This window comes from Mirounga leonina, unplaced genomic scaffold (genome assembly GCF_011800145.1).
Source record: "Mirounga leonina isolate KUSES-001 unplaced genomic scaffold, KU_Mleo_1.0 Mir_115, whole genome shotgun sequence".
NCBI classification, from domain to species: domain Eukaryota; kingdom Metazoa; phylum Chordata; class Mammalia; order Carnivora; family Phocidae; genus Mirounga; species Mirounga leonina.
Genome location: NW_023270268.1, coordinates 98,745,711 through 98,889,889, shown reverse-complemented (window position 1 = coordinate 98,889,889; position 144,179 = coordinate 98,745,711). Strand labels below are relative to the sequence as shown.

Sequence of the window (144,179 nt, the reverse complement as noted above, 5' to 3'; positions counted from 1 at the left end):
AAATTTCTAAGAACGAATTACTGAACACAGTCAAGGTCTAATAGCATTATGGAAGAAACCTAGAACATTTGCTCATATCTGTAAATGCCACACAAAGCTGTCAAAGCACAGATCTCCAAAGTAACTGGCACCCTCTAAGCAATGAGCTCTGGTTTGGAATAATGAGGATGGGAATGTTGTCTGGTAGCAATCACTTCTCTGATCTTATTTTACCACAATATCTTAAGCAACAGGGGAATTAAGGATAAGTAAGAGATCACACAGAGAAGACATACTTCTTGAAGATGTTTGTTGGTAAGGCAGGGGATGAGAGACTTTGCATATGTTGAGTTATCCAACCAAGTTAATTCTAGTAGGTTGAGGAAGGTAAAGGCAAAAAGAAGTCTCCCTCTCTCTCTCTTACACACACAGGAGAATTTCTACAAGCTTGGATTAGTCCTTAACCTATAGGAAGCTTCAAAAGCTAGGAAGTTATAATATGAATTTTATGAACAGTAAGAAAGTCAAAATAATTAACATGGGATCATTACAGAGATATTACAAATAAACAGAGGAAAGGAATATGAAAAGAACTTATAGATAAAATATACTCATTCTAAAAAGTTGTGATGGAACAAACACCAGTTGTGGGCAAATGCACTCCCATAAAAACAATAATTAAAAATTAGAAGCTTACTTGTCTCTAAATTGCTTTTAAAGAATTGTCTCTAAAATAAGAGGGAAGATATGACAAGGCAACAAAAGGAGATAAAATTTGAGCTTTCACCAGGTAAGTAGTAAACAAAAAAATGTTTAAAACCATAACAGAAGTAAAGGATACACCAAAAGCAGAATATCAGAAACTGTTGAAAACATTTTTAAATAAATGAGGCAAATGACAGGCTTGAGGAAAAGGAGCAAAATAAAATGAAAATGAGTAAAATGAAAAGTACTAGAAAGAAGATTATCTATGTGGAAAACAGACATGGGAAATGCAGCACAAGTATAATATGTATCTCCCTCTGTGCCCACCATAAAAAAGAGATCTGACATAACGAGGCAGAATATATGTAAAGATATTTATGAGTTGCCAAAAATAACCCTTTTGTGGACTATAAGAGCACACCATGCCATGGGAGAAATGTTTACATAATCATCAGCACTAAGAAATAATATTCTGGTAAAATGATCAGTTTCAAAGACAAGAAAATAAGACTGACCAGTGAAAGCTAGTCATCTGTTATGGGGAAAAAATAAGATTCATTTCAGACTTTTCTACAGCAACTTTTAAATCTAAAAGTGTTATAAAATTCTCAAGGGAAGAAAATGTGATCCAAGTATTTTATACCTAGCTAATCTGTTATTAAGGGTTAAGGCTGACAGACAAATAGTTTGAAACATGCCAAGTCTAAGGATCCCTTGAGCTTGTTTTGAAGACACAAAAGAAAACTTTAGTCAACCAAGATATGTATGCAGAGCTTGCAGTAAAAGGTCTGGCAGTGAGCATTTACTTCATTTAGCTACAAATCTAAAACTAATGCAAATATGAGGATAATGATTACAGAGTAGAATATAGAGTTTATAAGCCAATGTAGAAATTAAGAATCTAATCAATACATCAGTAAAAGGAATTGCAAATAGTAATAAAAACCCTAAATAAGTGAGTAGGGATTAATGAGTTAAAAATCATAAATTGGTAGCATAAATCTAAGAGCTGATTCTTTAATAATAATGAAAATAATAAAAGAGATAAATTGATAGAAAACTAAATTAGGAAAAATGGGGATTGTACAAACTTACAAACTAATTATAGTAATTACAAGGATGATGTTATCAGCCTAAAGAGAATATATTTTAGGATTTAGATGAAATGGTTGATTTTCTAGGAAATTATAAATACCCAACATTGACCTTAAAAAGAGAAAATATGAGCAGATCAAGTACAATGCAGGAAATAGAGAAAGATGTTAAGAGATAATCTTTAAAAAAAAAAAAAATGCACCAGTCCCCAGATGGTACCACAAGGGAATTCTGCTAAATGAAATTCTACTAAGGAGAGGATAACTTCAAAACTGCTTAAAATGTTCACTGAGATCGAATAAAAAGGACATCTACTAAATTCTTCTTACCAAGTGAGTATAACATCGATACCTAAACCCCAGGCAACAAAATGAAAACAAAAAAGTTATTTACAAAGGAAAACAACCAGATGAACCTTAAACTTTTTTGACACTGAACCCCAGGCAACCACAAAGCAGTGGAAAATGTCATGACCCAAGAATTTGAGTCAGCAAATGTGGTCACTTAGGTGTGAAGGCAATAGAAAAACAACCTTTTAGATATTCAATGGCTCAGCAAATATACCATCTATCTATTATGCTTGAACAATCTATTTCAAGATATTTTAACCAACTGAAATAAATGAAATAAAGAATTAAGGAATGGGGAAAATAATTATATAAGAAGATTATCATTAACACTGAAACCAATTTTTATATATGTGTGTGTAAAACATACATATATATGATTTTATATACAAAATATATATAGATATATAGATATAAATGTAAGTTTGATGCCAAATGTTCATCTATGAATTTAATAAATATGGCAACAAATAAAAATTTAAAGAGACACTTCTATCAACTGGAAATGGACAAAAAATGTGTTAAACCACTGGATTGAAGAGGACAGCAAGAATACAGTTAATAGATTTTTGGGTTCTTGTAGGTCAATTGCAGTTTCCTAATTCAAATCTCTCTACACATTGTCAAAAAAAAAAAAAAGCATGCAGATCCACATGGAGAGTAAATAAAACTACCCACCGCTCATTCTTGCAGCAAAACTAGAAGACAGCATGTAATACATTAAATTACATGTGTATATGGGGAATAAATATTCCAAAATATTCCAAAGCCAGCTCTAGAGCCATGCCATAACAGAAAGTGCATGGAAAACCAGTATGCAATGAGAAACCAGCATGGCAGTACACAGATAAAATCACACCCATAAAAGAGAGTCCCATCCCAAATGTGAAAATACTTAGAACAGGTCTGAGGCCAGATGGATCAGAACACAACTACAGAAGGATCAAAAGGAAATAGCTTAAAGGATGAAGACGAAATTTGGTAAATTTCTTTGGTAAAATATAATTTCTATGGGAGAAGAGCTGACCTGGAAAAGAGAGGCATTCTTTGGATGCTTGGAGATGAAAGAAGGAAGTCACTTATACACAGACTGTTTTCAATACATATGGTTCAGTACTATAAATGTATTTTCTCTTAGATTTTCTTAACATTTTTCTCTAGCTTTATTGTAAGAATATCATATGTAATACATACAACATAGAAATTTGTGTTGACTGTTCATGTTATAAAGGCTTTCAGTCAGCAGTAGGCTATTAGTAATTAAATTGGGGGTGTCAAAACTTATGCATGGATTTTCAACTGCATGGAGGGTTAGCACCCTTAACCCCCACATGGTCCATGGGTCAACTGTATACATAATCAGATTTCTAAAAAAAAGAAACAGAACAATGGACAAGAGAACTAATATTTAAACTGTAATCCAAGAACATTTTCTGTAAATAAAAGAAAACTTTGGGCAGCTCTTTCTGCCCATAGGTCCTGTCCCTGTACTTTAATAAAACCACCTTTTTGCACCAAAGATGTCTGAAGAATTCTTTCTTGGCCATCGGCTTCAAACCCTAACATCTTTCCTACATCATATGGCACCCAATGTGGGGCTTTGAGTCTTTCTCATCTGGACTCTGAGCCCCAGTGCAAACTTGGTTAATACTTTGTCTCCTCTTCCTTTACTCTCATTTCAGGAGCTCTTCAAGAGGTATGGTCTTATTGGAACACTTTCATGTCAGTTGCTCAGGCTGCTATCCTCTAGCCCGTGGCTACTCTATGGGGAGGAGAAAGCCTGCCTTTTGGCTGCAAGTCAGTACCCTAGCCGGGATGGTAATAAGACCCAGAAACTTGATGCTCTCTCTTTATTCCTGTGCTTATATGAAGTTTTCTGTCTTGGGCACGGGACAGCCACCTAAGCCACCTAAGTCACCAGCTGCCAATCTTAAGACTCCCATATGAGGTTTCCTCCTCATTGGTCTAATGTGATCCCCTTCACATCCCTGGTTTAGCTGCTTCTGGCCACGGGCTCTCCACCGGGAGCTCACCGAAACCAGTACCCAATTGAACTAAAACCCAGCTGGGGACTATTTCCTGGGGAAGTTGGCTGTAAGGACCACATGTGTTGGAATGTTGCTTAGACCATGATGGATTTCCATCTTTACTGTTGTCTGTCAGTGTCCTCTACTAACTACTTAAATTACAAAATTCGGTAATTTCCCCTTGTAAAATCTTTCTAGCCTAGTGTTCTCCAAGGGTTAAAAATGGTGGGTGCTTCAAGGCATGGGATTTTTGTCCATACACCAGGCACCCATCCGTAGCCTAGGATGCAATGGGGAAGCAGGGGTCAGGGTTGGGGGAGGGCGTTAGCATTCCTCCTACAAGGGCTTTTATTGGTGGTGGAATCGCGATTTTTGTTTGAGGGAAGCCTTTTGTTGCTTTGACACCAGGAACCTCTGACATATTCTGCCTGTGGGACACCACCTGGGCCTCGGGGGAGATTTTCTAGGTAATGGACCTTCTCTACTTCTCCTCCTCCCCTTCTTCTTCTTTCTTCTTTCTTCTTTCTTCTTTCTTCTTTCTTCTTTTCCCAAGGACTCTTTCTTGGGGTGCCTTTTAACCCACTGGAAACAATTCAGATTGTAAAATATAGGAAAGGACTGATCTCCTGTAACACACTGTATGGCCTCAGTGGGATCTATCAGTTAGATCTCTTCTGTGGGAAATAGGGTAAATGGACCTAGGGTATCTTCATTGCTCATACCTAGGCCTTCATTGCTCTACACTAGGACCCCAACCTAAGGGCCTCTTACACAATGTGTTTGGTGAAACGTGTGGGCTAGCAAACTCTCTCCTGATATACTGGATGATAATTATCTAAATAGACCTCCTCAAATAAACCCAGATTGATGGAGGAAACACAGGCCATCCCTAGCAAAGGGGACTTTGACTCTCTCTCTCTCATTGTTCCTCCTCCTCATAGATGTGGGGCTTCTCCCTCATTTCCTGGGTTAATGGCTATATTTGGAGCCAACTGCGGTTAGTCCACCTCAGGACAGGTACTTTAAGGAATGTTCCCAAGCAGCTGCTGAAACTCCCTTTGTTTTGTGGAAATTCCCTCCCTGTCTTCTCCAGCCTGACATGGACTGCCTAATTCCACTTGTTGCTGGACTGAAACATGGCATCTGCTCATCTGAGTTGATGAGGTTTAGGATGGGAACCCTTTTCCTCTGCCTTCTGGCAGCACTTTGCCTCTTCTGTCTCTCCCTCCCTCCCCTCCTGTTTTCTGCACCACCTTGGGGTGTGGCCTACAAAACTGGCTTCTGTGCCATCCTCCATGCCTTGGTCACCATGACTCCTTCTCCCCTCGCTGTAAAGGAGCAAGAAGAGCACCACCTCGATTTAACACCACCCACTTCAGGTTTCCCCACCAGTGTCTCAGGTAAAAAAAAAAAAAAAAAAAAAAAATTTGACAATAGGGAACAAATTGACTGACTTTTAAGTGGACCCAGGTGAAGAAAATGTGAGCCAACAATTTTATTTGTAGGCAAGCTGTCTTTTAAATATCAGTCCTATAGAAAAATAGTCTGATACAGACAAAAAAAAAATCAGTACTCTACACATGAACTCTTCCTAAGAAATTTATGAGATACATTTAAAGCAGTGATGAGAGGAAAATGCAGAGCTCTACACACTTAATGATACTTAGATAAATAAAAAATTAAAAATGAAAATAAACCCAATTAAGTCCCCAACTCAGAAAGATAGGGGAGAAAAAGAAAAAAGAATATTTAAAAATAAGAAAATATTTAAAAATAAGAAATAGAAATCAAAATAGGAAGTAGAAAAATGGTAAGACTAAATAAATCCAAATACTGATTCTAGTTGAAAATTAACAAAATAAACAAACCACTAGCTAATCTTACCCAGAAAAAGAAGATAAAGTGTAGATACATAAAATAAGAAATGATGGGGAAATAACTTTTGAAAAAGAGTAAATTACAAAAGTCATAACATTTTGTACAACTCTGTGCACTATTTGAAAAATGAAATGGATAGCTTCCCACAAAAATACAATATGCCAAAATTGACCTCAATAGAGATAAAAGCTTTAAGCAAATAATTTTTCACAGGAAAAAACTGAGATGTGAAAGAATCATCCCACAAGAAGCATCAGATTAGTTATTATTCTCAAAGATATTCCATCATCCTTGCTCCTGAGCATAGAAAAAGTAGGGAAACTTCCAAATTTCTTTAATCAATGACATTGATGCCCAAATCACATAAAATATAAAAAGAAAACTTAAGAACCAGTCTCAGTTTTAAATATTGATGCCAAAATTCAAAGTTAAACACCAACAAACAGATTCCAATGGTATATTCATAAAATACACCATGATAAAGTGATTTATTCCAAAGTGTTTTAATATTAGAAAATCTAATATAATTCATTACCATTAATAACTCTGGAGAAATAATGAATGATTATTTCTTATAGATACTAAAAAGGCCTTTGACAAAATTCAACATCCATTTCTGATTTTAAAAAATATACACTCAATAAAATATTACTTCTTCTTTAACACTAAATATATATAACTCATTTCTAAAGCCATATTTTTACCTAACAGGGAAACTTTAGAAGTATTCCCACTAGGGTCAGAATAAAGTTAAAGATGCCCACTCTTTTTCCATTAACAACATATTCCAGGTATTAGCCAATATAATTAGACAAGAGAAAATGATTTCCAACATGAAAATTGGAAAAGGAAGAAGCAAAACTACATCTTTTTTGAGAGACTACAATAAAATACCTATGAAACTCGAATAAATGATAAAAGTAGTAACAATGTAGAAAGATACAAAATTAATATATGCAAATAAATAGCTTTCAGATATATAGCAATAACCAGTTAGAAGATATAATTATATAATGGAAAAGAAAACATATTTTATATTAACAATTAAAAAATGAAACACTTAAGAATAACCTTTAAAAGAAATACGCATATTGGTTCCAGGTCTATCATGGTGGCATAAGTCCACTATGATCTACCTTTCCAGCTGATTACAACTAAAAACCCTAGAAAAAGAAAAACAAACAAAAAAAGCCTCTAAAATTAAACAACAGCTAGCAGATTGTGGAGGAAAATATATCTTTCTGGACAGAGGAACCAGGGAAAAGCCATCCTGGGTGCTGGAGCTTGAGGAAGGAAACTCCCATATCAGAAAGGGATCCCTAATTATGCATATAAACCTGAAGATTTTAGGCTGGCTCCTGAGTTGTGCATGTGTGGAAAAAACCCAAAGCAGCATAGCAGTGCCTTTGAGAACCCAACTTACATGTGAGCCATAACCATGGGAAAGTTAAACAGTACTTGGGTCTGAACCTATATGGTTAAGAACATATATGGTTCTTAAATCATTACATTCACAAAAAGATTATAACATATTTCAGGGTCTACACAACATAACATTCCACAACTTACAAAATACAATCATAAATTGCCTAGAAAATGTGAGCAATTCTCAAGAGAGAAGACAACCAACAAATGCTAACCACAAAATGACTTGGAGTTTAAAATATGAGAAAAAGATTTTAAAGCAGCTATTATAACTATATTCCATGAGGCCATGTAAAATGCACTTGAAAGCAATGGAAAGAAGTTCACTGAACCCCCAACAGGATATAAGAACAAAAGGAAAAAACAGCATGCCTCGACATAGCATAATCAAACTGCTGAAAAAACAAAGAATATAAAGACATATAAACAGTTTTGAAAGCAGCTATGAAGTGATGCATGACATTTACTTCTTGCCATATGTAAAAATAAACTGATTATAGACCTAAACATAAAAATTAAAATTATAAAACTTTAGAAGAAAACACGAGACAAGTTCCTTATAATTCAGCAAAATCATAAAAAAAATAATTAGGACATCTCCACAGTTAAAAGCCTCTGTATATGGAAAATTAATTAAGAAGGAAAAAAAGGCAAGCCATAATATGAGAGGATATATTCAGATACGTATATCAGACAAAGGACTTGTATCCAGAATACATTGAAAAGCATACAACTTAACAGAAAGACAAAAGACCCTCATCATCACCCCCTCACCACCACCAAATGGGCAAAAGGTTTGAATGGACACCACAAATGAAGATACCAAAAGCAGAAAAGGACATAAGGACATGAAAAGATCATCATTAGTCATCATGAAAATGCAAATTAAAACTATGAGATTCTACTACACACCCATTAGAATGATGAAAATTAACAAACCTTAACTAGGTCAAGAGTTGGTGAGGATGGGAAGAAAGCAGAACTCTCATACACTGCTGGTGACAGTGTAAAATAGTAAAACTATTTTGGAAAATGTTTTGGCAATTTAGGAAAAAGTTAAATACACACCTAGCAAAATACCTAACCATTCCTCTCCTAGGAACTTGCTCAAGGAAAAAAGAGGAAAATCTGCTCATGCAAAGTCTTACATACTTACGTTTATAGCAGCTTTATTTACAATAGTCAATAACTGAAAACCCAAATTTTGATCAACAGACGAGTAGATAAACAAATTGTGGTATATCTAAACAATGGAATTCTACCCTGTTATAAAAAATAACAAACTGGGGGTGCCTGGGTGGCTCAGTCGTTAAGTGTCTGCCTTCGGCTCAGGTCATGATCCCAGGGTCCTGGGATCGAGCCCCGCATCGGGCTCCCTGCTCCACGGGAAGCCTGCTTCTCCCTCTCCCATTCCCCCTGCTTGTGTTCCCTCTCTCACTGTGTCTCTCTCTGTCAAATAAATAAAATCTTTAAAAAAAAAAAAACAAACAAACTGGTGATACATGCGACAACATGGGTGAATCTCAAAATTATGTGAAAGAGGCCACACACACCCCCCAAAAGATAGATATAATTGAATATATATAGATAGAATTGAAAATTTGGAGGCTTCTGATGTCTGGTCTGACATGTATAGAGTTTGGAAGTTGTCATCCCATGTTTACAATAAAGAAAAAGCTAAACAAACTAAAAAACAATAACTCTTCTTAGATTCATTGAACAATTGACTTCACAATGCAAACCACTGCCCTGAAAACTGGAGTCAGAATTTAGGAAATCACAGCTTAGTGGGATCAGAAACCACTGCTGGAGCTGGTTAGAAACAATTAAAGGGTAATTGACTAATTGCTGGAGATTGAGCATGGACTAAGATAAGATAAAAACTCCTAGGTGCATCCCAGGTATAAATCCCATTTGATGATGAAGTATGATCATTTAAACATACAAAAACCAGTCACATCTATACACTAAAAATAAACTACCTGAAAACGAAATTAGGAAAACAGTCTCATTTACAACAGCATCAAAAGGAATAAAATACTTGGGAATCAACTAAGATGAAATACTTGTATACTGAAAACTACAAAAATAATGATGAAGGATATTGAAGAAGAGATAAACAAATGGAAAGATTTCCAGTGTTCACGGATTGGAAGACTTAATATTGTAAAGTATCCCTACTACCCAAAGCTATCTACAGATTAATTCCAGTCCTATAAAAACCCTAATGCCACTTTTTACAGAAATAGAAAAAAAATTCCAAAATTCATGTGGAACCATGAATAGCCAAGTAAGTCTTGAGAAGAACAATGAAGTTGGAGGCATCACACTTTCTGATTTCAAAATACATTTCAAAGTTACAGTAATCAAAACAGTATGGTACTGGCATAAAGATTGGCATACAAACCAATAGAACAGAATAGAAAACCCAGAAATAAACCCTCACATATGCAATAAATTGACCTTCAATAAGTGTGTCAAGATACACAATAGGGAAAGGATGATTTCTTCAAAAAATGGTGCTGTGAAAACTGGTTATCTGCATGCAAAATAATGAAATTGAAACCCTACACCATACACAAAATCAACTTCATATGGATTAAATACTTTGACATTAGACTTGAAACTGTAAAACCCCTAGAAGAAAATGGGAAAAACCTTTTGACATTGGTTATTGGTTGTGGCAATGATTTCATGGATATGACAACCAAAAGCATAGGCAATGAAACCAAAAATAAACAAATGGAACTACATCAAACTAAAAAGATTCTGCTCAGCAATGAAAAAAAAATCAAGAGTGAAAAGGCAACCTAGAGAATGGGAAAAAATATTTTCAAGCCATGTATCCCATACGGAATTAATCTCCAAAATATAAAAAGAACTCCTACAACTCAATAGCACAAAAAGTAATAACCTGATTAAATTGCACTTTTTACAGATTAGGAAAAAGGAAAAAGAAAAAATATTGAAGAGGACACATATAAATGGAAAGATATTCCATGCTCATGGATTGGACAGTCAATGTTAAGATGTTCATACTACCCAAATAAATCTACAGGCTCAATGCAATCCCTATCAAAGTTTTCAAAGAAATAGAGCAAATAACCGTAAAGTTTGTATGGAACCACAAAAAACACTGAGTAGCCAAAGCAATCTTGAAAAAGAACAAAGCTGGAAGCATCATACTTCCTTATTTCAAGCCATACTATAAAACTATGGTAATTGGGGACACGTGGGTGGCTCAGTCGATTAAGCGTCTGCCTTCGGCTCGGGTCATGATCCCAGGGTCCTGGGATCGAGTCCCGCATCGGGCTCTCTGCTCCGTGGGGAGCCTGCTTCTCCCTCTGCCTCTGTCTCTCATGAATAAATAAATAAATAAAATCTTAAAAAAAAAAACTATGGTAATTGAAACACTATGGTATTGGCATAAAAATAGATACAAAGATCAATGGAATAGAAAAGAGAGCCCAGAAATAAACCTATGTATATATGATCAATTAATTTATGACAAAGGTGCCAAGAGTATACAATGGGGGAAAGACAGTTTCTTCAATAAATGGTGTTGGAAAAGCTGGATTACCACAGGCAAAAGAATGAAACTAGACCACTATCTTACACCATACACAAAAATTAACTTAAAATGAATTAAAGACTTAAACATAAGACTTGAAACCATAAAACTCCTAGAAGATAACACAGGTGGTAAATGCCTTAACATAGGTCTTGATGATGATTTTTAAAATCTAACACCAAAAGCAAAAGCAACAAAAGCAAAAATGAATAAATGGGACTACATTGTAATAAGCTTCTTCATAGCAAAGGAAACAATAAAAAAAAATGAAAAGGCAACCTACTAAATGGAAGAAAATACTTGCAAATCATATATCTGATAAAGAACTAATATCCAAAATATATAAAGAACTCCTACAACCCAATCACAAAAAAAAAAAAAAAACCCACATACCCAATTAAAACATGGACAGAAGATCTGAGTACACATTTTCCAAAGAAGATGTACAGATGACCAACAGGTACATGAAAAGATGCTCAGCATCATTAATCATCAGGGAAATGCAAATCAGACCCACGATGAGATTTCACCTCACACCTGTTAGAATAACTATTATCAAAAAGACAAGAAATAACAAGTGTTGGTGAGGGTGTGAAGAAAAGGGAACCCTTGTGTACTGTTGGTGGGAATTGAAATTGGTGCAGCTGCTATGGAAAACAATATGGAGATTTCTCAAAAAATTAAAAATGTAACTACCATATGATCCAGCAATTCCACTTCTGGGTATTTATCTGAAGAAAAATGAAAGCATTAACTTGAAAAGATATATGCACTTCCATGTCCATTGCAGAATTATTTACAATTGTTAAGATATGGACCATCAACAGATGAATAGTATAGAGATGTATTGTGGCATATATACACAATGGAATATTATTCAACCATAAAAAAGAATGAAATGTTGCCATTTGCAACGAATGGATGGACTGGACCTTGAGGGCATTATGCTAAGTGATATAAGTCAGAAAGAGAAAAAGAAATACCATGTGAGCTCTCTTATATGTGAAATCTGAAACAAAACAAAACGGCAACAACAACAACAAGTTCATAGATTCAGAGAACAGATTGGTAGTTGCCAGAGGAGAGGGGTAGGGGGAAAAAGAAATGAGTTAAGGGGGCCAGAGAAGAAAACTAAAATGGGTTAAAGACTTGAATAGACATTTTTCCAAAGAAGACATATAAATGGCCAATAGGCCAATAGGCATAAATTGAAAAACCCTCAATGTCACTAATCATCAGGAAAATGTAAATCAAAACAACAATGAGATAACATCTCACACCTGTTAGGGTGGCTTTTATCAAAAATACAAGAGGTAATGAGTGTTGGTGAGGATGTGGAAAAAAGAGAATCTTTGTGCACTGTTGGTGGGGATGCAAAATGGTGCACCTGCTATGGAAAACAGTATGGAGGTTACTCAAAAAATTAAAAATAGACTACCATATTATCCAGATTTTCCACTTCTGGATATTTATCCAAAGGAATTGAAATCAAGATCTCAACGTGATATTAGTACTCCCATGTTCATTTCAGCACCATTCATAATAGCCAGTGCATGAAAACAACCTGTCCATTGATGGATGAATGGATAAAAATGTATTTTATACATACAATGGCATATCATTCAGCCTTAAAAAAGTAGAGATTCTGCAATATGTCACAACATGAAAGAATCTTGAGAACATTATGCTAGGTGAAATAAGCCAGTCACAGAAAGAAAATACTACATGATTCCACTTACTTGAAGTATCCAAAATGATCCAATTCATAGAATCAAAGAGTAGAATGGTGATTGCCATGGCTAGGGGGAGAGGAGAAAAGGGATTACTAATCAACAGACAGAAAATTTCAATTAAGCAAGATGAATAATTTCTAGACATCTACCATACCACATTGTACCTATAGTCAATTCTATCATATTGTGAAGATGGTAGATCTCATGTTATGTTTTCTTGACATAATAAAATAAAAGTTCAAAGCACTATTCAAAACAAAAAGGGATTTTTCAGAGTTAAAAAAATGTTTTAAGTACCCAAATTTTTGAATCTCAATAATGTCTCCTTCACAGTAACATTGACAGGATTAAATCAGATAGATGTAAAAATGATTCCCCCTACATAATCTTTTTTTTAAAGATATATATGTTTAGAGAGAGGAGAGAGAGAGAGCCGAGGGGAGGGGCAGAGGGAGAGAGAATCTTAAGCAGACTCCTCACTGAGGGCAGAGCCCAATGTGGGACTTGATCTCAGGACCCTGAGATCATGACCTGAGCTAAAACCAAGAGTCATAATCTTATGTAAAAGTGGGATAGAGAGAAAAATTGCAAGGGACTAAAAGTACTGTTTTCTTTTTAGAATTTGTTTTCCCTTCAAATTTCATACTAAGACCTTACACACCTTTAGGTTGAGAAAGAAAGAACCAGTTAGCTGCTTCTCTTCAAGTTGTTGTCCGTGTTTGTCATTAGTATGAGAAGGGAGGCTCTGGCCTGGTACAGCAGCATTGAACCTCCAACTAGGTAAGATGAGAGAATGAGAGAATATCATCGTAAGTAACTAAGCTATAGTAGAAAATGACTGCTTAGAGACTTCTCTGTCGATACCCAGGCTATGATTTCAATGCAGAAAATCAAACCATGAGTTTCCTGAGGGGAAGAATCCTGCTTACTGCTTTTTTTTCTCTTTCCGTCAATTAATAGTGTTTAACATATAGGAACCCCATAAATTCTTAATGTTTAGATAAGTAAATAGAAGAAAAAAATATTGTGGCAAATTATGCAAGGAAATCTTTGATTTTTATTTTTCACTAAGGAGAAATTTATGCCTAAAACCTAAATCAGTACAGTTTTACTCTATTTGAACAAAGCTGAAGATGAGATGGGATAAATTAAGAGTAGATAAGGAATAAAGGAATGGTAATTCTTGTTTGCAGGAAATGACATCACTCAGGAGTTTGTTTATTCTTTATCCTTCATTTTCAATGACTATTTCAAGTTCTCCTGAGTCCCTGATGATACAGTCAGTTACAGCCTTGAGCTTTGCTAAATAAATGAACAATTATAAATTTCATAGTGAAGGTCTGTCTGACATACCATTCTCTTGTGGAGAGGTAGATAAGAGAAAAAGGTGGGGGAAATAGCATGATCACTTTTTTTCACTGCCCCTTTTAATTCTTGTCCATTGTGTGTTTTACTACCATCCATCATAGTTATGTCAAGAACAGGCTTTACCTAAAATAGCTGGAAAGTACCATAGTCTCTCATTTACCCCGATCAACAAGTCAATTTGAAACTCACCGTCTTTTACTAGGTCAAAAGGAATTGCTAATATTTTTAGAGAACATGATGGATTGCTGTGAGAATTCTAACAAAAGGTGACCAAAATAAAACATCAACATCATTTTCATTTCTGAATTGGATGGAAGAAGAATGGGAAAAGCATAGACGACATTCCTCACTCAACCCTATTTGCGATTTATTTTAAAAGAGAGGGAGGAGGGCAATGGGGATAAATTTCAAGCCATCATTTAAAAATGTGGCCACAGGCAGTTGTTATTGATGTGTCATGGCATCATGCTTATTTGATACAATTTAAAATGCATTTTTCTTTCCTTGCGTTTAAGGTTGTCTGCCCAAAACTCCTCTAGGGGCACTCCCCTCTTTGTGTGTTCATTTTTCAAGGAATGTGAAGTTGACACAAAACTTAACGAATTTAGTCTTGAAGTCATTGAGGAAAGAAAATTGGTCATAGAGGAAAGAAAATCAGTCCCCTCTTTTATAGATTATCTCTCTGAAACACTTTTATGGTTTTCTTAACTGACTCCGGAACTAACCAGAACCACGGACACCCCAATCTCTAGCTATATTCAAGATTTGGCTTCTACTTCATCATTTCAAATGTATCTAGTTAGTTTCAAGTGCTTTATCCCCTATTTCCATAGTATAACAGTTTATAAATTGGTGTCTCTGGAACATTCGAGGGGCCAGAGGAGTGTGGAAGAGAATACCAAGAAAATGTAAAATCTACCTCACACTTACAATTCATTCACAGAACATCTGCCTTTTTTTAATGTTAAGATTTATTTATATACCGTATGAAGTAAGGATACGACTGTTTTAAAAAGTTGGAAAACTATTGCTCTGCCCAATTTAGAACAACTGAAGAAAAGCAGAATCATAGAAATTTAGAGCAAAAAAGAGATTTAAGAGATGATTTAGTCCAATTCTCTGATTATATGGATGAGGAAATTGAGTTGGGGAGAAGTGAAGAAACATGTCTGAGGGCTCATGGTGATTTGCAGACATAGATCTATTCATTTCTAGTCCAATATTCTTCCTTTCTAGTTTTATGTCAGTGATGTTTAAAGAATGGAAAGTGAGGAAACATATTTCTAGTGGCTAACTAAACTCCATGATGTTGTTCACTACATTACAGATCCTATGAAATATTAAAACAGATTAGTCTCCATTCATTCATCGTTCTGTCTATCCATCCACTCATCCATCTACCCAGCCTTAGCCAAAGAAATATAGGTTAATACTAGAAGACTATTCCTGATTATATTTTTTATAGCAGAAATACTATAATAAATTCACCAAATTCTCAGGCACTCAAAGTCTAAAGACCAAAAGCATGTCTTGAATATCTATATGGAGGGCATATATTTCAGATCCTTCATTTAAGAGAACACTGAATCAGATAGTGGACATACATATAAGACTTCGGATCAAATATTCCTGGGGACTTCCAAAAATAATTCATATTAAAAAGAGGGACTTCTTACTTAGATTTTGCTATGAAAACCTGGGTATCAGTATGTCAGGCTGAATCACATACTGATGTCACTTTTTGTCATAAGTGATCTGTGTGTCTTCAAGCCAGACATTCTTACTCCTGTACTTGTGTTGCCCTCTAGAAGAGCATCAAATCGAACATGGGAATTAAAGTTATATTAACAAACTTTTCACTGGCTCTTTCTGCAATCTGCTATTATAGTATCACTAGCTCCCGTATTAATCCCCTAGTTTGTAAGTGGTATCTCACCTATGCTTCAAATAATTCTTTCAGTGACCAAAAGTCATGTGCCTTTTTCTTATTCTTCTACTCCAGACTCACTCAGAGATGTCTGCTTCCAAGGCCTCCAGTCCATGTGAACGCAGTAACCCTCAGCTGGCAGAGCCCACAGTAATTCTCTCTTACAGGGTACAGCTGCTTTCCTGGGTATCACCATCACCTCCATAGGGCCCTGATGTTGCCACTGGGCATGGCCACTGCCTGTCCCTTATACTGCTTCTTTCAAAGAGTGCTGTCAAGTGTTGCTGCTACAATATGCCACTAATGTCTCAATGTACTCTGTCACTTACTTGGACTACCATCACCTGCATTGGGGGCTGCTCTTGCATATGAATCCTCAAGGAACCCTGGCCAAAGCTATATGGGGCTCTGGGGAAAACTGTAAAGATCTCTTCTCTACAGCCTGTGTTGTTTCTTTTAGTGGCGTATTGAAAAAAGGGGGGGGGGGCTGTTTGGTTCCAAACTCTACAGCATTTTTATTCAAACAGCTGTGATAAGATAAGCCTAACATATAGATGCTCATAGTTTCTTTGCTTCCCTCCTGTCTGAAGAGAGAAAGGATAAAATATAAGTATTGTTTGAGAAAAGCAATCAAGGAAATAGAACTACAAATCCAATTAGGGGATGGAGGACGTACGGTAGAGGGATATCCCATGTCCGATGCATATTGTGAATGCTCTGTGCAGAGGATGGGGAGGACAAGACTATGTAGATGGGAGAATTCCGTTAGGATGCAAGAATGAGAAACTTCCGGGGATCTGGAGATGCTCAAGAATTTAGAGAGGACAGGAGGTTTTCATTAGAGTAGCTGTGAACTAAGTCTCTATTCACATGATGCTGGAAAGATAAAGAAGTCTTAAATTTCAGTCTGGACTAGGTGCAGCTTTATATACACTGTGCAGTTATTTCCATAGTTTTGTACTGCACACCACCCTATCCCCTCCCTATTCTTCTTCCTTCCACAGACATGAGTTTAAAAGGACTAGGTCAGGACACAAATGTGAAAGAGAGACACCAAGATGTATACAGAATTCCTGCTGCCTCTTGAGGCTGACACTTCACTACAAAGTGGAGCGTGACCATCTCTCTGCTCCCCCTGAGATAAATTCTCACCCAGATTATTCTTAGTTCCATAAACTTCTTGTAGATTTACTCTTGAGTTGGCCAGAGTTATCTAGCCTTGCGTTCGCCACAGCCAAAAGAGTTTAGGCTCAGCTCTCCTCACTTTCAATAAAAAAAAAACGGTATTGTCTCTTGGATCATGGGAAGTAACTCTTGCTCATGCAATTGAGTTCTTTGGGTGCCAGTGTAAACTGACACTTCCATTGTTTTCTCATTTGTATACTCCAATTTTATAATTCCCAAATTAATTCAGAACAGCTGAAGATGAATCTGCTTCAGAAGACTACAATGCTTCCCAAAGTATCCCAGTTGATTCAAGGGCTGACTTATTGTAGACTTGTGGGCTCACCAGCTTTTAACCTCATTCAGCTTCCCAGATCAGCATCTGTGTTTGTTTAACAGCCATTGGCTGGATCACTCTGAGAATCATGGAAGCCATGTGGAAGGCCCAGGGGCCACATGGCTCATCTCCTGAGGTGACACTGTGGGGGTATTTATATCACTCATCAGGTTAGGATTTGTCTCATGGTAATGGAGCTCAAAGGTTGAGTCTATCAGTTTCCTGGAAAAATAAATCTCAGAATTCTCAGTGACATAAGGTTTTTCCCAAGGATATCAACATTCTTTTGTCCTAAAGCCAAAGTGGAGATGATGCCATATCCTGATAACAAGGAGGCTATATTTAATTCATGTTTCCAATGTTTATTGTGTTCCTACCATGTGCCAGGCCCAGCACTAGGTACAGAGATCGTTGGAGCATATACATAGTCTCCATTCTTATCTCAAGGAGGTCACTGACTACTAGGGGAGCAGATAGGTACTCCCACAAGGCAGAGAGAAATACTTAGTAGAGGTGTACTCAAGGTATATGCCTGGATTCTGGTAGATGGGCAGTTAAGTTTGACTATGGAGGGAGGAAGAGCTAATGGTAGAGCAAAACAAGGTGAGGACACTTAGTCATTTCTTGCACGTGACCACATCTGGGCCATGAGGGGAGGCACTTGGCTTAGAAGCCATCACATCTGCCATTTGTAAAGTTCCTACTCTCTCCCCCCAAATACCCGCCACCCTGAGTTAGTGTGATGGCTGAATATCAAAGCATCTGAGGCACTTCTGAAAAATGGAGATGCCCAAGCCCCACCACAGATTGACTGAAAGAGGATCTCCAGGAGAGGATCTCTGTTTCTTAAAGCTTTCTCTCCAGAGGATTCCCTAGTAGTACAGCTAGCCAGCTTGGCACAGGCTTTCACACAGTCTTTTGAAAACCATTGCTCTGAGAGTTCTACCCAAATGGCCTCAACCAAAATCCCATACAGTTTGTCAGTGGGGCTGGGTGAGTATTCCCTGACGTGTGCCATGTGATGTTATCTGCTTTTAAAGATTCAGCTGCAAGCCCAATCTGAAGAAGAGGTGCCTGGGGGAAATATGGTATATATTAAACTTGTAAGTCCCCAGGTCTTTTTTGATCCCATCCATTATGCCTAGACTCTCATTTGCCACCATTGGGTAGGGCTATTTAGGACAAAGTCAGACCATTGTGGGCTGTGGGGATATGTGTATGAGGCCAGCTCGAGGTTACTTTCAAGGTTAGTCTTAGCTCTTCCATAAATTTCTGGAAGTACTTATTTGTTGGTCAGATTGAATGCTTGTTCTTCTGTTGTGATTTGAGTATATGCTGTTCAGCACCTTGCTGAGACCAATAAGCTGACTGAAAACTTGCAAGTGTCCCTAAGCCTTCAGACTTCATGGACACCCTGACCATTCACATTTCTTTTGCCCAGCTGCAGTAGTGTCAACATGGTAATTGGGAGCTCTAGAATCAAGGCAAGAGAGCTGGCGTCAAGTCCTGATTGTGCCACCATGTATATGTGTGACCTTGGTTGTCTCATTTAAGCTCTCTGGGTCAATTTCCTTGTCTATAAAATGAGGGAATTGGACTGGAAGATTGTCAAAGTCAAACCCCCTTTCACTGGGGTAGTGTATAATTGTCCTTTGAAGATTGGTACGAAATGACTTACACCGATGTTGTCTCTGCTAATGTTCTTAGTTAGAAGTATGACTCCTAGAAACAATTTTTCAAAAGCCATCCTTTCTTAATTAAAATGGGAAAGAAGAAAATTGCCTAGTATTTATCTGATGACTATCATGCACCAGGCATTGTGTTGGGTTCTTCTTTTGTGAGTTCATCTAATCCCTCTAAAATTCCAGGAGAATTCCTATTCTAGTTGGAAGGCCCTGGAAAATTCTCATTTCAGAAACTAAAAGAAGACTCAGAGGGTAAAATAACTTGTCCAAGTTCACAGAGCTAGTAAATGGTAGGAATAGGGCTCAGGTTAAGGTTTTGTGATTCTAAACCCAGTGCTGTTGATAGCTCAAATTCTGTTATAATCCTGCGGGTGGAAGAGGTCCTTCTCTGTAAATTAACTGGCTGGTCCACTTTGGTAGAGAATGACTGTGGACAACAACCTGTGAAAGCAGTGCTATTTGCCCTTCAATTCATGCTTCCCTTCAGGGTTCTCCATAAGGCTCACGTTAGTCTCTGACTGAGTTACCAAATGAAAGTCTCTCTCTCCTTTCTGCTCTCACTAACTTTTCTTCCTTAAAAGGAAAAATAAAAATAAAGCATAGTTAAGTATTAAGGCAAAATTAATGCTGTGTTTTTAATCATGTAAATGCCAGTAAAAATCCCAAGTTTAAAATCCCAAGGCAAGCATAGCCAAGCCCATTGTACTAGGAGAAGAAGGAATTAATACCATTCCAGCTAATGAAAAATTTTAAGTACTGTTAGGACATCGGATTGTAGTAGAACAAGGAGTCACAACTTTGCATTTTCTGCCTTTCTGTAGGATTAAAATACCAATTTTGAGACTGCATTAATTTTCACCATAATTCTTCCCCATTTTATGAAACATTCTTTGAAAATGAGGCATTATTATAAACACCTGAAATGTTAAAAAAAATACATGAAGGTGTTACTGGATTAATTAATATTCATTAAAAAATGAGGAAACAGCTTGAAATGACTCTGAGGTCACACAGTAGGGACTTTAGGTTGTCAAACCCCAGGTCATAGTTGACAGCTAGCAAACCTTTAAACAACACATCTGTGAACCACTTAGTTATTCTTTTGCGTGACAGAAATGCTTCATATGGCATCTACTCTGGCAGAGGAGCCAGTTGAGCAGACATGCCATTTACCACAACATCAAGTCTGAGCATTTTCATGTGGTGTTGGAGGAACACCAGTAGTATGTTCCGGGCTCAGCTGTCTCCTTGGCCCCCAACATTGTATCATTTACTTAGTGTTCAATTTTCCTTCTACCATCACCACCACCATCATTTCAATCTCTTCTAGTTCAGAAAATGTTGCTCTAATATTATCTACAGTGGCCAATTCCAGAAGCTAATGGTCCTCACCAGTCTTGACCTAAGAGAAACATGTCTTGGGACACCTGGGTGGCTCAGTCGGTTAAGCATCTGCTTTTGGCTCAGGTCATGATCCCAGGTTGTTGGGATCGAGTCCCGCACCGGGCTCCCTGCTCATTGGGGAGCCTGCTTCTCCCTCTGCCTGCCGCTCTCACTCGCTCTCTCTCATTCTGACAAATAAATAAATAAATAAAATCTTTAAAAAAGAGAGAGAAACATATTGGTCTTTTTTCTATCTGTCTGTCTGTCTGTCTAGATGCTAAGCAGGGTCTTTCCAGTCTGAGGCTGTGAGGTTTTTCAGGTATTTTATCTTCTATTTTCTATTTTATTCCTACTTATTTCCTATTAATTCCCTTAATTTTTCTGGTTTGTTTTCAATATAAACTCAGGTATGGCCAATAGATAAAGTAGATACAGTGTCACTGGCTTGTGAGAGTAATTGCTTTAATGAGGGGTCTGGTGAGCTTCTGTTGGTCCCCAGGAAGCATGGCAGAAGGGACTGTGTTTATAATTGACTCTAATCCACTCTAATCTTCCACTTTAACCTCACCAAGAATTAAGTGATTGATTTTGGGTCTCTTGAAAGAAAATAAAGACCTCCTGGGATGAAAGTTGGCAGCTGCCCAAAGACAATCAGACAATGGAGGGCTGGCACCATTTGTATTTGGATGTGGAGAACTGTCTTGATCTAATCAGGTGATTTCCCTCCCACATCTCCACACAATCCCAGTTTTTTGTCCCTAATTGAGCACTAGCATGATCCTGGGTCAGAGATGGACAAAATTGCATAACCATTTCTTTACCTCAGTGCCAGATATGCATGAGACACAACACAGCCAGAATGGAAGCAAAGCTTATTCTTTGGCATTCTGCTTCCTCTAAGGATCACCCCTCACTCTCTTGACCCCAAGTCCAAAGTCTGTGGTTCCCAATGTGCTGACCTTAGGCTGCAGGCACTACTCTTTTTCTCTTCAGCCCACTTGGAAAGGTTATATCATATAGTATCCCTATAATAAAGGCCATTTTTCCATATATATTGGTGTTAGCTGTTACAACAATGAGCTGTCGAGATCAGAAGTAGCTAAATTTTAAATTGGATATTAATCACATGAGTCCTTTTAAAAAAAAAGTTTACTATTGAAATTGGGTCAAAATTATAAACCAATAGGAATGGAAACAATCGGCAAGCATGGAGGGAGAGTTGACCTTCCTCTTCTTTACCTCCCTTTTCCCTCCAACACTCCTATTCTCCCCGTTCTTCAGCCACCTTTCCAGTTTCCATTTGTCCCTAAATACCCCATAATCAGCAAATTTAGTTGTCCTCTGTCTTCTCTTTGTACCTGGGCCTCTCAGCCCCCTGACATCCCCACCTTGCTGAGCTGGAACCTCCTATCATGCATTCTCCTCTCCTGTTCCCTGACTTCAAGTATTATTGATTTCAGTTCAAAGTCAACATATTATCTTCAACCACAGTCCATCTCTGCTCAGGAATCCTTTTATTTCTCTTGCCCTCCTGTCACCATCCTTCTGATCCATAGTCCAGAACTCCCTGCTCCAGTTTCCTCAGCGCTCCCCCCTCACTGATTTTCTGCAAGTTACCCACCTGCTTTTCTATTTACATACAAGGCTGTGGGCTCAGATCGGAACTCCTCCAACTTTCTTACTCTTCACATACCAAACGTACAATAATTTTTCTTCTCCTCCCTATCAGACCAGAAGCACTTCCCTTTTCCTTTGCAGTGTGGTCACTCGTGTTCTGATCTCAGCCCTCCTCAGTTTCCCAGACACTTTCCTGTGACTTTCCCCTTTTTTTTGCATTAGTCATCTCTTCCTCTTCACTCTCTGCTTCCCCTCAGCCTAAAATCAATACTCTACTACCCAAAATCTTATCCTAAAAATATTTAACTGCCCCCACTCCTGCTACCTTACACTCTCCCTTTCTTCTCAAAAGAATCCGCTACTCTTTCTGCCTCCCAACATGAAGCTCAGCCTCTGAGTATGCTATTACTCTGCTACCACCTACTTGAACTACTAGTGAGAAAAAGAGCTGGGAGGGTAGACAAAGAAGAAGAGAAGAAAGAAAACAGAACTTTGGGAAGGCTCATATTGTGGAGTGGAAGGTTGAATGACTTGCAAAAAAAGAGAAGGGCTGGTCACAGAAGTGTGCATGGGGTGGGGGATGGGAGCAGCAGAGTGCTGCCCTGGGTTTGCCCGCAGTTTCCCAGCAGTCCCACCTTCTGAGCGAGGGGAATCAGGACAGGAAAGAGTCCCCATTCCAGCCAGGTGGACCCTTAACACAGCCTGTTCATGGGAAAGTTGCTGGGACAGGACATGGAGTCCCAGTGCAGCAGGTGCAGGGCTGACCTTGGTCCTCCTGCCATACACTGCTGGGCAGAGGAACCAGTCTGCTGCTGATGCCAGCGGGTCCAGAAATCCTGGATGAAGCTACTAGGGGATGAAGGAAACTTCTGGTTAGGTGGTGTGGTCTCCCCTCACCTCTTCCCCCCCAACACCCATTCACCCACACCTTCTAGCCCCAGGTACTTCAGTTTTAACAAAGCATTCTAAATTTTCAGGTTTTGCTCTCATCTAAGTTTGTCTGCTTTTTTCTCAGTGCCTGTCTCAGATGCTGTCTTTTTTTCTTTGAATACATGGAAAATGTTCTTGATTTTCGACCTATCACCAAACTTCAGGACCTATCATAAAACTTAATTTTTAAGAAGCAAAGCCAGACCAAGGCTCCTGTATAACTCAAAGAGAAGAGAGTGCTTTATTGTTTTGTCACACGGAGGCCTTGAGCCAGACAGATCAAGCTTATATCAGAAGATATTGAAGACCAACTCTACAACATATGGATTTAAGGGCATGTGTCACATTTGATATGGGAAAGAGAGGAGTAGCCACGGCTGGGTCAGAGGCAAGAGTACTCAGAAGCAACCTGAAAGGAATGGGGACCAGTGCAGAAAGAACCCTTGAGTCTTTCTGAGCCCAAAGAAACAAAGCTCCTCACTCAGACAATACTGAACCTGAGTAAATATCATCAGTAAGTGTATTCATCTTTGTGTTCCCACTTTCTTTTATGGTATCATTATTCTAGGCAAGGATCATTCCTGCCTAGTTTCCACTGAGCCCCCAAACATCACCGACACATAAACACTAACTTGCTTAGGGAACTCCACTGCAGCAGAGCCCAGGGAAATTGTGTCATCCATTTAAGATGTCTTGTATCCTAGACACTCTGTTATCCCAGGCCATTGCTGGCTCCCTTGAAAGCAATAAGCTGACAACACAGGAAGCAGTCAGGAAATCCAATATCAAAACCCAGTGTGAAATTGTGGCCCCAATCTAATAAGAATAGATTCATTTTGTTTTATTCCCATTTTGTCACCTGCTTTGTGGGAAAAGTGAAACACGATAAATCAGAACATTATGGCCACTTCTGAGTACATACTGACTCATCATTCCCTGAACTTTTATTCCAAACATTTTGAACCATGTAGATGCATGGAGACTGAACTTCTTAGCTGTCTTCTCCTATCATGGTGTTACAGTCGTCCTCTGCTGAGGAAGCTTAAAGACTTCCTCAGGGTTAGTTTAAAACCCTCAGTTGTCGAATGATCTGGGGCTGATTTAAATTTCCAAATGGATCTGTTGGAGATGGAGACATTCATCTGATCTAGATTCATCTTCCTGGAGTGGCCCAGAACCAAGACCACTCCAGGAAGCAATTAGGGCAGGGGCATTGGCTAACTTGCCTAAGATTTTCATGGAATCTGTGGTTTTTATAAAACTTAAATTTTATTTGAGCAAAATTGCTAAGGAAGCAAAAAGATAAAGAATCTGAGATCCCAGCCTCTTCCAGTTTAGAAGGTTTCTTTTTAAGTAGATAGATTTATTAATTCAAGTTTAACTGGATTTTATAGTGTCTTTATGCCCTAACCAGTACATCTGTATATTGGGTGGCTGTTTACTTTAGGCTTTCATGTAAGCCCTCGCAAGATCTTTCCATTAATCCAATCACTACAGCAGGCTATGATTAATTTACTATAGCATTGATTTTTAAGAATTAGAGAAAAAGCCTCTTAAGGAGGAAAAAAAAAACATTAAGGAATTAGAGGCTGCATCTGCCAGAACTTAGATATTCATCCATATAATTTATTGTAATTTTCTATGTTTTACATGGCCTATCATCTTCTGTGTATTTCATGGATATCTTATGTTTTGTAGCTTAATAGCAAGCCTAGCAGACTGCTGTAATGTTGAAATCTCTAAAAGTCATTTAATGATGACCATTAGACTCGTCTTGAATCAGTGAGCTAGAAGGCCATTTTCATTTCTGTAATCTTTAGCAGTTTACTATTTTACTAATGAGGAAACGCAAGCCCAGAAAAGTTAAATGACCTATCTGTCCAACATCACTGAATTGAGGAAGAGCTGTGGCTAGAGAGTCTTCCTTGACTCCCTCCCTTTGCATCTTATTTTTATTACCATTATTGTGGCTTCATTAGCTTTACTATTGGCCAAACTCTGTACCAAGTGCTTTCACATGTGCAGTCTCACTGACTTCTCACAGCAACCTTGGAAGTTAGGTATTGTCATTACCCTCATATGTGAGAAAACTAAGGCTCAAAGAAGTTGTTACTTGACCAAGGTCATTTAATAGCTAGGGAATCCCAGATTTTAAAGCTAAAGTTGGTTTTAATCCAAACTCTAAATTCCCAACCATACCCTATCCATAACATTGCTTAGAAAAATGACATTGCAATAGTCCCTCGCTTTTCTCTTTTTCCCAATGTCTCACTTAAGGCAAAATCTGATTTTCTAATTTGTTCGTGCTCTGAAATCAAATCTTTGTCTGACAGTCACTCTCTTTGACCCAGCCTTTCGCTCCTGCATTAGGGATTTAAAACATAGCTGGAAATTTTAGTTAATGATGGATGGCACTAACCAGAGCACAGATCACTTTTCTCTAGCTCTTTTAAAACTACCTGACAAACATTGAGAAAAATAAATTCAAATTGTTTTCATCAAGGAAAGAATTAGGTATAAATGCAAACTAACATTTGGCAAAAGTTATTGTTGTCATTATAAAAACAATATAATAGTACTAGGCACTTTGTGTTAATAATAGCTAATTTTGCAGTGGGTTTACTTTGGTGTCAGCTGCTTTACATGTCATGAATATTCACCCTCACCCTATTATCCCAATGATAGGACACAGCAGCTCAGAGAGGTTAAGCATTCGTTTAGGGTGGCAGTGATAGGAAATGGCAAAACCAAGAACTGAAGCAGATCTAACCATACAGCACATGCTCCAAATTAATACAGATATTTTTCTTTATATTTGTGTACAGGTTTGGGTGTGGTTTTCACATGTGGTTTGTGATTCTAACATGGCAATCCAATCTCCAGTGGAAAGATTTCTGTTACATTTCTATCAAATACATCCACTGGAATTGTAGGCTTTAAGTTTCTGGAGGCCAAGCTAGATGTTACTTATAGTCTTCCCCACAGTGGTCACTATTAAGAAACCACACCTTTGGAAAGGTTGGTTGTTTTTGAAATAAACCACTGGAGAGAAAGACTCTACCCCTCAAAACCCCTCTGTCACAACAGGGGACTGAACACTGTTGGAAACTTGTTTTATCCCAAGATTGCTATAAACTCAAATGGCTTCTTAATTTCTAGCTCATTTATTCTTTTTCTCTTTCCATTCTTAGATTTTTTTTTTTTCTTATTCTCTCTTCTCAACATCCAGGACCTTTTGCTTTCCTTCTCTGTTTAAAAAATGTATCCTCTAATTCTTATTAATGTGACAAGATTTTGGTTTGATTTGTCTTACTAATACTCGGTACCTGCTAATCATCTATTTAGCCTCATAATTTTGAAAAATATTAGTTATATTTTTAAAAATGTTTTGTCCTTTTCCTTTTTGTGTGTTTAACTTCTTACTTCATGTTTCTAATCACAGGGATGATAATAGAGCAACGAGCTCACACAATGGAGGATAAGGTTTTCTTTCACCCAAGTTCTCCTTTGATCTTCCAATTGGCTCTCCCAGCCCACTGAGCAGATGGTTCTCCAAAAAGACTCCTTCTGAGCTACTTAGAACATCTATGGTTTATCTCATGTCAGGATGTGTCTTAGGTCAGGGTCTCTGGGAAACATATGTGGTGAGATTTGCCTGCAGGAGGTGTAATGAGGGCTGCTCTTGGAAACAACACCTATCAGGCAGTGAGGAAACAAGGCAGAAGGAGAAGTTGATTTGTAATAAAGTTAAAGCAGAGGACTACTCAGCCCGTCCTACAGGGGAGCTCTTGAGCTGGGATGACCCTTCAGAGTTGTCCAGAATTGAGGCAAAGACCAGGCCTTTGTACCTGCCCTTCATTATCTTCTCATTACATGTGGGCTTTTCCCAGGAAGGAAACATAAACTTGACAGAGGCAGCTCTCTTCAGATGAAGAAAATTCTTGGAGAGTGACTCAGTTATGAGCCATTAGCAGGCAACACTTTCAGCAGCAGGGGAAATGCATGATTCAGTCTTGGAAGGAGGGAGTTTGTCAGCACACCACAGGAACCACTATAAGATGCCAGTTTTCTCAGTGCTGAGAGCATGCTTGAGTATCTGGGATGATTTTGCTTCAAGATATCTTTAGTGGTTTGAAAGGTGACCCACCCCAAAGAAATGTGCAAGTCCTAACCTCCGGTACCTATAAATGTGACCTAATTTGAAAAAAGAGTCTTCGCAGATGTAATTAAGTTAAAAATCTCAAGATGAGATCATCCTGGATTAACAGTGTGGGCCCTAAATCCAGTGACTAATGTCTTTATAAGAAACAGAAGAGGAGATGACATGGGGAGAGGGGGAGAAGGCCATGTAAAGACTGAAACAGACTGGGTGATGCTAACAGTCCCCAGAAGCTGAAGAATTAATGAACAGATTGTCCTGTAGAGCCTTCAGAGGAAGAGCTACCCTGCTGACACCTGATTCTGGACTTCTTGTTTCTAGAATTGTGAGAGAATGTATTTCTGTTGTTTTAGCCACCAATTTTACGGTAATTTATTACAGTGGCCCTAAGAAAACAAATATAATAATAATAAAAAAGAAAACAAATATACCATTTAATCCCTACATAAGAAATTATTCAAAATCCATAATCTCCAATATCTCTGTCCAATGGATTTAATGCAAACCATGACAACAATGTGTCAGGATCCAGGACTGCATGGACATCACATGGTGCTGCAGAATGTCTTGACAGATACTCATGAGAAAGCGTCTTAGTTCATAGTTTGTGGCTGGGTCCTGCTACCCACTTTGAACTCTCCATTTCTGGTTTGCTTCTTCTCAAGTATTCATTTCCCCTCCTAATGGGTCATGGGGGTATTTTCCTGATCTGTAATATTTCATGCCCCATAACAGGCTTCTTTTCCACATTATGGAGGTAGAAAATTCCTTGGAAAAATCCAAGACTTTTCCTAGATAAAGATTTCAAGTTGTTGCCTGTGCACACACTTTTCCTCCAGGGGAACCTTGGTCCTACCTGGAATGTTGAGACCAAGTGAAAAGAGGAGGTCTATTAAGTGGTAACATTTGGTCTCCCCAGGGAATGCTCTTAACATACAAGGAGGTGACAAGAGGTGATGGGACTGAAGTTGAAAGGTGCTGATCATTTGTTTATCTTTAAAATCAAGAACTAGGGTGCCTGGGTGGCTCAAGTCATGATCCTGGAGTCCTGGGATCGAGTCCTGCATCGGGCTCCCTGCTCGGCAGGGAGTCTGCTTCTCCCTCTGACCCTCCTCCCTCATGCTCTCTGTCTCTCATTCTCTCTGTCTCAAATAAATAAATAAAATCTTTAAAAAAAAATTTAAAAAAATAAAATCAAGAACTAAATCCTACTCTACAATGGTCATAGTCTCAAACAATGTCTTAGTCATTCTATATGCAGAACATAATGACACATTCTTCTGATTTCAACTATTTCTTCCATGAGATCTGAGATCCTCTTGCAGGCATTGCCAATTGGGGAGCTCTTTCTTATGATAGGAATGAACCTCCTATTGCACAGGACTGAAGGAAGTGTCATCTTTTTAAGTCTTTCTTGGAAGGGAAAGGATCCTCAACTGGCTCTCATCTATCACCCTGCTGCAAATTCTCTGACTGGTGGCTTCTGAGGTGACTCCTCTGAGGCTGGGCACTCAACAGTGAGTTCTGCCATGGTACAGGTGCACCAGCAAAGAAAGTCTACTACAGCCTTTTCTGTTAAAATAACTGAGGACCACATAGCTGGTATGCTGGATAGTACCTTTTTGTCCCTCCAGATCTACCATATTTATTGGTCCAGGAGGCTAAGCTGTGTGGACTGTAAATGAGCTTTCTTGACCCCTTGTTCTGCAAGTCTCCAATCTTACTCTCCTTCCTCCCTCTATGGAAAGTGAGGTTGATATATTTATGTCCTCAGCTCCCTATGTGAAGGGTTGCTGTGACTTGCCTGCATTTCTATACTGAAGGCCACAGTTCCTGTCAGGAGACTCTTTCCCTATAGTTACTCTCTCCGGTGACCCTCCCCTCAGTCCTGGGAAAGGAAATGGCTCCCTAGTGTTGCTAACCCTGAGGACTATGCTATCCCTTCTTGTTTCCCCTATGCCCTACCATGCCTTATATATAAGCCCTATATTAAATTCAACTCAATTATCACTTTTGGGCACACCTTTTGTTTTTTCCTGGGATGAGATTGGCTTACCAACTCTGGAGTAATGCAGCTCCCAGGAAGCAATAACTTCAGTAGGAGCTAAGCCTCTGGTGCCAGCAGAAGCTGTGCTGTGGCTTCTCTGATATTTTAAAATATTACCTGCCTATATGTAAGAGACCTACATTTTATCATATTCATTTCTCCAGAGTTACAGCATCATACTCCTTAGCTTTCTGGCTATCAGAGGAAAGAATCTTGTCATTGGTAGAGGTAGGTTTGTCACTTCTAGCTTAAGTACTGCTATTGAATTCCATGGCTCATGTGACAAGACTTTCTTTATTTTCTATAGTTCATTTGAGCATTTGGCAAGTCAGCCATGAAATGTCTTTAAGTTTATATTGACTTTGTCAAGGTATATATTGTCTGCTCCTTAATGAGCTGCTGATTTCCTTAGTCTTTTATACTTTAAAATGGACCTAAAGTTCATAATTGGTGGGGGACCCAATGGGGGTCCTTGAACTGCTCATACTTACCGTGGTCACCCCTCTCCTTGATAATGTTAAAATGATGTCAGTGGAGAGGTTCTTTTTCTTTGTCTCTGTAGATAGTCCTAGTGCCTGACCTGTAGTTGGAGCCCACTATTTGTTGAGAAACTCATCAGAATAAAGGATATATCTTATTTTTAAGACTATCTGACTAGCTTATTGCAATTTTGTAGACACTGTGAGATGAGTAGGCTATATTGTTCCCATTGACGGGAAATGGTATTACTTAGTAAAGAGAGTTTTACCAAAAAAAAAAAAAAAAGAAAGAAAATTCATATAGTATCTGTTATGTGGCCAAAACCATTCTGGGGGCCGGAGATAGAGCAGTAAATAAGGAGACGGCCTTGGCATGCATTCCCCCCAAACGCACACTGTGAGATAAGAGCCTGTTTACAGCTACTTTACGGTGTTATTCTCTGGAACAGAAATGGGGGACTAAAAAGAGTCGAGCAGGGAAGGAGGAACAACCAATCCAAGGGCATACTATTAAGCAGCTTACACTGTGGGTGGATGTGTCTAGGTCCCTCTGGGCACCTTCTAAGGAGTCCTGTAGAACACACCTCAGAATCAGCCACCTGGACATCAGAAGAGGAGGGATTTATGCACTAGTTCTTGCTCCTCACTGGCCACATGTCACCCCATGGGACGTTAACTACCTTGCACTTTCAGGGTTGTTCATGTATCAGAATGGATGAGGCACTGTATCTCTGCTCCAGAGACAGGTCAGAAAGTGAGGGGGCATTCAGGGCAGTTGAGGAGAGGTGCTTTCAGGTTGTATATGTAAGCGGCTGGTTATTTCCACAACAGCTGGAACGAAAAGGTGAGTCGAGGGGATGTTTGGTGAGGTGTGAGAGGTGATAATACACAAAATTCCTATCCCTGCAGAGTTTACATCCTAATGGAAAGTAAAGTGACAATACACCAACAAGAAAGTAAGCAACCTAACTTCTCATAGTCAGTAAGCTCCATGGAGGAAATACGGCTGTTGATGTGAAAGAGACCCATGGAGAGGGGAAAGGGGGCGTGCTCCCTTATACAGTCATGGGGGTCAGAAAAGTCCTTGGAGAGGAAGGGGCATATGAATAACCCCAGAATGACAGAATCCAGTCATATAACAAGGCTGTGGAAGAGTACTAAGCAGAGAAAATGGCGCACACAGAGACCCTGGGGTTTAAAGAACACAGTGAGCTTGAGGGACGGAAAGGAGAAGGGGGAGGGACTGTGGTGAGTGAGGGTCTCTGAGGCTGGGAGGGAGGAGACGGAACCAGGGGCTTAGAGGTCGGTCGGTTGTACAGAGCCTGGCCAGCCACGATAAGGGGTTGAGTTCCTCTCAAGCACCTGTATGCCTTAGAGATGTATGGAAAGAGGAGCTTAGACATTTACAAAGCTGGCATTCGAGGTTTGCACCTCTTACAAGTAGGTGCCAGGTCTCTGATACATTGTTCTGTGCAATTTTATGTCTCAAAGGCACACATTTGAGTCACACGTCCTGTGAGGCTGGTATGTGGGGGTGAATCGCTTTGCTGGGACATGAGTCCAGTTGACAACCCAGCCTGGTTTTGTGATCCTTTTCTCAGGGTCCTGTAAATAGCAATATTTGTGATATGATTAGCCTTTGTTTCTGTATGAAAAAGTGGCCCAAGTTAAAGTCAGGCCTTTGAGTTCAATATTTATAGTATACATAACTCTGTGACTTCAGGTTTACCATTTCCCTTCACTGGGCACCAGATACCTTATTTATAAAATGAGGGGTTGATTATTCTGAAGTTCCAGGGTTCTATAACTATGGTTGAGTGTGGAACTGGGACAAATGCTGGTAATTCCACGTAGATTCTAACATTCTCAAAAGCAACAGGCATGATTTGGTTTTAGGGGAAAAAAAAAGAAAAAGAAAAGCTTTTCTAACTTTCTCAAAAGTGACAAGGCATGATTTTGTTTTAGAAAAGAAAGCTTTGAGGATCTTCTGCTTGCTTCAGAGGACTCTCCACACAGTGTTTTGTGTTGTTCATTTGCTTGCATCATCATCTAGTTCTAGAAATGTGGCCTTCCCAGCTGGGTGCTGGGTAATTAGAGCAGCTTCCCCATCGGATGGCTGTGTGCATTGAGGAGAGAGGAGAGGCCAAAAAGAGAAAGCAAAGTGTTTGGAGAAGTAAATAAGAGATTTACTGTGCCTTCTCTGAGCAAAACGAAAGAGAAAAATACTTAATAAATGGTGAAAGAACAGTGGCAATAAAATAAAATCAGTGCTGAGTTACATAACACCAGGTGAAGTTAACTCAATACCTTCGATGTAAAAATAGGCTGTGTGGTATCACCCAGGGAGTTGGTCAGAATTCCTCCAGGAAATTAAATCGAAAAGCAAGCAAGCGAACAAATACACAAACAGAAACTTCTCAGACGAATATGTGTGTGTGTGTGTGTGTGTGTGTACATCTGTACATTCAGACATAAATTGCTCACTGTTGTTTCCTCTGTGACATACTAGAGCAAGTTAGTGGAGAGAAATGTAATGGGAATAAAGAAAACCAAATGATTTCTAGATTGTTTCTTACTTGTTAAGATACTGGAGGCAGTTTGCCCCTTAATTTGAAGAATGGTTGGTTTCAACTGTTGAGCATACTGAACTTTGAATAATAGTGTAAGAGAAGACTCAGTGTCTCAGTGTAACAAGTAGTACAGGGTTCTTTACAACAAACTCTTTGATCCTGGGCAAGACACTTACCTCTGGAGCCTCAGTTTCTTCATCTGAAAAATGAAGAGCTCTGTCTATACTAGATAATTGGTACAGTTCCTTCTAGCTCCAACATTCTAAAGATTTGGGCAGAAAACAGACAACCTTTGTGTTGGGGCATGCTCGTGCCTCTGTTTTTGACTCTTCATAAAGAAGGCAAATTTTTCAAAAGTTAGATCTCTTTTTTTGGAGAAGGGGAGCATGTTTTTATTCACAACAATCCTCTATATTCTTAGACCAGTCTGGGGTCTGAAGTTCAAAAGAATGTCTGTGGTCCCTGTAAGATCCTTAATCACCACAAACACTGAAGTAATGTTTATTACAAGGTTTTCATTGAGCCAGAAATGTGAAATAATACATTTTTAAGAGATGTTCAGCATGAGGACTTTCTTTCTCACTTAACCTTCCCATGACAATTCTTCTTGCCCCAAGAAAAGAATTTGATTTAGCTCTCAGTTACCCAGGAAATGCTATTAATCACAATCTCCTATTTCCTGATAACATTACCTAACTGAGGTTGTTTTGAAACATACCATTACAAAAAAAATAGCAAATACCAAAGTGGCCTCTATCCTCTGTCTGCCTTTCTCTCTCGCTCACTGGCTCTGGCTCTTGCTCTCGCTCTCAAACTCAGAACTCCATTTAAAAGGAAATCATTGGTGGGACGGATTACTAGCAAAAGGTCAGATCCAGTCCTTGGTGGACGTGACTTAGTCTATTGTTTTCACCAAGTGTAGAAACACAGCATCTGTATGTGAATCTATAGTTGTAAAAACACAATGTGGTTAAGAATATATTTGGATCACGGTATGTGATTTGGCTCTATACTATCTTTTTTTAAGCTCTAAAATCAATTGGAACACTTCTCAGTTTTTCAGGTGGTACTTTTTTTTCCCCCATTGCATGTGAAGAGACGTTTTAAATAAATTTCAATGTTTTGAAACTGGGTAAAATATAGACTCTAGAAGATTTCTTTTATTCTATATTAATCCTAGTAATCTTAATAGTTTTTAAAATATATTCCTGCAAAAATCAACATTATTTAATTATGAATGAGCTAGCATTAGCTTCCCAGGGCTTTGGCAAAACCAAGCTCTCTCTCCTGTCGGTCGCTCTTTTTCTCTTTCCTCATTTTAGCTTGCCACCGAAAAATGTTCAAAGGTTACTAACTATAATTATTCAATTGAATTTTTAAATCCTAATTCTTAAAGTAAAACATTAGGTAGATATTTTATAATTATTTTACTTAAAAATTATGTTTTATACATCTATACAATAAAATACCACGCAACTACTTCAAAAGAAGGAAGTTTATCTTTGTTTTATAACGTGTATATGTCTGCAATATATTATGAAGTAAAACAAAAGGGACAGGCTGGAGCGCATGTAGTAAACACAATAAAAATCAATTTTCCTCATTCATACATATTTATGTAAAAGTCCAAAGAGATGTAAGACAAAATAGAAGTACTGGTTATCTGTGGGTGGTTAGGATTCCAGCTGATTTTTATTTTCTTTGTTAACCTTTTATAAATGCATTCTGGTAATGAACAGATATTGATGTTGTCACTGGAAAAATGTATTACATTAAAATCAGTCTTTAATGGATGGCATTGAGCATGGTGGAAATGATGGTGATAAAATAGATTGCTATCTGCTGCAAGTGTCATGAAATTCTTTCTCTCCCATTAGAGGGTAATTCTTAAATCTCATAAAATCTGAGTGAAAACCGAAAAGGGGAACTTGATTCTCATGAAGGCAGGGCCTCTACCTGTACCCTAACAGGCTAAACCTCCCTTTCCATCCAAAGTCCAGTGATCCCTTGCCAACTGCTCCTTGGGTAGGGCGGTTCTTCCAGCAGGGACTCATTACACTTAATCCATGACACTTCTTCGTGGTTTTACAGCCCTTACATCTACTACAGTTTTTCTTTTCTCCTCATTCTGATGCATGAAACTTTCCAGCAGATTTTGACTCCATGTCCAGTTGGACACCAAGCCTTACCTCCCCTTTCTTTGTAACGTCCATGCCACCGTCACCCTCAGCCATAACCAGTCAGTGGACTCTTGTCCTCTGCTGCTTAAGGAAATATAAGACCCCAAACAGGTCTTCCTCCTCTCTTTCCTCCACCTTATTTTATTCACAAGTCCACCCAATTTGTCTTTCTAAGATGTTATTTTATATATGTTACTCTTTTGTTGAAAACCTGTAACTCTCTCTGACATGAAGAAAAAATCTATAGCTCAGAATTCAAAGCCCTCCATAATCTAATCTCACCCCTTGGACAGCTTTGTCTGGCTCCAAGCACCTCCATAAAGCCTCTGTTCCATGATAACAACTGACTCACTGAGTTGGCCTTGAACTTCAGCAGTTCCAACTGATGGCTCTTACTGTTTCCTCTGCCTGGAATGATGTACCTTGTGGTTTCCACCAGACTCGCCTTTACAACATGAAGCCAAGTTTAGGTTCCCCACTGACTTGATCCCTACACCTCCTCCTTTCCTAAAATCCTGGGCTACCTACTCATTTAGTTCTGTGCCTTATGTTTCTTGACTCCTTTATGGTGTGCATGGATGTTTCTCTTGAGCAAAATAATACGTGCCATAAGAACAAGAGTTGTGTTTTCTCATTTGCATTTTAAAAGCACCTAAAACTGGTGCACCTGAGTGGCTTAGTCAGTCCGACTCTTGATTTCAGCTCAGGTCATGATCTCAGGGTCCTGAGATCGAGCCCTGCACAGGACTCTTTACTGGCCTCTGGTCTGCTTGAGATTCTCTCTTCTCTCCCTCTGGCCCTCCCTCTGCTTGTATGCATGCCCACTCCCTTGCTCAAAAATAAATAAGTAAAATCACCTAAAACTACGCCTCTTCAGTAATCCCTTAAGAGTTGGCACTCAATAAATATCTCTTGATTAATTGAAACATTAAGCAGCATTTTTCTTTTTTTTAATTTTATGTTACGTTAATCACCATACATTACATCATTAGTTTTTGATGTAGTGTTCCATGATTCATTGTTTGCGCATAACACCCAGTGCTCCATTCAGTACGTGCCCTCTTTAAAACAGCATGTTTTCTAAGCATTTGGGGAGAGAAACATGTACAAAGGTATAACACTCCACATTTGAATTTTTATATATAATAATTAAAGAATAAAACCCAACACAAATCAGTACCTGAGTTAACCTCTATGGAAACCACAAAAGTAAGTTTACCTTTTGCTCAACTTCCTACTTCTGAAAATGTCCTTTTCTCATTGAGGGTCAGTGTTTAGATGAAGCATTTAAAACGTTTGCTCAAAACACACAATTACGGCTTGCCTCCAGCAGAAATCATGCGTGCCCCTGCTTCTCTTTGTAAATAATTGAATTTGCCTCTGAAGTTCAAGAAGTTCAAGATTTCTTTTTGTGTGTGAAACTGACGGCTTCTGTTTTTTCTTTATATGCAGCGGACTCTAATCTGAGGCAGAAGAAATGCTGTGCAATTGGGATTTGGTGAGCAGGGAGGATAATAGAGATTTTCAAGACTTCCACAGAGGAGTTATTTTTAAGTACAGAGAATGCCTATCCCCACGCTCAAAGAGCCTTTAGAAAGTGTTACTGGAATTGAAAAGCCGCGGGGGAAGGTCCCATCACCTGGGAGAGCAGTGCCGGTCCGCAGGGCGTTGCTGCCACCTGCTGCATGCAGGCGGCCATGGAGGGGCTGTCGCGTGGGGCTTGTTGCGCGGGGCTTGCCGCCCGTAGGACACCAGGTGCGCTCCATTAATATTCTGTGGGCATCTGAAATGTTTTCTTCTCTTGGAGCCTGGGTGAAACCCAAAGGAAAACGAGTAAAATCTGACGACTCCGGGTCACCGAGCTTTCTAGCTCTAAAACCCACGAACCAAGCTCTAAGTCACACCCCGAGAGGGCAGGTTTGCCCAGCAACCCCTGAGTGGGTGCCTTGGGCAGCCCGACCGCAATGGAAGGCAAGGATTCCAAGTGTCTGTAGCTCTGGAAAATAAGTGATGTTTTCCCTTATTCTGAATTTAAGGGATTTTTTTTTTTTTAAAGATGTTTTAGTTTAAAGCACTAGGAGACAGGAGACCACTAACTGCTTCAAGAGGAGTTATTGTTCTTAGAGAATTCGGTAAGTTTAGATTTTTATGGATTTCATGTAGGTAAATCCTCTTAATAGAACAGGTGGAGTGAGGTGACTGAAATCCTTTCCCAGGCTTGTCATGTGTCCCAGCGGAATGGGAACACCAACCTGCTGATCAGGATCTCTTAGCCTACGTTTGCCACTATTCTCCATCACTGTGATTTACTAGAATTTCCAGGGGTAAAGGGGAAGAGACGAAGGCAGTCAGAGCAGTGAGGTCTCCTTTCAGTCTAAGTCTTCGCACTCCCCAGCCTCCCTGAAAGCATCCCTGTCAACACCACCTGACCCAACACCCCCAGGGATCTGAAACTAAGTGTGGAAGTAGGGATGGGGATGGGACTAAAGGTCTGGGGAGCCCTGAGCCAGGAAATAAGTAACTCCATCTTTTGGCCTTTGCAAGAAACATCATGAGCTTTGTAGTGAGGAATTGATATGACAGTTGTCATGGCAGGTGTTCATAGTGGTGCCGCAGGGGGTAGCCTGGTGTCGAGGGTAGAGGGTAGCCTGGACATCCAGGATAGAACCCCTGTTTCACCACATGCAAATCTCTGTTCCCCCAGCTAAATTCTGGTCTTCTAAATGGCAAAGGTGATGCCTTATGCATCATCCATATTCCAATCCCAAGTCCTCATACAGGGACAGATCAGTATCTGCATGATAGGTCAGGATATCATGATGTCATGACAATATATGTGATGACAACGTGGCCAGAATTATCTCCCGGTGACCCCGAAAGAACTACCACCTCAGGAATACAGCTCAGCCTTCTTGTTTGTCTTCAGGCTTGCTGGCTGCTGCCTCGATGGTAGTAGTGAAATTAGGGTCATGGGATGTTTCACCAATTGTTCATATGGTTGCCTGTAAACACATTTATTTATTTGGTTTTATTCTTTGTCCATCAACCCTATGCTGTAGTCCTCAGCCTAATGCTTGTTCTCTTAAGTTTGGAAGGTTATTTTATCTCAAGCTGGAAAACCACTTTGTGACATCTTACCTGGCAGGGAAGTCATCATATACTAGGAGTCGCTTCCCTAAACCCCAGTCTCAGTCCTCTGTAAATGGAAGTAATGGGGCAGATATCACAGGCCTGGTAGCTGGCTGGAGTAGGAGGTTCTCTGCCTTTGGAATTCAGATTATTTCAGCATTACTCTGTCTGGTTTTTGGCTGGGGCATAGGCAAGTTCTTCTGGTGTCAGAAAAAAAAAAAATCCTCCGGCTGGTAGGGTGGGAGATTTCCCTGCCTGACCTCCAGCCTAGCCCAGACAGGGGGTGGAAAAGGAGCCCTCCCTTCTCAACACCACCCTGCCCCCACCCCCGCCCAGGAAATGCGGGCTTTCCTGCATTAGGGGTGACAATAAAATTCGGTTTGATAGCTGATTTACCCTCCGTTACTTTTCAGATTTTATTAAAATTAAATGTGTTAATTCTTTGTTCTTTCACCCGGGAGCCATTCTGGAAGGAAAACGTATTTTAGAAGTGAATAGAAAAACTGTTATGAAAGACACGAAGCTCACATTTGTTAAATGACTTCGTGTTCTTGAAAAGAAATGTATAAAAAGCACATTATGAATCGCTCTGCATGATTCCCTTTGTTTGGATTTTAGAAGCAGCATGACTGACACAGAGATCCTGAAGGAAGAATCTTTGGATCCTGAGAAGTCTTTTAACGAAGGTGATATACAAAATTTCAGAGAACAATTTCAACATCGCTCTGGTGAAGGTTATACTTAGCTCTGAACCACATTACTTTCCTGTCTACGTTTCATTTCCTGGGGTCTTGCCAAGTGATAAACAGACCCAGGCGTGCAGTAGGTTTGGGGTTTTTCTGCACAAATAGGGTAGCTGGAGTTTGCTTCAAGGCATCAGTTGACTTCCGTGATTATGGAGATGCTGGTGTAAGGCCTTCAGGAGACGATGGAGAAAAAATGGACCTACTGTGCTGTCTGTTCCATCATCCAGATACATTTCATCAGGGGTAAGGCTTCCAGTTGTCTTCTCTTGTCAAATCGGCAGCTTTAGGGGCGGGGGGGGGCCTCTGTTCATTTAAAATGCGAGTGACTACTGCTGACATTGATCACCGAAGGCAGATCGTTGCTAAGGTTTTCAGTTACAGATTTAAGTGGCAGCTATCGGAGAGATGTTAGAGTCTAGAAATGATTACTAACGAACACTAAAAACGAGAAGAGAATGAGTGGTTTGTGCCACTGCTCTGAGATATTTTCACCCATTTCATTCCTAAGAGGATCTCTGGAGTAACTGGGAAATTGTGCTTCTTGGAAATGAAATGCTCCCCACATGGTCGTCAGAACAACTCCGGAATACTAAAAAAATCACAAAGCCCATCAGTGCTGCGGGATCCTTGCTCAACTTTTTCTCTCTCGAGCATCCTTTTTCTTTTGTATATAACAAGCATTACTCCTCCAGATATGAATGTCTTTGGGAGTTGAACACATGTTGAATTTTAATGAGGCATGTGTAGGTATGGACCTGGAAGACAGAGTAGGGGCCTTACAACCGGGGCCTTCAGGGCCTATTTAAAAATAGCGGGAGGAAAGATTAGTTCTGCATTCCATAGCCTGGGGGAATTATAGGAAGCCTGAGTGTCTGAAGAATTAACTATGCTTTACAGATAGAGCTACAAAGGTTTTAAGGAGAATTTCTAAATTAAAGGAGGCTTTGGAACCCAATGCTGTGGATAGAATCAGAGGCATATTACCAGGCGAAGGAAAGCGTACAGGGAGAGACATTAAACTGTACTAACCTCTGCCTACCCAAACTTTTGAATCCATAAAAGTGTAATAATTCCCATTTGTCAAGTACCTTAGAGAGCCTTGTTTCTTCTCCGTTGCTTGTCATCTTTTTATCTTTTTCCTTTGTGAGCTTCGGTGGTACTTGTCATAATAATATATCATTCCTGGAACAGTGTTCCATTAAAGCGAAAATTGAGGCCTCCACTATTGAAGGCATGTCAAAGGCTCAATGCTTAACATATTTTAAGTGCCTTGTACCATGTGGTCAGAGAGATGATGGGAGAGAATCTTCTTCTTTTGTGTCTCATAGTTCAAAGTGTTGATGATAGACGATGGTGACCATAGTTTTTCTTTAGTGGAAAGTCTACCTCAGGTATTTTCTCCCATCCTCCCCTTAGGAGCCCTAACTGCATGGACACGAAGGTCTTTTTGAGCTCCATAGTGAATGTCAAATTTCTTACTCTTCTCAACCAATTTGGGAGGCAGTTTGGATGTTAATGAAGGTTAGAGAAAGAGCACAGACTTTAGGCAACCAAGTACATGTTCTTTTACTGAGGTGTGACTTGCAGCTAGTCATTTAATCATGCTGTGCGTCAGTTTCCTCTTTGATAGAATGTTAACAACATCATTCTGTGGTATGTGAGGAGGATTAAATAAAATAGTCTATAAAAAAGCCTCTTGTGAACATAGATTTTTAAAAACAGCTATACACATATCAGTTATTTTTTCTGTTTCAGAAAATATTACTGGTGTGTTATATGCAGCTGTCGGTTCATAAAACCAAAAAAAAAAGTCAGTTATAGTCATTGTAAAAATAGTTGTCATAATAAGTTTGCTGGTGGGCTTCAGTTTCTAGGTAGGCTTAATTTGATTCACAGGTACTTATCCTTTGGACAGCCCAACAGACAAAGAGAGGAATATCTCTCTAGTGTCCTTAAGCAAATGCCTCCTCATTTGTACTGAGTCTCTGCTTCTCTATTGGGACTGTGCACAGGCTCCCTCCTACACGTAAGGCAGCCAGAGAGAAAGTTCCTCAGTTGCTCCCTCATCTCACCAAAGTGACCAAGGTTTTTAAATAAGAGTCATCCCACATGAATCATGTAAACTAATGGCTCATGTCCTTCCTTTTCAGGAGTATGGGAGAAAACATCCAATACAGAAGACATCTATGCTTTCCCCGGCTCTGATGTCAACCTAACCTGTCAAACATGGAAGAAAGGCTTCTTGGTGCAGATGCAATGGTCCAAGGTCACTGATAAATTGGATCTGATTGCCCTTTATCATCCGCAGTATGGCCTGTACTGTGCTAATGGTGGTCCCTGTGAGTCACTGGTGACTTTCACAGAAACTTCCAGAAATGTGTCAACGTGGATTCTGCACTTAAAGAACGTGTCCTCCTCACTCACTGGGAAGTATGAGTGTGGCTTTACTCTGTATCCAGAGGGTGTTTGGACTAAAATCTACAACCTACTCATTCAGACAAATGGTAAGCATAACTGTAGAGGGAAAGGAGCACACCCTTTCATTCAGCTCTCAGTCATTTGACAGATACGTATTTTGAGCCAACCATGTGCTAGACATGGTGCTAAGTACACAGAGGTTGAACAGAAAGAGGTATTGCCTGGAAAGAAAGACAGGAATTAATCAAATAATTCCACAAATAAATGTAAAAGTGCAACAGTGATAAGTGGTAAGGATAAGTGGTAATGGTCTTGAAAGAGCATGTAATAGAGGCCAGGGAAACTGACCCTGAGAAGGCAACACCTGAGCGGAGGTCTGAAGAAGGGGTAGACATTAACACCATTTAGGAGCTGGGAGGTTTGTGAGTGATCCAGGGAGAGGGAAGAGCTTGTGAGAGGGGCTTAGTCGTGTTTGAGGACATGGGACGATGCCAGCAGGCTGCGGCGCAGAGGTGAAGGGAGGAGGTGGGAGACATGGCAAGGACCAGATTGTGTCAGATCTTGTCAGCCATATTTGAAGGTTTGCTTTTTATCTAAGAGCCGTAGGAAGACATTGAAGTGTTCGCAACAAAAGGATGGCATGACATTTATAGCCCAGTTGTACTTGTGTCAGAAAAAGATCATGCCAGCTTCAGTAGAGAATGGAACAAAAATGGGCAGGAAGGAAAAGGTGGGTGCGAGCTAGGAGACAGTTCCAGTAGCCCAGAGGAGACAGAGTGGTAGTTTGGGTAGACATGGAAAGAAACGACAAATCAAACGCTTCGGGCATAACATAGGTGTGACTTGCTAATAGAATGGATATAGGACAATGGTAGTATGAGTGAAGGGGAGAAAAAAATTTAAGGTGACATGGGAGGAGGTGCCATTCACTGAAGGCAGAGCGAGCAGAGCAGGTTTATGGGGGGATATATGCAAGTGGCTTTGGATATATGGCGTATTTAGTATTGGGCAGGCAAAGGTACCAAGGAGGCTGCTGGACATGTAGCATTCACACATATGGGCCTTAGAGAGCTGCATTTGGAGGCAGGAATCCTAGGCTTAAGTTCTAGCTCCTTTCTGGCCAGAAATAAATTTCACCTAGGGCCTGTCATGTACATTCTCTGAGCCCATCTGGAAAATGATGATAATAATGCCTACCCTAAATTAGTTGGTCCTACAGTAAATGATTTCCATTTATACTAATGGAAAAGAATGAAAATGAAAGCCAACAAATGGAAAATGCAGTGGAAATGAAATGTCTTTAATGCAGGGGCAAAGTGGCCTGGTAATGTAAGAGGAAAAACAACAAAAATTAACTCATGAAGGCTGTGCTAAAAGAGGCTTGAGCACGGAACTGCCCAGGACAGGCAACAGGGATGGATTTATTACCTCATCTCCATTTCTTATCAAGAGATAAGACCATGGTGTTGGAACAGTCCACCTGGAAACCAGGAGCTCCTCCACCACTACTTTACGATGCCCTATTCCCATTGCTGTTTTCCAGGAAAAAAGAAACACTTGAGTTCAAATTGGGGATGGCGTGGGGTGGGGTTGAAGGAACAGAAATGAGGAGACCTGTGTAGAACAATGCTTCGCTACACATACTTTGGAGTCAGGTAGCCTGGATTTGAGTGTTGGCTCTGTTGTTTACTATATATCATCTTTGTCAAGTTATTTCAAGTCTCTAAGCCTTTGTTTTCTTATATAACAAATATGGATAATTATAGTACCGACTTTACAGGTACCATTATTTTGATGATTAAATGGGATAATTTGTGTAAAGCACTTAGCATAGTTCCTGCCAGAGAGTCAGAGTTTGGAAAAGGGTAGTTTTCATTAAGAAGAGTAATAACGATAATGAGTGAACTCTATTTATCAGTTCTTATTTAAAATGGGTTCTCCTCCCTCTCTTTTTATATTTGCCTAATTTAGAACCCAATGGAACATTGAACATACATTAGTACAAGTACACATTGACCTGGGCTTTAGATAAAGATTTTGTACCTTCTGCCTAAATCTATAAACTGTACTATTGCATCTCTGAGGATCTAAAGCCCACCCCATCAAGAATTGGCAACATGGATTGATGTACCCTATAGGAAATAAGGGATATGGGATAGCTCAACGTGAGGACAGAACTGGAGAAGCGGTAGTATGTTACCCTGAAAGGAGAGTGGTGTTGCCTTTAAGTAAAGCATATTTCTTAAAATAAAGGGCAACTCAAAGAAGCCAAATTTGTAGCTACTAAAAACTGCAAATCTCTGTAGAGGCAGAAGCCATGTCTACACGCTTTGTGGTTGGAAATTTCCCAGTCTTCTTTGCTGTCGGTCAGCTGGACCAGATTGGAAAAAAAAAAAAAATAGCCTCAATGTTAAAGAAATAGTTCTGATATTGTGTACTGAGTACAAAGTCATTACAGAGTGACCAAAAGTGTAAACCTGGTAGAGAGTGAAGGGGTAGACACTTAACTCAGATGAGTCAATTGCCAGTCAAAAGCCCTGTCACATCCCCACCAATGACACATCTTTTCCCCGGTATTCCTTTGATCTTCACTCACTTCTCTCACTTGTGCCATTTCCCTTGTACATTCCTGGAGGTCTTCGTGTTCATAAGCTGGTTGGGTAAGCAAAGCACACACGAAGTGTGAACACTTACGAAGCACATGAACAAAAGCAAATCGAGATGGTGTAGAAGAATCTAAATATGAAAATCTGAAGGACCACAGGCATTGGGACCTCTTGTCTCCTTTCTGTTGTCTTCTGAGCCATTCTCTTCCCTGTCCACAAAACAGTGTATGTCTAAATTCTGTCCTCATGTTCCTGGAAGGCCTGAGAATGGATTCTGTTCTCTTTTTACAATATTTTGTTCCTTTGTGTGAGCTAGTGCTCTGAGGCTGTGGATGAGGGTAGAAATTACAATGAACAGTTGGGCATTTGCTTTTTTTTCATTTTCACCTGACAGGGTTTCCTCCTGGGTTAGCTTTCAAGTTATCCCAAGAAAAGCAGTTTTCTGAGTTAAGCCCTTAGTTGCTGTATTTAATCCAGATTTCCTGGATTTTGTTTTCTTATATAAGTGCCTGAGACTGTATGATTTTTGATGTATTTAACATTTTTTATTATTATGTTAATCACCATACATTACATCATTAGTTTTTGATGTAGTGTTCCATGATTCATTGTTTGCGTATAACACCCAGTGCTCCATGCAGAACGTGCCCTCTTTAATACCCATCACCAGGCTAATCCACCCTCCCATCCCCCTCCCTTCTTGAACCCTCAATTTGTTTTTCAGAGTCCATCGTCTCTCATGGTTCGTCTCCCCCTCCAATTTCCCCCCCTTCATTCTTCCCCTCCTGCTGTCTTCTTCTTCTTTTTTTTTTTTTAACATATATTGCATTATTTGTTTCAGAGGTACAGATCTGTGATTCAACAGTCTTGCACAATTCACAGCGCTCACCATAGCACATACCCTCCCCAATGTCTATCACTCAGCCACCCCATCCCTCCCAGCCCCCATCACTCCAGCAACCCTCAGTTTGTTTCCTGAGATTAAGAATTCCTCATATCAGTGAGGTCATATGATACATGTCTTTCTCTGATTGACTTATTTCGCTCAGCATAACACCCTCCAGTTCCATCCACGTCATTGCAGATGGCAAGATTTCATTCCTTTTGATGGCTGCATAATATTCCATTGGATATATATATATACCACATCTTCTTTATCCATTCATCTGTTGATGGACAGCTTGGCTCTTTCCACAGTTTGGCTATTGTGGACATTGCTGCTATAAACATCAGGGTGCATGTGCCCCTTCGGATCCCTACATTTGTATCTTTGGGGTAAATACCCAGTAGTGCAATTGCTGGAACATATGGTAGCTCTATTTTCAACTTTTTGAGGAACCTCCGTGCTGTTTTCCAGAGTGGCTGCACCAGCTTGCATTCCCACCAACAGTGTAGGAGGGTTCCCCTTTCTCCACATCCTCGCCAACATCTGTCATTTCCTGACTTGTTAATTTTAGCCAATTTTAGTTAATTTTAGATTGGTATCAGGTGATATCTCATTGAGGTTTTGATTTGTATTTCCCTGATGCCAAGTGATGCTGAGCACTTTTTCATGTGTCTCTTGGCCATTTGGATGTCTTCTTTGCAGAAATGTCTGTTCATGTCTTCTGCCCATTTCTTGATTGGATTAGTTGTTCTTTGGGTGTTGAGCTTAAGAAGTTCTTTGTAGATTTTGGATACTAGCCCTTTATCTGATATGACATTTGCAAATATCTTCTCCCATTCTGTCAGTTGTCTTTTGGTTTTGTTGACTGTTTCTTTTGCTGTGCAAAAGCTTTTTATCTTGATGAAGTCCCAATAATTCATTTTTGCCATTGCTTCCCTTGTCTTTGGTGATGTTTCTAGGAAGAAGTTGCTGCGGCTGAGGTCAAAGAGGTTGCTGCCTGTGTTCTCCTTTAGGATTTTGATGGAATCCTGTCTCTCTTGTAGGTCTTTCAACCATTTTGAGTCTATTTTTGTGTGTGGTGTAAGGAAATGGTCCAGTTTCATTCTTCTGCATGTGGCTGTCCAATTTTCCCAACACCATTTGTTGAAGAGACTGTCTGTTTTCCATTGGACATTCTTTCCTGTTTTGTTGAAGATTAGTTGATCATAGAGTTGAGGGTCCATTTCTGGGCTCTCTATTCTGTTCCATTGATCGATGTGTCTGTTTTTGTGCCAGTACCATACTGTCTTGATGATGACAGCTTTGTAATAGAGCTGGAAGTCTGGAATTGTGATGCCACCAGCTTTGCATTTCTTTTTCAACATTCCTCTGGCTATTCGGGTCTTTTCTGGTTCCATACAAAAATTAGGATTATTTGTTCCTGTTATGTGAAAAAAAAGTTGATGGTATTTTGATAGGGATTTCATTAAATGTGTAGATTGCTCTAGGTAGCATAGACATTTTCACAATATTTGTTCTTCTAATCCATGAGCATGATACATTTTTCCATTTCTTTGTGTCTTCCTCAATTTCTTTCATGAGTATTCTATAGTTTTGTGAGTACAGATTCTTTGCCTCTTTGGTTAGATTTATTCCTAGGTATCTTATGGTTTTGGGTGCAATTGTAAGTGGGATCAACTCCTTAATTTCTCTTTCTTCTGTCTTGTTGGTGTATAGAAATACAACTAATTTCTGTGCATTGATTTTATATCCTGCCAGATGTATTTTAAAATTTGAAGTTACTAATATCTGTTATAAAAGTGCAACATGATTTTAATTTCCCAGATCATAACAAAAGCCTCAGAGGGCTGTTAATGTTGTTATTGGAAGCAATAGGAAGGGAAGAAGTAATGGTAATACAAGGAGGAGGAGGAGGGAGAATAGAAGTAGTATAGAATATAATAAAAGAACTATTATATTACTAGTAATAGAATATAATATCTGGATAATATAATCTTGATAATTTGACTACCCTGTCTAGAGGCATAATTTGCTCTTTGACTCTTTTCCAGTTTTATTGAGATATAACTGACATATGACATTGTTTTAGGTGTACAACAGTTGATTGATACTTATATATATCGTGAAATGATCACCACAATAAGTTTAGTTAATATCCATCACCTCACAGAGTTAAATTTTTTTCTTGTGATGAGAACTTTTAAGATTTACTCTCTTAGCAACTTTCAAACATATGATACAGTATTGTTAACTTTAGTCACCATACTGTATATTTTATCTCCAGAATTTATTTATCTTATAATTGGAAGTTTGTACTTTTTGACCCTCTTCACCCATTTCACCCCCACGCCCACCTCTGGCAACCGCCAACCTGTTTTCTGTATCTATGAGTTCATTTTGTTTTGTTTTTCAAGTTCCACATATAAATGAAATCATACAGTATTTGTCTTTCTTTGTTAATGTAGCGTAATGCCCTCAAGGTCCATCCATGTTGTCACAAATGGCAGGATTTCCTTCTTTTTTATGAATGAATAATATTTCCTCATATATTAGAATCTTTTCTTTGTCCATTCGTCCATCAGTGGACACTTGGGTTGCTTCTATGTCTTAGCTATTGTAAATAGTGCTGCAGTGAACATGGGGATGCATATATCTTTTCAAGATAGTGATTTTATTTCCTTTAGATATATACCCAGAAGTGGAAATGCTGGATCATATGGTAGTTCTAATTTTATTTATTTTATTTTATTTTTAAGATTTTATTTATTTATTTGAGAGAGAGAGAGAAAGAGAGAATCTTTAAGCAGACTCCTCGCTGAGTGAGGAGCCCAAGCCTGGGCTCAATCCCACCACCCATGAGATCATGACCTGAGCCAAAACCAAGAGCGGGAAGCTTAACTGAGCTGCCCTGATAGTTCTATTTTTAACTTTCTGAGGACCTCCATACTGTTTTCCAGAGTGGCTGTACCAATTTACATTTCCACCAACAATGCACAAGTGCTACCTTTTCTCCATATCTTTTCCAGATATTTGTTATCTTATCTTTTTGATAATAGCCATTTTAACAGGTGTGAGGTGATATCTAATTGTGGTTTTGATTTGCATTTCCCTGATGATTAGTGATGGGCGGGGGAGCAGTTTTCCTTGTCTATTGGATATTTGGATGTCTTATCTGGAAAAATATCTAATCAATTTCTCTGGCCATTTTTAAATTAGATTGTTTTGTTGTTGTTGTTGAGTTGTATGACTTGTTTGTATATTTTGGATATTAACCCCGTATCAGATATGTGATTTATAAATATTTTCTCCCATTCCATAGATTGCCTTTTCATTTTATTGATGTTTTCCTTTGCTGGGAAGAAGCTTTTTAGTTTGATGCAGTCCCATTGCTTATTTTTGCTTTTTTTGCCTTTGCTTTTGGTGTCAAATCCAAAAAACCATTGCCAAGGCCAAAAAATCATTGCCCCTATGTTTTCTTTTACAGGTGTTATAGTTTGGGGTTTTATGTTTTAATCCATTTTGATTTGATCTTTATGTATGGTGGGAGACAGGAGTCCAGTTTCATTCTTTTGCATACAGCTATCCAGTTTCCCCAACATCATTTATCAAAGAGCCTATCCTTTCCCCATTGCATATTCGTGGCTCCTTTCATAATAATATTGTTATAAATTAATTGATCCTATATGTAGGTTTATTTCTGGGCTCTCTGTTTCATTGATCTATGTGTCTTTTTATAGCATAGTTTGTTCTTGAACTTAAATGCCAGCTCTTCTTAAATTCTTGTATTCAATCTTTATCCAAAAAATATTTTTGAGTGCTTATGGGTGCTAGGCACCAGGGATGCAATACAGACATGATTCTGTCATCAGGAATCATAAAGTCCTATGGGAAGAGACAAAATAACCAAATAAGCAAAAAAAAGGGGGGGGGGCGGCCACATGGCAACAGTGAGAAGTGCTCTTGCAGTAAGAAGGTAGTGTTTTGAGAGGATATAATAGGAAAATCAAGAAGGGTTTCCTGGGGGAAGTGATGTTTGAGCAGGAGTTAACCAGGTAAATATGGGGAAGACAGCTTTACACAAAACAGGATGTGTAAAGGCTCTGTGGTGGTAAGGAGATACTGCAACTGTGGGGGGTTTTCAGAGGTATTATGGCTTGAGCAAAAGGATTGAAAGGGAAGCCTTTGAAGAAGAGGCTAGAGAGATTGAGTAGTCCAGTTAAATTTTATCTTTATCCTAAGAACTGTGGAAACTAATTGGAAGGTGGTTGTTGATTTTTTTTTTTAATTTTGCATTCCAAAAAGATCTTTGTGGCAAAAGTGTAGAGAATGAATTGAGAAAAGGTAGAGAGGATAATGTAGATCAGTTAAGAGAGGACAGAAATCTAAGTGAGAGATGCTAGTAACATTGAGTAGAGTGACACAGAGGTACCTGCGGAGGAGTGTTCAAATTAGGAGATTCACCCTACAGGATTTGGTGATGGACTGCACATGTGGAATGAGGCACAGTATAAAGCATGTATCAACAATGATGCTCTGGTTTCAAATGTGTGGAACAGAAAAAAATGGGGGAATTATTCATCGTATTAGGAAGAACTGGAGGACAACCCGATCGTGTAGGGATTGTTTGGAGTTTGACTGAATTTTATTTTGTACATGTCGAGTTAGACAGGAAGTTGACACATTCAGGAGATGTCAAGGAAATAGGTAGATATACAATTCCTGTTCTAGAAGAGAGGTTTAAGCTAAAGATACAAATTGGTGAGCTATATGAGTGTATGCTAACTGAAGTTTTGGGAGTGGAAGAGATCACGTGGGCAGAGAAAATCCAGTGAGAAAAGCGATGTGACCCTTCAACTAAGACAGATGGCAAAAGATAAATCTTCAAAGGATTTAGAAGAGAGACGAAAGAGTCAGCAGGAGAGAAGTTGGCTCACAAAAGAACTAGAATGATAGTATTTTGTGAAAGGAGTAGCTATCAATTTTGATGTTTCTGAGAGGACAACATGGTTATTGGATTGTATTTAGGAAAAGGATGTTATTGATCACCTTAACAGAAGCTGTTGCTGTGGCACGGAAGAGAGATGGAAGTCAGACTCGGGGGGAGCAGAGGAGTGAGTAGGAGGCAAGGAAATGGAGACACCAAATGTCGACATAACTTCTGAGAAATCCGTCAGGAGTAAGGGGAAGGGTATGAGTGCTCAAATGAGGGTTTGCATCGGTGTTGTGCAGGTAGTGGGGTGGTCTTAATTAATGCAAGATGCTTGGCTAAGCTTCAAAACCAAGTCAGAGTTGAAAGAGAGTAGTTAAATACACCATAGAGAAGGTACAATAAATAAACTAAGGTTTCTGAGAATATAGGGGCAATGAGATCTAGAACATTGGTACTATGGGTATCCTGAAATTGGACAAAAGGACAGTTTTCAAAAATTATATAACAGGAGAGAAGGAAATTGGAATAAGTGCATATGACTAGGGCAATGCTCTTTTCTATTTTCTCTAAAATAGGAAACATGGGGCACCTGTGTGGCACAGTTGGTTAAGCATCCACCTCTTGGTTTTGGCTCAGGTTGTGATCTCAGGGTCATGAGATGGAGCCCCCGCATCCGGCTCTGGTTTGGTGCAGAGTCCACTTGGGATACTCCCTCTCCCGCTGCCCCTCCTGCTTGTTCTCTTTCTCTCACTTTCAAATAAATAAATAAATCTTTAAAAATTAATTAATTAAAAAATAGGAAACAAAGTCATCTTTAGGTAGAGAGAGGGAGGAGGCTTCAGAAAAGAGATTGAAGAAAGTTTGAAATAGCTTCTATGTATAGAGGGAAAATGAGTTCACTAGGTAAATATATTTGAATTTTCAGTTAGTGTTGAATATACATTTGAGTATGGTAAGAAGTTGTAGTGAAGACAATTTGCTTTCACCAGTAGTGCTTGGCTGCTTGGTTCTGGGCATTAAAAAGTAGATAGTTGGAGTTCACTATTGGATTCCCTCTATATTAATGGGGGATGGGGGTGTGGGGGGGGCAGGAAGAGCCAAGGGATTTGGGATATTAGCAAGAATGTTACTGAAATGATGGACTGTAGAACTTTAGCTAGGTAATGAGGGAAGCAAAGCAAAGAAAGCTGATGGATTGGGAGAAAGTAGAGATCAACTCATTTAAAGACTCACTGAGGACAAAGAACAGTTGAGGCAAAATTAGTTGCACAAAACAGCCAGCAGGAGTGTTTGTAGGTTCGTAGTGATTTTGTAGGTGGAGCAATTACGTGTGGCACAGAAGGTCCAAACACGATCGTGAAAGTGGACGGCAGAAATGGAGTGGAGACAGTGGGGTAACAGTGGCAGACTGAGGGGCAGGTAGTGGATAGGGCAACGCCATGGTAACTGAAAGCGCTCGGGATTGTATCCGGATTGCAATCTGGATACCGAGATCTTCCGAGAACAATGGATGAGGACTGGGGCATCAGAGTTGGAGCTGGCAACCCTGACAGACCGCATCGCAGATATTTTAGGCTTTGACCATACAGCCTGTACAGCCTTTGTCAAAACCGTTCGACTCTGCTGTAGCATGAAAGCACCTCTAGATAGTATGTAAGCGAAGGGGCCTGGCTGTGTTCCCGTAGGACCTGATTTACAAAAATAGCCGCCAGATTCGACCCACAGGCCAGAGTTTTACAGTCCCCGGATTAGAGGATAATAGCAGTGAATCTGGAGAGAGAGGGATTAGTTTTTCTCAAACTGTGTTACATAAAGCTGGCAATACTCGAGATGATTTCAGATGATTCATGAAAAGATTTTAAAACCTCTAATTGTGGAAAATTTCAAACATGCAAAATTATATAGAATAGTATAATGAGCTCCCATGTAGTGAACATGCAACTTCAATCATTATTAACTCACAGTCTTGTTTCATTTAAACCCTTAGCAACTACCACCTCCCAGATTAAACAATTCCAAAATATCTTACTTATTTTAGAATGATTCTTTAAAAGCTAAAGATGATGTGTGTATATATATGTGTGTGTGTGTATATATATATATATATATAGCCATGATATCACTATCAGAACTAAAAATAACTAGTAAATTCTTAATACCATGAAATATCCAGTTGGCCTTATAGTTGTTATTTTTATATTTTGGTTACTTAAACTGGATTCGAATAAACTCCAAGTATTGTGATCATTGGAAAACTCTATTTTTTTTAAGATTTTATTTATTTATTTGAGAGAGAGAGAGAGAGAAAGAGATGAGTGTGGGGAGGGGAGGGGCAGAGGGAGAGGGAGAAGCAGACTCCCCGCTGAGCAGAGAGCCGGACGCCCCAAAACTCTCTTTTAATCTGAAGGTTGTTTTATATTTCTTATTTTTCTCTTCCAAAATATTTGTTAAATAAATTTGGCTCTTTATCCTGTAAAATTACCCACAGCCTGGATTTTGCTCCTATATCCCTTGGTATCTCCATGTTCCCCTCTCACTATTTAGTTAGGTATAGAGATTTGATCACATTAACATTTTGTTTTTATTTTTTAGTATTTCATAGATGATATTGCATAGTTACATCAAAGGTACATAATATCTGGATGTTAAGCACCATTGATAAGTATTGCCTAGATCCATTAATTCTTTGTGGTTTGACAAAGAATGATGCTCAAATTCTATCATTCTTTTATTTATTACCTGAAGTCTTATAGAGAAATCTCCTCTCATGAACCAATTATTTATTAGATGTACAGTTTGTATAAGAAAAACAAACAGATGCTTGATTCTTTCCCTTTATTTATCAGTTTTAAAAATTAGTTGGTTCACTAGCACTCTTATAAGGTGACCAAAAAGTATTTTGTAGTAAGTATTATGAATTCATATGAATTTGAACATATTGATGAATTTCAGTTCATTACGGTTGTTATCCTTGTTATGCTGAAAATGTCCCATGTATAAAATCTATTAATCCTTTGTGATGTAAGTTGCAAATATTTTCCCAGTTTGTCATCTGTCCTTACTTGCTTCTGATATTGTTTCCAATGCAGTGTAATTCTTACTTTTATGGAAAAAGTTTTCCCCATTCTCAGATTATATAGAAATTCACTCATGTTATTTCTAACACTTGCATGGGTTTTTATTAGCATTTAAATTTGTGATGCCAGATTTCAAGTATTTACAAATGTGCCTAAGTTTCTGCTTTTGTATATCTCTAATGCTTTTTTCTATATCTTCTCTGTTTTTCCTTTCTGTAGTTTAGTTTAGAAATTTTCTATTGACCTATACTCCAATTCACAAATCTTATTTTTTGTGCTGTCCAATTAAGTTTTCAACCCAATCAAATTAGTTCTTAATTTCTGATCTTATATTTTTAGTTATTGTTTTTGGTAGATTTTTTATTCTTTGGTGAAATTGTCCATCTTTTCATTTACTCCCTTCATCTTTTTCTCTATTCTTGGATATACTAAAAAGAGCTATTTTAATATTCTTATTGGATAACTTCAATGTCAGGATCATTCTGATGTCTGTTTCTATGTTTATTTTCTCTCTCTCTCTCTCTGTCTCTTTTTCTCTCTCTTTTTGCAACTTCTTCCAGCATATATTTTCCTTTCATTATTACTGTCAAAGAGATATATATAATATACATGTTATATATATTATATATTTATAAAATAAACCCAACAGAACAATGCTAAAATTAATGGATTAAAAATTTCTGTTCTTAAAGAAATTAAGAGAAAAAAAGAGAGAGAACTGTATATGTAATCTTTTATATTTACCCATATGTTTACCATTTCCTGTGCTCTTCATTCTACCTCATGGAGTGAAGTTACTATTTGGTATCATTTCCTTTTAGCCTAAAGAACTTTAGAATTTCCTATAAGACAAATCTACCTGCAATAAATCCTGTTTTTTTTTTCATTTTTACTTTTGAAGGATAGTTTCACTGAATGCAGCAAATTTTAGTGGGCTGCTTTTTCTTTCATAGTTTTTAAATTTTTTATTGTTATGTTAATCACCATACATTACATCATTAGTTTTTGATGTAGTGTTCCATGATTCATTGTTTGCGTATAACACCCAGTGCTCCATGCAGAACGTGCCCTCTTTAATACCCATCACCAGGCTAATCCACCCTCCCACCCTCCTCCCCTCTTGAACCCTCAGTTTGTTTCTCAGAGTCCATCGTCTCTCATGGTTCATCTCCCCCTCCAATTTCCCCCCCTTCATTCTTCCCCTCCCACTATCTTCTTCTTCTTTTTTTTTTTTTAACATATATTGCATTATTTGTTTCAGAGGTACAGATCTGTGATTCAACAGTCTTGCACAATTCACAGCGCTCACCATAGCACATACCCTCCCCAATGTCTATCACCCAGCCACCCCATCCCTCCCAGCCCCCACCACTCCAGCAACCTTCAGTTTGTTTCCTGAGATTAAGAATTCCTCGTATCAGTGAGGTCATATGATACATGTCTTTCTCTGATTGACTTATTTTGCTCAGCATAACACCCTCCAGTTCCATCCACGTCATTGCAGATGGCAAGATTTCATTCCTTTTGATGGCTGCATAATACTCCATTGGATATATATATACCACATCTTCTTTATCCATTCATCTGTCGATGGACAGCTTGGCTCTTTCCACAGTTTGGCTATTGTGGACATTGCTGCTATAAACATCAGGGTGCATGTGCCCCTTCGGATCCCTACATTTGTATCTTTGGGGTGAATACCCAGTAGTGCAATTGCTGGAACATATGGTAGCTCTATTTTCAACTTTTTGAGGAACCTCCATACTGTTTCCCAGAGTGGCTGTACCAGCTTGCATTCCCACCAACAGTGTAGGAGGGTCCCCTTTCTCCACATCCCCACCAACATTTATCATTTCCTGACTTGTTAATTTTAGCCATTCTGACTGGTGAGAGGTGATATTTCATTGAGGTTTTGATTTGTATCTCCCTGATGTTGAGCGATGCTGAGCACTTTTTTTTTTTTAAAGATTTTATTTATTTATTTGACAGAGAGAGAGACAGCAAGAGAGGGGAACACAAGCAGGGGAAGTGGGAGAGGGAGAAGCAGGCTTCCCCACGGAGCAGGGAGCCTGATGCAGGGCTCAATCCCAGGACCCTGGGATCATGACCTGAGCTGAAGGCAGACGCTTAACGACTGAGCCACCGAGGCGCCCCATGCTGAGCACTTTTTCATGTGTTTGTTGTCCATTTGGATGTCTTCTTTGCAGAAATGTCTGTTCATGTCTTCTGCCCATTTCTTGATTGGATCATTTGTTCTTTGGGTGTTGACCTTAAGAAGTTCTTTATAGCTTTTGGATACTAGCCCTTTATCTGATATGACATTTGCAAATATCTTCTCCCATTCTGTCAGTTGTCTTTTGGTTTTGTTGACTGTTTCTTTTGCTGTGCAAAAGCTTTTTATCTTGATGAAGTCCCAATAATTCATTTTTGCCCTTGCTTCCCTTGCCTTTTGCGACGTTTCTAGGAAGAAGTTGCTGTGGCTGAGGTCAAAGAGTTTGCTGCCTGTGTTCTCCTTTAGGATTTTGATGGAATCCTGTCTCTCTTGTAGGTCTTTCAACCATTTTGAGTCTATTTTTGTGTGTGGTGTAAGGAAATGGTCCAGTTTCATTCTTCTGCATGTGGCTGTCCAATTTTCCCAACACCATTTGTTGAAGAGACTGTCTTTTTTCCATTGGACATTTTTTCCTATTTTGTTGAAGATTAGTTGATCATAGAGTTGAGGGTCCATTTCTGGGCTCTCTATTCTGTTTTGGGTGCAATTGTAAGTGGGATCGACTCCTTAATTTCTCTTTCTTCTGTCTTGTTGTTGGTGTATAGGAATGCCACTGATTTCTGTGCATTGATTTTATATCCTGCCACCTTACTGAATTCCTGTATGAGTTCTAGCAGTTTTGGGGTGGAGTCTTTTGGGTTTTCCACATAAAGTATCGTATCATCTGCAAAGAGTGAGAGTTTGACTTCTTCTTTGCCGATTTGGATGCCTTTTATTTCTTTTTGTTGTCTGATTGCTATGGCTAGGACTTCTAATACTGTGTTGAATAGCAGTGGTGATCGTGGACATCCCTGCCGTGTTCCTGACCTTAGGCGGAAAGCTCTCGGTTTTTCCCCATTGAGAATGATATTTGCTGTGGGTTTTTCATAGATGGCTTTTATGATATTGAGGTATGTACCCTCTATCCCTACACTCTGAAGAGTTTTGATCAAGAAAGGATGCTGTACTTTGTCAAATGCTTTTTCTGCATCTATTGAGAGGATCATATGGTTCTTGTTCTTTCTTTTATTAGTGTATTGTATCACATTGATCAAATTGTGGATGTCGAACCAACCTTGCAGCCCAGGAATAAATCCCACTTGGTCGTGGTGAATAATCCTTTTAATGTACTGTTGGATCCTATTGGCTAGTATTTTGGTGAGAATTTTTGCATCCATGTTCATCAAGGATATTGGTCTGTAATTCTCCTTTTTGATGGGGTTTTTGTCTGGTTTTGGGATCAAGGTAATGGTGGCCTCATAAAACAAGTTTGGAAGTTTTCCTTTCATTTCTATTTTTTGGAACAGTTTCAGAAGAATAGGTATTAATTCTTCTTGAAATGTTTGGTAGAATTCCCCTGGGAAGCCATCTGGCCCTGGGCTTTTGTTTCTTGGGAGATTTTTGATGACTGCTTCAATTTCCTTAGTGGTTATAGGTCTGTTCAGGTTTTCTATTTCTTCCTGGTTCAGTTTTGGTAGTTGATACATCTCTAGGAATGCATCCATTTCTTCCAGGTTATCTAATTTGCTGGCATATAGTTGCTCATAATATGTTCTTATTATTGTTTGTATTTCTTTGGTGCTGTTTGTGATCTCTCCTCTTTCATTCATGATTTTGTTGATTTGGGTCATTTCTCTTTTCTTTTTGATAAGTCTGGCCAGGGGTTTATCAATCTTGTTAATTCTTTCAAAGAACAAGTTCCAGTTTTGTTGATCTGTTCTACTGTTCTTTTGGTTTCTATTTCATTGATTTCTGCCCAGATCTTTATTATTTCTCTTCTCCTGCTGGGTTTAGGCTTTATTTGCTGTTCTTTCTCCAGCTCCTTTAGATGTAGGGTTAGGTTGTGTATTTGAGACCTTTCTTGTTTCTTGAGAAAGGCTTGTATTGCTATATACTTTCCTCTTAGGACTGCCTTTGCTGCATCCCAAAGATTTTGAACAGTTTTGTTTTCATTTTCATTGGTTTCCATGAATTTTTAAAATTCTTCTTTAATTTCCTGGTTGACCCATTCATTCTTTAGTAGGATGCTCTTTAGCCTCCATGTATTTGAGTTCTTTCCCACTTTCCTCTTGTGATTGAGTCCTGGTTTCAAAGCACTGTGGTCTGAAAACATGCAGGGAATGATCCCAATCTTTTGGTACCGGCTGAGACCTGATTTGTGACCTAGGATGTGACCTATTCTGGAGAATGTTCCATGGGCACTGGAGAAGGATGTGTATTCTGTTGCTTTGGGATGGAATGTTCTGAATATATCTGTGAAGTCCATTTGGTCCAGTGTGTCATTTAAGGTCTTTATTTCCTTGTTGATCTTTTGCTTAGATGATCTGTCCATTTCAGTGAGGGGGTGTTAAAGTCCCCCACTATTATTGTATTATTGTCTATGTGTTTCTTTGCTTTTGTTATTAATTGGCTTATATAATCGGCTGCTCCCATGTTAGGGGCATAGATATTTACAATTGTTAGATCTTCTTGTTGGATAGACCCTTTAAGTAGGATATAGTGTCCTTCCTCATCTCTTATTATAGTCTTTGGTTTAAAATCTAATTTGTCTGATACAAGGATTGCCACCCCAGCTTTCTTTTGGTGTCCATTAGCATGGTAAATGGTTTTCTACCCCCTCACTTTCAATCTGGAGGTGTCTTTGGGTCTAAAATGAGTCTCTTGCAGACAGCATATTGATGGGTCTTGTTTTTTAATCCAATCTGATAGCCTATGTCTTTTGATTGGGGCATTTAACCCATTTACATTCAGGGTAACTATTGAAAGATATGAATTTAGTGCCATTGTATTGCCTGTAAGGTGACTGTTACTGTATATTGTCTGTGTTCCTTTCTGGTCTATGTTGCTTTTAGTCTCTCCCTTTGCTTAAAGGACCCCTTTCAATATTTCTTGTAGGGTTGGTTTCGTGTTTGCAAATTCCTTTGTTTGTCCTGGAATCTTTTTATCTCTCCTTCAATTTTCAATGACAGCCTAGCTGGATATAGTATTCTTGGCTGCATATTTTTCTTGTTTAGTGCTCTGAATATATCATCCCAGTCCTTTCTCGCCTGCCAGGTCTCTGTGCATAGGTCTGTTGCCAATCTAATGTTTCTACCATTGTGGTTACAAATCTCTTCTCCCGAGCTGCTTTCAGGATTTTCTCTTTGTCTCTGAGACTCGTAAGTTTTACTATTAGATGTTGGGGTGTTGACCTATTTTTATTGATTTTGAGAGGGCTTCTCTGTGCCTCCTGGATTTGGATGCCTGTTTCCTTCCCCAAATTAGGGAAGTTCTCTGCTATAATTTGCTCCAACATACCTTCTGCCCCTCTCTCTCTTTCTTCTTTTTCTGGGATCCCAATTATTCTAATGTTTCGTCTTATGGTATCACTTATCTCTCGAATTCTGCCCTTGTGATCCAGTAGTTGTTTCTCTCTCTTTTTCTCAGCTTCTTTATTTTCCATCATTTGGTCTTCTATATCACTGATTCTCTCTTCTGCCTCATTTATCCTAGCAGTTAGCACCCCCATTTTTGATTGCACCTCATTAATAGCCTTTTTGATTTCGACTTGGTTAGATTTTAGTTCTTTTATTTCTCCAGAAAGGGTTTCTCTAATAACTTCCATGCTTTTTTCAAGCCCAGCTAGTATCTTTAAAATCATCATTCTGAACTCTAAGTCTGACATTGTACTAATGTCCGTATTGAGTAGGTCTCTGGCAGTCGGTTACTGCCTCTTGTTCTTTTTGTTGAGGTGATTTTTTCCATCTTGTCATTATGTCCCAGAGGAGAAGAGATGAATGAGAGAACAAAATGCTAACAGGGTAACAACATCCCCAGAGAATATACTCTAAACAAATCAGAAAAGACCTGAAAATGAGGGAAAAGAAAGGGAAAGGAAGAAAAAAGAAAAAGAAAAAGATAAAAACAAACGAAAACGGAACAAAACAAAAAAAAAACAGAATATGATCAAATATAATCAGGCTGGTGCATAGATCAGTGCCACACACTAGATTTTGGGTGTATTTTGGTCTGTTAGAAGAAAGTGCCTCCCAAAATTTTAAAGAAAGAAAAACATATATGTACAAAAATAAGGGTTAATATGATGAAGGGATGGAATATGACTGTAAAGATGAAAATTATAAAAAACTTTTATAAAAGGAATTGATAAGAAGTTGTTTGATAAAAGAAAGAAGAGGATTTAAAAAAGAAAAAAAAGGGAGAGAATGTGATCAGGCAGGAGATTAGAACAAAGCCATACACTAGAGATTTAGGGTATATTTTGATCTGTTAGAAGAAACTGTATCTCAAAATTTTAAAGAGAGAACAACTTATATATATATGCCAAAAATAAGGGAAACTACTATGAAGGGATACAATATGACTCTAAAGATGAAAAATAAAAATGTTTTTTAAAAAGGGATTGATAAGATGTTGTTGAAAAAGGGAAAAAGAAAAATTCAAAAAAAAAAAAGACAGTTAAAAAAAAATTAACTTTGAAAGACTAAAGAATCATGGGGAAAAAGCCATGAATTCTATGTGCTGTATTCCCTTAGCACTGGAGTTCTGCCGTTTCATTGATCGGTAAACTTGGTCTTGGCTGGCGGTTCTTGCTGATCTTCTGGGGGAGGGGCCTGTTGCCATGGTTCCCAAATGTCTTTGTCAGAGGCGGAATTGTCCCGCTCTTGCCCTCCAGGCTAAGTAATCTGCTCGGGTTTGCTCTTGGGAGCTTTTGTTCCCTGCAAGCTTTCCGTACAGCTTTGGAGGAGAGAGTGAAAATGGCGGCCTCCCAATCTCTGCCCCGGAGGAGCTGAGAACTCGGGGCTCCGCTCCTCAGTGCACCCCCAGAGAAAAGCAGTCAATCACTCCTGTCTCCGCGGTCTCTGGCCGCACTCCGTGCTCACCCGGCCTGTGACCGAGTGTTTCTATCTCTGGCACATGACCGCATGTGGAGTCTCCAAACCCAGCAGATTCCTATGGTGCGCTCCTGCGCCAATCCTCCCGGGGGAGGAAGGGGAGTCTCCCCGGATCTGCCTCTTGTTGGGTCCCTGCTGGAGGAGCAGTGGCCCTACTGGGCCGCGGATCACGGTTTATGGCAACCCCAAGCTGAGAGCCCACGCCTTGGCTCCATCTCTGCAGCCGGCTTCCCCACTCCGATACCTGGGAGCTCTGCCGCACTCAGGCACCCCTGGTCTTTCTGTGACCCCGAAGGTCCTGAGACCCCACTGTTCCTGCAAGGGTTCCACCCCCCCACCCCACCCCACCCCCCCACCCGCTTAGCCATTGGAGCGACGACCCTCAGCGGAGCTGACTACTAAAAGTTCCGATTTTGTGCTCCCGTGGCTCTATCACTTGCCAGAAGCGGCCAACGGAGGCCCCCTCTCCTGCTGTCTATCCTCCCAAATATCGCCTTGGATTCACTTCTCCACACATCCTACCTTCCAGAAAGTGGTCGCTTTTCTGTTCAGAGAGTTGTTGCTGTTCTTTTCTTCGATCTCCTATTGAGTTCGTAGGTGTTCAGAATGGTTTGATCCCTATCCAGCTGAATTCCTGGGACCAGACAAAATCCAGGTTTCCTACTCCTCTGCGTAGTGGGATGCTTTTTCTTTCAGCATTTTGAATATATCTTCTGATTTCCGTTATTTCTGGTGAGAAGTGAGCCATTAATTTTATTATTGGTCTCCACATGTGATTGTTTTGTTTTGTTTTGTTTTTCTTGCTGATTTCAATTGCTGCTTCCATAATTCCCTCTTTGTTTTTGGCTTCCAGCAGGTTGATTATAATATGCCTAGGTGGGTTTCTCTTTGTGTTTAACTTTTTTGAGTTTTAAGACTCCTGGAGGTATAGATTAACTTTACGGAAAGTTTTTTAAAATTAAATATGAAGTTTTGGACCATTATTTCTTCAAACATTTGTTCTGTCCCACTCTTTCATCTCTCCTGCTGTGACTCCCATTGCATACATGTTAGGACACTTGAGCTCTGAAGCTCTGTTTTCCTTCAATCCTCTTTCTCCCTTTTCTTCAGATTAGATCATTTGTGTATATATATATATATATATTTCGATTATTTATTTGGAGAAAGAGAGGGAGAGAGAGCACAGGTGGGAGGGGCAGAGGGAGAGGGAGAGAGAGTCCTAAGCAGACTCCACACTGAGTGCACAAAGCCCTATGCGGGGCTCAGTCTCACGACCCTGAGATCACAACCTGAGCCGAAACCAAGTGTCAGATGCTTAACCGACTGCACCACCCAGGTGCTCCTAGGTCATTTATATTAATCAATATTCAAATACACTGATTCTTTCTTCTGCCATCTCAAATTGGCTGTTGACAATCCCTAGTAAATTTTTCATCATTTTTTGTTACTGACTTTTCAACTCTAGAATAATTATTTGGTTCATTTGATAGTTTTCTACTTCTCCACTAGGATCCCCTATTTATTGAGTCATTTTCATCATCTTTTGTTTTAATCCCATGAACATACTTATAAGAGCTGCTTTAATATCTGTTAAATCCAATGTAGGACCCAATCAGAATCAGTTTCAACTAACTGCTTTTTTTCCTGAGTATGGATCACACTTTCCTCTTTTCTTCATGTATAACCTTTTTTGTTGTTGTTGTTGAAAACTAGACATAAAAATAATAATAATAATGTGACAATTATAGATCAGTGGGGTTTTTTCTTTTTTTTTTTTAATTTTGGTAACTACCCATATCTAAATTATAAAATCTGTTTCCTCTTCAGTATGTGGATATTGATTTTTCTGCTCAACTTTTTATTATAATTATTATGTCTTTAGTTTCCAAGGAATTGCCCCTGCATTGGCAAAGCCCCTTTGTTTGTCCACCAATGAATTTGACAAAAGTTGTACTCAAATTCCTCAAGCCTGTTAGTTAGGCTTCCATATCTGCGTTGGGTTGGGGGGGCGGTAGTTAGAGGGTGCAAAGTTGCAGACCATAACACAGTCTCCCTTGGCTTTTGCTTTTCAATAAGCTCTCTGAGGTCTCTGCACTCACCTGTGTATTTTCCCAGTCAGCCTGGGGTGGGTAGACAACTTATCTCAGCTATTCCGTGACTCTCTAATTTCCAGAATCTCCGTGTTAAATGTCTATCTGCTCTGCTACTCACCCTAAATGGGATTTGCAAACCCATGCTAAAGCTTCAGTTTTTCTCTGTTTCCTACCGAGTTTGTGCCTGTTAGCTAACAAAGTGAAGGATCTTCATACTCAGACCTAATTTAAGTCTGCCTCTTCCAGAAGAAAAGCTGCTGTTTCTTGCAGCCAGCTCCAAGATGGTAAAGCTACCTGTCTCACTAACAACACTGGGGAAGGGGAATGGAAGGATTCCTAGGCAAGAGGAATATAGACTCCTGCTATTCTTACTGAAGTTCTAGCATTTTTCCAAGAAGAGATGTTTCTCAATTACATGTTTGCCTTTGGTCTTGAAATGATGGTTTTTATACATTTGCTCAGTTTTATACATGGCTTTTTTCACTGACCTTTTCATGGCCCCTAGCCACAAGCACCTCAACCCTCTCCCTGCCTCATTTGTGATCCTTATATTTTCTCTTTATTTCAAAATATATATTTATTACTACTCTCTTTCTTATAGCAATGATTTATTTTTAGTGCTAAAGGCAAACATAGATTCAACACTCACCACAGGCTTTATATAAATGCCTCTCCAGTCTGAAGTGTATTCGATTGGCGAATCCTCAGGAAGTGCTCATGGGAGCAATATTCCCTGACTTCTTATACATGGCTCTAACAGGTTTTATGTAGTCTTCATCTCAAAAGGCTTATTTTGCTGAATATAAAATCCTTAGCTCACATTTTCTTTCCTTGAGTACATTAAATATGTTGCTACATTATTTTCTGGCATAAAGAGTTGCTGTCAAAAAGCTAATAATAATCCTATTTTCTTTCCTATAACTGACTTTTAAAAAATACCATTATAATAATTTGCTTAATATCTATTCTGAGCCTATTTTCCTACTTTTTCAGTATAATCTTTCAATATGTATTTTCTAATCATTTTTTACTTTAAAAATTGTATTATAATTTTTAGTATTTTTTTCTGTCTACTGCTTATTTCCTTTGGTGCCTTCTATTATACATGCTTTTAATCTTCTTTGCTTATCACTTTCTTTGAAAGTGATACTTTTTATTTTAAAATTTATTATTTCTTAATTTATTTTAAAATTTCCCTTTATTGGATTTTAAAATTTCTTTTAGTGCATTAACTTTTGGGCCAAATGTTCTGTGTTTTTCTTCTAGTTTGCTCTTAATTTCTACAATGAGTTGTTATTTCCAACCCTTTCCTGAATTCTCTCACCTGTCTCTGCTGAGCTTCCTTTTTTCCAGTTGACTCATTTACCAATCTTGCTAAAATTTTTTTTTTTTTTAAAGATTTTATTTATTTATTTGACAGAGAAAGACACAGCGAGAGAGGGAACACAAACGGGGAGTGGGAGAGGGAGAAGCAGACTCCCTGCCGAGCAGGGAGCCCGATGTGGGACTCGATCCAGGGACTCCAGGATCATGACCTGAGCCGAAGGCAGTCGCTTAACCAACTGAGCCACCCAGGCGCCCTTGCTAAAATTTTTTGCAGCTCATATCATTTTCCTTATTTCTTTTACCTAATTTTGAGTTATTAGGCTACAGTTTTTATTGTGAAATTATCTTTTTCTAATGTGTTGCCATTGTTGAGGGGATGTTCTTTTGTTCCCTTTTCTCTTTTTTCTTATAGTATCTTTATGTGTGATTCTACCCCATTCCTTTTCTATTGCTCACACTTAAGGTAAATGCATGTTGATTTTTGCCATGGAAGGGTGGGCCAGGCTAGCTTTTATAAAGTGTTCAGTGTCTCTGGAGCAGTCTCTTCTGTTATTTTCAAGGTAAATAATATGCCATTGTACTTTCTGAGATATACTTCCTTCCCTCCTATCCCTCACTTTTATCTAAATTGCCTGTTTGCTTTCTCCTATTGGACCTATCCTGTTTAATTTGGATTCGACTCCCAGGGGTTTCTTCTCAGTATGGGATCTGTCTGAAAAGCACCCTTTATTCCAGCACTGACAAGCCTCCTCTTGTTTCCCTTGAGGGCACTGGTAATCTGGTGCCTGCAAACTCCTTTCTCCATTTCTGCTGCTATTCTCAGATTAGTTTGCATGTCTTTGCAGTGATTACCTGTTGCTTTGGGCTGGGGAGGGGTGGGGGGCGGAGTTCTCTAGTTCTGAGGGGCATCCGAAGCTCAGTCGATTTTCCTCTCTTTCTTTCTGCTCAGTTGCTGATACCACAGTGGTCCAGTTATTTGTCCCCATCTATTAATGGGGATATATTGTTAATTAGTGTTCCTATACATATTGCCTATATGTTTTTAGGTCTGCTACTCTAGTTACTTTGTCTGTTTTTGTAGGGAGTTTCAGGAATATTAAAAAAGTTAGGTCGGTTGCATTCCCAACTTCCCAGAATCTGGATCAACTTTACAAAAATTTAATACTTATATATTTGGGTAATGTACATTAAAATATAATTAACATATCAAGTGGATTTCATGCACTTCCCAAATATTAGTGCCTAGATCATTCTCTGTTGAAAATAAACTTATGTAAGTAAAACAATTATAAAAAAAACAATTAAAATAATATCAAGAATAAAATTAAATAGTGGTAATGGTGGTAAGCAGTCCTGGCAAACAATTTTGGTGGTAGTATACAAATAAATCATTTGGAATTACTATTATAGCTAAATTCTCTTAACCATAAATGGCAGGGCTTTTTTTTTTTTTTAATTATGGGGTTGGAATAACATTTGGAAACAGTAATGAGGAGCAAGGAAGGCACTGATCCCACCTCCTAATTTTGAGGAAATAAGGGCACAAAAAAATAAATGGCCACTATTTGAGAATGATGCAAGGAAGATATGCCCTAATGGAGAGGCCTGGTTTCAGGTAAGGAAGGGAGGAGGAATGAATTATCAGTAAACAGGGTAGCTTCTATTGCTGAGAGGTTGGAGTATAACAAAGTCCTAAAGGCTAGCTATAATATTCCAAACTGAGAAATATTCCACTTAAAAATATATGCCATTGATAATAATGAGAATACTCATACCCATTAAATTCACGGAATTTAAGTAGCTGAATGGTCAGAAGAAAGCTCTTAGTATAAGGAGGATCCTTGCTTTATTGGTTATAGTAGTTTATATAAACTAAAAACCCAAATTGAAAGAACACACAATTCAGTAACTGGAAATGACAAAATCGATGACGATATGTATATATGATAGCATGACATAAAGTTTCTGAAAATTTCAACCACCAATAGCTTAAGAATCATGCAAAACATTTTAAGTAAGAATAGGGGTAACATTTGTTGGTTAAAAGGATTGCAGCGTATGAGAAAACGTATGCATACAAACAAGATTTATGTAGACATGGAAAAAAGAAAATCAGATTTTGGGATATTAGGATGATAGAAATCATTTATAAATTATTCTTGGATGTTGGGCGCCTGGGTGGCTCAGTTGGTTAAGCGACTGCCTTCGGCTCAGGTCATGATCCCAGGGTCCTGGGATCGAGCCCCACATCGGGCTCCCTGCTCGGTGGGAGGCCTGCTTCTCCCTCTCCCAGTCCCCCTGCTTGTGTTCCTGCTCTCGCTGTCTCTGTCTCTGTCAAATAAATAAATAAAATCTTTAAAAAAAAAAATTATTCTTGGATGTTATTATAGTTTAGTCACAAATGGGTATGTGTATGTCTATGACTTTCCCAAAGAGAGGCTATGAAACTGATATTTACGTCATATTCCTTTTAAAATGAAAAATAAATAGATGAAAATGAAAATAATCCATTAACAATGCCTTCTTCAGAGTTTCCTTATATATTTTTCTATATCATTCCATCTTTGGAGGAATATTTGTAAGCTCAAAAAGACAACTCATAAGGACAGTAAGGCAGTAAAAAGATCAGCGAATGTCAGTTTGGCAGGAGGGAGGGAGGATTCCAGTACAGAGGATTTTTAGGGCAGTGGAACTCTTCTGTATGATATTACAATGGTGAATACATGTCATTATACATCCCTCAAAACCCATAGAATGTACAGTACCAATAGTGAACTCTAATGTAAATAAGCTATGGACTTGAAGTGATAATGATGTCAATGTGTCATGGTAGTTTTATCAGTTGTAACAAATGTACGGCTGTGGTTAGGGATGTTAGTAGTTGGGGAGGTTGGGCATGCATAGGGGACAAGGGATATATGGGAACTTTTTCTACTTTCCATTCAGTTTTGCTATGAACCTAAAACGTCTCTAAAAAAAAACTTTAAACCGAGGCTAGGTTATAAAGCTTTATATTCTAACTGATCAAAAAAATATCTGAAGCCTAAAGCATTATTTTGGGGTTAAAGCAGAGGAACATACCAAATTGTGAGGTAGATTCTTTGGGGCAGCTTCCCTGTAATTTTTCAGTGGTAAGCAAGTCTCTCTGATTCTCAGTAGTTCCGTTTTGCCTTTTATACACTGAGGGCTGTTAGTGGGGTTTTGCCTTGTCATAGGTGAGCCCTGAGGGCAGATGAATATCTACACTAACACTGTTCCTGTTTCTGTCACAAAAAGCATTTTATAAACCAATCACATATTCCTGTCTCTTCCACCTATATTTCGTTATAGTTACACAGAATGAATGGAGAAGCAGCAATATAATAGAAGTACAGATAAATCAGACTGTGGAAATACCATGCGTTCAAAATATCTCCTCAGAAATTTCATCTGAGTTCACCTTTGCATGGTTGGTGGTAAGTGTTGCCCTTTTCGGTGAATAACCACAATGCTCTTTAAATATTAATGAAATAAAAATGAATAGCAAGTAATACTAGGGAAGGAAGCACACAGATGGAAGGTTGGGAACTGGAGGGGGAGGGACGGTGGGGGGGCACTAAGATTCCTTCCAACTCAGCAAGCCTCCAGGTCTATGAAGACAGTAATTTAAAAATTAGTTCCTAAAGGTTAGTTTCTATTTCAAGCTATATACCAAACCCTGATTACAGAGAGAAAAGAGTGTAATGGGCACTGGAGAGGAGCCCCATGCAGCAGAAACCCCTACGCACAAATATGTGTTTTATAAACAACATACGGAGGGGCGCCTGGGTGGCTCAGTTGTTGGGCGTCTGCCTTCGGCTCGGGTCATGATCCCGGGATCCTGGGATCGAGCCCTGCATCGGGCTCCCTGCTCGGCGGGAAGCCTGCTTCTCCCTCTCCCTCTCCCCCTGTTTGTGTTCCCTCTGTCACTGTGTCTCTCTCTGTCAAACAAATAAATAAAATCTTTAAAAATAAATAAATAAATAAATAAATAAACAACATATGGAGAGGGAAGAAACCCCTTTTCCTAGAATGCTTGCTACTGCATCCTGGAGAACACGCAACATTCCTTTAGATGGGGAGACACAAACTCTAATGCTTATAAGATACAGGCAGAAAACATACACGAGAGAAGCAGGACCTGTGTGGGAAGCAGCCACTCAGCAGCCTGCTCGGTTTTATTATTGCCACAGATTGTGGCAGACCCATAGTTGCCATGTTTTCTGACAGAGAGAGAGAAGGAGAAAGAGAGGGAGAAAGAAAGAGAGAGAGAGAAAGAGGAAAAAGAAAGAAGCCAGAAATCTAGATTTTTATGAGAAACTTTCCAAGGCAATCCAACCAAACAGCAGCTAGCTTTAATCTAAATCTATAGTAGACCTCTAATATTGTTAAACTGGTTGATGACACAAGACTAACACAAAGATAAACATAAGCACAGTTTTGAGAATCACATAATGGGGTGTTGATTTAGATGACCCAGAACATGATTATGATAATTTTTAGATGGTCATCAAGATGAAAACACAAGATTCAAAAATTATTGCAGAACTCCTAGATCCATGAATATAGTGGCTGATACAGTTTGCAAAATACTATATCCACATAAATAACTCGTATTACAAGTTACCTAAATTTCTGTGGACTGTTTTGGAAACTAGACCATTTGTCTGAGGATGTGCCAAATCCAGAATAATGGACTTGCAAGGAGGCCTCAGAATACAACCTACTGATGAGTTGTCACTGTCTAGATAATTTTTGGGATAGTCAGTAGGATGAAAAGAAACAGATGTTCTAAAATAATTTTCTCAGACTGTTCTAAAATCTACAATGTCTCTTTGTCATCTGTCAAAACACACTTTTCCCCCCTTTTATAGGGTTTGGTTTCCAAAATGTAAGTCTTCCTATCATTACGTCTATCATTAGTATAAGTCAATTGTTCTTAACCAACATGATACAAAGTGTTTCTCAGACAAAAGTTGAAAAGAGGAGATGATCTCAAGAGGGCAGGAACTGGCCGTACTAAACATTACAGCAATGGAAGTGCACCATCTACGCCTTGCTTGCGTTATTCGTAGTTCCCACCAATGCGTGAACATCTCCACTCTAATTACCACAGTTTCACTATTAAGGGGAATCATCAAGTTTAATAATAATAAATAATAATACAGTTTAATAAAGCTTGACTGTAGGGATTTATACTGGCTAGTAAGTTGATCTATAGTGTTCTTATCAAAAGGCTGGGTTATCTGTTTTTCCAAGCAAGTGTCAATACTTCAGCCAGTCTGTGTCTTTTGTGTGACTCTGAGTTTCTCCAGGGCAAAAAGCTATGCCACTCATTTAAAAAATCCCTAGCATCTCCTTTAGTACATAGGCACTCAATAAAGAATAAATAACTGATTGGATCTGTTTCTCTTTGTCCCACTCCCCCACAGTCCTATTCATTGGCCTCATATTAAACTGATGGTCACTAAATTCATGCTGGCTGTTCAACCGGTTAATGAGCATCTCATTAGGTATCAACAACTAGATAACTGATAAGGCATCTTCTATGCACTGGTTGTCTTCAAAGAAGCGAGAAGGCTAGGCAGACGTTATCTGTGGATCCTGCCAGGGCATGTAGGATAAATGAGGGATGGAGAGAGTGCACCTAAGGTCACATGGTGAGGCAATCCTAAACGTCGAGAACCTCCAGCCACGCTGTCACTTTGAAGAATGCACCATGATACAGACAACTTGAGGAATCTTTTTGAAAGAAACCTCTCTTCAAAGGGAACATTGTATTGCCAAATGTGCGAGTAAATTCCTACTGCACATTCCCCTTTTAAATGTCAAAATCTATTTGCTCCTCCGATTTACATCTGTGCTCTGCACTGTTGGCAGCTGTGGGATTCAGCAGGTCTGAGAGGAGATCAGCTAATGTGCTCATATGAGGGAGTCAACCGCAATTCTTCGAGTCACAACTATTAGAGGCCTGCAGAGGACACAAATACCCCCTCAGTCCATATTTTCATTCTTTTCTCTCTTGTTAAACCAGCGGTAATAATCATAATAAGCCAGTTGTTCTTAAAAACATGATACAATGTGGCTTTTAGAAAAAGATTAAAGAGTGAAGGTGTTGAAGATGAGCTGAGGAGGGTGGGAGCCTGCTGGACTGAGCTGGGAAACTCCAGGAAGCTGCAAAGTGCTCCCCCACTTCAAATGCCCCACTAAAGCCCTAGAAACAAATTTATAAACTGAAATTATTTTAATCTAGGTCACTGAAAAACAGAAGTCATGTCTCCTTGTATGTGGGATTTTATAAAATCTAATTAATTCTGTTATGACCCTCATGGGAAAGGTGATCATTGGGATCCTCAGTTATCATAAAAATGTCATTTGCCTTGTGTACCCAACCCCATGCAAAGGCTGTGTCAAATGTGTCCTTGGGGTGGTTTCTTGGCATTTGGGGAAGTTACATTCCAGGATGGCGACTGCACTGAAGCAGAAAGGCATCAGATGCAAATACCGTATCCAACATTGAACTAGCATGAGAGGTAATTAAATAAACACAAAGGGTTAATCCTTCAGTGGACACTGAGGGTTTATGTACATGATGGGATGATGAATAAGAAGTCATAGGATATTTGTGTTTAGGTGGTGTGCAGTTGGTAGATAAAGGACAAGTAATCGTTTTTCCAGTTTATGTCCTGAGGCACAAGGATAGAGTCATCTGGGAAATTCTGCAGGCTTATTCTGGGAGCTTCTAAATACAGTCTAATATTCAGCTGAGCAGGGAGCCTGATGTGGGGCTCGATCCCAGGACCCTGGGATCACGACCTGAGCCGAAGGCAGACGCTTAACAACTGAGCCACTCAGGTGCCCCTAATATTCTGTTTTCATTCCAAGGTATCACCCTGATTTCCTATAACATAAATTTCAATTCAGTCCCACAAACATATATGAATCTGTTTTGAGTGTTAAGTCCTACAGGGATACAAAACTACATCAAATATATTTCCTGCCATGAAATACAGCTTTAATAAAAACAAAAAATGGCAGCCGAGAGGGAAAATAGTTTGATTCTGCATAAATGGACCTGGAAAAGCTTCTTAGGTTATATTTGAGCTGGATAATTAAAGAACAGTTGGCCAGCAAACATCAGACATGTACTACACCAAGACCCTGGGACCTTGAATACAAGTTGGTAGTGGAGGTGGAGAGAGTTATCGAAGAAATGTTTGTTTTCAAATTTGGTGGATAAAGAGAAACCCTGATTTTTCTCCTTAAAGTCATGAAAAGAAGGAGAAGACTGTATCAGATTCAAACAGTTCAATATTTGTGATAAAGGCACAAAACTAAAACCTAGATGCTTATATTTCTTTACATTTCTGTCTATATCTTTTCCATATACTCTTCTTCAATATTTATAATGTTTTATATTTAAACAAAAAGCGAACTGGCATTAAAAACAATGTTGGTTTCCCATGCCTGTGGGAAGCCTAGCTATTCAGAAAACAAAACTCACCTTCTACCTGATGGCAGCTGACCCTGTCTTCACTATAATCAGAAATAAAGTGGTAGCCAACTCACAAAGGACTAACAACCAATTGTGATGATTAGAAAAATATTGTTCCAGTGTTCTACAGAGGAGACGTAGGGAGCTTTGCTAACCGCCCGTTTTGACAGCACCAACTAGATAGAAAATAAATGGAAGAAATGTGAAGATAGGAAGCAGTTTGGAGATAAAGAAGTAGCAGTTGATACAATTAACAGAATTTATTGAATGTGCTCTGTACACTCAACACCTGCCATGGGCTGTGGTCAGCACAGCCAGGTCCGACATGGTGCTCAGGCCAGCCTGGAGATGAGATAACATCACTAAATCAAATAGTAACAAAGTCTCTCTTCTGTATTGGAAATTCTGAGTCTATACAAAAACAGGAAAGCCTTCACAAATTATTTTAAGGTTTGTCATTAAGGTCATTAAGGGACATACAGGAAGAGCTTTTCATGATTCGATAAGACCCTGCCCAACCCTCATCGTGCTAATTATTTTATCCAACTCCTGCCCAAAATTTAATTATACGTTTATTTCTCTTCTATGGGTCCTGATTTTTTGTTTTTCTTGTGAATTTATTCTTCCCCTCAAATAGACTATAAGCAGAAAAGGCAAGGACTGTTTGTTCTACTACTGTTATGAGGCTGAATATAGCAAAATCATTAATAGCATGACTTTTGGAAGGAAATTGTTGTTTTCAAGTTCTGGCTCTTCTGTTTACTAACAGTGTGACCTGGGAGCTAGGATTAGGGTGAGGTGAGCAAGGCCCTCTCCTTAAGTACAAAATTTAAGGGACTGCCCCAAAAATCAGCAATTGAGATACATATTTTAATGAATTATTTTTTTAAAGTCAAAATTTAGGGGAAATGCATGATGAACAAAATACCAAATTTTAAATAAAGGTAGGCAGTGTTTTTGTCTGTTTTGAGACCCAGGTATGCTGTTCAAGGAGAAGTATTTTCCAGTTAGTCTGTGGTTTCTGGGACTTCATGATATTGTATCCCCCATGGGCACAACTTTACACAGTCATAAAAATTTTTTTAATTGTAGATTTTTTATTAATTTTTTCCACTTGGTCAAGATATGGGAGAATATTTTAAGAAGTGTATATAGGGGCACACGTTGTTCCTTTTGTCTCAGAATTCAGTATGACTTTGGATATGTTGCCTACATTAAGTTTTAGTTCCCTCCTGTGTAAAAGGGGATGATCATAGCATTGACCCGATGGTGGCATTGTGAAGTATGAATAAGGTAATTCAAACTAAATAATTTAGCATAGTACCTGTACTCAGTATATATTGAAAGTTCATCTTTAAAGGATCCATTTTATGACTCTCCGTAATTCTTCAGTTTAGCCTTGCAGATCGTGAATTCTCATGAAATACAGACTGATCATCAGTGAGGCTAAAGGACAGTAAGTTTGTATTACTTGAGTGTCTCCTGAGGGTGTAGCATAAGGGTACCATACATGTTAGCTGGTCCAGGCTGCATTCCTCATTAAATCATATGGGTCCTCCAATTTGAGAATCCCATTAAGTTTTAGAAATATTTATTAATATTTTAAAAAGTTGTCAATTTTTTTTCTTTGAAGAACAAGAAAAAAAAAACCACCCAAACAGGTAAGAATAAAGACTCTGTACAAGACCTCTTACCAGTCTGTTTCCAGCAGACCAGGTTACCTAAGGTCATTATTATCAGGTAGGAGTTGAGATATACTCTCTGACCCCTAAAAGAGCTCTTTCAGTCAACAAATTGCCCACACTTCTGTAATCTGCAGATTTTATAAAGGCCTCCGGCTTCCTGGAATTTCTCCTAAATTTTTCATTCCAGATACTCAAAAAAAATTCTTTTTATTATTTTGTGATGGTTTGGTTTTTATTAGTACATGTTGTCTCTGAGACTTAATTGTCCCTGGACCTGGGCGTCTCTGCTTTTTGATGCTGTGACTTAAGTACCTTGCTTTGTTTGACCTTTGCACAAATTACTTAGCCTAAGTTTATTCCGGATTGTCATAAGGAATAAATAAGACTTGAAAGAACTTTGCAGTGTCTAAAACATAATAGGTGCTAAATAAATTTAAGCTATGATTAATAAGAATATAAAATTTTAGTAGTGGTAGTAACGTAATATTACTATTATTTTCCCCTCTCCCAGCTCCAGACATTTCATTTGTTTGCCTGAACTCATTTTTTTCCCCAACTCTTCTCTCATTTGCTCTGAGAAGGCGGCCCTTCGTGTGCAGGTTCTTGCCTCGGCCCCGTATTTAACTCCTCCATCAATTAAACTACGCTAGCCAGGCACACAGAGCTACACAATAAAGGAAGGGCAGCTTTTGTCTCCCTAGTCTCCAAGCTCAGCCTCTGACTGCCTTTCTTCCCACTACAAAGTAACAGATAGAAGCATTCCAAGTGGGGAGCCATTTCCTAAGTGACCAAGAAGCGTTTTGAACTCTAAGATCCTCACAAAAACAGAGCCTGTGCATGAAGCAAGAGCTGTGTAAATTAGCAGGTTGTGCAGACCTGCAGGGGGAGCCTGCTTCCTTAATGATTGGCTTCCAGATCAGCAGCCATTGAGTGAACCGCCTTCCACTTTCTTCTGCTGTCACCACCCAACACTAAGGGCTCCTTTCAGAGCCCCTGTCTCCAGGATACAATCTCTCTCCCTTTAATTTTCTATGTGCTTCTTCACTAGGAAGACTCCTAGGTCCATCTTTATGTGGGGATAAAAGTATGTACATTGTTTCGGGAGGAAGTCTTGAGCAGGGTATCATTCTTTGCAAGAGGTACTATCTGAATCTGTATGTAAAGTTGATACCAATCCTAGCTATATGCACCTAAAGAATCCCGTCTTACAGAAGAGTTTCTACTAAGTATATTCTGGAAATATCTGTATGAACTATTTAAGAAGTCTGTCTTCGTGTTTCCACTGTTTCTGCTCCTAGCTCAAACTTGAATTCTCTCACTCACCTAGCTTCCATTTCTACTACTCTGAATCTGTCTGTTTTTTTAACAGATTTAGGCCAGAAATTTCAAGCAACAGATCTTTGTTTTCACTATTTTGTGACTTCTTCTTCCCCATCAAATGCTTGCTGTTCAACCTTCTTCATCTTAGTTCCCCTCATTTCCCCCTGATCTCTGCATATAATGATTCATCTGTTGTTTAGAGTTAGACCAGTGGTTCTCAAATCTGGATCCTTTGAGGACCTTTAAAAAAAAATACCCCAGCCTGAGTCTCATCCCAGAAAAACTGAGGTAGAATCTTCAGAGGAGAGACTTTGTGTATCAGAATGTTTTCAAAGCAACTCAGTTGAGAATATTAAGTTATACTAAAGAAGAATGAGGGCATAACCCTTCCTCTACCCTTGTGCCCCTCAAGAGTCTCCTCCTCACTGGCCCTTAGCACATTTACTGACACTGACCAGCACGGTGATACCCCAGGGATCTTGTCCATGGAAATTCTGGGTATGGCAAGAATAATAGGAGCTTTCCTTCACAGACCCAAGAAAGGATATGGAATAGAAGAACGAAGTACTTCAAATACACTCTGATCTGTGGAACTCAGATTAACATTTACAGTCTACCCTATATGTGTCCTCCTTGAAGGTAACATAGAAATAAGGACAGAGGGCAAGGACCATGACTAGGAGGTGTCTAGGGCACAAAATTTAAGGAGGCACTTACTCTCAGATGCCCACCCTGCACTTACAAGTCCCTGAGACTAAGTGCCTCCTTAAATGTTATGCCCTAGGGGTCTCTTCACCTCCTCCTAGTCCTGGCCCCTAGGGGAGCTAAAATGAGACCTTTTCTAAGGGGAAGGTTGAAGGGAGGACAACTGTAATCATCCAGTTCTGGTGAAGATTTAAAACAAAACTGATAAGCACATCTTAGCATTAAGATTCTTGAACTTAAAATGAGATTTATGATCTTTCATTAGCCCCCAGTGCTGTGCCCTCCAAATCCCACCCCCGATATGCAGCTTATGGAAAGTTATGAAGGGGAAGTTGTAGTCAGAAGAGCATCAAGTTTACATTCATGTTAGGAGAGGGTGACTGTAGTTGTCAACTGAAAGTCAAGTGTAAAGATCTTTTCTCTAGTAACATACTAAATCTCTCTTAATTTCAATTCTTCATTCATCATCTCTATTTTTACAGATATAAATGAATTAATGCATGGAGAACATCTAGCCCAGAGCTGGCATGATTGAGTGCACAGTAACTAGTAACTATTTCTTTCAGCAGGAGGATAATGGAACTCGGGAAACACTTATCACCCAAGGTCAATCCATCAGCAATTCCACATTATTTAAAGACAGAGTCAAGCTAGGTACAGACTATAAACTCTACCTCTCTCCAGTCCAAATCCACGATGATGACCAGAAGTTCTCCTGCCACGTTATGGTCAGACCTGGCAAAATCTTGAGGAGTTCCACCACAGTCAAGGTTTTTGGTAAGATTTTTTGTTCTCTGAGCTCCCTGCCGTCTTTCTGTCCATTTCTCCTGCCTTGCTCTACCCTGGAAAGAAAGTGCCCTGTTAACTGGAGAGTAGCCCTCCAGGGTAGCTACTCTGGAGCTGTTTCCCTTGAGACTGTCATTCATGTTAGGGGTGAGGATAAGGATAGAAGTTAAAAAACAATGATTGAGTTGATAGAACAAAATCACACAGAAAGCCATAGATTGGCCAGTTTCCTGGTGACCACTCCTTATTTACAACTTTAATGTTTCCTGAGAATACTGGAAATCTCTTTAATTATAACTGCCAAAATCTAATTACTTAGTTGTCTGTCTTGGTTGCTTGCTGGAGGAAGGCAGAATGGGGACAGTGTGAGGAAAGGAAAATGATAAACACAGCTCCAAAGAAACTGCAGGAGTCTCCCCACCCCCAGCAGGGCCAGCTCCTCAGCAAAGGAGCCTGCAGGGATGGCCCTCTATCCCTGCCTTCACAAAAGTGTAGAGCAGAGCTGAAATATCCACCGTGGCCTCACTCAAATTGCACAGACTCTGCAGGGAGTAAATTTGGGGGAAATGTGAAAATCCTACTTTGCTCAGTGATGCATGGCAATATTAATAAATACAAACCCCTGGCTTTCGATTTTTTTTATCTTTGTCGCCAAAAACTGTGTTTTTTAAAAAGTGATTTTTAAATGAAGGCAAAGACAAAAGCAGTGATGTGGATGAACAATTAATTATTTTTGCAAATGAGGTAAATAGAGAGAAAATAACTTCACAAAATCTAAGGGCATGAGCTACTAGATTTTCCTTCAGTTCTCTGAATGACTAGACAAGTGAATAATCTTTGTTTTTACTTAGAATCATATTGCATTATTTTTAAAGATCAGAGAATCCAGTATTTTGAGGGAAATGCAAACCCTGTGGTGCATAAAGATAGAAGCAGCTACAGCCAAGATTTCTGTAGTTTGAAGTCTTTTGCTTATAGCTCTTCCTATATCTCTCTCCGGCTCACCCTCCTTCCCTCCCTTTCCCTCCACCTCTCCTTGGGGGATGGGCTAAGAGATAATGGATCACCCCTGATGATCAGGTTGCTTATGGAGCCTGAACAGTGCACTGTGAAGAGGTGGGAAAGACTGTTCATCTCTCATCGATACCACCCTCCGCTTACTTACTGGGGCGTGACTGTCTTGGACCCAACATGAAACTGACTCATTCGGCCTGACTTTTGGCAAATCAATGAAGGCAGCTATCCAGGATGTGAAAAGAAATGTCGATTCTAAGTTAGGCAAACTATGTCCCATTTGGCCAAGGGTTTTTGCACCACAGCTTGATCTAACTGCCTTGTCAACACTTAACCGTGCCCCATAGCTCTCTGCGGCAGATACTTCCATCTTCGTCTTGAAAGCTTTTCACTCTTTGACATCTCGCTCTCCTGGCCCTGTTTGTGTCTACATCTCCCTCTCTGTTTCTTCTTTGATCTCCATTCAGTGGATGCTTAAAAATAAGAGGTTCTGCCTGCTCGTTCATTAGATTTTCCCTGCTTCCTGGCTTTCCTCTTTAGCGAATGGGTCAGCCAGGCTGTGCTTGGCCAGTCTCATCTAGTCCTTAGATGATGTGTGTGTCCCACCAAGTGCATATTATAGTGGTCCTGGCATGGCGGTAAAATACATGTCTTATTCAGGACCCACTCAGCATCCCTCAGTGATTCCTCAAATAGAACAAGCCAAAAATAAAACCTTGAAAACCTTGAAATAAATACCCAAGTGTAGCAGAGACCCACTCCAGCTTGGATGCCCTAAATCCAGCTATTTCTTCTTCCTTAATAATGCCTCCATTCTCTAACAGTCCAGGAACCAGAAGCTTCCCCAGCTCCCTTGCTACTTCCTGCCCCTCTCTCACTAACCTCCTCTGACTTGACTTTCCTTATCAGGGAACCTGTCATCACAGGTTTGCTCCTGCCCCCTCCTAAGCCCTAAACCTGATTGTCCTGAGCTTCTAAAGGAATGTCTCTCTAGTACCCTTGCAACTTTCAGTAACTGTTTTTTCTTTCAGGTCCTTCATTCCAATAGTATCTATTGCTAATATGAGGTCAGAATACCCCTCCTCCCTTTAGTGTATTTTGGTTTGGGTTGTACTTTGGTTTGGGTTCCGCTGAAAGAAAACACTGAGACAAGGATTTGAGCTAAATTAATTTATTTGAGAAGTATTTATTGAGGGAATTTATGGAGGGAAACATCAGAAGAGGAGTGGAAAAGCCAAGGAAGGGAAGGAAGATAATGAAATGTACACGATCATGCTGGTTACCAGTGTGGACTTAGAGCTCACTCCCCCCAGAGAACTCCGGAAGAACACACATCAGAGTTCTCCCATATAAAGGCAAGGAAGTTGGGGTATTACCCACCAACTCGCCATCTGTTATCTCCATTAGCTCTCTAGACTTCCAGTTTGCCCTACTTGTGGACTAAGTGTGCTCGCATAAATCCTTAGGAGGGACTCATTAGGTATGCCCAACGAGAGGCCTTCAACAAGTAGAAGCAAGTGCCAAGTGGATGTAGCAGTGACAGCCCCTGTGACAGGCTTACCATTTCTCCACTGGTTCATAGACGGCTCTGTCTGCCGTCAAGAACTGACTTGAAACCACTTCAGTTCAACATAATGTACTCAATGTCTATTTTGTGCTGGGCACTGCTAAGTGCTAGAGATGGAGAGATGAATGAAACAGCCTGGCTTCTAGGCACTTACAGTCTAGCAGGACATCAAAATCACTGAAATATTCTCTGACTTTCTAAGGTCTGTATTTTCCATGAAAATGTAAATTTCTTAAGGACAGTGAAGTTGAGGGGCGCCTGGGTGGCTCAGTCGTTAAGCGTCTGCCTTCAGCTCAGGTCATGATCCCAGGGTCCTGGGCTAGAGCCCCATATCGGGCTCCCTCCTTAGCGGGGGGCCTGCTTCTCCCTCTCTCACTCCCCCTGTTTGTGTTCCCTCTTTTGCTGTCTCTCTCTGTCAAATAAATAAAATCTTAAAAAAAAAAAAAAAAAGACAGTAAAGTTGATCTGTCCACCTTTGTTTCTATGTATCTAGCATACTGCTGGGTGCATGGTGGGTGTTTAATAAATATTTGATGAATGATGAATTTTACATGTACGCGTACACACACACACACACACACACACACTAGTGGCCAGGTCAGATGACAGTCAGTGCCACTAACTATGTTTTATTTGCCTTTAAGCTAAGCCAGAAATCCCCACGATTGTGGAAAATAACTCTACGGATGTCTTGAGAGAGGTGAGTCACATTGAAACCTTTGATAATCTATAGTATAATATGCCAAGATGTGTTGTGTTGCATCATTGTCCAGAATGTTTTCTCAAAGGACCTTATTCCTTGGCCCTCAGTCAATTGATTTCTGGTGAAGAAGGGAAGCTGAGTTGATCCTAGAAACCAAATGGGAATCCTTACTTCCTGACTTTGGGCTCTTAGGACATGTGATCTGTAATCCTTAGTCCTTAAATTTTCTGGAAAAATAGTCTCAATAGTTTCAGTTTCTCCTTAATAAAAACTGGAGAAGATAGGGAAAGAAAAGTAGGACAGAAAGTAGTGTGAATCCTGGTGTAAGAATGAGGCTTTTGTTCAGCTGCATTTAATTTGTTCTAGTCCATTTCCTATACCAGCTTTCCTATAGTTTTTATTTAGAAGTAACAAGAGGAAAGCTGCCCTTCTGTAACTCCTTCAGAACCCTGGCTATTTCTCAGGCAGTAGGAGAAGGGGCAGGTGGAAAAGGAAAGTAGTGTAGGGCTATCTGACTTCAGTTTCTTGTTGATAGTTGATAGTTGACAGCCTCAAGTCACTGGGATCTGGGCTCACTTGCCAGCTCTTCTTGCTGGCTGTGACCTTGGGCAAATAACTTCAATCTTTGTGGTCAGTTTTTCTATCTCTGTGAAGAGGATAAGAAGGGTATCTGCATATTGTTGTTGTTCTTAAGAATTAAATGAAATAATGTATGGAAATTTCTTGGTATAAATATGGCAGATATTAAGCACTCAATGAACATTATGATTGTTGTTATATTGTTATTACTATTAGTGTTAATCAGCTATCTTGGGGCACTTTGACTTAATTCAAGCTTTTTAAAATCCCAAGTTATAAAATAAATATTCCCACGAATTCTCAAACATTTCTTGCTACATGAGATGAGAGAAAATTATACTCATATTCTAGTTTCTTCTAGTCCTACGAACACTAAATAACTTATAATTTCGGATCCTGCTGCATATCAGTCATTTAATTTGACAGCCGCATACAAATCATAGCTCAAACTCTGTGGGATGGTTTTAAATGAGAATATATTTGTGTCTTCTGTTGATTTTATGTATTAGTCTCTTAGATAATTGCTGTTGTAGTCCTGAGTATATAAAAAAGATTTAAAATTTTTTGTTCTTTCACAATTAATTCCAATTTTATTAGTGGACTTCATTTCAATAGTTTAAATAAAACAAACTAATGGCACAATGTCTGATAGGTGTTTTTGGTTCTTCTAAGGATTTCTTGAAGGTTCTTTATGCCAGTGTTTACAGGTAATAAGGACTCAATCCAGATACGGAATAAATCTATAAGATTGGATCCAAGAATTCCAGTTAAAAAGAAAAAGGACTTTCTCTTACACGTTATCAAATTTCCTCTTCTGTATCCATGCTTACCTAGGCTCTGACTAGGAAAATCGGAGAACCTTCCTTCCTGGGGAATTAGTGAGTAATCTCTCGCCGACTCTACATAACCAGTGACAGGACATAGCTTGTCTGTGGATCTTTTAAGATTTTGCCAAACATTAGTAATTCTTTACCCTAATATTCTTAGAGTCCCCATTGTATTTTTAATAGCTTCTTAACTCTTCAAAGTCCTTTTACATGCTTTTATCGAGTCATGCTTTCATTGAGCCTCTGAAAAAGGTAGGGCATCAGTCATTTTACAGATGAGAAATTGGGGCCCAGAGAGTCTACACAACTGACTGAGTCACTAATAAAGGGCAGAGCAAGGATGAGAATTTAGGATGCCCCATTCCAGGCAGGATGGTATAATGAGAGGAGCCTATGGTTCAGGGGCAGAGAGAACTAATGTCGAATCCTAATTTGACCACTTCCTGGCTACATATCTTCATCCAGTAGTTCACCTCCACGAGTCTCAGCTAAGTCATCTAAAACTGAGATCAAGATTAATATTTCACAGGATTCTTAGGTGAATGAAATTTATGCACACTAATGGAGTACTTTGCACATAATAGATGTCTTGAGAATATTTCTTTCCTCCCACTATTTATCATTCACCTATTCTCTTTCTCCCATCCCTTCATCTGAATATACATTCATAAATCTCCTGTGTGATTGATTTTAGGAGATAGTATGAGATAATGAAAAAACAGAATATAGATTGTGGAATCCAATAGACCTGGGTCTGGATTCTCCTCCATCACTTATTAACTCTGGCCCCTGGGGCCTCGATTCCTTAGGTTCCTCATCCTTAGCTCTTCCTCATCAGGGACAATGATCCCAAACTCCCAAGAGTGATATAAAGATCAAATGAAAGAACATATGCGAAGTATCTACCATCTGGCATCCATAAGTGTTGGGTAATGGTAATTTCCAACCCCCCCTTCATTCCTTAGAAATTAACTAATTCAACATGTTCATATTGGATACCTACTATGTGCTGCATAGTCACTACACCAGCAGCCCTTGGTGTTAAAGTAATGGGGATTTGGTCAGTTATGAGTTATGTTTTCCAGCATTACTAAAGCGATAACGTTTATGGTTAATTGGCTTTTCCTGAAAAATAGAAAAGCCCCCAAATTACCCTAACAATGATGCTTCTCAGGCTTTGACATGCCAGGGTTGTCCAAGGAGAGTGTCACACCTGTGGGTGTCATATTCTTGTGAGTTCCAGGGCAAGACTTCACCAGGACCCCAGCATGGTGCACAGCCTCGCCCCTGCAGCTGAGATGGAAAGGGAGTCTTTACTGAAACCACAGGGCCCCTTCATGTACCAGACTTTGTATTCCAAAAAAATATGTGGCCTAGAGAGCCATCAGCCCATAGCCCTGGCCCTGCATAACCCACTGTGAAGATGCAGCAAAAGAAGGTACAGAGAGAGGCATGAAAACTCCAGAGTTTACTCAATAGTTCGATCTTTCCACGAGCCACATGTCTCTATTGATGCCTCTTTTTATTTAACGCCATCATCTCTCTGGATCTCGTCCTTGTTACTCTCCACGTTTATGATGTTTGACAAAAGTTAGGTGAAAAAAAATATAAAAAGAACTACCTAACATGACACAGGAAACGAAAGTAGTTGGGGTTAAAATGCCTGAAAAGGGGGCGCCTGCATGGCTCAGTTGGTTAAGCATTAGACTCTTGATTACGGCTCAGGTCATGATCTCAGGGTCGTGGGATTGAGCCCTGTGTCAGGCTCCAAGCTCTGCTCTGCTTCTCTCCCTCTCCCTCTGCCCCTCCCCCACGCTCGTGCATGCTCTCTCTCTAAAATAAATAAATCTTAAAAAAAAAAAATGCCTGAAATGAAGAGAAGCTAAAATCGTAAGGGACATATGAAGCAGACACCATAATCTAAAACCACATATTACCATTCAGCAGTATAGCTCTGGTGGCTGTTTGCAGATTTTCATTGTTGCTGTTTATTTAATTGTGATTTTGCAAAGCCTGAAACTTTGTGGATTCTTTGTCCTTCTTAAATTCCATTTCAAATGTATGTGTGTGTGTGTTTAAGATTAGGTATTAGAGCTTCTTTTCCCCTTCCTTCCTTCCTTCCTTCCTTCCTTCCATCTTATGACACAGTAAGGCTCTGATTTCCAGTGTCCAGCCATGGGACTCCCAGTGGCCATCTTCATTTGCAGTGGTGAGTCCCTGAGCTTTCACCGCAGCTGGAGAGGGCCCTAAAAATGGCACCATACCCCTTTGGGAATTCATATGGGAAGTGAAATCTCTAATATCAGGCAGTTTGCTAGAACAAAAAGGGAGATTATAAGCCTGCAGTACAGTCTGGGTTTTTCACAAGTTTGTGTTTGGACTTGTGCTTGTTCCACACACAGCTCACAGGGAAGACAAATGTGGCTGTTAGAGCTGCTGACAGTCTAAGAACAAGCGCTAAGAAGGAGCCACACACAGGTAAGGACGGAGCGAGGCAAGAAGCCATTATTATACCAGGATCCTGTCCGCTTTCTGGAAGGTTGATGCCCATAAAGGGCTTGGGCTTATTTACGAGACAATGAAAGACTGTGTTTATTAGCTCTTGTCTCCCCAGCTCCCACCACCCCTCACCCCATCCCCAACCCAGTAAAAACAAAAAATAAAAAACATTAGGTTCTAGAGGAGTCATTCAAAATAAAAGTCGCTCCAGCACAAAGGCCACAGTCCTTGCCAGTTGGTTTTCTTCTATTCCAGAGTGAACATATTAGGCATATTCTCAACAGCCCAGGGAATTGTTCTCTCTCTATAGACTATTAGGTTTCCTTTTTTCAAAGCATCTCTGAGTATTTTATTTTTTTAAAAGATTTTATTTATTCATTTGAGACACAGAGATACAGAGAGAGAGAGAGAGCATGAACAGGGAGAGAGGGAGAGGGAGAAGCAGGCTCCCCGCTGAGCCAGGAGCCTGATGCAGGGCTTGATCCCAGGACCCTGGGATCATGACCTGAGCCGAAGGCAGACGCTTAACCATCTGAGCCACCCAGGCACCCCATCTCTGAGTATTTTAAAATGAACATTAAAAAAAAAAAAAAAAAAAAAAAAACACAGGGAAGAATTGGCATGCAGCCAGCATCTCAAAGACAAGGATAAAATCCCAAAACTACTGCTCAAATGAATGAGTGGTCTGTCGGGACAAAACAAAAGCAACCTAAGTGTTAAAATTGACCTCAGAACCTAGGAAAATGTTCTCTGTCCTTCAGTCTCTCAGTCATGGTCTCTCATCTTTTCATGGTGAATTTTTGTTGGGGGGGGGGGTGGGAATCTGTCTCTCTTCTGTGTTCACACTTATTCTCTATCCCTTTTTCTTTTGGTTTTCTGCCTCTGTTCTTTATTTCTCCTTCCTCACCCCATCTCTCTACCTTTCTCTTTTCCTTCCTGAGTTTCTCTCATCTCTTCTTCATGAACTCCCTCTTTAACAGACCTTAATATGAAATTGGATTATATTTTTAAGTATTTATGAATAAGTTTCTATATCCTCTGTTCTTAATGTTTCATCCGAGTAAGTTGAAAAGTCTTTAATTCTCTCTGTGCTGATTACACATTACTGACGTATGTGTTAGGTTGTTGAAAAGACTTACAGGATTCAGACAGGTTCTGCTGGTGACACAGCTTTAATATGAGCAGGCAGTACAACACAGCACCAGTGGGAGAAAGACCTGCACTGGATGGGGCCTGAGATCTCAGGCGCAAGCTTCTATGTCCTTCCACAGCTGGGCCCCACAGAACAAGCTCTGTACCCAGTTCTTAACTCACCACCAGGATGTCTGCAAACACCTGGGCCCCAGGAAGCCTAAGCTCCACTCCTGGTGGGGTCTCTTAGAGTGAGCTGATCATGTAGGCACATTCCAGCCACCTGACCAGCCTCAACTGTCAGAACCCTCAGCTCCACCAAAACCAAGTGCAAAGCATAAATCCCGTTATTTTCACTCAGCAACATAGCAGGATAGTACATTCTGCACCCAAACTCACAGACCCATGGTGGCAAAACAACCTTTATCTTCAGTTAATACATTTTGAAGTTTTGGTCAGGACAGCTTTAGGGACCCTGTAGGTAAGTGTTTGGTCAGTTGATACCTACTGAGATTAACTCATACTATGCACTCTTTCTCTTAAAAACACAAATCCTTTCTTTCTATTTATCCTAACGTGGCTCTTTGCTGTGAGCCTCAGTCTGTGTTTTCAGAATAGATACCTCCCAGGCTGATTACACAAAATGGAAGGGATGAGCCACGGCAAGCTGCTCTTGCTGTCTCTGACAGGCTTCCTTCTCAGCCCTCAGCTTCCACTTCATCTCCAGGATGGTCCTCTCTACCTCCTCCAGGGCTCGCTCTCGCCTTTCCACTGCCCTCTCCCGCCATTCCACTGCCCTCTCCCTCCTAAGCACCTCCTTTTCCCTTTGGCTGGCCCACAGAGCCAGGGCCCCCACCTGCTCCAGGAGCCGGGCCCAGTCGCCCTCGATACCCATGGGGAGTTGGGGCCCCTGGGGCCTCAGGTCCTTGCGCTGCCCCACCTGACCATGGCCAGTCTTCTCCAGCTCCTCTCTATGCATGCTCTTCAGATGTTTCCACAAGGCTGTGGTGCCCACATTCACCCCAGGGCCACGGCTCACCTGCCTGCCACACAGGCGGCAGGTGGCATATTGGTTGGGGTGGTGGCCAGCACGAACAGGGGCCAGGTGGAAATACTCCCATACCTCGGAAAACCGGGTGCCCTTGTTGTGGGGTGTAGGGGCAGGCATGGCGCTTGCGAAAGGGCCAACTAGTTCTCCCTTCTCACTTACTGCCTCTTCCTCCTTCATCTCTAGGTCTCTTTTTACCTTCATCTTGGTTCCCTCCTCTTCCTCCTCTTCCCGCCTCATCCTGTGTCCTCTTCTACAGCTTTCCTTGAGCCAGAAGTCTTAGCTGAACCACAGCTAAAGTGAAATGAGTAATTGGGAAGGGACTGTGGTAACTCTTGGGGATTCACAACAAAGGTCAAAGGCTGGCCACACCTGAGTGGTGTGAAGTTTCCACTTCACAGAGAGTCAGGGTGAGTCAGAGCCACATGAAATGGCCTCTGAGGCTCCCGTGTACATTCCCTCCAGGCCCCAGATATGTATTGATCCCTTCTTGTCTAGACCAGAAAGGCAAAGCAAATGAGTCCAGGAATCACAAAGAATTCAGTGTTCTCTACATTAAGTACCACCCCGAGTTTTTGAACATCGGAAATTTTAGGTTTTCTCTTGATTCCCTCCTGGCTGCTTCCACTGTTTCTGTGTCCTGGATGCCTATATATGGGTTTTGGAGGCTCCGAACCCTCGGGCTGCTCACGACGTCCAGGGCTGGGGCTTCACTGGCCTTCCTCAGAGTAGGGAGAAGCACGCCCCGGAGAGAGAGAGAGAGACGCTGATGGTGGGAGACACCCACACTTCCTGAGAACTGTCGCAACAGAGAGTCCAAACTCTGGGTAATAAAGTTCCCAGTGTAAGGTCAGTTTGGCCCTAGAGAGGTCCCTCTGGGGCTGAGATTCTAAGAATTCCGAACAGCAGGCTTAGCTGTTTTCAGCAGGACGAACTGGCATGCAGAGAGGAGGGAGAGGTGGAGCACATCTCCACAGACTTGTCGCCCGACGGTCCTCAGTGAGTAGCTTACCCTGCACCTTCCCGTGCACCATCACCTGCAAAGCCAAGAGCCGATAAGACCTTCCCGACAGCCGCTTACTCCGGGGGCTTGCCTGATTCACCCCCATTGAAATAAATAGATGGACAATTAAATTACATTGTAAAAAATAGTCTGACATCTCTCTCTACTTTTTGGGATCATTTCTTAAGTAATGGAGAGCCTTGTTCGTCAAGCTTAGCAACCGCAAAGAGTTAGGAAACACTCCCACCCCCAGCCCTCCAAATGGGTACTTACTTACGGGCAAGCAGGGCTCTGAAGGTGTGCCTGAGGCTCTGGTACTGGGTGAGGGCTCCTGCACGCTGTGGGTGGCCAGTAGCTGACTCCTGCCCCCAGGAGGAGGGCGCCTACAGTCCTGTTCCCTCCCACTTCCAGAGATGCCTCCTTTCCAAGTGGGTGTGTCCCTGCCTGCCCACACACAGATGCCAACTTTCTCTCCGCCCCCCTTCCACACCCCCGAAAAAAGAGGTTCCTGGCACAGGGCTGGTAATAAAATAGTAAGTCGAGCACCTACAAGTCTTAGTTCTGTTTCCAGATAACTCCATCATCTGGCCTCTTAAGCAAAGGAAAATATGGAAGGGGGGGGAAGGGTGAGATTTCAGCAGAGAAACCACAGGCCTCAACGACATCTGTGCTTTCAGATATCTTGTCCAATTGTCAGACCGTGAGTCTCAACATTGGGTTTGGAAACTATGGATGTTGTAAATACAGTCAGTGGAAAAGCCAAAGAACTTGCAGAAAAGGGAAGATTAAGTGAGAGGAAACCTCCCAAGTTTAAAGAAATATGACAAGTTGAGAGACAGATTTGAGGTTGCTTTTTATTATATTATGTAACTGGAATTAGAAAAGCTCAATCGCTATTGGCTTGTATTCTCAGTTGGAGTGAAATAAAAGAATAGTCACAGTTTAAGCAAAAATTTTATATTTACATAAATACTATATTTATATATATGTATATTTAGGAAGGAGAACCTACCAAGAGGAGACAGGAACATTTTGAAGAAGGTGTCTGTGGAAGAAAAATGCTTGAGTTATAGAAGAAAAGATAGAAATGACAGTAGAAAACAGACTGAAAGATAAATTTCAAGTGAAGAAAGAATGTTGAGAGGAAGAAAGACTCCAAATAGAAACGAAGAGTTGATAAACAAATAGGGGAACTTTAAAAAAAAGAAGATTCCTCTTTCTAAACTAAAAAGCTAAATGTTTTTTTAAATGGTTCTATGGAAAGCCCTTATGAAAAGGTTCTGCCCAAACTTAGGCAAACTGAATCTGGGCTAATTTACAAAATGGTCAGCATTTCAGTATTTCATCTGCGGAAAAAAGGAAAGGATCATTCTTACAGCCAGATGTGGACTCAATTTTCCTGACTCCTCAATCTCATCATGCTCCAGCCTCCCGCTGGCTTCCCTCTGCTGCCAGGACAACATGCCCAACTCACATGTCGGCCTACGAACCCTTTCCGTCTATCCACCTTTGTGAATTCCCCACTATTTTCCACCACAGGCCACCTGTGGAGTCCAGGCCCATGTCTTCCCTGTCTGCAAAATATAACTCCATTCACTAAGTTATTCCCAGAGTTCACCCTTCTCTGCTCTCCTACAGAACTGCTCAAATACTTTTTGCCACTTACGACATCATTCTTCGTGCTACTGCGCATGTATTCCGTGTGTACTTAGAACAGTGTGTGTTGGAGAAACCAGTTCTTTGGCTTGGTCGTGAATGCGGCAGCCACACATTAAGTGAGTGAATGATTTTGACTTCGCAACAGAGGGATGTGTGTGTGTACACTCGTGGGTGTGTCACACAGACTCTTGTCCATATTTACTTCATATATATATATTTTTTAATTTAAGATGTTTTTCTTCTTACTCATTTGGAAGTTCCCGAACAGCAGTAGCTCTGCTTGCTCAGCAAAACCCTATAAACTTGATGTTTCATAAGAGGTTTGACTTCAGTCTGAACTAGCTAAGTCTGTGGCTTTTCAATTTTAGAGAGACTGGGAGGGAGGAGTTCAGGACGAGAACCACATTCGGACACAAAAATCTTAGAACACAGTCTGGAGGTGGTAGAGAGTATTTGAAATCTGACTCACTCCATAAAATCTGAATTCAGAGAATCCACAGAGTTAAAGCTTTTTAATATTTTTTTTAGTTGACAAGAGATTTCTTCAGTAAGCATGTTGCCTTTATAAAATAATGGAACCCCTACTTATTCCTGATATTACCATATCATCATCTTATGGTGGGTTAACCGAGCATGGAGAAAATGAGTCATGGGAGTGGTTAAAGGTATTGACATTAATAAAAACCTTTACCACTTTTTTTTTTTTTAACATTTCATTTCCTGTAACTCTTACATCCCTTCCTGGACCACCTGAAGATAAACACCAATCTTTGGCATTTTATTGGATTAAATAAATTGAACTCTCTTTTCTTTACTAAATAAGAACATATTTTAGGGGCCCTGGTTTTACTTTTGATTTCCAGGACAAAAAGTGACATAATGTCATGGATCTGCATTGCTGATGCATGCACGTGTCCCCATTGTCAAGTGTGGAATGAGTGGAAAACCTGGCAGCTGCAGTGTTCACTACCTACCATTTTGGATTCCACAGATAGTCCCCTCCGAAAGTCTCATGATTTCCTTGGGCTTTTTGTAGGGATGTATGGGAGGGTGCTAAACTGCACCTCACTAAGACCTCATCAGAAAGATGCTACTTCAGCATCCTTAAATGTGGTTTTTCAACTCTGCTCAGGACCAAACTCTTTGGGTATAACTAGTCTGTGGGGAAATTGGCACACCAAGTATTACATATAGTTCATTGTTCTTTACTAGTTAACTAGTGAATCCATCCATTGTGGAAAATATTTGAGAACTAAGAACCAGGGCTGGTTATATGTAAAATACATATATCTCTTGATGAGAAAACAGATAACTATGAATGGCATTATAATTTTGCAGTGTCTCAGATAAAATGATGAGGAACCAATAAGGATATTTTCACCAGGCTGTTGAAATAAACTATCATCTCAAAAAGAGAAAATATGGTGTTGGAAATAAAACATAACTGACCCTACCTCTAAGCTTTCTGGCTTTTTACATAAGCTACCTGTTCTGTCTCTTTCATGTTTCAGTACAATGTGTTTTACTAGGAAATACCTCGGACTGGGACTGGCGTAAGAGTTCCCAATTGTGCCATCGACTACATTCCACTCCCTTTAACCACCCTTGTGATTTGGTGCCTTGGTTTCCCCATCTGTCAAATGGCAATGATAAAGCATGTCCTATCTGCCCTATGGGATTTTTAAGATGATAAAATGAAAAATCAATTACATAAATTCTCTACAAGTCAAAAGTGAGATATTTACAATAATGGTTTCTGTGGTTGTTGCTATAAATAGTACTTTACATTATTTTGGAAGTGGAAACAACCAAAATGCATATATCTTTTAGCTTTTAGTATAACAGAATATTCTTTTCTGGCCTCTGACTGTTAGAGCTTCTTCCATCTTTCTAGTCTTTGGCTTCCATTTAGTATTATTTTATTCTTCCTATATAGAGTTGTGATCTCCCTTCTCCAGAACCCAGAATCCAGACTTGCAACATTAGTCTAGTCCTAGATTCTTCATAGGTTAACCTATGATTCCAGCCATGAAATCATGACATCTCTGTAGGAGACAGCCTATTTGTAGCTCACATTTTCACATAACCTCTGAAAGGTAAACACAGCTTTGTTGAAAGTGGAGAAAATAGTTTCCTGCCAATTTGCCTCATGTGACAATTGGTGGGGATGTAAGGGGGACCAGTTTCTTCTGAATTTGCAAATAAGCCTTTCTATGTTCTGCCTTCACCCCCAGAGAACATTTACCTGCTCCCAGAGGAATGTATTTCCCACAGCAAATCTCACGTGGTTTATAGAAGGAGGCTTTCCTCAAGGTGAAAAAGAAGGTAAGGAAATCAGTCAGTGGAAATGGGTTTGGCAAAGAAAGAAAGAAAACAAGGAAGAATAGAAATTGCCATTGCCCAAGTTGATCTTGGCATTTAAGGACAGTTCTAATTCCAAAACAAACATCATCTTGCCTACCAGATGGCATTTTCTGATACTGCATCTAGTGCCTCCAAGAGGATCAGTGTGGGTCACATTTCCCAGAATTAAGAAATACACCTGACTTTTTTTTTTTTTTTAAGGTTCATTTATTTTAGAGAGACAGAGAGAGTGTATGTGCGAGCAGGGGGAGGAATAGAGGGGAAGGAAGAGGGGAAGCAGATTCCCTGCTTGATCCCAGGACCCTGAGATCATGACCTGAGCCAAAACCAAGAGTCAGATGTTTAACCAACTGAGCCACCCAGGCGCCCCACACCTGACTTCTTTAACTCGCTTATAAATACTAATGTTTTATTCAACTGTTAGTAAAAGCAGATCTTTTATATGATGGCAAAAAAGTTTAACTCAACATACATTTATTAATAATTTCATTTAGTTCAAATAACTTAGCACCACTGCTTTAAGTCAAGAACCAAATACTTTCGACTTGTTCTTGTAAGGCTCTGAGTAGGGTGGGGTGGGGAAGGCTAGAGGAAGTATACATAAAGGACTGGGCTTTATGACAAGGAACTCCTCCAGGAGGATTGAAAATTCTTGGAGCAGGAACGCACATTGAGGCAAGCTCAGGTGAGAACATACAAAGCCGTATTTTTCATAGGTAGTAAACGGGCAGCACCTGCCAGAACAATCCCAGACATTCCCTGCCCAGGACAACAGCCCTTCTCCTTTCTCTTGAGTCATTTTTTTTTTTTCCTCAAAGCTCAATATGTTTTCAACAGTAACCGAGTCCCATAGCCCTTGCTACATTATTATTTTTAACTGATAAAATAAAAAGTTCATGTTGATGAACGATGGTATCGATCCACTTGATTCATTTTGAGACTGTTACTGGTTTTGTTATTCACTTAGAAAACAATTCACCCATAATAATGATTGATGCAATCCTGAAAATATCTCTTAAAGGTCATTATAGATATGTTCTCCTGTTAAGTAAGCCCTGGTTTGATGTGCTGGTTACCCTCCCAACCATGAGGCCAGACAGTGTGGTACAACTGCATTTAGTTATTACTTTGGCAAGTAACAACTTCAAAATTAGCATTTAGAGCCTGTAGTGTAAAAAAGCTATGAGATTTCAGAAAGTTCAGGCCTATAGTGACAGATGGTTTTACATTAATTTCCTGCTACCATGTATGCTATTTGGAGATTGGACCAACAGGAGCAGTTAAACAGTTTCTATTTCTAAAGAGACTCACAGGACCCAAAATGACAACGGTTATAAATCTCCAGCTTATTTCAGGAAAAAGATACAATATAACAACACCATTAAAGTAAGGATATACATCTCATGTATAGATTTACAGCAAGGGGGGCAGGGAAATCAGGCAGGGAGCTCTCTGTAAAGGGTGGGGAGACGACCAACATGGCACAGAACACCTCCGAAGTGGGGAGCCCAAAATGGAGTCTTGGTTGAGGTTGTTTTATATTTTACTTAGACATATTCCTGCTGTGTAGCCAGACTCGACAGTAGAGCCTTACCAGGTTCTAGCCCAGGTTAGGTGCCAATCATCAGTCTCACTGTTATCAATAAACAATGCTGGTGAATGAGGACAACCGGCCCCCAACCCGCTCAGACCCATGATCACAAATAAAACAATACTATTAATCAATACATTTTGTACCTTGACCATTGATCAATACCATGCAGGAGCTTGAGCAAAACAGTTTTGGTTAACGGTTTAGGCCTGCTGGAATAAACCCTCAGTGTGCAGAAGCTGTGGTTTGACCATTTTAGACTCTGTTACTGTAAACTGAACCATCCCCAGCCATGCCTTGACATCATTTTATGGCTCATAGAGAAATTGCTGGTGACTGATCTTATTCTGAATCTGTCCTGTAGGAATATACATTACTAATGAAGAGAGAAAAATCAAAGGTGGATTTTTGGAGCTGAAGTCTGTTTTGACAATGGTGTATGGTAATAAACCAGCCCAATCAAACAACCTGACCATCTGGTGTATGGCCCTATCTCCAGTCCCTGGAAATAAAGTGTGGAACATCTCATCTGAAAAGATCACTTTTTCCTTGGGTGAGTTGTCTATTTAATAAGGTCAACCAGGGGTGGCCAAGACTGCCATAAGCTCAAAACACTTCTAATTAGAACAAATAGAACCACTCATTATTTCCATGGTATTTTAATCTCGGAAAACTCTTTACACAACTCAAAATTATTAAATTTCATACTATCAAAACTTTTTTGACAAAACAGTGGGACTCTGCTTAAAAGAATTTCTTCAAACAAAAAGTAGCTGATTCCTGTTTCTGAGAATTTCTGGTGAATATGGCAATTTTTTTTCCAATTTCATTTAATAACTTTTTGTTAATGTACCATATAATGAAAATTAACACTAATATATTGATGATCAAGAGAGGTTCTTAAAATCCTAAAATCCCTTCTGAGTCACAAAAAACCTTCAATTATATATAGCATTTATAATTGTAATACTTAGGAATGGACAAGCCATGTATGAGATATAAATAGCTTGAGGATAAGGACTGTATCCTAATGATTTTCATGCCCCTAGGTTGAAGCACAGAATTTGGCACATTGAAGATTTTCATGACTTGAAAATTGATATGCAGGATCATTCTACTTATCACAATATTTGATTAACCAGAATATTCACTACTCTAAACCTGACCAAATAATAGAGATTTTACTGCATAAAAGATGTGAACAAATGTCTCAACAAATACAGCGACAACAGATTGCCTATAAAAAATAGAAGTTTGTAATGACAACTATCAAACATGCATATCTAACAGCAAAGTAATACTTAAGCAGATTTGTTAGCCATTATTACAACTCTGCAGGACCATTAACGTCTTTTAGCGCCTTCCTATTTTCAGAGATTCTGTAGTCTGTGACATACTCATAAAACCCAGGATAGCTTATAAGGGAAAGTTTCCCTTTGTTTCAAGGCCACTGTCGTGCATGTTGGGTCCTACCCAGCCCTTTCACAAATGCAGGCAGTTGGTTCCTGGGAACCTTGGATGGGAAGGCTATGTGTCTCAATGTAAATCCATCCCCACTATTCAGAAGCTGGTGCCATTCTGAATCTGGGACAGTGGCATCATGCCTATAATACTGCCTGTGTGTGTGTATATCCATACGCACACAAACACTGAGAACTCTGAGTTAATCACTCAGAAATGGTCATGGCTTTACACTGGAACATCCATACTCAATTCTGTCTAGTTCCCTCAGAAATAAATGCACTTCCTTTCTAGAAGGCTGGACACAGTTAAGGGCTACAGGCTTGGAACAGGGTAAAGGTAACTGGTTCTCACATAGTTTGCCAGTACCTTTGGCAGACTCTAAGGACGTGAGCTGAAAACAAAACAACCTTAAATTCCTAAATCCCATCACAGAACCATGTTTGAATTTCCAATCTTTTCTGCTGCTAAAACTGAGCTTTTCTTGGTTTAAAGATTTTATTTATTTATTTTTAGAGCAGTTTTAGGTTGACGGCAAAAGAGGAAGGTGCAGAGATTTCCTATACACCCTCTCATACACATGAATATTCTCCCTCACTATCAGCTTCACGCACTGGAATGGTCCATTTGTTACAACTGATGAACCTACGCTGACACATCATAATCACCCAAAGTCCACAATTTGCCTTATGATTCAACACTTGGTATTGTGTATTCTATGGATTTGGACAAACGTATATTGACATGTACCCATCAGTGGCTTCAAACCGCCTTAAATTTTCACTGCCCTAAAAATCCTTTGTGCTCCACCTATCCATCCTTTACCCCCCAACCCCAACCCCTGGCAACCACTGATTTTTTTAGTCTTTAGAGTTTTGCCTTTTCCGAATGTCATATGGTTGGAATCATACGGTATGTAGCCTTCCCAGATTGGCTCCTTCACTTCCTGATATGCGTTTAGGTTTCCTCCATGTTGTTTTATGGCTTGATAGCCTATTTTTTATAGTACTGAATAATATTCCATTTTATGCATGTACCAGTTTATATATCTGTTCACCTACTGAAATATATTTCGGTTGCCTCCAAGTTTGGGCAATTATGAATAAAGCTGCTGTGAACATCCCCATGGAGGTTTTTGTGTGGGCATGAGTTTTCAACTCCTTTGAATGAATACAAAGGAGTACAATTGCTGGACTGTAGGTAAGAGTATGTTTAGTTTTGTAAGAAGCCTCCCAACTGTCTTCCAAAGTGACCGCACCATTTTTGCATTCCTGCCAGCAGTGCATGAGAGTTCCTGTTGCTCCACATCCTCACCAGCATTTCATATTGTCAGTGTTAGGGATTTTGGCCATTCTAGTAGCTGTGTAGTGGTATCTCTTTTTGTTTGAATTTGCATTGGTCGATGACATATTATGTGAATCATCTTTTCATATGCTTTTTTGCCATCAATTTATCTTCTTTAGTGAGGTGTCTGTTAAAATCTTTGGCCCATTTTTTAATCAGGCTGGTTGTTATCTTACTGTTGAGTTTTAAGAGTTCTTTGTATATTTCGAAAAATAGTCCTTTACCAGTTGAGTCTTTTGCAAATATTTTCCTCCCAGTCTGTGGCTTGTCTTCTCATTCTCTTGAACTATGCTAAGTTTTAAGATCAGAAAATAATGAATAATTTTAGGATAATAAGGAAGGGCACTGATCCTGATACCCAAAGCACACCATAATTCCAATTTACAGGACAGCCCTTGATCTGATATAATTTTAGGTTCTGAGCAGATGGTTATTTTTAAATTGTCAAATGAATTTTTATCCTCTGTGATCAAATATTAAAGCCAATAAATCTTGAAGAGTTCAGTTTCCCAAAATTATAGGTTACATTCTAGTCACATTCTAGCATGTATCTTTGGGAATGACTTAGAAGATGCAGTTGAGACTCTGGAAAGCAATGTCATCACTGGATCATACTCCCTTACTTGTTGTAAGTTCTTAAACACTTACTTCCAAACATTCTTTCTGCTTGTGGTAGTACTGCTGGGTGCTTTATGAACTCTGGGAAAACTTCTGATGCCTGTGCAAGAGTTATTGCTTTATCAAGCCATTATTGTTGACAGATATTGAGATGAAAATACAGAAGAAAAATCTAAAGTAGAGAAATTCTGAGAATATTACAGAGCAAAAAGGAGATTTAGTAAGAAGAGTGGAGCTTTTGCTCCCCTTTGTTCCCAGAGAAGAGTTGGAAGCCTGCAAGCTAACAGTCCTCCGAGATGCTTCCTTCCCCACCTACCTCACAGTCTCCCAGGAAGTTCAAATGCTCAGTGATTCTTATTCTAGTAAACTCAGAAAAGGAGAGGGGTCAGTATAGGGTGATCAGTGGCTCATCAGGCAGCTGTTTGAGTAACCAGAGCCTACAGATTCCTGTGATTCAACAATAAATATATTTTTTAAAAGTTCTTTCCAAAATATCCTACCCTGCTGTTACCAAACCGCATGTTTGGCTGCCCCTCGCTCAATAGGCCAATACTCAGAAGAGGAGTTTTGACTGGAAAGGAATATGAGCTTTATTCAGCAGGCTGGCCAACTGGGGAGAAGGCAGACTCTTGTCCAAAAGCCAACTCCAAGGTTTCTGCCTGGCCCAGGGATTTTTAAAGGGGTTCAGGACAGTTAGTTGGTAAGGGAATGCGGTAGTCTGTAACATTTCTTGATGATGCGCAGACTTGGTGGTCCCAGCTAGAGAGGTTATCTCAGTGATCTCAGTGCTGGGGGGCTGTGCAAGGGGGTCTGCTTCCTGTTTCAGGAGGTATAGGAGTGCTCTGTTCTTCCTAGGAAACAATGAAAGAACTAGATATTCAAAGGAAAGTTAATCAATCACATAGCCTAAAGGCATTTGCTAAAGTTTAAAGACTACTAGGTTAGCAGGAGGGGCCAGAGTAGCTTCACTGCTGGCCTAGCTTATCAGAATGTCTAAAATTATAGCACTGTAAGGTCAATTTTTTTGGCATATACAAAGAGTTGTTTTGTTTTGTTTTGTTTTGTTTTGTTTTGAGGTGGAGGGGATTTTTTTTTTAAATATTAAAACAAAAGTTGAATGCAAATACCCCCTGGGGTAAGTAATGTCCTTGCCACCTTCAGCTATTATTCATCATTAAATGGATTTCCATTTGGGATAGAGAGTTAGGGGTTAATGAGTCATATGTGTTTGAGTGTGCATGTATATTTTGGGATATGGAGAAAGGATTAAAAAGGGATATCTCAGTAGTGGGGCAAGAGAACCACTTGAATATTGAGGAAGAATATGCCAGACAAATACTTCCTATTTCATGATTTTTCTCAAACCCTGACTGATCCTAGGTATCCTAAGGACTTTATCAGTTAAGGACTGATCAGTTAAGGACTTTAATATACATAGAAATCACCCAAGGATCTTGTTAAAAAGCAGATTCTGATTCACTAAGTTGAGGTGGAGGAGCAGGGCCTGAGAGTCTACATTTCTAACAAGTTCCTAAGAGAAGCCACAGGCCACATTTTGAGAAGCAAGGATCTAGCAAGGCCTGGAGTTTGGTTCATTTCTAGGTGGACCAGCTAAGGGCTGATTCGAGCTCTGAGGAAGCCCTAGAACTGACCAGCTGCCCTGTGGGACAGACAGACACCTGGCCACTGCTGCCCATGAGGGTGGTCCTGAGTGTCCTGCCAGGCCTGCTGCAGAGGGGACACACTCAGGAGCCCATGAAGTTGCCTTAGGCCAGCAGCTTAATCCCTTACAACACAATGGCAAATGTAATGGCCTAAAAACTGGCTCATATGTTTCTGCTAAATTCTGCTTTTGAGTTTTGGGAAATAGTGTTTTTCTGTGAGGTTTTAGCCACTTCTTTCTATACCCCTGAGTTTTGTTTTGACCAAGGCAGAATTTCTACTTTACGGGACAATCTGAAACCAGAGGGACCTTTTTTTTTTTTTTTTTTTTTTGGCTGCAGGTTTCATGTTGAAAGCTATGCATCATTTTTGTTACAGGGCAAAGAGTTCATCTTAAAATACAAATCTTGCAGTAGCAACTTCCTAAGACACTGTAAGGATATGTATGCCAAGAACCCCTCAGATTACAAAGCTGTGTGGTGTTAAATATGGCAGAATAATATCTTAAAATAGAAATATTCAATAAATGAAAAATAAATGTTTCCCATTGTCAAAATCTAGGATTAAGAATAACCTATCAACATCTTCTTTTCCAGGAGTCAGCAAACATTTTCTGTTTTTATCTGCCAGATAGTAAATATTGTATGCTTTGTGGCCATATGGTCTCTATCACAGTTACTCAGCTCTGCCGTTGTAATACAAAAACAGCCATAGACATACATAAACAAATGGACATGGCTGTGTTCCAGTAAAACTTTATTTACAGACATAGGCAGTGGGTGGAATTTGACTTGGGGGCCATAGTTTGCCACCCTTTGTTCCAATCAATCTACAGAGAAAAACGCCTAGGCATTATTTTTCCAGGTCCATGCTTATTAAGGTTGCCACTTTGGAAGATGATGCTTATTATGCACCAGCCGTCAGATATGTACTTAAAGTTGGTCTTCTCCCTTTCAGTGTTTAGAAGGAATCCATATGCATTCATTCGTCCATTTGCATTTGCCAGGAACCAGAAATACAGTGAGGAGCAACACAATCACTTCTCTTGAAGGGTATACTGATGATGTAGAGTACTAAGGCCTTTGCTAAGTTAAACATTAAGGCTATGAGCACATCACAAAGATCCCTGGGATTCTTCAAGTTTGAGAAGGTGCATACCAGGCAGTTTGCAGTGGGAAAGTATAAGGAAACAGCACTGATATAACTAGTATATAGTTTACTATAGCACTACTATTTACATCATGTGCACACTGACTGTGTTCTCTTCTAGGATTTTTATGGTTTTAGGTCTCACATTTAGATCTTCAATAATTCATTTTCAGTTTATTTTTGTGTTTGAAAATGGTTCAGTTTCATTCTTTCACATGTAGCTCTCCAGTTTTCCCAGCACTATTTGTTGAAGAGATTTTTTTTCCCATTGTATATTCTTGCCTTCTTTCTCATAGATTAATTGACCATATAAGCATGGGTTTATTTCTGAGCTTTCTATTCTGTTCCACAATCCATGTGTCTGTTTTTGTGCCAGTATCATACTCTTTTGATTAACTATAGCTTTGTAGTGTATCTTGAAAAATGGAATTGTGATACTTCCAGCTTTGTTCTTAAGATTGTTTTGGCTATTTCAGGGTCTTTTGTGATTGTGTGCAAATTTTAGTATTATTTGTTTTAGTTCTGTGAAAAACGATGTTGGTATTTTGATAGGGATTGCACTGAATCTGTAAATTGCATTGGGTAGTGTGGATATTTTAACAATATTAATTCTTCCATTCAATGAGCATGGAATCCTTTCTATTTATTTGTGTCATCTTCAGTTCGTTTCATCAGTATTTTATAGTTTTCAGAATATAGGTCTTTCACCTTTTTGGTTAAGTTTATTCTTAGGGTTTTTATGTTTTTGTTTTTGTTTTTTTGGTACAATTATAAATGGAATTGTTTCTTAATTTCTCTTTCTGAGACTTCTTTATTAGTATATAGAAAAGCTACTGATTTCTGGGTATTAATTAAGTATCCTGCAACTCTGTTGAATTCATTTATTACTTCTAGTGGTTTTTTGGTGGAGGCTTTAGGATTTTCTATATATAGTAGCATGTCATCTTCAACTAGTGACTACACTGTTTTATTTTCCATGAGCTATTAATCCTTTAACCAAGCAGATTAATAAAGAAAACATTTTCAGTAAATTTGTATGATTCATGTTCTTTTATTATCTATAACATTTTAGGCAAATATATTAAGTACTATTCTTATGGCTTTAAAGAGTTAACATAGCTTCCAAAGCCCTTCACTTGAAACCCTAGCAAAATTAGGGTCAATAAATATGCAGTGAGAAATTTAAATTCTGTATTTATTATTAAATAGGTTAATAAATTGACAGTCTTCCTCCACAACTGTGTTCTCAGTGGGGCGTTTAAGAAATTGGTTATAAATGGGCATCCTGTGGACCAGATGTAGTTAGATAGTTTTAAATTTAAATTTGTTCTGGTTCAAATTAATTTTGACAAAGTTGACTGGTGAGGACTATGAATTCAGCCTCCCAGTGGCATTATTAATAATGGAGGCCAGGCTGGGTCAGTGTTATTATGGCAAAGGGATAGTAGTGACTTTCAGAAGGTCGCAATTATGCAAACAAATCATAAATCCCATGTCTATAGCCTTTGTGTTTAACAAAGAACCGTGGTTACTTTCTTTAGTATAAAAATAAAGTATATTCTATGTAGAGGAGAAGTATAGTTCTCATTTCTTATTTAATTAAAACTATCAATTTTAGCTCAGAATGAGAACCAAAAATGAAATAAAACAAAAGCAGTCAGGAGAAATGAACAGTTCTTTCAGGTTGTAGCCTTTTGGCATGTAGCCTGCAGTCACTGTCACAGGTTGATACCTCTCAGAAAATGAAGCATGTGGCAGGGTGAAAAATGTCTGCAAATCACCCATCAGAAATTTTACATCCATCTGATTTTTCCTAGTTTTTAATGTTTTGCAATTTTTATTGGAAGCTGCTTTTCCTTCCACTTCTAACTCATCATTCAGCAGTAAACTCTAGTAGATTATGTTATTCTTCATTCAACAAATATTAGAATAGTCAAAAATAATACCTTAAATCTCTTTACTACTCTACATATTATCCAGCTCTCCCTGACCAATTACCCCCAAATTAGCAACTTTTAAAACATATATTGTCTTACATGATTTTGGGGTCAGAAAGTCAGGAGCAGCTGAGCTGGGTGGTAAGGCTCAGGTCTTTTCATGAGGTTATAGTCAAGTGGGGCTGGTTGAGGCTTCAGTTATCTGAAGGCTTGACTGGGGCTGAGGGTTCTGCTTCCAAGTTTGAGCATGTTGTCAGGAGACCCTAGTTCCTCACCATATGAGTCTCTCCATAAGGCTTCTCATATCATGACAGCTGCCCTCCCTCAGACCAAGTAATTCAAGAAATAGAGTAACCAAGACAAAAGTCACACTGCCGTTTTATTGCACATCATTTTGCTTTATTGCACCTGTTAGAAGCGAGTCACTAAGTCCAGCTCAGACTCAAGAAGAGGAGAATTAGGCTCCACTTCTTGAAGGGAAGAGTATCAAAGAATTTGTGGACAAATTAAAACTACCGTATCCTGTCATTTAGAAAAATTTGCACATAAAATACAATACGGTTTGATCTTTATTATGAGAGGTAGACAGAGTAAGCATTATCACCCCCATTTTCCAGATGAAGTCACAGAGATGACCACACAACTAGTAAGTGGCAAAGTTAGTATTCACACCAAAGTTTTCTGACTCAAATCTAGTTCTTACCACATTCAATATCAGGGTTTCTCCAACTGGTTTGAACACTTTGTGAGGACAGGGGACATACGCCCAGCATGGAGTAGATGCACAAAAGTACTAGTTGAATAGATGAATGAATAAAAGAATTAATGAGAATACTGTTCCTTCACTATGTAAGTGTCATTTAATAGACTCCATGATGTCTACAAAAAGAGATGATAATGTATTTCTGCCTTCAAAAAGGTTGCAGTGTACTTGGAAAGAGATGATATGTGCACATGAAAATGATAATTCAAAATAGTAAGGTGAAAGGTGCTGCATCGTATAGAATTAAAATACTCAAGGAGAGGTGCAGACCAGAAAATTTTGGACTTTGAGTAAGGAGATGTCCCTATGGGTTCTTGGAGTCAGGAAATGTTACCAAAGAGAGGAAATAAGACGACTGACCCTTTAAGTATGTGTTGCATTTATTTGACTCAGTTGAGAGCTTGAAAAAACATTCTAAGCAAAGAGAACAAAGTGAGTAGTTGTGCATTGGCAAGGATGTTTGTGGGAATTTGAGAAAATATTAGGAGATAAGCTTGGATCAGGGGCTGGGATTGTGTAGCACAGAAGCAGGGAAAAGTATTAGAAAATGCAGAATAAAGAGAGCTTTAAGCTCCAGCCTAAGAATTCTCAGTGTTATCCCTTAGGAAATGGGGCTGGGAGCCCAATAAATATTTTTTGGAAAGGAAGTGATATAATTCATTTACCAAATATTTATTAAGCCGTGACTATGTACCAGGTATTCTTCCAGGTACTGGGAATACAACAGTGACCAAAAGAGAAAACAACTATGCCCTCATGACATTAACCTTCTACCAGTTGAAAGCAGAAATGAGTTTCTTCTAGCTGAGTTTTCCACAGGGTTAGTTGACATACATTAAATGCATCCATCAGACCATATACCACTCTTACTTCTGTGAAGAAATTTAAGGAAAGGAAAAGAACATTTGTTACCTTAAGGAGCCTGCATTATAAAATAGCTCTAGTATTAGGGAATGAGAATAAAGTCAAATGAACATATTTGTTAAAAAGCAGGGAAAAAAAATGTTACTTGATCTGCTATTACACTAAGATGATACGGTTGGGAAATTTCTGGAGAGTCACAAGAGTTCCTTAAAATAAGATCCTACTGGGCACCTGGGTGGCTCAGTCCTTAAGCGTCTGCCTTCAGCTCAGGTCATCCCAGGGTCCTGGGATCGAGCCCCGCATCGGGCTCCCTGCTCAGCGGGGAGCCTGCCTCTCCCTCTCCTACTCCCCGTTTATGTTCCTCCTCTCACTGTGCCTCTCTCTGTCAAATAAATAAATAAAATCTTAAAAAAAAAAAAAAAGAAAACTGCATCTCACTTATAGTAGAATTTAAAAGAGTGAAATATATGGAAGCAGAGTAGAACACTAGTTACTGGGGTGGGGAAGTGGGATAATGGGGAGATGTTGGTCAAAGGTACAAAGTTGGAGTTATGTAAGATTGATAAGTCTGGAGATCTAATGTACAGCATGATGACTATAATAATACTGTGTTGAATATTGGAAATTTGCTAAGAGTAGATTTTAGGTGCTCTCATTATATAAAAAAACAAATGGTAACTATGTGAGGAGGGATATGTTAATTAGCTGAGTGTACTAATCATTTCAGTATGTATGTATATATAGAATCATGTTGTACACCTTAAATATAGACACTTTTTATTTAAAAAATAAAATCCTGAGGCAAGGGAAATAAAAGCAAAGATAAACTATTGATGCTACATCAAAATAAAAAGCTTCTGCACAGCAAAAGAAACAGTCAACAAAACTGAAAGGCAACCTACTGAATGGGAGAAGATATTTGCAAATGATATATCTGATAAAGGGTTATCCAAATGTATAAAGAACTGATACAACTCAATACCAAAAAACAAATAATCCAATTAAAATGGGCAGAAGACATGAACAGAGATTTCTCCAAAGAAGACATAGATGGCCAACAGACACATAAAAAGATGCTCAACATCACTAATCGTGAGGGAAATTTAAAAACTACAATGAGCTATCACCTCACACCTGTCAGAATAGCTAAAATCAAAAACACAAGAAACATTGTTGGTGGGAATGCAATTTGGTGCAGTCATCATGGAAAACTGTATGGACGTTCTCCCCCAAATTAAAAAAACAAAACAAAAAAAAAAAACTACCCTACAATCCAGGAATGACACTACAGAGTATTTACCAAATTACACTAATTCAAAGGGATATATGCATCCCTATGTTTATTGCAGCATTATTTACAATAGCCAAAATATGGAAACAGCCCAAGCGTCCATCAATAGAGGAATGGATAAAGAAGATGTAGTATATATATACAATGGACTATCTTTCAGCCATAAAAAAGGAATGAAATCTTGCCATTTAGAACAACATGGTTAGAACTAGAGAGTGTAATGCTGAGCGAAACAAGTCCATCAGAGAAAGACAAATACCATATGATTTCACTCATATGTGGAATTTAAGAAACAAAGCACATAAGCAAAGGAAACAATAGAGAAAGGGAGAGGCAAACCAAGAAACAGACTCTTAACTATAGAGAGCAAACTGATGATTACTAGAGGGGAGGTGGGTGGGGAAAATGGGTGAAATAGATGATGGGGTTTATCATCACTTATCACAATGAAAAAAATGATAAAAAATTAAAATAAATTACTAAATAAAATAATTTTGTGAAAATGAGCAACCATGATGTGATGGCTTACCCACTGAGATGATCCACAGAAAGCTATAGCTCTTGGCAACAGTGTGATGGACTGGCAAATAATAAACAGAGTTCTAAAAGCATGGCCAAAGGTGAGGGTGCTTGAAGAAAATGGGGGAAAACAAGAGGAAGGAGAAAAGGAAGAACATTAGTATGGGTAATTTCTTCCTCAATGAATTATTAAGAGCAACAGAAGGGACTAGGCATGGAAAACACCTAATATAGTAGCTGATTCATAAGTGTCAAAATGTTACACTGTGTTATTTGTCCCCTTAAGTCCCTTGGAACATGGTAGGAACCTACGGTAGGAAATAGAATGGTTGATTAATTAACCAGTCTATCTAAGTCGTGTGTGTGTGTGTGTGTGTGTGTTTTAATAAAAACAAATACTCTAGCCCTAGAATTATGTGTCTACTTCTACTTGTGATGGATACTGATGTAAATAAAACCCACCAGGATCATGGTCATGTGAGTGGAGGAAGAACAGGGGTGGTGAGGAAGGGCAAATATCTACAAAATTAGCCTGAAAGTTCTCCTGTTATATCCAGTTTCTTATATTTCCACTACTCTCCTCTCCTTTTTGCTCACTTTGCTTCATGCAAATTGGCCTCCTCACTGTTCCCACAGCATGTCAGCGGTGCCTTCACCTCAGGGCCTTTGTATTTCTTCCCTCTGCCTGGAAAATTCTTTCTCCCCAAATCCATATGGCTCACACTCCCATCTCCCAATCTTTGTTCAAATGTCATCTTCTCCATGGGGCTAATTGAAAACTGTAACCTGCTCTGTTTCACTTCCTATCCCCTTTCCCTGTTTTATTTTTCCCCACAACCTTTGTTAACATCCTGTTATATATCGAATGCACTATAATGCACTAGTTTGACTTCTCCCCACAAGAAAGTGAATCCCATAGGGCATTTGGGGGTCTGATTTGTCTACTGATGTATCTCTATCACCTGGAACAGTGATAACACATGGTCGTCCCTAAGATTGATAACTCAGTAAATATTCTGGGGCTTAAGGATATTTTTTCAAGCACAAAGGAGGAATTGATTAACAAAAGAAGGGTGAAGAGATCCCATTCAGCTTCATAATGTCATGAGAAGCCAACCAGAATTAGCTCTTAGAGAACATGTTTCTGTCTTCCATTTAACTCAGAACTGAACAGAGCTGTCTTCTGACTTAATTGAATTTCTAGTGATAATATAAAGGGGTAATTTTTAATTTTAGTGAAAAAAAGTTTTTTAAGCTGAAATAGAAATGGGCTAGGAAAGTTTTGAAACTTCTCATCTAACCTCATGGCAGTTTTCAAATTAATATAAGCAAGACATTTTGTACTAAGTAGTGTTTTCTTCTAACACCCTTCTTTCCTGGAAACATGGGTCATTATTATGTATCTCTGGATGCTTGCAAGGTTTAATAACAATAAGCATTCAAACTGAAGAACAAATAAACAACCAGCAGACAAAGCAAGCAACTCTTTGTCACTGGGTCTGGCATATTAGTCGCCTACACGGCATGTTATAATACGGAACTAACTACTGAGTGCTGAAGAGGCTTTGCTGTATTGTAAATGTAAATGTAACCTTGAAACAGAAAACAGAAAAAATAAGCTGTCTTATTCGCATGCTGAAATAGATGATCAATATGAATCTCAAAGACTTGGCTCAGAGGAATATAAATATAATTCTTCTAAAATGCTCTATTTGATGTCAAAAGACAGCCAATTATGTGCTCTTATAGTTACAGATCTCCAGGTCAGGCTCTAGGAAGAGACTTCTTTTAAAAACAAAAACAACAGGGACACCTGGGTGGCTCAGTCAGTTAAAGGTCGGCCTTCAATTCAGGTCATGATCCCAGGGTCCTGGGATGGAGTCCCACATCGGGCTCCCTGCTCAGCAGGGAGCCTGCATCTCCCTCTGCCTGCCGCTCCCCCTGGTTAGGCTTCTCTCTCTCTCTCTCTCTGACAAATAGATAAATAAAATCGTTCAACACACACACACACACACACACAAACATCCCTGAGAAAGAAGCAGTGTTCCTGCTACTGGTATGCTACAGTTTGATCACTGTCCTCTGCTGCTGGGGCCATGGGTATGCACTGTGACAAGTGATGCCTTGCAATCTCACACTCAGTTCAATTCAATGCACAGAACAAACCCTTGTTGAGGGCTTATAAAGCCCCAGCCCTGAATAGACATGCACGTACCACACAGTGCTGTTACTAACAGTGCATGAGACCTCCCACTGGGCCTTTGCAATGTGTCCTCTGCCTGGAGGCTCCCACCTCCCCTCCCCTGCCCCCACTTCCCCACCCCATTCCTCAGGGAAGCCTTCCTGGGACTCTAAATAAGCCATTCCCTCTTTCATGTGTTCTCATATTTGGATTGATTTCTGTGAATCTCTGGTTGATGTCCATATCCTCTATGAATTCCAGTTCCAAGGAAGGTGATCATTGTGCCCTCGGTGCTAAGTGCAATGCCTGGAAGATAGAGGCTCCCAAATGCTGGGTCAATAAATGAAAGAACATAGGAAGGGAGTAGCAAGAGATAACAATGTGGAGATTGTTAGAGGTCAGGTCATATAATGCCAAGGAACCTTAACCTTGAAGCATAGTGTAAAGCCAAGACGAGTGGGTGGCATTTAATTAACCTAAAGAAGTAGATAGTTTTCTAAATGGCTTTAGTGCTGACTTGCACGTGAGGAACAAGGCCTCACAGTAAAGGGATCATTTTTTCAATAACCTGTGCAAGCTGGTACAGACCCTCAGGCCAAGACCGAAACAAAATTCAGCTGGAGACGGAGAAGACTGAATTGAGCTTGAGTTCCCTGGGGATATTGACGGGTGTCATTGATCTTTTTGTTTCTGGAAGCTTATTGGCACACATTCAGCCCTCAATATAGTCTACAGGCCCGTGAGAGGAAGCATAGAGCAGCGCTGATATCTATGCCAGGCAAGAGGCACAGCAACACAAAGATCACGGCAGTGCGTGAGGCTGGGGCCGTCACTGTTCCTCCTCCCGTGTGGTCCAAGAACAACACGTTAGGTGGAATCGAATGAATGAATTCTCCTTTCCCTGCAGTAAAGTTGCAGTAAGCAAGGATTTATGTCACCTCAGTTTCCGATTCTCCAGAAAAGAAATTTGATCAGTCATTTTGATACAAATGAAATTCTCAGTCAAATTATCATACTTCATCAGGATTCCACTGATTCCTGACAGAAGTAAATCACATGGAGCTAATGGTCAGTGTGGACAATTGGACTGGCTGGGGACAATGTCCATTGCTTGTTAAGTAAGAGGTGTTTTAAAAGGTGACTGACAGTTGCTTATTAGACTGAGATTTCTAGGTAACGGTAATATTGCCTACAAATAAATACAAAGTTCTCTGATGATTACCTCTTACCTCTTTTTCTATATCATTATTCTCACCATTATTATCACATCACTACTTTAAAACCATTCCTTTCTGCTTTCACTTACTAAATCCCTCAGTGAATTCTATGGAGGTCAGTTCTCAGGGTGGAGGAGAGGGAGGGAGGAAGGGAGGAAGGGAGGAAGGGAGGGAGGGAGGGAGGGAGGAAGGAAGGAAAGAAGGAAGGAAGGAAGGAGGGAGGGAGGGAGGGAGGGAGGGAGGGAGGAAGGAAGGAAGGAAGGAAGGAAGGAAGGAAGGAAGGAAGGAAGGAAGGAAGGACCTCCATGGGAGGTGAGCTAAGAGACTGTTGACGAACAACGAAAGCTTCACTCTCTCCTATGTAAGGAATCCCAGGGTAAAGGGATCATTCTTTTCATCCTTCTGAGAATCTTTTAAAACCTGGAAAGAATTTTTCTTCTCTTTCCCCTCCCTTCTCCCTTCCTCTCTCACCTTTTCTTACTCTATTAATTAGGAGAAACACATCATATCTCTCAGTATCTCTTAGTATCCAAAGATTACTTATGACTAGTTGTTCTATCCCTCTATGCATTTTTTATCTTGCCTTATTTTTAAAAGGATATGAGGTAACTTTAAAAATATGTAACAATACAAAAATTTTAAAATAGGTTACTGCTGCTTCATTACTGGCATAGAGAAATGCAACAGATTTCTGTACGGTTGATTTTATATCCTGCAACTTTGCCAAATTCATGTATTAGTTCTAGCAATTTTTTGGTGGAGTCTTTGGGGTTTTTTACATAGAGTATCATGTCTGCACATAGTGCAAGTTTGACTTCTTCCTTGCCAATTTGGACGCCTTTTATTTCTTTTTGTTGTCTCATTGCTGAGGCTAAGTCTTCCAATACTATGTTAAGTAGCAGTGGTGAGAGTGGATTTTGCAACGATATGGATGGAGCTAGAGTGTATTATGCCAAGTGAAATAAGTCAGAGAAAGACAATACCATATGCTTTCACACATATGTAGAATTTAAGAAACAAAGCAGATGAATATATGGAAAGGGAAAAAAGAGAGGGAAACAACAACAAAAAAAACCCTCTCTCGCTGTGTCTGTCAAATAAATAAAATCTTTAAAAAAAAACAAAAAAACCCTCTCTCAGTGTCTCTCTGTCAAATAAATAAAATCTTAAAAAAAAAAAAAAGAGAGGGAAACAAACCATAAGAGACTCTTAACTATAGAGAACAAACTGAGGGTTGCTGGAGGGATGTGGGTGGGGGGATGGGCTAAATGGTGATGGGCATTAAGAAGGGCACTTGTTGTGTTGAGCACTGGGTGTTGTATGTAAGTGATGAATCACTATAAATTCTACTCCTGAAACCAATATTACACTATCTGTTAACAAGCTAGAATTTGAATAGAACTTGAAAAATAAATAAAATAAAATAGGTTAGTGAAGGAATTGCTGCAGATAAGGATGAAGATAAAGCCATCTCAATGAGAGAAATACAATTCAAATTCACTCTGTGATCCGTGGCTGGGTGTTCTGTTCCACATGGTCTTTCAAGAACCCAGGCTTCTAGCGGGTCTGTCATCTTTAAGTTGTGACTTCTAAGTCCCCCTGCATCATAATATCTGATAGCACATGAGGGAAGATCATGGAGGATCTTACATGGAAGGTTTTACACATCAGGTCTTGAAATGACAACCATCACTCCCACTCATGTTCCATTGGCTAAGACTTAGTACACGGCCACACCTAACCAACCACACAGGAGGCTAAGAGATATAGTTCTTCTGTACCAGAGAGAAGAATGGGTTTGGTGACCAGCTGATAGTCTGACACACTGACCTATATTCTCACTAAATTGTGGGGGCAAGAGCAATATTTCTCTCTTCACTTCATCCCCAATTCTCATACACACCGAGCACTCAATAAATATTTGTTGGATAAATGAAGCTGTGCATGTTCAGTATTTAAAACATTTTATCTGCCATCCTGATGCTGGTTGCCCGTTTTAGTTCCTCATATAGCACCATGTGAAGCAGCCTCTAATGCATCTGCCCATGTCTGACCATATTCCTGGAGCTCAGGTGGAGGGTGTCGTTGGTGTCCATTAGCAGCCTGCATCGCAAAATGATTGATGTTAATCATTTCTGTACATCACTTATAGATGATTGGTATAAGCCATGAGGCCAATTTATTTATGTATCCTACATGTATTTTTTTCAGAGATTTGATTATCCATGTTTTTATTTAAGCATGTCATTTTCCAGAACTGAGGTGCCTGGGAAGGTGGGATGCCATTCATTACTAACTCCAGCCGACAAGCGAACGAGCGTACTGTCATACTATAAGGATATTGTTAAGAATATTAGACACAGTATACAGTATTCTTTTCTAAAAGGCTGGGGAGGGGGCGCCTGGGTGGTTCAGTCAGTTAAGCATCTGCCTTCGGCTCAGGTCATGATCCCAGGGTCCTGGGATAGAGTCCTGCCTAGGGCTTCGTGCTCAGTGGGGAGCCTGCTTCTCCCTCTCCCTCTGCCCCTCCCCCCTGCTTGTTCTCTTTGTCTCTCTGTCTCTCTCTCTCTCAAATGAATAACTAAATGAAATTTTTAAAAAGGATTAAAAAAAAAAGACTGGGGAGAAATTTGTTTTTAATCACAATAAAAAGAGTAGCTGTGTTTCTCTTGAAAATGGACTGGTTTTATCCTATGATAGCCATTAATGACATAACATATATTCTTTATTTCTTAGCATCATTACTAGAAAGTTCTGACTAAATTTTGGACCCATATCTATTAAGAGTACACAACATCAAGAAATGCATTTTGTGTACTATCCCCACCCAGGTTTCGACAGGGATCAACATACTTTTTCTAACTCTATTTTCCTTGCCTTGAGTTTCCCTTTCTATCTACTTCTGTTATCTTCTTGAATTGAGTATTTATGGAAGGAACCTTAAATATATTTGTTTTCCAAGAGATATGACCATGTTTTCAATGGAGTGTATTGGGTATTGCTTCAACCCTAGAGATATTTTCAAATGAATATGAATAAGTCTCATTTTGGGGGGAAGAGAGAGAGGAGAAGAATGGGAAATGATGGACTATAAGGATGAGGGTGATTTTGAAAGCTAAGAACTAAAGTAGATAAGTAACCATATTGCACATATGAAAATTTGTGTACAATTGTGAAAACTCACTCAAGGTAAGTTCCATGAGGGCAAGAACCTCGTCTTCATTGTTGTGTGTAGACTGGAGTCTGGCACACAGTGGACACTAAAACAATGTATTTTGAAAGTGTGAATGTACTACACTTGGAGATAGGAGAACTGGATTAATATCATATAAATGATACTGAATATTGGTTATGTAGCCACAGGCATATGCCTTTTGGACTCAGTTTCATAGTTGATAAAATGAAGTCATTAGACTACGTATTCACTAAGGTTCTTTCCTTCTTTAATATTCCCGCTCTGCATGCCACCCTTGTTAGGTACAGCAGCATATTAAACATGGGAATGTAAACGCCTACAATAATTTGGGAATTTTGTTTTCAAAATAGGATATCCAGCTGTATCTTCCACAGCCCTTGGAGAAGTAGGTTCTCTGACTCCAAATACCACCCCTCAAAGTGAGTATAGCAGACTTTCCTTATGTGACTGAAAAGAGACAAAACACAAGTTTTAGTACAGCTCTGACAATGTTGAGGTGTGGGCAAAAGGCTATGTTTTTCATTTGATGTTGATATTTTGGTTTCAAGCTGCTCTGTGGCAAATTGTAATGTAAATGATGGCTATACGTTGATATGACAATCACTGTAATCTTCAAAATATGGGTTGGTGAATTATTATACTATACTTTTCATTTCTCGTGGAATTTTAAGATAACATGAAAGTAGTCTTGACAGTACTCCCAGTGATCTGGGTTGGCAACAAGAACAGAAAAAGAAAGAAAATCAGTGACAAGTTGGCATTAAACATAAACTACAGAGCTTTTGCTTAATATGCCAGCTATGTCCCTGTATAGGAAAGCACGTTTTCAATTTCAGATTTCCCCAAAGTCACATAGATAAAAAATTCAGCACATCAAAGTAAAGTGAAATCACAGCTGTATAAGAAGTTTGGATTCTGAGAATTTTGTCTTCCAGCCAGCAATTCCAGTGTGACTACCCAAGGCTTCAACTACTCCTGGACCCCCAGCAGGCAAGATACCAAAAACTGTAAGTGTAACTGTGAGTCCCTTGGGGTCTTCTGGGCCTCATTAATTCATCCAACACGTATAATGAGCAACTACCACGTGCTCTGCTCATAATCATATTAACAAATACTTACAAAACATCTCCTGTGTTTAAAGCATTGTTGTAGTTGCTGGGGATACATCTGTGAACAAAACGGATCTAAGTTCCAAATTCTGGGGGAAGAGAGACAAGCAAATGGTGATGAGCGATAGGGAACAAAGCAAGCAGTGGAGGGGGACATCGAGGATCAGGTGGGAGAGTGGGCTGCCATTTTGAGTAGGGTGGTTTTGCAAGGCCTTCCTGAGCAAGGTGACATCTGAGGGAAGATCTAACCCAGGGAGAAGAAAGAGCAAACTATGAGGATATCGGAGGAGAGAGGGAACCAGCCAGAATACACGTATCACGAAGAGCAGTGAGAAGAGGGAGCCGGCGCGAGGCACAGAAATGGTCTGGCCTTTGCCTCTGGCCACCTGGCGGCAGTCTGTGCTGATGCTGCTTCAGCAGGGAGCCACAGCATCTGAAGAGGAAGTATACTGCCTCCTAGTGGTACAAGACGGAGATCTGCGTGGTTAGGGAAGCGGCAGGGATGTGGCTGCGGCAAAGACCCGGATCCCTGCTGCAGAGCTCTGGGTTTAACTGCCAGGCCCTTGGCCACAAAGAGTAAATGCTGGCGTTTAAGTTGTACATTTAGAGCCTCTAGAAGTCTTTTATACCTGCTGGCTCAGTCATCTCACTGCTGGGAATGTGTCCTCAGGAAGTAAAGAGCAAAGGGAACATGTATAATGTTGCTCTTTGTCGCGTTAGTTACTTATTTTACCTCCTTTATGGACCTCAGGTTCACAGATCTGGATTAATCATGATCCTTAATGCATGACACACTTTGACCGTTTGTGTATGACCCTCTATAATTTATTTTAACATGTGTCTTTTAACAAATACGTTAATAATGTAACAGACACCTGTGAATTCAGTGCCCAAATACGAGAGATGAAAAGGGGCGGATCAGAAGAGAGAGCACACCCAGAGATCCACAAATAAGCATAACCTAGAGATGCCAGAGGCAACATGGCAGATTCCTGTGAAAAGAGAAGGCAATCAGCAAAGGGATCTGCAAACCTTGACTATTTATAAGAAAAAAAGGTATTAAAATGTATGCCTGTCATGCACATTACATTAAAATGGGCTCCATAGAATATGAGATCTTTATGTCAAAAGCAAACATTAAAGCATGTAATAAAATAAAGGTGAATTTCCTTCTGGCTTTGGGGTAAAGAAGGGCTTAAAGAAGAGACATAAAGCACTAACCATAAAAATGAGGGAAACATTAGAATACCATAAAGTTAAGAAAATTCTATCAAAAGACACCTTAGCAGAAGTGAAAAAAAAAAAAAGGCAAGCTATAGTGTAGGAGAAGATATTTGCAACATATGTAATTGAAAAATGATCAGGAATATATAATTGACAAGGAATTAAAACTTTATATGAAGTATATAAAGAATGGCTAGAAATCAATTTTTAAAAATATAAAAACATTAGAAAATGAGCAGAGAGGCACATCACAAAAGATGTAATGCGGTGGCTAGAAAACATCCAAAGAGATGCTTAGCCTCCCTGGCAATCAGGAAATGCAAACGAAGACGAGAATCAGATAACCATTTCACATATCATCAATCGGCAAAAATTAACAAGTCTGGAATTATCAAGTGTTAGATAGGATGTAGATCAATACAATTTTTTATATGTTGCTGGTGAAAGTACAAGTTGGTACCATCACTTTCCACCATTTTGACATGGTATTTTAATGCCAAACAATTTCATATCCTACAGCCCAACAATTCCACTCCTAGATATATACTCCACCCTTCTACACACACGCTAGTACATGTTACCAGGAAATGTGCACACAAATGTCAGGGGAAAACACTATTCATAATAGCAGAAACTGTAAATAACCTAAATCATCATAGCCAAGAGAATAGACAAATTGTTGCACAGTCATATAATAAAATATTACAGAACAATGAAAAATGAGTGAATGACAGCCACATAACAGCATGAATGGATCTTAATAACATTGTACTGAGTCAGAAAAGTAAATGCTAGGTGACAATATATGGAATGATATATATATATTTTAAAGATTTTATTTATTTAGAGAGAGAGCGCAAGTGGGGGGAAGAGGCAGAGGGAGAAGGAGAGAGAATCTCAAGCAGTCTCTGCACTGAGAGAGGAACCCAACATGGGGCACGAGCTCATGGCCCTGAGTTTGCAATCTGAGCAGACGCCCAACTGACTGAGCCACACAGGCACCCCTGGAATGAGATTTTTATATAAATTATTAAAGCAAGTACAACCAAACACCATGTGGCTTAGGCATAACGTGATAAAAACTTAAAAACTATATAAGTAAGTGAGTAATAGAACATTCAGAAGAGCATTTGCTTTGGAATGGGCATACAAGGGATGAGCCAGGGAGAAGACATAATGTTACTTACAGTAGTCCAACAATCTGTGTATAAGACTGGGGGTGAGAGAGTGTTAAAGAAAAATATATCCGAATGTAAAATAGGATTAGATAATAATTCAGTGCAATGTTATGAAGCCAATCCAAGCAATAGACATAATGTACTAAGCTAGCCAGTACATCTTATTGTATAGACAATTTTCAGCCCTCGGTTATAAATTGAAAATAAAATATATTAGTTAGACTGGGGATGAAAGTCCATACTTAACAGACTAACATTTATCCTATATGGTGTTAACATAAAATTGAGTTTGTAATGAACTATACTGAAACTCTCCTTTACCTACACTAGTTTGTCATCCTTTATTCTCAATGGTATAATACAAGTTCCATATCTTTTTTTGTTTTTGTTGCTTACCTTTATCCCCAGTACCTAAGGAAATGCCTGGCATATAGTTGGTGCTCAACAAATATTGTTGAATGGATAAATGAATCAATACTTGTTGGTTGTAGAGGGAAACTCTGTAGCGATGGTGATAAAAGATTTTTGGAGGGGCTCCTGGGTGGCTCAGTCAGTTAAGCTTCCAACTCTTGATTTCGGCTCAGGTCATAATCTCAGGGTTGTGAGATCCAGCCCTGTGTTGGGCTCCATGACCAGTGTGGAGTCTGCTTATCCCTTTCCCTCTGCTCCTCCCACCTCTCTCTCTCTATCTCAAATAAATGAATAAATAAAATCTTCAAAAAAATAAAAAATAAAAGATTATTAGACAATAGTATAGGATAAAGCTGAACTCCAATTTATTTATTTTTTAGAAGATTTTATTTATTTATTTGAGAGAGAAAGAGAGATAGTGAGAGAGAGAGCATGAGCAAGGGGGAGAGGGACAAGCAGACTTCCCGATGAGCGGGGAGCCTGACATGGGGCTCCATCCCAAGGCCCTGGGATCATGACCTGAGTGGAAGGCAGACGCTTAACTGACTGAGCCACCCAGGCATCCCTGAATTCCAATTTAAATTTATGCTATGATTACATATAAATTATCCCATATTTTCAATCTCAGCATAATACTTGGTGTCTGATGATTTTCTTTATTTTCTTTATTTGATTTTTTTGTTGAAATTATGCTGAGATGTAAGATACACAATAACAGGGATGTAAAACTTTTCCTGTCTTGCTCACTGGATAATGTCTGTAGCAGTGGCAGGCATACAAGAGGTGCTCAGCAAATATTTCTTGAACAATTGAAAGAATATGTGTACATATGGACAAGGACAAGGAAGAAAACACACACAAACGTACACAGTGAAAAGAAATGATCTGCATAAATGGAATTTTTGAACTTTTTGTTTGCTTTATTTCAATTGTTATTACAATATTATGTGTGCCCAGAATAAAAAAGAAATCCTGTTCATTCCATGCATCATATCATTATGAAGCATAGAGGCCACCCAAAATATTTTCTGCCCCAGAAATTGGAAAACTGAAAGGTCTTGCATGAAAGTGCTTTATAATTTACACAAGTATATTCTTGGTCGTTTTAGTAGATTTCATAATGAAATGAACTACTGCAATGCCTCATATCTTCTGTCCTACCCCACTTGAAAACTTCATTTATCCTCAGACATCTCTTTATCATTCTTACCATGAAATAGCCTTAGAAATTGTGAAATCTAGGAAGGGACTCTAAAACCCAACAAACAAAATTTTCCTCGCTGTGAAAACTCACATTCTTACTTATGCAAATAAGAATATGTTGTTTACTAGTTGCCATTTTTTATCCGTAAGCTTAGAGAAAAAAATTCCCTGCAGGAAGTTGCTCTATTTATAATCATTCACAAAAACACATTAGGATCCAACAAGTTAATATTGATTGCTCACTCCCAAACTATTTGTGAAACGTGTTTCTACTCGTTGGATTGGACTGTTTTGTGACATCCAGTATTAGATGATGCATTTGGCAAGATTCGTGACAGGCATTGGTAATGGGATTCTTTTTCCTTCCAGTGTGTTTATTTCAATAGATTTATGAAATGTTCACAGGCAGAAAAAGAATGATAATGGATGGATTTCTGGTGAAATAAACCCACTAGCAGTGTTTCTAAAGCTCTTGCAATTTGTGAGCACATTCTAATGGGATATTTGCTTATGCATTTTGTGTAGCTTACATATATTTGGATGTCACTAGAAGATTCTGGGTGCATTGCATTTACACTAAATTTATAAGTATGTGTTTTAATATATTCTTTTGTTGTCATTTTATCAACTTTAGAATATTAGCATCTAATCCTAGTTCAGCTTCCAAGTTTCCAACAGCCTGGAACAGAAATGCATATTTTACTTTAACCACCTATGAAATGGGGATATCAAATCTGACCACCTAAATAACCCAAGTATATAAGGTTAATAACATCCTGGGATATTTTCATCCTGACACTCAGGTGATCAGGCCATGGAACAGAAAAGTGAAGCTTAATTACTTTTTTCTTTCTGTTTTTCCCTGCCATCCATCCGGTCCAGTGGAGCCTAAAGCCACATTGAAATCAGTCACTCTGGCTAAGTTAGACAAGCAGAAAAATGATATGAGTCTCCATAGGCTCCTTTGCCTCCAATTTGCCCCATTACCAAAATCAGCAAGCGTATCATTACCTCACCACATGCGTCCATGCATGTATGTACACGCGCGCGCATGTGCGCACGCACACACACACACACACACTTACACACACACACCTGGGCCTCAGAGTACATCTTAAAGACCTCACCTAGCGTCTTTATTTTGTTCTTTGACCATACATTCCTTATTCTTCAAAATTTATCTACTCTTCTTTGTAAATCTTGCAATTCCATTGTTTACCCTGTCCCTGGTCCTGGGTGGTTCTTCTCAGGCCCTTGGTAGCTGTGCCTAATAATTTCATAGCAACCCCTTCTACTTTCCATAGGCAGAAGAGATGGAGAGGCTGGAGTTGAGCGGCTGAGAGTCAATTACAGGGACATAGCAATGCCAGAACCTACAGCAATGTTGGGCCCTGCTCTTCTTTCAGGCTATAGGATCATCCCCGAAGCCCTGTTGCTCCCTGTTGGCTGCGATGCTGAGTCTCTAAACTCACCACTCTTGCCCTCAAGTTCTAAAATCTTATATGTCTCAGATCACTTCTCATTCTACTTTCCTCTTCTCTAAAACACTGTTCTCCCATTCTGTTACCTGGTTCCTGATTAGGTCAACCACAAATTCAAGATTTCTTTCTCCGATTTTATTTTCTATTGTCTGTTAAAACACCAAGTTCTGGGGGTTTCATGAGTCTCTCCACAGCTAGCACACAAGCCCTGCATTTCCAAAGACGATGAGTGTCATCTTTTTTCCATGGTCAGGAAGAGCATGAGGGTCCCATCTATAGATGAAGTGGTCATGGCAAGAACAAACAGGGTAGCTGGTGTCAGCATGGGCATCCTGGTGTAAGGGGTGGTGCTGGCCCAGTACATATTCACCCTGAAGAGGAGGATGGGGCAGAAAACCAAGATCATTGAGATTCCTGTACCCAAGTCCTGCATCTCTGAATATTGCTTGCCACCCATGCCATCATTCCAGGACAAAACCAAGAACAGAAGAACTCAGAATGTCTTAAGAAAGATTGGATAACTGAGACAAGTCTCAGTAAATTTACGTGTAAAGATGATGTCCAAATTCCAGAAAAGTTCAGCTTGCATCAGCTTGCCCTGTAAAAGTAACAGAAATTATCTGTAGTTTGATCAAAAAAGGAGCTATCAAACCTCAGGTAACCATGGATTTTGATATGACACTAAGCACATTTTCCTACAAAGGGAAAAGATGCCCAACATGTCATAATAGTATTGCCCACTGTAAAATGGTTACAAAAGAATGTCAAGAAAGTTTTTGCATGTTGTCAAAATTGATTCTGTTTTTACCGTAGGATGAAATATCCCTTTATGGTATAAAGACATGCTAAAGCACATAGTTTCCTTGTTGAATAAGCTTCATCCAATGATAAATTTAAATAAATTGAAGAATCCAGTGTTATGCTTCAGGAAGGATATAAAAGTTTATTTGAGAAACTCCGGCAACACAGCATCCTTGTGTTCGTATTTTCAGCTGATAATGGTGATGTACTCAAGAAGGTTATCCATCAAGCTGGTGTTTATCATCCAAATGTCAAAGTACTGTTTATTCATGGATTTTGATGAAAATGGAGTCTCAAAAGATTTAAAGGAAAAATAACTAATGTATTTAACAAACAGAATGGTAGTATAAAGAACACAAAATATTTCAATCAATTAAAAGACATAAAAACATAATTCTGCTGAGAGACTCTCAAGGAAACTTAAGAATGGCAGATCGAATAGCCAATGTGGAGCACATTCTGAAAATTGGATATCTAAATGATAGAGTGGATAAGCTTTTAGAAAAGTATTATGTTAGTGAAAGATGCATCTTTAGAAGTAGCCAACTCTATCTTACTGAGGATTCTTCAGGAAGACCTCTTTCCTGTGGGGGCAATTGATACAAGAATTGCTCATCTCTTCATCTTGCTGAAAGACTCAGGTATAATACATTCTCCCTCTTGAAGTTTTTTCTTTATATTACTTAAGTATTTTCAGACATGTTGAATCCATCAACTGGAACCTCCTTTTTCTTCACCTCTATCAACACACTCCCATTATATTTTTTAACAGATTAAAAACAAATCTTAAAACCAAAACTAGAAAAATAACTCCCTGCTTTTCCAAAGTGGATTCTGTAGCTTAATTTTATCACACATTTTCTGAGAAGTAGAAGTGTAAAAAGGAAGATTTAAAAAGTGGTCAACGAATTTGCATAATTTTAAATACTGCCATTTTTGTCATTTGGATGGATCATGCTGATGGTATCACCATCTCCTGAAATTGTGCTATGCTTGGTTATTTTGCCTGAGGAAAATTAATATTGAGCAGAAAAGATTGGCAGTCTATATTTGGTGAGAAAACTGGGTACCTGCATGTAACTGACCATTACAAAATGTTCTGTATTCGGGCGCCTGGCTGGCTCAGTCGGTAGAGCAGGTAATGCTTGATCTTGGGGTTGTAAGATGGAGCCCCAAGTCGGGTGTAGAGACTATTTAAAAATAAAATCTTAAAAACAATGTTCTGTATTTACTTGCTGATGAGATAAATATGAAATGGAAAAAATGAAATACCCACTTACCTCAAAGGGATAGCACTTGTTCAACTATTTATATCTTAGCATAAATTAATTTATCACATCCTTTCTTGCAAACAGACTTTGAAAAAATAAAAAATAAAGGTATCAAGCCCTAAAAGTAACAAGTAAAGGAGGCACCATGTTGGGCAAAATATCTTGTAAGGTTCTTCGTAATTCTACCTAAATCCAGGCCTAGTCCCAATTTCTTTTTAATTAGTTGCTGTTCTTTGTTAGTCAAATCTCCACCATTAAGGCTTAGCCTTTAAAAATGGGCTTTTGAAACACTCAGTCCATCATCTATTGACCCTGGTATTCTGTCTAGAACAGCACCAACAAAAAGTAGTGAAGACCACATGTTCAGGGTCAGATAATTATACTGAAAATAAGAACATCTCCCTGACCTAGTCCAATTCAAAATAGCTGTGTATAAAACTGCCCTTACCTCTGGAGTGACCCCAAGTCAGTGGGCTATGGCAGACTGTACTGTGAGCAGTCCCTGGAAAGCATGGAGTTATACCTCTCCTGAAGGGCCTGATAATGTCTACAGCTGCAATTGCCATTGGCATCTAGGGAGAAACCAAGAAAGGGGAGGACTAAGGGCTTTTGGTTTGGGGGGGGGGGTTCAATGTTTGTTTTGGTATGGTTTGGTTTTGCTTATTTGTTTTGGTCTTGACACACAAGAAAGCACTTAACTTGGAAAATCATACATGCTAATGTTTTAAATAAATGAGCATAATCTTTTTCTACTGATCGCAACTACATGTAACTATAGCTATTTTACTTTACACTGCATTATAGGCCTGTTGTCAAATACAGAAATGCAGAGCCTGCCAAGAAGTGGAACTTTCTTGCCAGAGATGGGGAACTAAACAAAATCGGTTGATAGATCTACTCCAAAAGCTATAGTGGATGCTGCCATCCACTCAAGGGGAAGGTTTGCTTCTGAATCCATCAAGACAACTCAGCACAGCGAGGCCTGTGACTAGAGGGGTCTGAAAATTCACTGTTGACACAGTTCAGTTGTCAGAGCCAAACAAAAATATCAGCTTATGCACAAGTACAAACTGTTTTGTTCCCTCATGCATGTTCTACCAAGGTCTTCAGAGTCCTTTTGGCACCTTTGCTTGACTAAAGGCCCCCATAACACACCTGGGCTTTCATTCTCTCCCATATATTGGATGGACACAAGAATAGTCACAACACACTCTCTGTGGCTAGAGAAACCTCTCCTAGTGTTTTGCTTCCATTTCTTCTTCCTGCTTCTAAGTGGCTATAATCAAAACCTCCCCTATTTGAGACATCAGGATCACAAGTTTTCCCTCAACTCCCACTTTATTTTGGGACATTCTAATGTGTGCAGCAGAATAGTTCAGTGATTTTGCTTTACATATTCATTAATAACCTTTTTTTCATTTTGTTATTTCACTATAAACTATTAGATTCAATTAAAAGTCAAGAAGAGACAATAAAATAACTAGTCTTATACAGGTTGACTCTTCCAATATCTTCTTTAGCAGCTTCATGGATGCCCAGTGAAACATATAGTTCATCCCCCTCAGGTGCAAGCTCAACAATTCATGGTGAGTACTTGGGGGGAGATTTAGGGTCAGGAGAGATAGTGGTCTGCTTTATTTGGGCAAAGGTGGAAAAACAAGAACTGGTAAGAAACCGATCTCAGATAGGTATTGAAAAGTGCACCTTGATGATGAAAATGATAATAAATAAAACCAAAATTTTTCCAGCCACAGTCACTCAAAGAAGCTAGTCAGAGACCAAGTCCTAGATTTTTTTCCCTCTATTTTATTTCAAAATGAAATCTACAAAATAGCATTTCCTGGCTAATTAAATCCATTAAAATTGCATTTTCATTAGAAATTGAGATGATTTGTCAACTCGGATTTGTCTACTAAAATGTTGCAAAGGAAGTTTTATTGACCTTATCAAACACATTATAGTGGGAGAATTGGCATTTGATTGTCTGAATCTCTGATACCCTGGGAGAATAAGAAAGGCCCATTTTTCTGTAGCTCCAACATAAGACATTTTCCCATAACCACTTAAATTTCTCATGGGGATTCTTTAGCAGATATTGCTTTGTTATGTGTGCTGTACAGCTTCTCTTTTCTTCTTTAAACCAACAGAGAGTTTCACTTCTTTGGTAGTTATTAGATTCTAAGGTCCACGCCTTGCTGTAAACTGGTCCTTAGTAAACTGTATACGTAGTACTGTAGGAGCATTTAGGCCATTAAAATTGAGCTCTTCCTAATAGCAAGTGAAATCCAATCATGGTTTTACACCACTTCATTGGGTTGAGATGGCTATTAGGATCAGTTCCGATATCCCCTGTATATCCCTAGGTGATGTCTTCACCAGCACAACCAGAACATTTTCAGAGGTTCCCACAACTGCCAATGGATCGACAAAAAATATTCACATCCATATCACTGGTGAGTCATTTACTTTTTTCTAAATTTTGTGTTTTATTCACTCAGCAAATATTTGTTGAGTACCTACCATTTGCCAGACACTGTACCAGTTGTTGGGTATACACTGTGAAAGAAGTAGATCTTTCTTGTCTTGTATACAGAAGAGACCTTGAAAACACAGGCCTTCTGAAGATTATAATCTATTGAAGATAATATACATAAGTAAGTAATCATACAATTAAATTTATTTGTGACAGATACTATGATATAGTATAAGGGATTGTCAGAATGTAACAGAAAGATCTAATTTTAACTGGCAACAGGAAAGGAGCCTCTAAGGATCTACTTAAGTTAAAATCTGAAAAATGAATAAAAATTAGCCAGGTGAAAAGTAATGAGAAACATTCTATCCTATGAAAATATATCTGAGACAAGAAAGATTGTTGGAACAAAGAGTATTTCCATAATTAAACTAATAAAATTTTGTCAATACTGAATATAATTTCTTGTTTTATATCATAAGAGGTCAAGACCCTCCCATCCCAGGTCTTGATTGTAAGTTCAGAGACATAATCAACTCTTTGACTTCAGGGGGTGTTCTCTTGACTGGTGAACACTCCACTTGAATACTCAGCTTATTCTATATCGAAGGTCATCTAGTCCTCAGATCTTTGGAGCATCATGCTGCATACAACATGCCAATAAAACAAACTGAGGTTCTACCAATGCCTTTCAGATATTGGTGCCTTAAAAAACTGCCTAGTTCAGAGAAGGGACAAGATTGGAGCTCTGCTTCTCCACTAGGATATTCCTGAAGTCAGTGGTCTCATTTTCTATATGTGGTAGGGAGAAAAAGTTTTAAGCATTGATGTAAAACCCATTTAAAACCTTTTGTTCTTTTATTTCTCTGAAACTTTAGGGGTAAAATGTTATATCCCACCATGTTACCAGTGTATAGAGCCTAGTAAATTTTGACTTGACTGAAACAGTACTTTGTGTAGCTTGGGTTGACCATCTGTATGATTGTTTCTTTTATGATCATGATACTCTAGTCTTTCACAGTTCCACTACTACCATGAACTAGTGTGAACTAGTCACCTGCACATACAACATAGCATATGGGTATGTATTATAGGACTACATGGGCTTCCAGAGTACTCAGCATCTGCTTAGACTAGGCTGATGTTGGGTGAGCATCAGAAAGACCCCAAGTGTCTGGATATGTGTTATAAACATAACAACATCATATTGCTGCAGTCCAACCTATGCTAAATATCAGAAAGATTTGGTAACTAATATTTTCAATCCACTTTTTTTGGCCTATGGATTTTGAGACTTTGCTTTATAAAAAGCACTGTAATAAATATGAGGCAATAAAAGAAAATAAAAACCCAGTCTCCACCTACAAACAGTTCACAATCTAGAAAATCAATCCAGATAATTCTGATACAAAATGGACTTTTTGCCCAAATGATCTAAATAATCTGAAGAGCTAAAGATCTATCCATAATGTATAAGGAATTTCACTGGGGTGTTGTTAGAAATAACAAAAGCCTGAAACAATTTAACCCTCGAACATTAAGAGACCAATTAAATAAACCATGATACATCTATGCATTGGGGAACTATCCACTCATTTAATCAAAGAAGGTAAATCTCTATACACTTTCGTGGAAAGTATTCCAAGAGCATTTTTTAAAAAAGAAAGACGCAAGGGACAGAACAATATGTATTGCCCTCATTTCTAAGAAAAAAAGATGTATATTCATGATACATATATATGTTTATATATGCATAGAAAATTCCAGTGAGATACATAATTAACTATTAAAAGTTATTGCCTCTAATATGGATAGCTGGCATCTGAAGTCAGTCCTTTTAAAAAGGAAAATATTAAGTAACTATGTAATTATAAACATTCCCTTTTATTCCCTGCCATAGAATTTGACAACCTTATTTCCTAAGAGAATTTTCTTAATTCTTCCTTCATGTTAGAAAAAAGGTAAAACAGTCCAGAATATGATATTTACATGGCCTCTGGTCTAAAATCAACAATAATTGAAAGTCTTTGATTCACACAGTTTGACTTGGTGTACAAATGCTAGAAATACAATGAATGAATTGAGTGTGGATATAATCAGAAGGGGTAAGAAAAATCAGTCCATTTATCATCCACCAATATAATTTCTCCCAGCCCTTTACTTTTGACTTCCTTCCTTTGCAGACCATAGAAAGAGCAAAATAACTGGTTTCAGTTTTACCCCTTTTGTCACTTCTCTCCTTTCTATTGCTGAAATGTGTAAAAGGGGAAAGAAAGAAAAAAGGGGAGGTGGTAGAAAGGATTAGAAAATCTCTATTCTGGATATCATTCCTCGAATGACATCCAAATGAAAAGTCTTGGATGATGATCTTTTGAGCACCACAACTTGATACGTAGTAGCCAGGACTTTTCAGTTTGGGATTTTCAGGGCACTGGAATGTTACAGTGTTATAATGCTTTTTACTCTTTCTTCCTCCTCCTAATACACTAATATTCCATAAAGCATTTAATGGCTTCTTAAAGAATAAGAGAATCAAAGCTAGGCCATTATTTCACATAAAGTTTCCTTTACTGGAGTAAATCTGGAATACAGATTTAGAGCTTACTCCTTTTATTTATTCATTCTTACAAATGACATTTCATTGGCCATCATGTGCCAGGGATTGTCCAGGACCTTGGAAAAATGAAAGAAAAAAAAAAAAGATTCATTCTGGAACATTCTAACAAGAAAGACATTCACATAAAAAGTAACTGCAGACATGCAAAAACAGAAGTGAGAACAAGGCATAGATATGACCCCAGAGCATGACTGTGGTCCGTGATGGCCCGTGGAGAAAACAGGTAAGAGAGTTCAATTCATCGTGCTTTCTAATTGCCAAAGTTTGGCATTAAAGTTCATCCCTCTTTATGCCCTTTGCAGGTATTGTGGCCAATAAACCTAAAGATGGAATGTCCTGGCCGGTGATTGTAGCAGCTTTGCTCTCTTTCTGCATAGCATTGTTTGGTCTTGGAGTGAGAAAATGGTGTCAATACCAGAAGGAAATGTGAGTATAATTCTGTTCCTGAATCTGCAGGAACAGAGACACTTTTTCAGTACAACACATTCACTCAGCACTTTAAATATCACTCCTATACGGAGTTCTCATATAGAACTGAGGAAAGGATGGGGTGCCTGGGTGGCTCAGCTGATTAAGCGACTGCCTTCGGCTCAGGTCATGATCCTGGAGTCCCTGGATCGAGTCCCGCATGGGGCTCCCTGCTCGGCGGGGAGCCTGCTTCTCCCTCTGACCCTCCCCCCTCTCACGTGCTCTCTCTCTCTCTCTCTCTCATTCTGTCTCAAATAAATAAATAAAATCTTTAAAAAAAAAAAAAAAAGAACTGAGGAAAGGGTACTCAGAGAAGCTCAGAGAAGCTCCACAGCTTGCCCAGCACCACCCAGCTGGGATGAGTTGCACAACCTCTGACTCAGTGTCCCCCTCTGCCAGTTGGGTCTCTGACATTCGTCAGATGGAACAAGTGGCATGAAATGAGAACTGAGCCTTGCCTCACCTCAAACACTAAAACTGATTTTTCTTTTAATCTTCCTTACTTTTTCATGTTCATGCATCTCTGAACTGCCTGGGCCCACCTGGGCCCAGATTCTCAAGTGTGAAATGGAGTGAGAAAGGTAATTTTAAGAAACTCCAGCTGCTTTCCAGCAGAATGGGCTTTTACCAGCCTTTTCCTTTTTCCCCGAGGACAAAAGAAAGTCAACCGTGGGTTACCCCTCCCTTGTCTTATTGAAATATATTCCAAAATTCTTTTCCCTCCACTCCGCAATCTGAAATGACTTGTCAGATTAAGCCTCGCTTTTCTGACTTGGCTATTTTGGATCCAGGGTAGACCATGACTGGAGGAGAGCCCTACAGCATACAGAGCTACTCTTCCTCTCCTTCTGCTGCTGCTCTCTAAGATGCCAGTGACCACTGTGCAGTACCTTCGACTTAGACTGTCCTCGAAGACTCTCTAACCACTGTGCAGTGAGTGTTCATGGTGAAAAACAAAACGCTAGGGACGCCTGGGGGGCTCAGTCGGTTAAGCGGCTGCCTTCAGCCCGGGTCATGTTCCCAGGGTCCTGGGATCGAGTCCCACATCGGGCTCCTTGCTCAGCGGGGAGCCTGCTTCTCCCTCTCTCTCCCTCTGCTTGTGCTCTCTGTCAAATAAATAAAATCTTAAAAAAAGAAAAAACACACGCTAAAGCGGTAGTCTGAAATTCTGGACTCTCGTCCAAGGACTACACTGCGGCTACCATATGACCTGGAGGACTTCATAATTTCCCTGAAAAAAAACAGAAGTACAAATTTCTTACAATTTTATCTACCTGTTGAATTATATTGTCTGCATCGAGACATCAGAAAAAAACAGGTAATAGGCATTAGATATTTTTATTAAAATGAGAAAATGGGAATCTGAAATTTTGACTTGATTTTTTTTATTCTGTATTCAAATGTTTGTGTTATATAGAGATGAGAATCTGTGTGTGTATGTGTCCTTCTCCATGTCCATTTCCATCTCTATCTCTCTGGAGAAATTAAGGTGCTATGGATTTACCAACAAGCGGTGGAGATGTTTGAGTCAAGGACAGAAATCTGCTCACAGATGAATTTCTGGCATCTTGATATCAAGAGAGCTGGAATATTCGTACAGCTAAATCCCAAACTCACACATATGCCTGATGCATTTCAGACAAAGAGATGAGTTGTGCTAACGTAGAACAGTACTTTATATAAAGATGATTTTAAGAATGTTCGCTGATTCAAATGTAAGGGATTCCTGCATTAACCATCCAGTATCAACCAATTCAAGGATCTAGAAGAGCTTTTCTTCCCACCTCAACCCTATCCTCACAGTATACAGTAAATGTGTGGGTGAAGGCTGGGGGGTAAAGTTGGCAAAGGGATTATTTGAAAACCTTCAGTCTTTAGTCCCAGAATTTAAAAATTTTGTCTCTGGAGGAGTGTTTTAACCCACATAAGAGGAACACTTCTTCTATTAGGAGGCAGTTTCCATGGAGAATATGGGTTCTGGTTGAAAGACCAGAATTGCTTGTCTGGTTCTCTTTGGCAAGTTGCTGAAGACCTCTGAGCCTCAGTATTATCTATAGAATGGTGACAATAATGTCCAATCCCTAGATACAAATTAAATAATGTTATGATAAAAATGCTTTGCAAACTATAAAATACCATATAAATATTAATTAATGATATTATCATAACACAGCTAATAGGCAGACAGAAAGATTCTGAGGGGACTGGTGGGCATGTCTCTTTCTCTGTTTTCTATTTTCCTGTTTCCTTGAATCACCGCCTCACATTCTTAGCATTGAAAGAGCAATGTTTTGTTCCTAGCATGGAAAGACCCCCGCCTTTCAAGCCACCTCCACCTCCCATCAAGTACACTTGCATTCAAGAGTCCATTGGAAGTGATCTGCCTTGTCATGAGATGGAGACACTCTAGCCCCCTTGAGACTTTGCCGTATAGAATTCTGCTAGAATCCTGTGAGAAGGTGGATATTGTGCTTTATTAATATAATTGCCCTCTAGCCAAGCCTGTACTGCAGCTGAAGTGGATGTCAGAAGTGAATGACCTGTTCTCCCAGCAACTCAGCCTCTTTCATCTGCACGTGCCTGAAATTGAGCAAGAATGAGAGGCGAAGTCATGCTCATACCCAATGCGATCTGTAGGAACGTTCTCGCTTATGTAGGAAGTGCAAATTAGGCTGCTGTTATTAAAAAGTGCTTGCGGTGTTTTTCTGTTTCACTTTAGTTCTCTGACTGAGGTGACGACAGTGGTTTCAAGCATAGTCCATGCCAGATCCTCTTCTATTTGGGCATCTGCCAACATTCTAAACTATTTGCCAAAAGCATGATCATCGCTGAGGTTTGTTGCATTCCCTAGGAAAATTACAAAAAGAAGAAAATGTGAAAGTTCTAGCAAGAGTTTCAAGTAAGTGCAAGTAGTCTTCGTACTGAAAATATTTTGCTTCTTTTCACTAGAGAAAATCCTAATACCTTGCACAAGACACCAGTCCCAGTCCCCCTTCCTCCCACCACGTTCTGCCCAGCATCCTGCCCCATGGAATGAGGAGGGGTCAAAGGGAAAACTAGCCAACAACCAAGTAGCCTAGTAGACATAGGTAACATTTCATTGGCCTCTAAATGACATGAACTAAGAGTGGTCTCATCCTCAGCTTTACCTCTGTGTGTGTGTGCGCATGGGTACATCAAACTATTACCAAACTGTTACATGAATAAACAGGCAACCTAGCCCCAATCCAACTCCTGTAATTCCTATTATTCTCTTTTTCATCTGGGCACTCTCCTGTTCATCCAATCTGCAGGTTTTTATCTGTCTTGAAATAAATACAGGCTCAAATCATTCTAGCATTGATGAATTAATCCTGCTCCTACCAATCTTTTACAAAAATAGTTCAAACAGAATGTATAGGTAATAGAGACAAAACCTAGCTAGCCAAACTTGTTCTGTATTCAACGAGAGTTCCTAAGTGAATAAATTACTGATGCTCCTTGTTCCTCTAAACCACCCAAACACCCCTGCCCGAGGAAGGAGCAACAGATGTTGCTGCCAGATATGACAGGCAAATGCTGTACCGACTTTAGTCTCAAAAGGAACATTTATTCATTTGCAGTGTACTTATCCCTGACCACATGTGTGAATAACTTGGAGAGTTTTTTGAGTTTTTTTGAACATCAGGACTGTCCCAGTCCAGAACAATGAAATCAGAATCCCTGTGGAGTGAGGCCCAGGCATCAGCACTTCCAGGTGATTCGAGAGTTCAGCCAAAGTTGAGAACTGCTGAAACCAGTGGAGGTCCCTTCTCATTAATTAGAATCTCGGTTAGGTACTTATTTCTTGTGGTGACCAGCCTCTAATGTGTCCGTCATGATTCTTGCCTCTTATATAGTCCCCTCTGATAGTGAATGCAACTGACTTATATATAGCTGGCCAGGACTAGGGTAAGGCAAGGAAGACACCTAGGGTATAAAATTTAAGGAGATATTCAAATCCAGGGCCATGCACTTGTACAGTCTTGTGAGTACCAGTTGCAGGCCCAGTATAACCGATAAGATATGCAGAAGTCACCAGAGTGTGACTTCCAAGGCTAAGTCACAAGATACATGGTAGCTTCTGCCTTGATCTCTCTTTGATCACTCTCTCTGGAAGAATCTCTTTGCCATGATGTGAGGACACTCCAGCAGCCCTATTTGGAGGGCCACCTGTCAAGGAACTGAAGCCTCTTGCTAACAACAAGTATCAACTACCCAGCCATATGAGCGAGCCGTCTTGGAAGCATGTCCTCCAGTCTCCACTCAAGTCTTTACTTAACTGCAACCTCAGTTGATCTTTTGACTGGGACCTCATGAGAGCCAGAACCACTCAGCTAACCTCTTCTGAATTCCTGACCCACAGACACTGTGTGGGATAACAAATACTTATTATTTAACACCACTGTCTTTAGGTATAATATGTTACAACAGTAATAGATAACTAATACAGCCCAATGAACGGAAAAATAATGTTTGTCTGCCTTAATTACCCTCGATTCCTCATTAATTCTCAAGAAATAAATAAGATTAACTTCATATATATATGACTGTTGCTTCATATGTAGTTATTTTTATTTAATACAACTTAATCATCAGTAATTTGTGTTCAAGTCATTGTGGCTTTATTTTACTGCTTCATTAGGAGACATGAATACAAGTAGAGGTATTAGGGTAAAAGTAGCAGAGTTGGAGGATGTTGAGATGGTTTCATTAAAGGGATGGACAGTTTTACAGTATAACACAAGTCCATGTCACTTTTCAGTCTATCCTTTGACATCATGGTGTTTTTATATCAGCTCCTCTTTGAAGTGACCCAGTTTTGTCTTAAAAATAAGTTCTGGTCAGCATTTGCAAAGTCATCTCTAATGTGAATACAGGGAACAGCTGCTTACCCGTGGAGGGATATTCATACAGTGGTTCAGAGGGAATTTTTCACAAATCTGCTTTTCAGGCAGTGCTGTGATTTTGATCTCCCTCATTTGACTAAAATGACCATTTCTCCTGCACCTCAAAATTGTGTGTAAGTAAGTCCATAGAACCTATCTTAAACCAGCAACTCCTCTCCCCAGAGGTGGATGTAGTTCTGTCCCACATAAGAAATAGCAACACTAGACTCTAATCCTGGAGGTTTCTGGATGTCTTCATGACCGCCCTCGTTTTTACTGAGAGGAAGCCATGTGTAAGCATTTTCATCACTTATTTCCAAAGCACAGTGTGTTAGATGACATTATTGTTCAGAAACATCCTCTTATCCACCTTCACCATGAGCACCCCTTGACTTTGGGCTTGGCCATGTGATTTGTTTTGGACAATGGAATATCATGGGCATGACTAAGCAAAGGCTTGAAAGGTGCTTGTATGATTGGACTCACTCTGGTTCTCTGCCATTACCATGAGAAGAACATTTTCAGGCTAGCCTGCCAACTCCAAGAAGATAAGAGACCCATAGAGCAAAGCAGAACCACCCAAGCCAAGCCCAGTCTAGACCAACCAACTCTAGCCTGCCTCAGAGGTGCATGAATTAAATATTATTGTATGCTGCTGAAATTGTGTAACTGTTCTACAGCATTGTTGCAGCAATAGCAATAACTATACAGTTAAGTCCAGGGGTAGGCATATTTTGGATCAAATGCAAGTGCCCAGAATGAGAGATAAAATGTGCCTTTGTCAAAAATAGTCACTTTTTGTTTTGATTCGGCATAAGTTTTGTTTTAACTAAAGAACATATGGTTGGCTTGACCAAATTCACTTTGCATTATAGGTCTTTAAAACCTTAACATTTTGCCAGGATGGGCATTAGAGGTCCTATTACAAAAAGGGAGTTAAGATACTATGTAAATATGAGTTGCCCAGCATCACATAATAAGACGTGATAGAGCCAAAATGATGGAAATCCATCTCTGATTTCCAGTCCGTGGTGTGATAAATCTCCATTATATCATAATATTTAATTGTTTTGGTGTCTCCTCTTACTATAGACAAGAGATGTTGTCTACGGCCGTACCACCCTGAACGCGCCCGATCTCGTCTGATCTCGGAAGCTAAGCAGGGTTGGGCCTGGTTAGTACTTGGATGGGAGACAAGAGATGTTTTGTGTACATTTAAGTAAATATTGATTTTTTTAATGCCTAAAAATTGCTGACAGAAAACAAAGAAAAGTAGAAATAATTGACCCCTGAAGGTAGAATAGCCAAGGAAGTGTGAAAAAAAAAATGACTAAGAAAAGAAAAAAGAATAATCAAGATCAGAAGCCAAAAGAAGTTTAGAGAATCCGACCAAGGCCAGAGATAATGGAAGAGCATTGTCTCAGAAGCTCTGAGCAAGCAAGAGGTTCTTGAAGGCAGTCCTCGTGGCACACTGATTTAGGAGAGTTGGCTTTGGCTTGAACTTGAAGATTGAATGTGCAGAAATACAGAAACTTCGTTCTCTGAGGGCTGACATACAGAGCCTGAGTTTTTGATAATGGCTGTGTTGACCAGACAAAGCTTGAGTGTCCAGCGGAGACAGCTGAAATGGTGAGTGAAAGTTCCCCCATGGGAGAAAAAGACCTTAACTGGCAGAAACGGGCTGATGTTCCAAGGAGAAACACAAGATGAGACGATAAGAGCAGGACATTTTATTTCCCAGCTTCTGCAAAGGGACTTCTTTTCCAGGATTCTGTGATTACTAACAAGGCAGCATGCTGCAGCCAGGAAGGCATGACCAAAGAGAGCAGGAGACTATGACCTTAGGTAAGATCAGGGCCCGAGAACACTTTTGAAATGACTGAATACAATTTTTCTCCCCAACTGGCATTTCTGTAGTTTTCTAACTTCTGTTACATTCTTTGCCTGGTCTGCTCACTCAGACTCCTCATGTCTGCTCAAAGGCTCCGTGAGATTGATTATATGGTGGCACACTGAGGAAAATAAAGGAGAAGAGTAACATACCCAAGATCGCAACGTAAAGACGAGAACATGGGGGCACTTGGGTGGCTCAGTAAGTTAAGCATCTGCCTTTGGCTCAGGTCGTGATCCCAGGGTCCTGGGATGGAGTCCCGTATCGGGCTCCCTGCTCTGCGGGGAGCCTGCTTCTCTCCCTCTGCCGCTCCCCCTGCTTGTGCATGCTCTCTCTCTCAAATAAATAAATAATCTTTAAAAGAAAAAGGAGAGAGAGAGAACATGGAAGGGGCTGCATCCAGCAACCCTTGGTAAATGCCAGGTACATGTGCACATTTGCCCTGAGTTCTGTCAGAAACTCCCCATTTACTGTCCAAAGAAGTCCTACTGACAAATAAAACTGGTTACAGTAATAATGCCATTTAGCTGTCACCAGAAAATACTCAAAAGTGCTGGGAAGGCAGAGTGGAGGGGATGAAATAACAGTTACATGAACTGTGAGGAGAGATTTGGTGGTGAACCTGATAACCTGGGAACCATGTACAAGACTTAGCCTCTCTATCCTGCACTTTCTTTCATTAAGGCATAAATATCTGTTCATGGTGAATGGGAAGAGGAAAAGGGATTGGAGAATTCCATCTATGGTAGAACCATTTTTGCACTAGTTTGTGGATCAGCATAATTCCACTCTTACAGATAATTGAGTTGCATTGGATTTTTCTTATACATAAAGCTGTTGCACTGATTCAAAGGGACATGTTTTGATGCCTAATAGATCTGAATCTGGCATAATTTTAATAGGAATTGATTTTAATTTCTGTGGCTAGTTAATAGAAAAGTATGACAAGCACTGCTCCTGAGTACCTCTTTTGGATAGCCATTTAGGGTTTATGCATTCCACACTCAAGAAACTGATCTAAAAAATAAGAACCACGCCCTCCATACCCTCAGTGAGTGTAGAGTTTAATGGGAGAGACAGACATTTAAACACATAAATACATATGAAAATAAAAGTATGTGCAAGGAAGAGAAACAAAGAAGAGGGTATCATTTCAGAGACAGAGTGTAATATTTTCAAAAGGTTTCAGGGAGACAAGGTCAGTAGAGACAAAGGCACTGAGACATAGTAATGGGACTTGAAAACCTTACCTAAAAATTATGTATACCAAGAATGAGAGAAGGGTTCAATAACAGAAAATCTCATAATATAATTTACCATATAAATAGGGCTTCGGAGGAAAAGCATACAATTAATCTTAAAAGATGAAGATGCTTAAGAGGCCTTTGGCAAAATCCATTGCCCATTCCTAACAAAAACTCTTGAGAAAATGGTATATTTCTTTAACTATATGTTTACACATAATATGTGTGTGCATATTTATATTTATATATATCTCTATATATGTACATACATATACACTATTGTAGTGTATAGATATATAACTAGTTATATATATACATATACTATGGTACATATACACATATACATGTGCTATAATATATACTATAGTCATAGTACATACATACTGTAACTATTACTACAAATGTAACTTTACAAATACATGTCCAGGGACACCTGGGTGGTTCAGTGGGTTAAGCATCTGCCTTTGGCTCAGGTCATGATCTCAGGGTCCTTGCTCGGTGGGGAACCTGCTTCTCCCTCTGCCTGCTGCTCCCCCTGCTTGTGTTCTCTCTCTCTGTCTCTTTCTCTCTTGCACACACACAAATAAATAGGTAAAATCTTTAAAAAAAGAAACAAATGTATGTGTCCAGATATAATGAAAGCAATGATGGATACATTTGACTACTAAAAATAAAAAGCAGTTTGCATGACAAAATAGCAAAGTCAAAGGCAAATGATAAACTAGGTGAAAATATTCACAACATATATTACAGATAAAGACTGATAAAGAACTTAACAAATATTGAGGATAAATAAGCTTTAAAAATGGGCCAAAGATATGAACCAATCATTGACAAAAAAAAGATATAAAACGGACTCTTAAACACTTGAAAAAAATTCAGGCATTGATATTAAAAGAAATGCAAATTAAAACTTCACTAAGACATCATTTCTTCCTCATTCACTTATGAAGAATTTCAAACCTTGGATAACATGCTCTGTTATCAAGGCTGTGGGGAAACAGGTACTCTCATATGTTGTTGAAAGGAATGCAAGATGGCACAACAACTATGGAGAGGAATTTGACAGTATCTAACAAAACTGCATATTACATTATCCTTTGACATAGCAATTTCTCCTCAGGAATTTACCCTAAAGCTCTATTTCCAGCAATATATGCAAGAATATATATATTCTTGGCAGCATTATTTGTAATTGCCAAGTATTGAAAACCATCTAAATGTCCGAAAGTAGGAGATTGGTTGAATAAACTATAGTAAATACACAAAATAGAGAACCGTATAGCTGTCAGCATAGGAAAGAAGAAAATCTCCATTGACTGGTATAGAGTGATTTCCAGGAGATAGTATAGTATTTGGAAGGAAAAGCAAAGTACAAAGACTATATAATAAGCTACCTGCGTGTGAAAATGAAAGAAAAATTACATATAATTTATGTAATATGATGTCCAACCATCTCTCATTGGTGGTGTTGGTTTTGATTGTGTGTGTGTATTTGTTGTATTTTAAGTCTATATATACTGCCTGTCTTCCCCAGATACGTCTTTTCAAAGGACCACGGAGCAAAGATGCCCCAGTAGCAATGAGCACATCTGACAGTCAGCTCTTCTCATTAATTCCCTGCTGAAAGGAATCGGAACTTTTCAAAGAAATCTCTGATTAAGGGCAAAGAAGATATAGCGTGAGATGGAGTTGTTTGTTATGTCAGGAAATAAGAATTTATTCCAAAAAAAAAAAAAAAATGCTGGGGTTTGCTAGAGGATGCGAGAGTCAGCTTGAAGGGACTCCTACTGGCTAAATCTGGGATAATTTGAGCGCCAATATAATTAAATATACTAATGAATTAGAAACCATTGAAAAAAATCAGGAATTTTGGGTGTGTGGGTGGCTCAAGTCGGTTAGACGTCTGCCTTCGGCTCAGGTCATGATCTCAGGGGTCCTGGATGAGTCCTGCATCGGGCTCCCCACTCGGCGGGGAATCTGCTTCTCCCTCTGTCCCTCCCCTATTCCTGCTTGTGCTCACGCGCGCTCTCTCTCTCAAAATTAAATAAATAAAATCTTAAAAAAAAAAAAAAAAGCAGGAACTTATGAGTCCTTACCAGAAATAGGTGCTCGAAATATGGGTAAGAAGAGACAGAGAAAAGGAGAAAGGGGAGGTGGGGGAGGAATTGTAGTAAAGATGGGGTCAGGCTGGATTCATCAACAGATGCTAAATCAAGGAGGAAGTTTTGATGACAATTAGGATATTTTCATGGTCTCTAAGGATCTGCCAGAAGTATACTTATTGGTGACAAGCGGTGGGGGGAGACACAGTAATTATGTAGTGGAGAACAACAACTTGACCAAGTGATCAAAATTAATATCACTAGTGGGGAATAGGTGAACATCATGCTCCCCTGGATGTGATAGCAGGAAGGACACAATGTCACCGATGCAGTATTCAGGCAGAGAACAAATAAACTGAATCCAATCACAAAGTGACATTGAATAAATACAAAATAAGAAATGTCTTAAAGATAAAGAAAGGCTCTAAAAATACTCCAGATTAAAGGAAGCTAAAAAGACGTGAAAAATAACTGCAAATATCTAACTCCAGACTGGATCCTTTTTACTGGAGGGGAAGAAAAGCTACACAAAAAATCTGACAAATCAGATCTGACATTTGTCAGGTCAGCTGACAAAATTGGAATATGGGCAGAAGACTGGAGAAAAATATTGATAACTCAACTGTGGCTATGTAAAAGAATGTTCCTATTCTCGGGAAATACACGTTGAAGTATTTAGGGGTAAATGGCCATAATGTATATAACTTACTCTCAAACGGGTGTATGAGTGTATATGTAATACACACATATTATACACAGAGAGAGAAACAATACTAATACATACAGAGAGAGATATTAGCAATAGATGAATCTAGGTAAAAGGAATATGTGGGGGGGGGTTTCCGTTTTTATTTTTGCAGTCATTTTTAATGTTTGAAATAGGACATTTTTTAAGTGCTTAAGATCCTAATAAATAATGCATAATTTGACTCTAACCCAGCCTATTTTTTTTTCAAATGAGCCTATTTTTTCAAACATTGCAACCCTCAGATGGTATGACAAGAGGCAAAGATCTGTTCTTTTGGGGAGTTTCGTTTGTTCGCTGGGAGTTACTTAATCTGAAAGTTCAGGAGAAAAATAAATGAGGATTCATCATGCAAGTTGGCTGTTCTTGTTTCATTTCTGGGTCTTATTCTGCCTTAGGTATTGGCTGGGATCCACCAAAACTTCAATCAATTTTTCTTTCTTTAGAAAATGAATAGAGCCCTTTGATTTTCCCAGAACTCCACGGCAAGCTTCTGCTCTCACCATTAAACCATTTCATATCAAAGGAGACTAAGTTGTGTCACTCCAGACTTCACCCAGAGAGGGACTTCAGTTCCTCCTCAAACCCTTGGGCAGTGGTTTTTGTTGACACCCTACGAGACATTATGGAAACAGTTGATGATTTATAGCAGGCCCTGCCTCCAGATCCCGCACTCAGGGCCGTAGCCGATGTCGCCTTTCCCAAGCAGGTGCTCGGGCTCCAAGGCTCGCTTCCCCTTCCCCTCCTAGGTTACTTTGTCCATCACCCCAAATTTTCAATATAAACAGCTTGACTGATATGTGTTAGCTCAAGAAATACTTAATTTGAAGATACTCTCTATTTTCCTGAGACCGAACTGTTTAGTTTGCTGTTTTTTAGTGTAATGTTTCAGTGCAAACTTGCAGTTAAGGAAATGCGGGCCATGAACTCCTCTGTTGGACTCGAATGTCCTCGAGGGTGTTGGGTAGCTTTGTATATCTCAGCACCCTCAGAGGGAGGGAGAGGCCTGGGATAAGTTAGCTCTCAAGTATTGTGTGAGTGAATGACAGGTGACGGCCAATGAGTGAATAAGAGAGAGAAAAATGGCTTGTGGAACAGAGAATTTAACTGACAGGTAACAGTCTCTCACTCACTGTGGTGAGCTGAGAGTTGTTTGGTTTTTTTGTTTTGTTTTGTTTTGTTTTACTCTGTATCATAAATGAATACATCCCCTTGACATCTGTGTTCTTCAAAATCTTATTGTGGCAGGTTAGTCAGGTGAGGGCCTAAATCTAGGTGGTTTGGCAGATGCCTTAGACTGAACTTGCCTCTGGGTCAGTGTTGAAGTTTCACTCAGATTGGTAGAATCAGGCATGTATCCACGGGTGCTAAGAAAAGGCCAGATCCTGGGAATCAGTGAAGACTAATATAAGTAAACGCAAACACCACAGTCAGGGGGTGGGAAGTGGTGGTGAGGGGAAATGAGATGTTGGTCAAAGGGTACAAACTTCCAGTTGTAAGAGAAATAAGTTCTGGAGACCTAGCAAATAGCATGGTGACTATAGTTAACAATACTGTATTGTATACTTATGAGTTGTGGAAAGAATAGATCTTAAATGTTCTCACCAAAAATGTAGCTATGTGACGTGAAGGGTGTGTTAACTAACCTTATTGTGGTAAACATTTCCCCGTACATACGTGTTCACAAATCATTACATCATACACCTTAAACGTATACAATGTTATGTGTCAGTAATATCTCAGTAAACCTGGAAAACAAAAAAGAAACCCAGTTAGCCCGGTGAGGAACGATGGTCTGAAACTTTGAGAGCAAGAACAGATCTCAGTGGGTCAAAGAATAGCCACAGGAGTCCTATGGGTGAAGTTTTTTTCCTGATCAAGTCAAGAGCAGAGAGTTAAGTCCTAGTTGGGAAGTCTTTGGTTCTCTACTCTCCTTAAGGAGATAGTCGTGTCTCTCATGGCAAGAAAAATTTGGCCCATGTCCCTGATTCACAACCAGCTGTTGCCCCATGTTTCTCAAGGTTTGGAAAATGGGCACTATTTCAAGTTTTTGCCTCAAAACCACCTGTAGTCTTGTACTTTGCTGAACCAGTTTGGATACTAAACCAAGAGAGTTTCACCTTGTATAATTGGATTCATGATGCATTTCTCTCAGACCTGAGACTTTCATATTAGGGAACATGAATGCCCAGGGATATGGATGTGTGCCAGGGAGGACGCAAAGCCACGAGATAAACATAGCACATCTAGAACTCAACTTTATTCAAATTATATATACATATATAACAAAATTGTAATGGATTTGTAAAAAAACAAACCATGCCACTAGAAAGAAATGCCGTGATCAGTGCTGGCCATATGGGGCTCTGGAAAGTGTGTATTTATTCTTCTTCATGCTTGGGGCATCTCAGGAGGAAAGGTTGAGAAGTTCTGCCCTAGGATTGCACACACACCAGTCCTACCACTGTGAGGGTGTTGGAAGCACAGAGAGGTGACTCCCACCCAGGCCAGTCCTACTCCTCATTCTGAGAACTTTTAGTAAGTATTTCCTGAGGCTCACTTCCTGAGGCCCAAGCATCTCATCCTGGGTACTGAATGTGAGGAGGGGGCAGAGAACATTTTGAGCTGTCCCACAGGTGAGAGTGTGTGACCAATGTAAAGGCTTTATTAGAAAACTCCCAAAAGCAGGGGCGCCTGGGTGGCTCAGATGGTTAAGCGTCTGCCTTTGGCTCAGGTCATGATCTCAGGGTCCTGGGATCAAGTCCTGCATTGGGCTCCTGGCTCAGCAGGGAGTCTGTTTCTCCCTCTACCTCTCCCTCTGCTCATGCTCTCTCTGTCTGTCTCAAATGAATAAGTAAAATCTTTAAAAAAAAAAAAAAACCAAAAAATCAAAAAAACCTCCCAAAAGCACAGTGTTAAGATTTTGCCGGTAGCAGCAAACTTTAAAATATCGGATCCATATTTATATATTAGATGTTCCACTAGACCCAGTTCCAGCCAAAGAAGTTGAAGATTTAAGTAAGAAAAGATAATAAAGAGGAGAGGAAGGAAAGGCCCAACTGTGGAAAGGTAAAAAGTATCTACAGCCGGAGGAGGGGGAAAAAACAATATAGTTCGAGAGACCATAAAACTCATCTAGTCTAATCTTCTATCAAATGCTTCAACCCCCTCTATCATAATATTGCCAAACTCGGCTTGGATATTTCCAATTGCAGGGACTCATATCTGTCCCTATTTCATTCTGTTGCCCAACTCTGACTCCTAGAACATTCATTTTTATACTTGGCTGAAGCAAAGATGTGTGGGATAAATTTTACTTTTTTTACTTCTGCTACTAAAAGGAAGCGGAAGCTGTGGGCCCTGATAGATTGTTACGACAAACTATGACTTCCTCCATGAAGCAAGACATGTGGCTGAGTTGGGGGGTTAGCTGCAGAAACTTCAGATCAGAATCCTTTGAAACCAAATCATCAAACAGTCAAGAAATATACTAACAGCTTTTGACTATGACCTACCATTCAGAGAGAACTGATAAGGGAAAAACACTAAAGACTCATTATTTTTATTTACACTAAAATTGATTGCCTTGTTTTTTTAAAAAAAAACAAAACAATTTTTGTTGGTTGAAGTTGATTTCTCAAACTTGTAATTTTAGTAAAGTTGACAGAGAATGATAATATGTGCTCTCAATTACTCTGATATTTACTCTGTAGATAATGTGTCATCGTGCTATTTCCAAATGATGTCTGCAACCCCACATGCAGAGTCAGGTCATTAAAAAGAATGCATTCCTTTTTAAGATCGAATTTGCTCAATGAATAACGAATGTACAGAAGTCATTCTAATTGTGACTGAAGGTCAAGTGTTTACTAATATACCGTAGTACACACAAACTCTCCTCATAGCTGATGTCATTCTTGATTCCGGGGAACTTGGGGTGGGTCAAATAAGGAGAGCGGTTGGTTTTGCTGCCAGTTAATCCGAGATCAAGCATTTCTGCCAAAATATTCTCCTCTAATTGCATAAATTTACACACAACATGGATAAGAGTTGCTTACTTTGCCATTCTTCCTATTCTAACTTTTTGTGAAAGAGAAACTGTTCAACATTTCAAAGTCTTGCTATAAATAAAGTATTTGGGACATTAAAACCCCCCTGGGAACCTTTTTAAAAGGCAGAATAAAAAGGTGTCACCCCCAGGGGATTTAATTCGGTAGGGTTGGCGTGTGACCAAGGAATCCGTATTCTTGCATAAGCAGCCCAGTGGTCTTACGGTGTCAGTGCTGGGAGAACGGTTTTTTTAGGGTAATTGAAACTGAAAGGAAATTTACTGTATGCATGAAGTGTGCCTTTACTACCAGAAGGTGGCTCCATAACATATTAAATCAGGCATTTTGCCTCGAGCTAACTAGCTGGAAAAAAAGGCCTCAGAGCTTTTATTTTCTCTCAAAGACTTTTTTGGAGGCTAGGGAGGAGTGGAAAGGGGAGCAGAGGAAGATGCAAGGACTGTGGTGTGATAGAAGGAATAAATGTGGATATTAAACTTATTTTATAGTCATCACTTGTTATTAGCTCCTCTGGAGATGATCATAGAGACACTGTTGTCGTTGTTAAAGGAAATTTTCTTTGAAGTAAACAAAAAAACCCTGGATGTCCAATAAATAGAAAAGACGCAGAGGCTCTCAGGATCTTCCTGAACACCAAGCTTTTAAACCTGGGAGAAACAACCTTTGGCTGCTGCTACTGCCGTTCATTTCTGTCTCATTACCAGAATCCCATTTGGGGCCCTAAACACCTGGTGGGCAAGAGGTGATAGCACATACCACCACTTCCTGTTTCCGCTATGTTCAAGGACACTCACCTGAGTGTCAGCAGGGCGTGGGTCACAATGACATGATGTCTGGCTCCAGCCCTAATCAACCAAGTAACTGGACCCCCAGCTCCCGATTCTGCCCTCTAAGCCTGGTCACAAGGCAGTGTGCTTGGTTCCCTCCCTTTCCTTGCAGCCTCCTGAATGTCTCGAGTTCCTACAATGCTGTCACTCTTCCTGGAAGTAATTGCTGCCATCATGTCCCCAGCACCACCCGTGTTGGTGACATTTCTCCATCCTACTCGGATCCTTATTGCATAATTTTCTGGCTTCAGTTGGGGAAAGGAGGTCGGGAATGACTAGGGATAAACTCGGCTGATGTGAGACACAAAACAGAGCCTACATTCGGATCTTGTATTTACCTGGCTCCTCATTTCAGTCCTTCACCCTCCCACACCCTTCAGCCAGGAGAAGAAAATTGTGAATGTGGAACTTAAAGCATCCTATTGCCTCATTCTCCTCTAGGCAATGTCCCCGGACCAAACAAGTGCCTGAATTCTGATTCTCTTAGAGATCTGTTCCTTTCCCATTTAGCACACAAACTGGGAGATAAGACAGCACAGGGTCTTGGATTTGGGGGCCACAGTGTCATTAAATCAGGGTGTTTCCCCCGTGGTTCTTAGGGTGTCTTCAATCAAGTAAAAATCCAGGCCATCTTGCCCCACCAATCAGACATGCCCAAATAGCAGCTCTTTGGGGTGCTTGTTGCTCTGGGGCCTTCACTAGTCATTTATGACACGATTCCAAAGAACATGAACCTTCCCAGGCACTCCCAAAGAGGGAGTCACCTGCTCAGGAATTCAGTGGGGTCCCTGATCAAGTAATAGAGAAAATTTTCCAGGAAAGAAAACTGATTTGTAGATATACTCCTACAAACAGGTTTGGTTGTATATAACAAGAAGTAGATGAACAATTTAATGAGACTTTCAAGTGATAAAAAAAATAATAATTTCAGAGCTAGTCAGGCTGTCCATTCAGGCCCTCAAATTCGAGGTCCTTGGAGGTGAGAAGCGGGGATGGGGAGGCAAGCACCATAATTAAGAAAGTCCATGCATTTAGTCTCTGTGTGCTAGAGCTTCCCCATGTTCTCTTACCTTTTTCTTGCTTAGATAACTGAGTTCAGTGATTTCCTTGAAAGACTACATTTCTCCAACCGTTCTTCATTATGCCAAACTTATCTTCCTAAAGTACAATATGAGTCATTTTATTCCTCTTCTCAAAAAACTGTAATGGCCTGTTTTGTCTATAGGGGTGAAAAAAAGGTTCAAACTCTTGAATATACTTTGGTCATAAACAGCCTCTTCCAGGTTTTCAATACGAACAGGTAACATCTAGTGGGAAGCCACTGGCATGATGATCAAGAGACTTGGAGTCACAGCTTTGCCACTAACTAGCTATGAGATCTTAGGCAGTACTGTGTCATTTCTAAGCTTTAGTGTTCTTTCTAAAATGGGGATGGTGATAGGACCGAACTCACTGGGCTCTTACGTGGGTTCAGCGAGAAGGAATGAGTCCCATTTCCCACCTTGTGCTGCCACTCTAGTGGATTTTCTGTTTCCCATCTCCCACTCACAGTCACAGCTTTGCTGCTGATGTTTTCTCCACGGCACATGCCTTTCTCATGCCAAAACCCTCTGCCCAGTTTCCCCTTGCAGAAACATTTTTCAGAATTCCAGTCTGGGCTTGAATGCCTCTTCTGATAATGTGTCCCTTGGCCCTCCCCACCCCCATCAAAATGTGTACCTCTTTGTCCATCTCTACACGTCTCTATTATCCCTTCGCTCTACTTCACATCACAATGTGTAATTCACATATTTCACTCTCTTTTCTCCTGAATTATATACTAGCTGAGGTTCCTCAAATGCCAACTTTCACTTAACTTTTCCTCCATTCCTAGCACCTAACAGAACGATTGGCCCATGATAAGCACTCCATTCCATTGTAATTACTATCCCACTCCTTCTGTTAGTTTAGGCCCCCAACCTTTAGTAACTTTCATAATACACCATGTGAGAAAATGTTGCCTAACCAAATCCTAAATATTACCTTTACTTTAAAATTATTTTTCCCTAAATATCTGTGGCATAGTATAAAAATCCCACTGATAATTTAGTTTCCATTACATTATATGAGAGAAAAATTATTCTCTTATACTTACAGATTCTTAGCTGAGATTTTAGCCTGTTTTCTTTTTTTGTTTGTTTATTTTTTTTTATTCTTATGTTAATCCCCATACATTACATCATTAGTTTTAGATGAAGTGTTCCATGATTCATTGTTTGTGCATAACACCCAGTGCTCCATGCAGAATGTGCCCTCCTCAATACCCACCACCAGGCTAACCCATCCTCCCACCCCCCTCCCCTCCAGAACCCTGTTTGTTTTTCAGAGTCCATCGTCTCTCATGGTTCGTCTACCCCTCCGATTTCCCCCGCTTCATTCTTCCCCTCCCGCTACCTTCTTCTTCTTCTTTTTTTTTCTTAACATATATTGCATTATTTGTTTCAGAGGTACAGATCTGAGATTCAACAGTCTTGCACAACTCACAGCGATTACCAGAGCACATACCCTCCCCGATTTTAGCCTGTTTTCTAAAGCACTGCTACCTACAAGTGTGGTCTGAACCAGCATAGCTAGAAATTTAGGAATGCAGAATCTGAGCCCATCTCAGAACAATGCAACCCGAATATGATGGATTTACACATTAATGTTTGAAAAACAGTGCTCTAAGACACTCCCTAGAACCACACAGAGCATGTTTTACTGAGCATCTGTCTCCTTCTAACAAACATTTATTGAGCACCTGCTATATGCCAAGAACTATACTACATGCTGTGATTTCCTCTCCAAGATTTCTTCCAGGATGACTCAAGAATATACGAAGAAGATTGTTGGCTTCTTTTGAACTGTTTTCCTGGCGAAGTCAAGTAGTTGTGATCAAAAAAGCTGCCAGTTTCATGGAGATACAAAACCTCTAATCTTAAGTGATTCCATTTCTCTTGTTTCTGAGTTCTGACACAGTAATGTCTCTAAATCTAAAGTTTAATGCTTTCTTTTTTAAAAAGATTTATTTACTGGAGGGGGAGGGGCAGAGGGAGACAGAGTCTTAAGCAGACTCTGGGCTGAGGCGGGGCTCCATCTCAGGACCTTGAGATCATGACCCCAAGAGTTGGACACTGAACTGACCACGCCACCCAGGCACCCCTTTAATGCTTTCTTAATATGTTCACTCCTTCCATTAAGAGCTAAAGAAATCAAGGGGGGAAAAGGCATTGAAATTAACATTCCACAATAGAGCTTAAAGAACACATTTTGCTTGCCTTAGCCAACTTACATAAAGTTTTGCTTATAGGAATAGTCAAAAAAAAGGTTTTAAGCTTGAGGAAAGCTCAGAAAGGTGACTTTTCAAAAGTAAATGTTGGGATATTCCTTTACAGAGTGATTTTTCTATGAAGAATAAAAAATGTGAACTCAAACATGCAACATATTCTCAATATCCTGTGGTGTACTTGAAAAAAAGAGCACTATATTGAAGTGTCCTTTAAACACCAGAAGATACATGATAAATAGTGTACACTTCCTTTTTATTAACCAAGGGATACTCCTCTAGAAAACAAAACAAAACAAAACAAAAAAACCTTCCCATAATACTATGCAGCTCAAAGGGCTGAAAAGCAGACTCAAATGAATGTTAAGAATAGCCTGGATGAAGCCCTCCAGGGCCCCACTATCAAAGCCCAGGGTGTTTTTCTTATTTTGCCTCTGGGCCAAGATGTTTCTGTGATTATTGATACGCAAAATTCTCATATCATTAGAGACCTTATAGTATACCATGAAAAAGTACCATTTGAAGGAGTAGGGAATATTGCAGAAAGCAGGGGAATGAGTTTGTGTGCCTACAAGCCCCGGGACTTGAGGTTTTCTTTTAAAATGATATTTCCCAATAGTGCCAACTGCTCTCTGAATGCCCCAGGACTTCCATTTCATCTGTGAAAAGGGCATCCTACCCACAAAAACTCGCCCTGCCCTATGGGGGTCCTGTGAAGAGCAAAGGGGACAAAGAGTTTGAAAGAAGGTTCCAGGGCGCCTGGGTGGCTCAGTCGGTTGGGCGACTGCCTTGGGCTCAGGTCATGATCCTGGAGTCCCGGGATCGAGTCCTGCATCGGGCTTCCTGCTCGGCAGGGAGTCTGCTTCTCCCTCTGACCCTCCCCCCTCTCATGTGCTCTCTCTCTCAAATAAATAAATAAAATCTTTAAAAAAAAAAAAAAGAAGGTTCCAAACACCTGAGTAATACAAACATGTTATCATTATTCCCTCTGTAAAATGGGGCTAGGTGGTGTGTAAGTAAATCTTCATTATATAACAGTTGAAACAAACCATCCTTGAGGTTGTCATCCAAATATGAGATATTGCACCTTCCTCGGCCTCCTTACTCCCCCTATTTCTGCTGCCTCTGTGGTCTATTGAAAATGTAATACATTCTATGTGATTGTCGTGTGTGTGTGTGTGTGTGCGTGTGTGTGTGTGTAGGGGAAAGACGCAAGGAAAGAAACCTCTGTGGCCGTGTTCTACATCTGAGCGCTGGCTGCGTGGAAGGCCGGAGGAAGGACCCGTCTGAGGTCCCGGGACTGGCCCCCGCCGGCAAGCTCCCCCGCTCTGCGGTCCGCGTATTGGTGCCTGTCCCCCTCCTCCCGGGCGGGAGTAACGGAGGGAGGGGACTGGGCCGCCGAGGGGTGGGAGCGCTCGGAGGGGCAGCCCGGGAGGGCGCAGGCCAATCGGAGCGCGCTCCGCCAGCGGCCAATCACGGGCCGCGTAGCCCAGCGAATCTGCCCGGCAGTGCGGGGCGGGGCTGCCGGGAGTCCGGGTGCCGCGGGTTACACTTCTGAGCGCCTTCGGAAAGCCACAGGGCAGGGGGAGTGTGCGCCGAGAGGCCGGGGAGGAGGAGTAGGCAGGCCCAGCTTCTGTGCCAGCCCAGTGACACACTTTGAGGCATAAATCTGGCCGGCGATGCTGCGTCCGGGCGC

General features: G+C 39.6%; 3 protein-coding genes and 1 pseudogene across 4 annotated transcripts in view; 3 read left to right on the top strand and 1 right to left on the bottom strand.

Annotated features, from left to right (window-relative positions):
• The first annotated feature begins 38,364 nt into the window (after nt 1–38,364).
• Nucleotides 38,365–128,306, top strand: CD96 (CD96 molecule). Of its 2 annotated transcripts, none has more exons than XM_035000203.1 (13): nt 38,365–38,724; nt 40,632–40,985; nt 66,291–66,415; nt 74,753–74,960; nt 78,195–78,250; nt 89,234–89,324; nt 91,319–91,507; nt 109,508–109,576; nt 110,093–110,164; nt 119,356–119,421; nt 120,199–120,288; nt 123,228–123,351; nt 125,695–128,306. In XM_035000203.1, exons 1-13 carry the CDS (start codon nt 38,664–38,666, stop codon nt 125,801–125,803), a joined length of 1,614 nt encoding a protein of 537 aa, XP_034856094.1. In that variant the 5' UTR covers nt 38,365–38,663; the 3' UTR covers nt 125,804–128,306. The 2 variants fall into 2 exon arrangements, with proteins under 2 accessions (XP_034856094.1, XP_034856093.1); XM_035000202.1 differs by having other exon boundaries at nt 74,750–74,960.
• On the bottom strand, nt 83,878–85,822 carry ZBED2 (zinc finger BED-type containing 2). Its single transcript, XM_035000205.1, has 2 exons — nt 85,614–85,822; nt 83,878–85,374 (listed from the first exon to the last, which is right to left on the bottom strand). Exon 2 carries the CDS (start codon nt 84,575–84,577, stop codon nt 83,924–83,926), a length of 654 nt encoding a protein of 217 aa, XP_034856096.1. The 5' UTR covers nt 84,578–85,374; nt 85,614–85,822; the 3' UTR covers nt 83,878–83,923.
• Nucleotides 115,294–117,644, top strand: LOC118007117 (annotated as a pseudogene).
• Nucleotides 128,307–144,064: 15,758 nt separating the features above from the next.
• The window catches only part of PLCXD2 (phosphatidylinositol specific phospholipase C X domain containing 2), a 45,142-nt gene continuing 45,027 nt past the window's right edge, over nt 144,065–144,179 (top strand). Inside the window, exon 1 of the mRNA XM_035000204.1 lies at nt 144,065–144,179. This exon is cut by the window's right edge and continues 573 nt beyond it. The gene's annotated coding sequence lies outside the window, so the exon portion shown is untranslated.

Coding starts and splice junctions, on each gene's coding strand:
- CD96 (XM_035000202.1), top strand. CDS start 38,664: ATGGAGAAAAAATGGACCTACTGTGCTGTCTGTTCCATCATCCAGATA. Junction 74,961..78,194: donor CACCACAGTCAAGGTTTTTG/GTAAGATTTTTT, acceptor TTTGCCTTTAAG/CTAAGCCAGAAATCCCCACG. Junction 120,289..123,227: donor TATTCACATCCATATCACTG/GTGAGTCATTTA, acceptor TGCCCTTTGCAG/GTATTGTGGCCAATAAACCT.
- ZBED2 (XM_035000205.1), bottom strand. CDS start 84,577: ATGAGGCGGGAAGAGGAGGAAGAGGAGGGAACCAAGATGAAGGTAAAA.